This window comes from Ambystoma mexicanum, chromosome 6p, assembly GCF_040938575.1.
Source record: "Ambystoma mexicanum isolate Mex_15411 chromosome 6p, UKY_AmexF1_1, whole genome shotgun sequence".
NCBI classification, from domain to species: domain Eukaryota; kingdom Metazoa; phylum Chordata; class Amphibia; order Caudata; family Ambystomatidae; genus Ambystoma; species Ambystoma mexicanum.
In genome coordinates this window covers 586,424,432-586,568,610 of record NC_090935.1, presented here as the reverse complement: position 1 = coordinate 586,568,610, position 144,179 = coordinate 586,424,432, and positions in this window count along the sequence as shown.

Genomic DNA, 144,179 nt, shown 5'->3' with positions numbered 1-144,179 from the left:
TCTCCGTCAAATAAATTAAAAAGTACTGAACAGAATAACCCAAACCACAAAAGGATCGGGAGTCAACGCTTCGTGCCCAAGTAGTTTCAAACCTGGTCCAAATCTGTGCAGCCGTTTGGACTGTGTGTTCAGCAAAAATTCACGTTTTTTGGCAACTATGCAAACGTAATTTTTTGGTTTTCTTAATAACTTTTTTACTCTTTAAAGAATCTTTCCCAAGTGGGGGTGGGAGGGGGGTGGAGGGCAGAAGTACAAAATTGGCTGCACATTTTTGGCGAAATCCGTCACACGAGTCAAAAGTTATTCGCAATTCATTGTTTCGATTTCCTATGTAACTCCCAGTCACCTTAACAATAGGGCAGTGACCGCCGCCCTATAATATACACAGATGGTTCACATTATAACAGATATTGGTGGATCACCTCCATCTCGCTCCAATTGGGATGACATGTGAGCTTCTTGAGTAGACGAACACTGATAAGCTATCCACGAATAGACCCTATCCTACCTTGTGTGCATTTGTGGTGATGATGGTTTGAGTGGACACCCCTTAAAGGACGTTCATCTTGACCGGTCCTGCTACCGCATCAGGGAGGATCTGGTCAATGCTGCAGCAATTGGGTTTCTCGAAGCCCTGAGAATCCCATGCCTTATTAAGCAGCTGCAAACCCTAAGCTAAAATAGTGGTGTTGCATAGGGTGCATCCCTACATTGGCCAGTTGTTGTGGGAAGATAGCGACTTTACTCGTGCAGCTTCCCCACCAAGACTTCCAGGACCTCGGTAACCATCCTTTAATCTTATCATGGCCCAAAGGGGAAATGGTAAGCTTGAATTGCAGGTCCGCTATGGCATAGCTCAGGAATCTGATTACTATCTGGACATGAAGCAAGGTGTAAAGATGGACATGGGATATAACCCAGTCTCTGAGATGAGGGATGTTCCTTTGTGAGAGCTTCATTTTGAGCCTGATGTTGGATGTAAAAGTACACTTTATTCTGGTTCATTACCAGCCTGTCCCAGGTCAGATGGTAGAGTAGCAGCCCTGACCCCATCAGATTGGAGGAACCAGAGAAATGGCATTTTTATTCAGGAGACCCGGAATCTCTCTGTGTAAAGATCCAGTATTTCCAAGCTACAGGGAGTGCCTTGTGCCGGTGTCTGCAGCGAAAATGCTGATTTCTTTTTGGTACCCTCTTATGCTGCAAACCCAATGATCGAAGATTGGGTCAGGAGTGTTGCTGGTAACAATGATGGTCTTCCTCCCATGTGATAGTTGGGTGTAGAGCAGGGTCAAGTTATGAGTGAAATACCTTTTGAGTTTTGAAAGCCTTGACTGCTGTGTTGAAAGCTTACAATTCAGGAGCAATGGCCTTCAGAGAAAAACGGTCTTGCTATAGTAGGAGTGGGTTGTTGCCTTGTTTGATCAGGGTATCTGCTTTAAACTTATGGTACCCATATGGTATAGTGTTTATATGTGTGCACTCACTTTCTCCTACAGCTGGTCTCTGAAGAGTGTAACTCCCTGTGCCTTGGATCACTGGAACACCCTCACCCCTGCAGGGATGACCTTCTTTTCCCCAACAAACTCCAGAATCTAATGAAACATTTCCCCAATGGGATCAAGGAAATGATCGCTCCTGGAACACGCTACAGTTGACTGTTTCAGGCCGGAAAGGGTGCAAGACCCGATGCTGTCCTTCTGACCATCCCAGTTTATCAGGAAAATCCTCCATTGGTATTGGACCCACCGCTGACTCAACCTTCAGCCCCTGCCCACATGACCCTAGTATCCAATCATCCCCAATTCATGTAAATTGAGATAGGCGGGGCTAGGAGGGAGGGTGGGAGGCACAGCGCTTAGTGCCAATGTTGCTAAAGTAGCAGATTAACTTTTGACCATGACAAAGTCTGGCACCCCTTGCATCTCCTGTATCCTAGGTGTCCGGGTGTGTCTTTACATGCATTTCATTTTAAATCTGGAACCCTAAGCAGTTTGGCCTCCCCAAGCAGTCCTCCGAGTTATTTAGGCGTGCATGCCCACGTCGTCCACAGAAGTGGTCAGTGTTTATGGCTGGCTTGTAGCGTGCAACTTGAAATGTTGTCCACTACTACAATGAAGACTCTAAATACTCTATATAATGTATCCCTTTGCTTTTAAATAAAGAAATCACTTGGGAGCTCGTGTGTACTATATATTTTTTCTCACTCACTCTTTTTTATCAATGTTTTGTGGTCCTGGAAGGCTGCCTTCCTCACATCAGTCACTTCAGTTGTTAGAGACTGAGTTACGGTTCTACATGCACACCCATTATTTCTATTTTTTAGTCCTGCCAGATTCTCATCCCAACCTGGAGATGTAATTATCTATCCCTCCCTGACTCCACCTCCCAATACAGATGGCAACGTGTTTCGCTTAACATGGCTCCTTAATGCACCAAACTGAAGAAAACATCAGAGCAACAAACTCTGCCACTGCAACACAAGAAAACCCTATGAGATGGCAACACCCAATGGAAATCCACCCCAGAACCCAATATAAATAAGTCTAAGCCGAAGGGCTAACCCATTGTAAAAACAACACAGACAACCCCAACTAGCCTTACCAAAAACTCTCTAACACTCAGCATACCCACCACCCAACACAGAAATAACATGACACAGACCTAAAACAGAAAACACCCACACTGCAGGCACTCTGCCAACTCTCCACAACACACAACATGCACATGAAACACCTGCATACAATCATCCACAAAAACATCACACAAACACCAATCGACCAACATCATACCAGTACACAATGAGCATTTCTTCCGAACTAAAGCTAACAACAGTACATCAAAGCTCTCTTGCGCCTTTACCCTCAATCCTAATTCCATACCATCCCAAACCTCTTCCTTTTCAGATTTGCCAGAGCGCCTGGAGACCATGAAATGTGGCAGCAGCGCACGTTACAAGTCTCAATAACATAGGATTACATGCTTAGCTGAGGGGTTGATCAATTGTGCAAATGTTCAGGTCTGAGTCTATGTGCACACCCTCTTTCGAGTATATTATTTAAAAAACTCATGCCCATTTATTTTTAATATTCATGCAGTGCATTCATTCACAACTTTGGTGATCTAGATCCCGGAGTTTGATAGTACAGCGAAAAGGTTACACCGGGAAAAGATGTTCTTGGTGGCTTGTGACCGTACCGGTTGGTCGAGGGGAGGCAGTTCCGTAGGTGAGTGAGGATGGAAAATGTGGGCCTGGAAGATTGAGAATTGTGTTGTGTGGCACTGCCAGCAAAATATTTGAGGAGAAAGAGTAGAGGGGTCTGCATTTGGTGTGGTGTTTAAATACTTAAATCAGGAACGCAGAGGCCTTCTTGGTGAAAGGCTTTGTGAGTCATGCAGGGGAATGCATATTGAACTCTTTTGGAAGCCAGTGTATGGAGTCCAGAGCAGGTAAAGTCTGACCATATTTATGAGTAGTACTTGGGCCAGAGCATTTTGGATTCTATTTTGGAGTCTCTTGAGTTGAGTATGATGAAGGAGAAGAGGCCAACATAGTGGCTCTGAGGTCTGAAGAGAGGAGATCATTTACAAGGACATTTGAGTAGGAAGCTAGGATATGGTAGGGCTCTTTAAGTGCACAACAGTGGTGTATTTATTTTTTTGACAATGAGTTAGGAGGACGGAAGGAGTGCAAGAAGGAAGGACTCCAAGGCTAATGCAATGGTTGATGAATACGACAATGGTCTTGTTGCTGTTCTGCTTGAGCCAGTTTGCATTTACACAGGCAATGAGCAAAGCTGAGAGATGTGGATGAATACTTGTCATCAGATCTAAGAGGAAATGTCGGTGCTGACCGAGTAGGAAGGAAGTGAAATTGACATCTAGTTTGAGAGGAATGGGAAAGTGAATAGATAGATATATGTTGTTAAGTATATTTGAGATGTATACAGCTCAAACCTAACTACCAAGCATTGGAGCATTGTACAAAAAAGGGGTAGACTTTAGTGGGAGAGAGAGAGAGAAAGCGGAACCTGGCCACGGGCGCTCTCGATCCGTCTAACGGACAGTCGTTTCTTCTATGCCGCAGTGAAAAAGAAAGTTGTTTTAGTTATGTCAAATATATGATTTGGTTTTGGAAAACACATGAGCTAGCCAGAACCTCAAACATTTTTGAAGGGCCAAACCGTCCCCAATAGAGCAGAAATCACTGGAATACTTAATTGGACTTGGCCCATGAGGTCAACTATGCTGCAAAACATTTAAAAGTTGGAATCAAACTATCAAATGTATACAAATCTCTCCATCCTACACGATCAAAACACTGAAATCTCGCAATGACCCCTGAGAGTTAAAGAGGAACTGTAGTTGTAAAGAGCACATATGAACTCCCATTAACCCCTTAAGTGCCAAGGACGAGTATGCTCGTCCTTTTTGCATAGACTTGCATAATAGCCTGGCAGTTTTTAAATAAGTTATAAAGGGAACCATGAAGCATTGTGTAAAAAGGTGTCCGAAAGGTAGGTATGTTTGTTGGCACAGTGAAGCGTAAAAGCACACGAGGCTTTGGAAATAGAAGAGTGGCAGCCAGGCCAGTACGGAAAGGCGGGGGGTATAGCATATATGGATATATAGCACGTGATCAGTAGGAGCGAGGACGCGCAGACGAATGCCGGATGCAACGGATTATAACACCTGATTTAGAGAGGCAGGGGGGTGTAAACCAAGAACAACAAGAGACAGCATTGGTTCTCGTTGTGCGAGATCATGAGAACACTATCTAATTGTGAACACCCTTTGAATGAAATCTGTTGGGGGCTCATTAGCTCTGATGGGATATTCTGTTGGGTTATTTCATTGCATTGCAATGAAAATAAACAGACTCTGTTACTTGTTTCCAACTAAACTTGCAGAGTGGAGTCTTTACCTATAACCAACAAGGTAAGAAAATAACGGGAAAAAGGAAAAGGATTTTAAATGTTAATTGTAGAGTAAATTAATAAAGAGTGTATGCATTTTTAAACCCAAAAGGAAAAACCTTTTTATAGTAGTGATGTTGACCTTTCATATGGTAGGGTGAGATAACCTCTCACCATCTCAATAGACCACTAAACGCCTGACACATTTGGGTAAAATGTGCGCACCACATGGTTCTGCATATACCTCACAACAAATAGGTGGAATTCCACCTGAAGTAAAACTCTCTAAGCGTATCCAAGATAGGCATGCATGGCTTTGCTGCCACTCTTTTGAGATTTACATAGTTTCCAGGGGACAAAGATTATCTGAAGACTCTTCTAATAGCTCTGTTTTACCCCTCTAATAACTCATCGCTCCAGTCAACTGTACTCCCCCCGCAAAAGTCCCCCTCTCTTATTCCGCCTACACACTCCAGCTCCCCAGCTACCCTGGCACCCCACTTGTAAACTCATGGGTGCCTCCCCTATGTAAAGCACTCTGTTGCTTCCCGGTTCTTATAAATCCCATAACACATATCTTGAAACATTGATAGCTTGGCTGCCCTCAGAGTCATTGAGGAAGAGTGTTCCATAGTATCGTGCCCTCCTTGGAGTGTCAATGTCCTTCCTCCGTGCATTATTCACACATCTCTTTGGTAATGAATCCAGACACTAAGGCCACATTGTACGTCCCTGTGGGCTCGGTTATGAGGAGCCAGGGGTTGAGGGCATTTGGGGACTTGGGTCTTTTTTCCCAGTATATATACTGACTAAACCTTTGATTTCACTGTTTGCTTTAGTGGGAGCCAATAGAGGGGGATCAGTGAGGCAGTTGCTTCACCCTGTCCACTTGAATTGTAGCAGGGTTTGACTATTCTGTTCTTTATGGTCTGTCATTTTTCATTAGCTCTTTCTTGGGCAGTCCAATCTTGATGGTGTTGCAGGCGTACAGACGAGGTGGGACCAAGGCTGTGATGAAGTTGCTGCAGTAATTTCACATAAGTAGCGGAAGGATCTTTTTAAGTGTGTTCATTTGAGGGTTGGTTTCCTTCATGGCTGGGTCGGCCTCAAGGGAAAAGGATGGGTGGGAATCAAAATCTATAACCGTACCTCATATTATGCAGGCGTAGTCTCAAAGAGATCAACAGATCCCCTTTGCAGTTAGCAGTGCGTGATTGGGTTGCACTAAGCAATCCAGTCCTAATATTCAGCAACATCAGTCATTTTCCCACAGTAGACCCACATTGTCAAAGACAGTTTACACATTGGGGGTCATTATGACACGGCTGCCGCCACAGTCTTGACTTTTCCGGAACTTGGGGACTTACCAGGGAATTACAGCCCTGCCGGTCCCGGTAATTCCCCATTGCCGGGTGCCAGAAAATATTACTCCCCATTCCCATTTGGGTCTCATTGGACCATTCATGAATGGAGCCGGTACATCCATCGAGGTCTGCGAGCGGGTGCCGTTCCGCCCGCCAGGTCAGACCTGGTGGGCTGAAAGGCACCCGCTCACAGAACTTGTACTTTGTAGTTTGCTGTTGTTTCCGGACCGGCAAACTTATAATGACGCCCATTATGTACGTTTTTACTTCATAGGAAGTAACCTGTGCCTTCATAACGTAATATCATTGTTGTATCTAATTGACATGTTTTGCAATAGAATTGGAAATTACAGGCCCTGTTAACAAGGAGGGTCCTTTAAGGGTGCAAGCAGTTCACAAAGAGATGCCCAGTAACAACGTACACATATGGTATGTTAAAGGATATTTATACCGCGCACTATCACCACCTACGTGGTCCCCTGGCACTCTGGCAGATCTAAAAAGGATTTGTGTGTTAAGAAATTAAAATTCACAACATAAATCGGAGCGCTATAACTGAGTGACTGGAGTTCTTCTTTTTTCAGTAAAAAGGAAAGAGGGTGGGATGGGTTAGTAAGGCTGAGCATGATAAAGAGCAAGAGAGCTGTAATGTGCTGTTGGCAGCCTCAGTTCAGTTAACACCGTTCAATGAGCTTATGTGTGCTTTTTGGTTTGTACCGGTCATGTGTTGTTGTACAAGTGTGGTATGTTTTGTTGTTGCAATGTAGTAAAGTATGTGTGGTTTGTATTGCTTTGGAGGTATGTTGTGTTTGTGTAGAGTGTGAGAGGTGTGTGCAGAGCGGTGAGATTGTTTTTTGAGGTTGGTTAGTGGCATTGCTATTTAGAAGTGACGCATGCTAATATTCACAATCCGGTCTAGGTGTGGTGCAATGCTAATCTTTACAATTCTATCTAGATGTGATGCAAGCTGACATTCACAATTCAGTCCCAATGCGAAGGAAGCTAATCTTTACAATCCTGTCTAGGTGTGGTGCAAGCTGATATTCACAATTCTGTCTAGGTATGACGCAAGCTAATCTTCACAATTCTGTCTAGATATGAAGCAAGCTAGTATTACAATTATGTCTAGATGTGAGTGACGTAATGCTAATCTTCACAATTCTGTCTAGATATGGCGAAAGCTAATCTTTACAATTCTATCTGGATTTGACGCAAGCTATTACAATTCTGTCTAAATGTGACGCAAGTTAATGTTCAAAATTCTGTCTAGATATGATGCAAGCTAGATTTACAACTCTGTCTAGATATGACACAAGCTAATCTTTGCAATTCTATCTAGATGTGACGCAATGCTTATCTTCACAATTCTGTCTAGATGGGACGCAAGCTAATCTTCAGAATTCTGTCTAGATATGATGCAAGCTAGTATTACAATTCTGTCTAGATGTGACGCAATGCTAATCTTCACAATTCTGTGTAGATGTGACACAATGCTAATCTTCACAATACTGTCTAGATGTGATGCAAGCTAGTATTACAAGCTAGTATTACAATTCTGTCTAGAAATGACGCAATGCTAATCTTCACAATTCCATCTGGATGTGACGCAAGCTAGTATTATAATTCTGTCTAGATGTGATGCGAGCTAATCTTCACAATTCTGTCTATATGTGACGCGAGCTAGCATTGCAATTCTGTCTAGGTGCGGTGTGTTGAGTCACTATATAAAATATACAGGGGGGTGAAAATCCCTCTTTACCACTTTGGAACTGTAGCTCACCCAAGTACATGAAAGAGAAATTAACAGGGGTGCCCATAGGCGCAACATAGCCTAAGCCCAAAAGGTGTAGGAAACTATAACTTCAACTATACACTATGCAGAGACATAAAAAGGTCACCATACAAACAGTAAAAGTCTAGGTGAGAGGGGAAAAAGATTCCCCTTCACCTAGGGACAAGGTAAAATAGTTACCTAGTTAAAGCAAAAAGGTTCTGGGATTGACACAGGTCAGGATGATTTATCATTGCTACGAAAATCGTACCTAACATTTACATACACTGTTCCGTTGGACAATTGTTGCTAAATGAGGGTTTCTTTTATGTGTTTTCTCTACATGTTATTTTTCTGTCGTTATTCGTTTTTATGTCTTGTGGCCAAATTAACATAATATAATGATGCTCTGACTATGGCCATATTGAATTTTACCCTGGATTCTTGGGATGGCCATGTTTTTGATATTCTTTGATCACTTTTATTTGTGATTTATTTACTTGAACTTTTGGTTAATTTGATATACTTGTGGCTTTCTATGGTTATAGTTTATTTTTGCTTGTATAGCGCACCGAACCCGTAGGTATCTGGGCGCTTGTCTGATTAACTTGCTTTCCTGGTGAATGGGATTGGGGATATCGCTGTGACAATTCAATGACACTCATGTGATATTATGAACTTTGATTTGACATATTAACTTCTGTTATGAATGATCAGATGACTGTATTACGCCCTGAAGAAGGACTTTGGATAGTCTGAAATGCATCAGCGATTGATACATCTGCACTCACTTTATAATTAATAAACGTAAGCCCATCTTCTGGCGATCGAGTCTTAAGAACATTATTTTCAAAAAACGTCATTAAGCCTTTATACGAGATACGGCACTCCAATTGTACTATATTTTCTACTAAACCACATTATGGATGTTAGGGAGTGCAGCCGACACCGAAGGCTAGATAGTATTGGTCCTTTTCTGTCCAGTCATATTGTGTGTCTGACACCAAGGCACTTATTATTGGGTTTGCACGCCACTTACTTATACTCAAGAACCAAAGAAGATGGTCTTGAAGACGCTTTGATTATAAATCAATCAAAGCAGAAGCTGTGCCCTCTCACCACAAGTATGCCAGGGGCCTCCACCCACTATGTGCTGCTAGGGAGTGCAGTGAGGATCCCCTGGCCTGCCCCACCTTCTGCCAGGCTTTTGACATGGGGACTTGCAAAGACACAATCCTCTATCCTGACTCACTCACAGGCATCTTGTTGCACATTGGCAAGTGCTGCGCATCAGCTCGTCTTCCTACAGCACACTTTGGTAGACTGGAACTTGCTTGGAATCCCACTGAGAGGATAGAAGAGAGCCAAATGTGTGTGGTCTTGAATCCCAAATGTGGCTGGTGGCCAGTCTGGTGCCAATAATTAATAAATATATGGAAGAATAAAATTTACTTTGAACGGGTAGCAGAAGGTAAGCAGTAGGTCCTGTTGACGTAAAGTGAGCCATGAGATGGAGTAGGGAAGCAAGTCCCAACATAACAAAATCCTACTGCTACAAAACCCTGATCAATAAGAGAAGATATAATTAGGTTTGGGGTAATCATGCTATTATTTTTCGAACTAAATAAATAGCTGCACAGTTGAAATAACCTCTGCAAAAAAAAGGAGTTGGCAAGTTTGGGTTTCAAGACAAAAGGCTTGTGTCCGACTAAGAAAAGGAGTGGGAGACAGGCATACAGGTCAGTAAGACAAACTAGGAACTGATGAGGGCCCTTGCTTAAATACAAAAAAAGTAACTGCAGTTTTAAAATAATGAATAGAAAATGCTTGTGGCAAGGAGGATCAGTATGTGGACAAGCTAGTCAGTTGAATGATGGGAACCTCCACTGCTTGACTAACACTGTTTAGCTTGGCTGTGACTTTCCCGCTCATACTACAAGGACTGGCAGGGTGGAATCTGGTAAGTAGCATTCTCTGAATGTTTTAGCAGAGACTGGGAGGGAACCAGGCAGGCTGTATAGGCTAGGCTTTCCTTGTCTGCTGCGAACAGAATCCAGATCCCATTATAAGGGCAAGTCCATCTGATTTCTGAAACCCTTCACTCCCTGCACTGGATCTCCGCTTTTGAGCATATCCAATTTGAAACTGCCACTGTACATTATAGAACTAGTCAATGCACTGCCACCGTTTCCTCCTCAGTATACCAAGTGAAATAGATCCATAATGCAATGTTATATGGCCCAGAAAAGAAACAAAGAACTTCATGGCCATCGCCTGAACCTATCCTACATTACTTTGACTAAAAGTCAACATCCGCCCCCAAATCCAGCAGATATGGGTTCTCCTCATGCAGAAATTAATAGAAATGGAGGAACTCACACTCCGCCTACGACATACAAGATCTACCACTTTAGTTAAGCGCACAATGCAGAGATCCAATGTTCCAGTCAGTGTCAGGAACCACCTTGTCAGATTGGTGAGTAGAACTTCAAAACGTAGTCACACCCGAAATCGAAATGTAAAGGCCATCGTAGAACCAAGCTCATTCCTGCAAATCACACCATTCTCTATGTCTCCCAAGTCTTTTCCCTTTGCACCTACCTCCACTGATTAGGACATCGGTAATCTCAAATACCAACCCTCAGGTGATTTAACAGATTACTTATTACATGCCCTCTTCAAGGCAACCAACCCCCATTTGCACCATACATTTCTTATCTCTAAGTTAAGCTTCTCCTAAAGCTCCTTCGTGGACAATCTGAAATTATGTCCTGGATAACATCAAGATGAAGGAACCCACCTTGGACCCTAAAGACCTAACTATCTACTGTGGGGGAAAACTGTGTACTTAAAATTGTTTAATGAGTTCCTAAAATACTACATAATAATAACTGAGTCTATGCTAACTGCCATGTTTAACAGTGCCTTATTGCCATTGCTTTTGTGAAAAACCAGAGGATGTTTCACAGCCTAGTCCCCAGGGATTCCGTACTCAGGTGGCCAGAGAAAGGCCATCACTTTTGAATCCCGACCCTGGGGGTGGACAGGGGAGGGAGGATCACCTGGTTAGGGGGTCCTCAGGGTGTGGGGGTGAAGCACCTGATGGTGACACATGGTATATCCCCCTTTTTCCTTAACCCATCTAACCCCTATCCCGGCTTATTTCATAGGGAGCTACAACTCCCATAATTCGTCCCCACTTCACATTGACAACACTACTGAGACGAGGAAGATTAGGAATGAGGCCAGGAGGATCATCTCTACTGACTTGCAATGGCTCTGTCCCTTTAATAAGATCAGGCAGACTCTGGCACATAATACGAATTACATACATCTGCCACTTGTTAACACTCCCTGTGAACATAAAAGGTGGCACGCACAGGTACACTCTGAGCGAGGCTGAATGCAAGAAGGAATAACAGCTCTTTCAGGGCTAAGGCGAAACAGGCTATGGAAGTTGGAAGGCCAAGAGGCTGATCGGCTGCTGCTGAGAATAAGAGAGAGCCAGGCAAGAATTCCATCCTTTTTCAGGAAGCCGTCAGCGTTCCACGACCGAAAACGCGTGAGTGGAGAAGCGAAACTTTCAAAGTGCTTCCAAGAGGCCCGCTACCCTCCCGGGTGAATGACGGAGTTGGTGAGGAGCAGAGGAGGCGTTGGTAATGGCCTTGATTGCTAGCTGCTTCTTTCTTAAGTAAGTTGGACACGCTTCTCGCCTCTTTTCCATCATGTGCTTGAATAAAACATTGCGCCGCTCCAACACGAAAGGATCCAAGATCGCACCTTTGTTGGTCTTATCTCTCTCCCTTCTCAACACACGCTCGCTATACAAACATGGTGTGGAAATTGCAGATTTAACGAATGATCTCAAACCAGACTTCTTCGGCATAACCGAAACCTGGCTCAATTATGACTTACCCACCCAAGCCACACTCTCCACGCCGGACGATTACACCCTTTTCAGAGCAGATTGCTCGCAGGGAAAAGGTGAAGGAGTTGCACTGATGTGGAAGTGAAGCCTTGAATGTTATGAAATTCCCCATATTTCTCCAGAAGGCTGCAAGACTTTATGGGTGAAAATAGAAACCTCCCCACATACTGCCTTAAATACACTCACAATCTATTGTCCACCCAGAGTCATGCCCCTTTTTGAAGAGCAGCTTAGTGATCTGCTGGCTCAGATTTGCACTACTAAATGCCCCGTTATTGTCATGGGTGATTTCAACTACTGGGCCAATGACCAACAGGACAAAGTGGGTACCAATCATATGGACAACATCACCTCCTTTGGCCTTACTCAATGGATGAAGTCTCCCACGCAAAATAAGGGTCACACCCTGGACTGGCTTTTGTCCCAAAATACCAACATCTCTGACATCTCGGCCACGCCATGCATTTGGTCTGACCACTTTCTTATCCAGGCCAAGATTTCACTACCCTCTTCTCCTCCTAAACTTAACACCCACCCGCGCATTCAAAAAATGTCCCGCAATCTTAAAAACCTCACAGCCCCTAAACTAGCTACGCTGCTGTCAACCAAGCTTCAATCCCTAGACAACTTTGCTGACTCCTCAGAACTCAGCACCCACCTTTCACTTAACATTAAAGAAGCAGTCAACGATCTTGCCCCATTGAAAATTAAGGCAATAAAGACTGAAACCATGAAGAACACTTTGTTCTCTAACGACATCCTTGAAGCCAGACAAGAAAAAAGAGCTCTCGAAAGAGCCTGGAGGAAGGATCCAAATGATAACACCTTAACAAACTATACAAAATCCATCCTTAGCTACAAAAAACTCATCATTGAGGCCAAAGCCACACACTATAATGAAAGAATTGTCAATGCACAATCCAACACTGGTGAGCTATTCAAAATCAGTATCCACCCACCAAAAACATCATCAAGGATGAAAAGTGGTGTCAGGGCATTCATGATGCCTTTTTATCCAAGATCGACTCTCACAAAGAAAAAATCAAGAAAGCCCTTTGCAGCTTAGCACCGACGCAAACCTCTACTGACACCACTCCTTCCAACACTATTGAAAACACTATCCCTCAATTTTCATTCACGCACTACACCGAAGACGAAGTCTCCAAAGTCATACAAGACCTCAAAGCTACTTCGTGCCCTGCTGATGACTGTCCCACAAGCATTCTTAAGGAATCCTCTGAAACCTTGGTTCCATGGATTACCAAACTGGTAAATCTTTCCTTCGACGAGGGTCTGGTGCCGGACCTGTTAAAATCGGCATGGATTACACCTTTATTGAAAAAGGAAAACCATGATCCTACCAACAATGACAACTACAGGCCCATAACAAACGTGCCTTTTATCCTTAAGATACTTGATAAACTTGCCTACCTGCAGCTACAGGCCCATGTTGAAAAACATAGCATCCTGGGAATCCGTCAGTCGGGTTATAGAGCTCGTCATGGGACTGAGACAGCTATGCTAGATCACAAATCCACTCTAGCTAGCATAGCTGACAAAAACCAAGCTGCATTGCTTATGCTATTGGACCTCTCCGCAGCCTTCGACCTAGTCGATCACAGCTTACTGGTGTCAAGGCTTGGAGAGGTCGCTAACTGCTCTGTAATAACATCCAGATGGATAGCCTCCTTTCTGGGTCCCAGAAGGGTCAGGGTTTGCGTTGGCAACAATCAATCTTCCCCCATCTCTCAGACATGCAGAGTTCCTCAGGGCTCCTGTCTGTCACCTTTGCTTTTTAATCTGTACATCCGTCCCCTTCTCGACCTCCTAAGCAAATTAGGAGTACAATACACAAACTACGCTGACGATACTCAGGTAGTCATACAGCTGAGTGGCTCTTATAGCAGTGAATTGGAAACCGTCAATAAAATATATAAAGCCATACAAGACTGGATGGCCTGTAGCTCCCTTGCTCTGAATGACAAAAAAAACAAACTCCTCATTGTGTCATCTAAAAATGTTCGAACTAAACTTTATTCCAACTATGCCAGTTTCCCTATTGCAGATAATATCATCACAGTCCAAAAGAAAGTCAAGACCCTAGGAGTTGTTCTGGACGAAGAACTCTCCCTGAAGCCCCACGTTTCCAGCGTTAAGTCTAGCTGCGGTCACATAAACAAGCGAATAGGATACATTTGCCCATTCATCTCGGAAGAGAACTGTGCTCTCCTGTCCACAGCACTGATTAATTCTAGATTAGACTACTGTAATAGTCTCCTAACTGGCACCACAGCCTCCAACATTCAATCACTACAAGTGGCTCAGAATAATGCTGTGCGTAATATCTTCAACCAATCTTGTCGAACACACATCTCCACTTTTAGGAAAAAACTTCATTGGCTTTCGGTCAAACATCGTATAACACACAAGGCGCTTACTACGACCCACAAATGCCTTAGTCTCAGGAGTCCTATATACCTGTCAGCCTGTATTAGCACCAAGCCTAATGAGAGGAATCTTCGTTCATCCACTGCGATTGTCCTTAAACACCCCAAATTCAGGATAGCCAAATTTGGAGGTACCACTCTCGATGCTCAGGGTACCCTTCTTTGGAATACACTACCAGCCCGGATACGGCAGATCCAGAGCTATACTGTGTTCCAACGCGCCATAAAAACTCACGTTTTTTAACCTGGAATAACTCATTGACTCTTTTCTCCTCTTCTGCCTGATGTGCCTGTTTGTCCTTGTCTTGTCTTTGTGTGCGCCCTGAGGCCCACGGGCATGTTGGCGCATTACAAAAATTAAAATAAATAAATAAATAAAATACGGGAAAAGCATTGAAGACAGAAGCCTAATTGACACGACTGGTGAGTTATCAAAGGCAAACAAAAGCCCAGTTTGTGTTAACAGCAAAAGGGGCATGTAACAAGTTGAAGTTTGCATGTGTGCCGATAAAATGAGTAATGAAGAGAACAATGATTGAATGCTGAGAACAGTATAAAAAGTAACAGAGTGGTCTTGTGAAGTGGAGTCGCACATTCGAAAGTCTATGTGAAATGTACTGAGTAATGGAAAGCGGGGAATGAAGGCAAGAAAGTAACCGCGATTCCGAAAGAGAGGTGTTTGATTGAAAAGCAATATATATGAGGGCGCTAGAGGGCCAACCAAGATGGCCGCTCTCACCTGAGCTCCCGCTCTGCCCGCAATAAATCCTGCTGAATCCTGCGGTTCCCGGCTACATATTGGAGGATAGAGGGCTTTTCCCTGTTTCTGTTCGCTCCGAACATTCCTCGGCGAAATCTGGGCGAAAATCGACCAGCCCAAGACCCCACATCACTACATCGGCGTGGAAGCCGAGACGGGCCCGAGCGCCGGGCGGACGCCGGGGGGCGGAGCACGGCTTAGCAGAGGCCGCGAAGCGACCATCCCTTCCTTCGGAAATCCGTCATCCACGAGCGCCGGCGGCCCTCGGAGGGTGCCGCCGCCCCCCCCAGTGCGGGGCCGGCTCCATCGCCTGCTGGCGCAGCGCCGGAGCCCCGGATACAAGGCCGAAGCTGGTGGGGCCGCCGGGGGTCCGGCGTGCGACCGGGTGCCGCCCATCCTTCCCGAGACCACCTCGCCAGCACCACTCAGCGATCCGGAGGGGCCCCCCCTCCTCCAGACTGCAACATACCAGTGTGGGTGACCTCCCCCGCGGCTACCGTGCCGGGCCACACCGATCCGAGAGGCGACGACACGAGCGGTAGAGGTCGAGACACCCGTCTGAAGCACCAAGACCTGAGGTACGTGCCGAAGATCTCCGTTTGCCACGAAAACACCTTGCTACACCCCCAAAACGTGGTCCCCGGCACGACTGACCGCTAGTGGCGACGACCCTGAAGGCTGGGCCCCCCCCGGGTCCACGGCGAAGTCCACGGGGCACCGAGGCCCGGTCCAAGCTCCTAGAGCCACCTTGCCCCAAACCTCCTGACACTATACTGGTGGTCCACCAGCCCAACGCCACCTAACCGCCACCGACCCTCTTTGCTTGGAAGGCTCACATACATCAACCAAGATGGGCAAGGTAGACAAACTACAAAAAAAGCTAACATTTGACAGCAACACGGCACCCAAAACCCCAAACCCACAACAAGAAGATGACCCACCACCATGCAGCTCTAGTCAACCAGTATCCGAAAGTTTTCCGATGGAAATAAAAGAACTACTTTTAGATCTAAAAGCAGGCATAGGGAGTCTAGACAATAAGCTGGACAGTCTATCCTCAAAAGTCGATCTGATGCAACATCGCCTAGACACACACACAGAACGACTAAATGACGTTGAACAGAGGATATCAGACCTCGATGACGGTGCCGCATCCCTCTCCAACAAAGTCACGCGACTTGAACACCAAATGACCGCTACAATGGCCAAATGCGAAGACCTGGAGGGTCGCTCTAGGCGAAACAACATCCGTATTGTAGGGATTAGGGAGAGCGTCACCCCAAGGAAAATGGAGGACTTCGTGGAGTCTATGTGCCTCTCCCTCTTTGACCGAGACTCCTTCTCGCAAATGTTCATGATAGAGAGAGCCCACAGGGCCCCGTCCTCCAGACCAGCCCCAGGCGCACCTCCCAGAGTCATCATAGCAAGGCTGCTCAACTTCAGAGATCGTGACACCATCCTGAGACTTGCAAGGGAGAAAGGCGATTTACACCACGACGGAGACAGAGTTCATATCTATCCCGACTTCTCGTCGTCAGTACAGACCCAGAGAAGAGCCTTCTCTAGCGCCAAACAAAGACTCCGAGAGGCGAAACTCGTATACTCTATGATGTTTCCTGCACGCCTCAGGGTACAACATAATGAGCAGACTCACTTCTTTAATTCTCCTGAGGAAGTACATCTATTTCTGGACCGTAATGGTTGCCCAGCTCACGACCCTCAACGACCCCGCGCACAGAGAGAGAGGGTCCCCAGGAATCCTCCGTAAAACCCGGGCTAAGCCCCGAAACACACACAAACTGCCGGAACACGCTCACGATCCATTAAACTATAGGGCAGAAGTCTTGGAGAGGCCCCAAGCGCCCCGAGCACAGCATCTGTTCCCTCACTCAGGCTGGGGAGGATCCCGTCGGACATGTTGGGGGTTGTCCGCGAAATGGGATTAGTTTTAAGGACTGTTCGATTGTTTACCGTTCTTTGTTCAGGGATGGACTAACAACCTCCCTCCTGGCGCTGCCAAAACTTGTTACGTGCGAATTTCTCACGTGGAAAAGCCTGCACCCCTCCAAGATGCCTCCCCTCAGTCTCACGCCCCACTCTCCACTCCCAGTCGCCAAGCGCCATGCCCCATGTGTTATATCACGGCACGCTCCAAGCCTACCTTGGCACAAACAAGGTACATCAACCACAGGACCAAGGCGTTCCCAACACAATTTCAAACTTTCCTTTACTCTCAACATTCAAGATTGTAACATGGAATATAAGGGGAGGTAACATCCCATCCAAAACCCGCAAAATCCTGCAATACCTAAGGAGGCATGAAATTGACGTGGCAATGTTACAGGAAACCCACCTGACACCCGAGAAAGAACGCACATGGGCCAAGTCGTGGGGATGCCATAGATACTATTCGTCATACTCCTCCTATTCTAGAGGAGTGGCCATTCTGGTACACAGAAGAACCAACTTCCGTCTAACACACGTGGCAAAAGACTCCATAGGAAGATCCGTCCTAGTCAAAGGCATAATAGCAGGCAAGGCGATAACCTTCATTAACTCCTACGCCCCCAATATAGATGGTCCAGACAACTTTGGCTGGGTAATGTCGCAGCTCTCCTCACTCGAGCACTCCACGGTGGTTTGGGGTGGAGACATGAACACTGTCATAGACCCGACCAAGGACAGATCACACTCCTCGTCGCAACAGATCTCTAAAGCCAGCCTGCAAATAACAGAAATCTGCCGAGCCTTTGACCTAAAAGACGCCTGGAGAACGGTTAACGGAGATCTGAGGGACTACACCTTCCACTCAGCAGTCCACAATACCAGCTCTCGCATCGATTACTTATTCTCATCCAGAACAGGCCCCCTGCAGCCCGGTCCCTGTCACATCCTGCCACGGACTCTATCAGACCATTCTCCATTAGTCCTTTGTCTCCTCCCTTCCCAATCTACTCCCAGGCTACAGAATTGGCGCTTCAAGACGGGCTCCATGCTGGACACGGTCTTCGCAGCTGAACTAAAGGAGGAGATTGAGATCTTTCTAGAAGCCAACACTGGGTCGGTATCTTCGGCCGGCGTGCTGTGGGAGTCCCTGAAATGCTTCGTAAGAGGCGTATGCCAGGCCAAGGAGAATGGCATCATCAAACTCATAAGACGTGAACTGACAACCTGCGAGAGCCACATCAAAGACCTCGAATGCCAAACCACAGACTCGAACGAACCAAAGAAGAAAACCACCCTGAAAGAGGAACTGCTGAGGTTTCACGCACTCGCCGAGCGCGAACTGAAATTTCTCCACCGCAGCGCAGTAATCAGACAATATGGCGAGGGGCAAAAACCTGGAGCTCTCCTGGCAAGGTTGGTGAGAGCTGACCACACACCGACGCCTATTACAGAAATCCGCAGTCAACAGGGAAGAACATTAACCACAGATGTCGACATGGCAGAAGAATTTGGACACTTCTATCAAAAGCTTTATAGCTCCCAACACCCCGAAAATTCCGACGCGCCACTGAGCTACCTGAGGGAGACCGAATTATACTGGGTAGAGGCACAGCTGAGAGAACCCCTCAATGAACTGATCTCCCCTGCAGAAATAACGGAGGCAATCAAATCGCTTCCAAACACCAAAGCCCCCGGCCCTGATGGCCTAACCGGTGAATTCTATAAAGCATTCGCGTCCACCCTTGCTCCCCATTTGGCCGATGTATATAATGAAGCCCTGGAGAGGGGTACCCTACCTCAGACCTTGCGTGAAGCCAATGTGATTCTCCTGCTCAAAATGGACAAGCCGCCAGATGAATGTGCATCCTACCGCCCCATTTCCCTCTTGAATTTAGATAACAAAATCCTAGCAAAAATCCTAACGAATAGACTGATGCCGCTAATGCCCGCTCTAGTTCTTGCCGACCAGGCGGGGTTCATACCAGGCCGCAATACCACATTCGGCATCAGGAGACTGTTTGGGGTGATGGGAGCACTGGACCCAGCCCAACAGGCCGTCGCCGTCCTGCTTGACGCTGAAAAAGCATTCGACTCGGTGGAATGGCCATTCCTATTCTCAGTACTCGCAAGGATGGGCCTGGGGGCTCGATTTATTAAACTAGTTTCACTACTATACTCTAAACCTACAGCCAACATAATAGTCGGCACAGCCAGATCGTCCACCATCAACCTGCAACGAGGCACCAGGCAAGGCTGCCCACTGTCAGCTCTACTATTCGCCCTGGTAATGGAACCCCTTGCCTCCAATTTACGTGAGCATAGTCAACACCGAGGTCTGGTCATAGGCCCACACAGACTCATCATCTCACTGTACGCGGATGACGTGGTTCTTTACATAAGAAACCCAGTAGATAACCTGAACACTATCATGCGCGAAGTGATCAAATTCGGGGCAGCATCTGGCCTCAAAATTAATCAAACAAAATCAATTATCTTCCCACTCACCCCTGCGACCCAGCCATTTAAAGATGACTTCCACCTCACCTGGAAAATATCCAAAGTACGTTACCTGGGCATTCAAATGTCGCTAAATCAGCAAGAAGTATTCCAGGACAATTACGAAGTGGTCTTCAAGTCCCTGACAGAAAAGGTGGCCCGCTGGAAAACCTTACCCCTAACGCTATGGGGTAGAGCCTCTCTTGTCAAGATGGTGATTCTACCAAAACTTCTGTATCTCTTCACTAACATTCCCATCCTACTTCCACAACTCTTCCTGAAAAAACTGAGGAGTCTGGTCCTGGAATTGCTGTGGGCCGGCAAACCCGCCAGAGTGGCTCACTCCACGCTAACCCTCCCAGTGACAAAAGGCGGCCTGGCGCTCCCCGACTTGGAGAAATACTACTGGGCGGCCCAGGCACAATTTCTCAGCCACTGGTACGCCACAAACCCTGTCCGACCACACGTGCAGGTTGAGAGAGCCCTTGCCTCGCCGAACCTACTGAGAGCCGTCGTCTTCGGGAACATGCCGGTCCCCAGCGATACGATGAATGTAATCCTAATAACGTACAAGATATGGAAGCTTCTGGCGCAAAAATACAATATCGACACAAGATATTCTCCACTCCTACCGGCAAGATTCATACCTGGGATTTCGTTGACGTCCGAAAAAGTTTATCTCCAATGGCTAGAGAAACTTCAAATCAGAAACCTTGGGGACCTCTTCACAGAGGACGGTTTCCTAACTCCCGCTCAAGTGAGGGAAAAAGGCGGCACGACCTCGCTAGACATCTTTCTTTATTTCAGGGTACGCCACACGATGCGAGCAATCCTACCTTCCTTTCCGCAGCAACCCCAAACATGGCAGCTCTTGCACTCAGCAATTCAGTCTCAAGGGGAGGGGAGACCTCTCTCACAGATCTACAGAACCATAACTACAGACTCGTCTTCCACAGTATCCCGTACCAAATCCAGATGGGAGAAGGCCCTAAATTTAACTCTCTCCGACACCGATTGGTCCTTCATCCTTAGACAGACCCAGAAGATTGCCCTCAATACCCGCCTCAAGTTAATCCACTTTAACTACCTGCATCAAACGTACTTTACACCTGCCAAAGCAAAAATGCAGCATCCAGACTCCTCCTTCGGATGTGAGAGGTGTGGTTTGACTTCAGCGGACTTCCTACATCTGGCTTGGGAATGCCCTAAGTTGGCCCCATTCTGGTCTCAGGTGTTGGAAATCACGAGTAAGATAATCGGTGAACCGATTCTCCCAGCCAACACCGCAGCTCTGCTGGGCATGACCAGACTGCTGAAGGCCCCTACGCGAAAGTTAGCGGGCATTCTACTGACTCTGGCCCGTAGAAGAGTCGCCATAGCATGGTGCCGCGGTCCGCTCCCAACTGTCACCGCATGGCGTAGAGACATACTATATTGTCAGGATGTCGAAACTGATTTCATTAAGTTGCTACCACAGCACGCACGCCCACCTGACATCTGGGGACCCTTGGTAACTTTTTTGATGAATGAGTCGGCGGGGGCTCCGGCCTCCCCGACCCTCACTCAGTAAAACAATATCTGTTTCGGACGCATATTCATGGTTTTGGTGCAGTACATAACATATAAGAGTCAGGAGGCGGGGGGGGGTGGGGGGGGGAGGGCGGGGAGATCTTGGCTAGGCTAATTCCACCCTAATGTGGGTGAGAAGTTGTTTGTTGTTTGGAAAATAATAAAAATAAATATGTTAAAAAAAAGAAAAGCAATATATATGAACTTTGAAATACAGCCAAGAGGGCAAAAGGAAAAAGACATTTGAAAGATGCCAAGAGGGTAAAATTAACACTACAAGTACCAAGAGACATTGGTGTTGCGTGTGAACTTTGAAAGATCCCAAGAGGGCACAAGGAAAGAGAATAAGAAAACGTCCAGTACCAAGGAGCGGTGGTGTTGTGAAGATTGTTGATTGTCAAATTGTTTAAAAGGAGGTCGAAGTGGTCATGCAGATGTCTATGTAAAAATCTTTGCAGTTATTGAAAGTCTTCAACAGTAAAAGAGAAAGACAGACTCAAGCCCAGCAGAGGGAAGCCTGTGCTGAACTATGATGAAGTGAAGAGTTGAATGTGAAAGAGAAAGACAACTGTGCCATCCACCTAACCCTTTTTGAAACTCTCGATACTCTGTGCTTCTGAACGTGGAGAAGGGAGTTGTTGCTAAGCCATTCTGACATTTCTTTTGCAACACTATTTTTCCTTTTTGTATTCCCTTTACACATTTGTTATTTGGCAATGAGGGCAAGGTTAGGTTTTCTTAGTATAAGCCTTTAATATGACTAGACTGACTTGGACTTGTTTGTTGTTTTATTTATGGTCGAGATTACTCTCATTTTAGTTAGGGCCAGTTAGGAATTCCACCAAGCCCAGTAAAATACAAAATAAAGATTTTCAAAACTTGCATCTATTGTGTCTGTCTCTACTGTTGATACCATGCCTTGCTCAAACTGCTCAAACTGTGCAGGCCCGAGTTCTAAAGTGCATGTCTTACCCACAAAGGCTTTACCGCTTACTGCCTGACCATGCATGCTTCCAATTTCTTTTGCTTCTGTTGCATTTCCTGTTTAGCATCTACTATCGTGTTTTAGCAGACGCCTTTCTGAACAAGGCTGCTTTAGCAGAAAGAAGTAGGCATTTAGTAAACAAGCCAGTATGCCCCAAACTGTGTGTGAATCGTTGCAGTAGCTTGAATAGCAATGTATTATAAGATGTCTTACGCTGACATCAAGATTGTGCCTTCCCAAGCGTAAGAACGTAGCCTCTCTAAGACTTGTATGCTGAGACTGAACATTCACCTGAAACATTGTTGCTTGACAATCTTATGCCATGCCTGAACCTCCCTTTCTATTGAAAGGGATATGTGCTCTCCTGTATCTGGACCATGAGGGAGGGGCGTTGCTGCATAGAGTCTCATTCTGTTGTTGGATTGCTGCTGTTCTGTATGCCGGCTTTGCTGACTGCTATTAAAGACGCTCGTCAATCCACCTGCAGACTATGTGGTTGATTTTCCAGCAACAGCGGATTCCCTCTGCACTGCTGCAAAACTCAAGGGTCCCTCGACTTGGCTGCCTGTGATCCCCATGGGCCCAGGTAAGACTATTTAGTCGGCGGGGGTAGTAGTCACAGCAGACGCGGAAGAGGAGCCGACTGAAATTTGTGGGTTGGTGAGCGCAATCAATTACATTGCTGTTTGATATTTCTTGTTCATTGTTGCCGGAAATGGGTCTGGTGTAATGTTTGTCTCTGGTAAAGACAAATCTGAAATCTAGAAATTGCTCGGTTGTCCTAGGACATCGGTGGGAAAGCACCATGTGTACAAATGTATTGATCTGATCAGCAAAAGTTGAAAGTGGTTGGTCACCACGATAATAGTAACTGTCAAACAGCTCAACCAGGCACCGTACTGAATTAAGACGGGATAAGACCGCTGTGACAGCCAGTGTAGGGCAGCATAGATCAGGATCTTGAAATTAGTGTGTATTGTGCAAATGCAAAGAAAATATTATTGGATGAGAGCCCAGTACTTGTCTTATCTACTCCTTCCCTGGTGCGCTAAACCCTGTATGTCACACTCAGTTGCAACTCCAGCTCTGTTTTCACACTCACCTATCCTAGTACGAGAGCTGAAATAGGCTTGGTTTTCTCAGTCTATGCACCTTGTCTGCAACACTACCCCTGCCAACCCGGTCTCTGAAAAGCTGCACCGCTCGGTATTTGGGTAGCATAATGGGGTATGTAGACCGTGAGGGAAGTCTCATCTGGAAATAGATTTGGCCAACACATGTATTCTGAAATTTCTCTAACGGAGGGGTTGGGGCTGAGGAACAGAGCTTGTCTGACTCCGCCCAAACCTCTGATTAGACACTACAGAGCAACCCCACCAGCCCCAGAGCAGAGTAATGCTTGATGCTGACAGAGTGAGGTACGAACCTGGTTCCGAAAAAAAGTCACACCATGTCGAACCTCTGCGAGAATGGGATCAGGTCAGTCAAGAGAAGTGCCACTTCCTCCTAAAGGAAGTCCAGCTCACTTTATCTATACACACTACCACAGCCTGAATGTTCCTGGATAAATGGCACAATTATACTCAGAGTGAGTGACCTAGACACTTTCCTCATGAAGGCACATTTGACCTACATATGATCACTACGTTACAGCAGGCACTATGGAAGAAAGGCCCACACGCACACAAATAGCAGTGAGAGCCATCTAGACTGGTTCACCAATGCAACAAAAAGGCAGTTGGAATCAAAGACTTGAGCCCTGCAAGATTCCCAGGAAAAGCTCTGGGAGTAAGTTAGGACACTAAAAACGGAGTGCTCCAATCTACAGACCCCCACACATAAAATCAGGTATAACTGACTGTATCCCGTCAACCACGGGGCGCCCTCCACTGAAAGAACCCTCCAAGGACGTCCCGGACACTTACAACCTATCTATACTAAATCCTGCATCTGCTTCTCAGCCAAGTAGCCCAACACAGATAGTTAGTTCAGACTTCACTAACCACCATCCTACCACCAGTTCACCCCGATCAGCTAATCGACCAGCCCGATCTCAGACGCTATATAAGCTCAGATCTACAATCACTTTCATTCTTTTCAAACGGCTCTGGCACTTTCAAAGGGTTTCCAGGTTCCCCCGCAAACAGCAGCATTTGTTTGTTCCTGCTAAAGCAACTCCCGGGAGGAGGAAATACCATCGTCATAGTGCATGCACCATGAAGTGCTACCGATCTGTAATAGATTGTCCAATAATTCCCTAAGATACTACAAGATTCAGTCAAATTCCAAGAGGAACTGCGGGTCAATATTGATTGCTACTGACCTACGTGTGCTGATCTAAACCAGTAACTGCAAGCAGCTTTCCCCACTAGTACCTTCCCATTGCTAAAGCACTGCTCTAGCTGGCCAGATGAACCCCCTACCGACGGGTGAAAGGCTTTCACAGACAGGCTCGTACAGACAATTATCGAAATCTGCCCCCGGAAGACTAATTGGGCTAAAATCAACGCCTGTAAGCAGGCTATGGGTGAAAATCCAGCACAATATGTCGAACATTTAAAACTTTGTTTCCGAGCAGTATTATGGAATCACTGATGCAGCAGCCGTAGCTCTCCCGGCTTTGGTATCACAATTTTTTATGGGGTTTTAACCAAACGTGGCAGAAGGTATCAGAACAGTCCGAATACGCTTGGCGGGAACTAATTTGACTGAGATTTTGCTAGCTGCACAACATTTCTATGAAAATATTGATACACTAAAGTCAGCTAGCTTGCAAATGCAACAAATGCAACCTCCCCAGTGTAGGGAAGGGTTCCGTTCCATGCCGGGAGGGTGAGATGGGAAAGAGGAAGAGGTACTTTTCAGCTAAATGAACAGGGAAAAGTAAAGATATCATCCAAATGCACGTTACTAGTGTAACTTTTGCAAGGAGTTTGGGCACCGGAAAGCTGAATGTCTGAATCAGCCACAATATGACTGTTGAGGCGGTCAGCCAACCGTACCAACTGGGTGGACTGTGCCCCCGACTAGACCACCATCTCATCAGAATGCTCATTAGGATTGTCATGGGGTTCCTGAACTTGTTGCACCACGTATACCACTTAATCCCGCCCCGCCCCATGTTGATTGTACTATTGCTGGTCAAAAGGTTTCATGTTTGGTTGACACTGGAGCATCGCGCTCTGCTCTGAAAGCTTCTGAATTTCCACATGTTGTGCATTCTGATGAAATCGTCAATGCTGTGGGTATTGGTGGCAGACACATGCCTCACCTTGTGTCTCCACCAGTTATGGTTATTCTGGGTCCCATTTCTGACAACCATGCTGTCTTGAGTTTGTGTTCCCCTGTTAAACAGTTTGGTCTTGAAACAAAAAAACAGTTCCTTTTACTATTCCCTGAAGGTATATTTCTCTCCATCCAATACAATAAGAAAATACTGTTTCAAAGTGCCCATAGGGCAAGGGAGGGAGCAGGAGTGTGAAATACATTAAAGTACATTAAAAACACAATATATAAGAGCAGTGGGCAGAAAAGGAAAACAGGACGAACCTACTATGCCTTGTGAGCATTCAGAACATGCAAGTGCAGCAAGGAAGAAGGGAGGGGATCAGTACTGTGGAGTTGGAGCTCATGAGTGAGCCACAGATGAAGTTCTAGGAATTTTGAGTACTATACAGCCTGCAGATGCGAGGGGTGTAAGTGCGAGCCACCAGGGCGGAGTGCAAGTGCAAGTGCAGATAGAAAGGAGCTGGGCCGATTGGCTGCGGGAGGTCAGCAGCCAGGTGTGGGAAACCAGAAGGTGTATTACCCGCTAGTCCCCGGGGACTTGTAATCCAGGTGGCCAGGACACGGCCACCGCTTTTGGATCCAGTTCCTGGGGGTGGACCAGTGCGGGAGAATCATCTGGGTGAGAGGTCCTCGGGGAGTGGGACAACGGATGGTGAGATGCGTTATCCCTCTTTTCCATATAACACTGTTATCCCATCCTATCCGATGGGATATTTAGAAACTCACCCTCCCGCCCTTTTCCTTCATGAACCCTTTGTCATGGACAGCCCGCTCTGGGAGAAAACAGACTCACACCGGAGTCATGTACATGACCTGTCCCAATACTGTGGTCAGGCGAGGTCAGGCAATCACTCACACCTGATTTCCATTACACTTCCCCACACGGATAAAAGGTGGAGCACGAGAGCACACTCTGACCGAAGCAAAACACACAAAGGTACAGCAGTTTCGAGTTGGTAGTTGAATGAGGGGAGAAAGACAGCCAGGCACGAGAGGTTTGTGAGAGGGGCAACACCCTTGACGTATAGCTAACTGGATTTCACGTATAAATAGGCAAGGAGTCAAGGGGGTATGTGAGCGCTCACAATTTGCTTATGCAATGTTGATTAATGGAATGCTCTTTGTATTTTGTATACTGAGCATGTATATGATGACATACATAAAACACAAGGTTCCAATTGATTGTCAGACATTCATTCAGGTCAGCTCATACTATTGAAATGTATGGAGTAACATAGAAAATGTAAACAGGTCAAAGATGTTCCTCCAGTGAACCACGACGTGTGCATCTCCCTCCAATCCTATCAGGGACGTAATTTAGGGTTCACAAGGGGTCTCCCTTGCGACCCTTGAGGTCTCCCTTGCTACCCCTGTGGTCTCCCTTGCTACGCCAGAGTGGCTGGCTTTCTTTTTCAGGCTCCTTAAAAAAAAAAAAGGAAAACACAGGGGGTTCCACAAGTGTAACACTTTGAGCAGTGACCCTAAATAAGAAAGAATAGGAATAACAAATAATTTGTCTTCCTGGAATTCTATACAATACTTGCTAGACTCATTAAAGGTTTATTTCAGGCACACTTTAGGGTGTGAGCCACTGAGCTAGTTTGTTCTTAAACACCTCAAATTCACAATGCAGATAAAATCCTTCAAAAAGCATTTAGAGTAGAAAAAGCATCAATTTCGGACTATGTATTTTGTTTTTCGCAAGTTGCAGTTATAGCATGTTTTTTTCAGCCGATACATATGGTGATCCATTCTTGTATGAAATGTATGTCACGTTACAGGGATATTGTAACCATATTTTTAAGGTGTATTTAGGAACAATGCTATGTGATGCCACTTCCTGTTTTGTTAAGGGGTAAAAGGTCATGTTCCATAGCTTCTCGTAATGTCACTTCAGGGTGGGGTCAAATGACATCACTTCCTGTGATGTCATCAGAGATCAAGGGTCATGTGATGTCACTTTCGCTAACCCTGGCATTTTGGTGAAATGACGTGCCTGAATCCTATGTGGTGCTACTCTCTTCGTAGAAGTCGGGTATGACACCACGAGCAACCCCGCCTCTGTTTACAGCTGCTCGTTTAGTCCTCTTTTCCCTCAGGACCATTAACTCGGGTTCCATGACATTAAACCCCAATGGTACCCCAACCAGGGGCATTAACAATGAAAACAGGTAACAGTGTAAAGGTCGATGCTGATCCTTTGCAGCGATGCAGACACACATACATTGCTTAATAACCTTATATTCCACATTACCAGGCTATGAATGAAAGAGGAAAAATGTGTTCTATATTCTATTGACATTTCTGCATAAAACGGAGTAGAGAAAATGCACTTCCCCACCTGAAGAAAATGTGCATTTTCTAAGCCTATCTAGGAACAAGTTCACAATCAAACAACACAGATGTCTTCCTCTATACTTTTAAAAGACAGCAATTTGGATTGTTCCATTGGACAGTTCTATGTGACTATGCACTAAAAAGGAATGAAGTATACCTAACGGATACATAAACATGATAATGCTAGAATAATGCTAGTCACCTGATTGTCATGTGACCTTGTAAAGACACTTGGCCCGTGGGTTTGAGCTTTTATCTCAAAGGTACCCATCATGAGGCCCTCCAGATGTTTTGGACCTTATCTCCCATCATACCTAGCCAGCATAGTTACTGATGAAGGATCAGGGAAGTGAGAGTCCAAAACATATGAAGGTCCACATGATGAATACCCATGTACACTATAGTGGTTAGAAATATTCTGATTACCCATTGCTGGTGGTCCTTTTTCCCCATACGTGTTTCTCTTGGAGAGCTCGGTATTTTATTTGTTTTGGTAATGCACGTTATCAATATATGAATTAATCCTTGTAATATTCACAATGTTTCATGCATCGTATTACATTTTACAACAATTATTTACTCTGATGTATTTTAGATGCCACTGCATGCATTGCATTTTGAAGTTCTTGATGATGATACGAGAACTGAGCGGCCGCATGGAGACTCCCTCAAACGGGTGACTATTACGGCCTGTTTATGTCTATAAGTTAATATACCCTGCACCGCAAAGGAACCCGTGGAATGGTGAGATGTGTTCAGATCTCCTAGCGACTTGCGAATTGTTGGTGCATTGACAGTTTGGTGCTTACGTAGCAATGACTGTGATGCTGACGCAGCAGCAGGTACAAAGTGGCGGGTAAGATGCTGATGCAGCAGCAGGTACACAGTGGCGGGTAAGATGCTGACGCAGCAGCAGGTACGCAGTGGCGGGTAAGATGCTTATGCAGCAGCAGGTACACAGTAGCGGGTAAAATGCTGACGCAGCAGCAGGTACGCAGTGGCGGTTAAGATGCTGATGCAGCAGCAGGTACACAGTGGCGGGTAAGATGCTGACGCAACAGCAGGTACACAGTGGCGGGTAAGATGCTGACGCAGCAGCAGGTACTTATTATCTCAATCGAAGGTGAAGAAGAGGCAGGAGGGGCAAAGAGGTTTACCGTGTGGGGCTATGCGTTGGGCTGGGGTGCGGTGTAGGTTCTGCTGATGTCATGAGTTACGGAGGTTAGGAGAGGTGGACTTTCATTTTGATTGCGTACATGTTCCTATTGCTTATTTGAACTTATTACATAATGCAAGGTAGGAAAGCAGAATATAATTTAAAGTAACTCAGCCATTCAATGATGGCACCAATGATTGATATGAAATGAAAATTCTTTCCGATACACTAATCCCACAATTAATATAGTTCATTGGTACAAAAAAGAAAAGCCAATATAAGTTACAATGAAACTTCATTCCAATAAGCTACCCACACAGTCAGTATGATATATTAGTACAAAAAACAATTGCAAAGTCAATTATTAATGAGCAATGCATCTCAATCGAATTGTATTTCAAATACAAAGTATCCCTCGTTACAAGTTTGCCGGTCAGGGAACTACGGTACCGGTAAGCTTGCCGGTACCGTAGTTCCCGGACCAGTTGTGCTCCCGGGTGCCTTTCTGCCCACCAGGTCTGACCTGGGGGGCAGAACGGCACCCGTGAGCACCGCATGTCAGATGCACCGGCACCGTTCAGAACGGTGCCGGTGCATCCAGCATCCCCATTCCCATTGAGCCCTATAGGGCTCAAATGGGAATGGGGAAGAATTTTTGACCAAATACCGGGTCCGGCAAGGCTGTAATGACCCGGTAATTGCCAATTTCTGGGCGCCGGAAAAAAAATATACTGGTGGCAGCCATGCTTGTATAACAGGCACGGCTACCGCCAGCCTCCTAATGATGTGGATTTAATTATTGATAAGGAGAAAAAAGAAAAGAGCCAATACATGATTCACATCCTTGTATATTCAATTCGAATACAAGGTGTAAGCTTCTTCAGAGGCTGAGTTTGAACATTTTCATCTGTTCAGTGAAAGAGAACAAGAGATAGAGAACAAAAAAGAAAATGTAAATCTCAAGGTAAGAATCTTATTTAGTTATTGTTTTTGTATTGCACTTGAAATATGAGGTAAGGGTGGTTGGGGTGGGGATTACAGCAAATGATTTACCCCATTACAAACCACGCCACTCTTAATACCCACATTTCATTGTACGCCCATGCCTGCCAGCTAGATAGTAGCTCCTGAGTGAAGCTATTCATCGTTTAACCGCTACATCACAAAGTTAGGCTTCTTTCTACTAGGTATTTCAAGTTTAACTGCTTACTACCTACTGCTGCTGTCTCAAATTTAGGCGTTTCCCCACTATTCAGGAGTCTGGAAATGTAGCTGTTTACTACCGCCTGCTGCTGTCTCAAACTTGGGCATTTTCCTCACTATTCAGGTATCTCAAATTTAGCTGCTTACTACCTGCTGCTGGTGTCTCTAACCTAGGCATTTCTCCCCTATACAGGTATCTCAGGTTTGGCTGCTTAATAGCTACTGCTGTTGTCTCAAACTTAGGCATTTTGCCCACTATTCCGGTATCTCAGGTTTAGCTGCCTAATTACCTACTGGTGGTGTCTCAAACTTAGGCATTTTCCCCACTATTCAGGAGTCTGGAAATGTAGCTGTTTACTACCTACTGCTGGTGTATCAAACTTGGGCATTTTCCCACTATTCCGGTATCTCAGGTTTAGCTGCCTAATTGCCTATTGCTGTTGTCTGAAATGTAGGTGTTTCTCCAACTATTCAGGTATCTCAAGTTTAGTGTTGTGTCTTGTGTTCCCTGCCATGGTTATGCACAAATGCTTGTTTGAGAGAATGTCTGGTGGAATGTATGCCTGCGGAATGTTGTGGCGTGAGTGCCCCTGAAAGGTCCATGAATATGAGTTGGAGTGAAGCAGCCTGTGAGAATGGAGGCCGGTGGATGTCTTCTGTTTACCTTCCTACTTACTTACCCTTGGACTTACCTGATGTATATACCTTGTCACTGGAACTTAGTAAAGAAGTTCACTTCCCTTACCTGCAGTATCAGATCCTTAATTTCACCCCGCAACATTGGCGACAAGCTAGCTTGATGGAAGGGCCAGGAACCTGTAGCTGTCCAGAGTGAGCAGCACCTATAAGCAAGGAAGGAAGCTGTTGAGACTACAGGAAGGAACATCCACCGGCCCTCTGCCCCCCAAAGGTGAGATGACCGCTGTCTCTTAGCACAACAGCAGTTGCATGGCAGGAAGGAAGCAGCAGGGAGCAGAAAGTGACTGTATTTGGCAGTTGGAGCATCAGTAGGGCCACCTTTAAGGATCTTGGCCACTGAAATAGTTGGAGTACCAGTGCCATCCTTGAGTATTATGACCACTGAAGGAGGCTGGGCGAACAACCTGGGAGTGACTTTAGTATTGAGGACACCTTTAGTATTGAAGAAGTTTTGGATAGTTCCCAGTGGAGCCACCATGAAGTTTTGGCCACTGGTCTGCATCTCCCAGTGGGCCATCCGTAATTATTATTGCCACTGGAGGCGACCAGTAGCGGTCTTAGTGAGGATCCCTCGACTTGGATTGTGAAAGAGAAAAGGTGCAGCTGTGAGAGGAAAAGACAACAGTATTATAAAGAGAACAGTTTGCTGGAGGCAGACGTGGCCTGAGCCTGGAGAACTAAGATTAGGCGGGCGCATAGAAATAACTGGTACATTACTGAAGTGTTATGGAACAAGGAGGGCAACCACCGGCGGTAGCGCTGTGGGAAAACTGTGAGGGCTTACCTCTCATAGCAGCGGGAGTTGCTTGCACCGCTCTGGAGACACTGTTGCAGTCAGACGCTCCAGGTGAAGTTGAATGGCAGCGCGCTCATATGGGGACCCTTTTGGGGTCTCAGGGTGCCTTTGCTGACGGACTGTGGGCGTGGCAATATTGCGGAGCGGGAGCTCCATTGCTTACGAAGGATCATCTCAAACGATGACGCTGGTTACTTCCTCAACGGACGATGCATCTCCATGTTCAGTAAAGGTCCTTTTCTCTAACCCGCAGCGTTTGGAAACATCAACGAGGAAGAGAGCGGCTGCAGAGTGCACTGATGAGAACAGGAAAAAACAGAGGATGGAGTTTCCTCGCTATGCGTCTGAAATTGGGACATCTGCCACGCCGGTGAAACTTTCTGTCATGGAGGTGTGCATGGACAACGGTGAGAGAGTGCACACTCGCAGTGATGGAGTAAAAAGGTACTGTTGTGAGCATTTTGTTCTGTGCCCTGCATGCAGTGCAGCGACAGAGGAGGCATCTGCTCATTGGAGGGAGACATGGGGATTTTGTAGATGTTGTGTTCCACCCTTAAAGACTCGGAGAGCGCATATCTTATGGTTTTGGAAGAACTCGATCCCGATTTTGTTACTTTTTTCACGGAACTCAATTTGTTTAGTAATGAACAATGAATTGTTTTTTTGGGGGGTATTGGAACCCGGCACAAGTTTTTGACGGTGTTCTGCCACCTGTGCCACAAATATGAGGGTTTGGAACCCAGCACAAGTTTATTAGGGATGTTTTGCCACCTGTGCCACTGTATTGGGGGTTTGGAACACCGGCACTAGTTTCATAGGGATGTTCTGCCAGCCGTGCCACTTATATTGGGGTTTGGAACATGGTACTAGTATTATAGGGGTGCTCTGCCACCCCTCCCACTTATATTGGTGTTTGGAACCTGGCACTAGTTTATAGGAGTGTTCTGCCACCTGTGCCACAAAATTGGGGCGTTGGACACCGCGCCTGAGGGGGTTTACTGCTCGTGCCTTGGGGAGTTGGACGCCGGTACCTTAGGGGGTGGTCCTCTCCACCTGCTTGTGCACGGCAGTGGGTGCCTATGCTTTGTGCTTTTTGAACATTGATCATGTTATGTATTAGAATACTAGAAGATGAAGGATGTGCTGTGTTTCAGTGCACCTCAGTCATTGGCAGCAGGATGGATAAGGGTGCTGTTTTGAGATTGTGTGGCATGGTGATGTGTTGAGAGTTAGGGCTGGTTCCTTTGTTGAGTGACTGTTGTTAGGCCCTCTGACAGACTTTGAGTGTTCTGTGTGGTTGCTTGGCTTCATTGTAGGTTGTGGAAGGGATGAGGTAGGTGGGAGCATGTCTCCTTGTTCTTCGGAATGGAGTCAGTGGGATTTGGATTGGAGTTTGGAGTGGAGGTGGTCAGAATTTTGTTGGTTCCATACTTTGGTCGCATTACCCTGTATAGTTTCCCTTGCACTTCGTTCTGTTCATTTATCTTGGTTTCTGTTGAGGAGGGAGATGTGTTGTGTCTTGTGTTGCCTGCCTTGGTCCTGCACAAACACTTGCTTGAGACAATGCCTGGTGGAATGTATGCCTGTGGAATGTTGTGGTGTGAGTGCCCCTGCAAGTTCCGCGAATGTCAGTTGGAGTGAAGCAGCCTGTGAGAGTGGAGGCCGGTGGATGTCTCCTGTGTACCTTTCTACTTACTTACCCTTGGACGGTTCCTAGTGATCGTTTCGAATGCCATAGTTTCGAATGGCAAAGTTTCGAAAGAAATGCATCGAAAAAATGCATTTTTCTTTTTAATGGGGGGTCCCTCCCAACCCCCGTTTTTTACCCCTTAAAAATGTAATTCATGATCACTGTTTAATCCAAACTCAGAAGAGTTGAAATTATGTTTCATTCCTTTTGCTTTAAAATGTGTTCTTTGTTACTTATTCTTTCTTCATGATGACTCTCTCGAGTCCAATGAAACGAATATTTGGAATGTTCTCTGTAACATGGTGTAATGCTTTTAAAATGTAACTGATTCTAACTGAACAGCATGGAGTCTGGTCGAAATGCATCATGGGTGCAGCAGTGGACATTTTCCTCAAGCCTCAGTGAAGGCTGCATTTTAATGTGAGCTCTGAATACTGAATGCATTCTTTGAATCACTAGAAAAAGATTTTTGTTTTTCCCTATGCTACTTTGCCGTGTTCAAGGACTGTTTTGAATTACTGCATGATAACGTTGCAGGTGCCAAAAGCAAGCTCTTTCATGCTCCTATGAGAAAAATAATGTGTTTACCCCTTGCAGTGTTCCATGTGACATTGAGGCCGAACGCCAGTGAATGGCAGTTACAGGTGAACTTTGTGGAAAATGCCAATAAGCATTTGTGTAATGTTTAACTTGGAGATCACCGGATTAGGCTGTCCGAAAAAAGTCTTCAGGGCTGGAGAAAAGGTGGACGCATCTTTTACGGTCGGTCCCTTTGTGAAGATTGTCTCTGCCAACCTGGTCTGGGAGCTGTTCAGTGAAGATCTTGGCGAGATGAAGTGGCTTACAGCTTTACCAACTAATCTAGATTTGATCTAATCTACTTTTTATTGAATTTTATTCACTTCTGTATGCTTTTGTTTTGAGTTAATAAACGGCCGTAAAGAGCCAGTTTTATAATCTGGCTTAAACTGTGAGCGAATTCCTGCATTTCAAGTGTACAATGCTTTTCTATTTAGTGTATTGGGGACAAAAATAAGTAATATATATAGACATCCGTGCACTTTTTAGTAGAGCAAAACACATGGTTCTCTCTCCAATGCACTGCAAATGGATATCTTGTGTCATTGATATTACTTGATCCTATATGGTCATACATTCTGACTTACTTTGTATTTATAGTGTATTACAAATATATTTTATGATATAAACCACATGAGTGCTATTACAGTTAATACATTGATTGATGGTTATTATTCTACCTTAGAGATCTGTTCGAGAAGTTGCTTTATCGAAGGCATAACTGCACATTCTGCAGTGAGGGCTTTCATTATAACATGGAAACGCTGGAGGGAATCTGCTTCTCTGATGTCTTGTGTATGTTGCTTCAGAGATGGAGGTCTGTCACAATGTTTGATCCCCTCCATGCTGTGTTTTGATCCAAGTGATGGCCTGGTAGTTGGCATCAAGTGATTGCCAGGTGTTTGGGTTTGGACAATTGTAGTAGGTAGGGTGGGATATAGCTATAGATCTTGTCAAACCGGTAGGAAGGGGTAGATCCATCCATCTATTTATTGACCAGGCAGAGTTTGTATTCTGTTTCTCTCACGTTTTAGTGAAATCCTTTCGCCGGGCTACACCTAATAGAATGTTTCACTATCCACCTTACCATTCGTTCTATGCATACACTGAAAAGGCACTTCCCACTGTATTCCTTTCCACTGCTCAATGTTCACCCCTTTTCCCCTGACAACCTTAATCGACTCTCCCTATTTTACCACAGAGCCTAGCATTTTGTTCTTTCCCATGACCCATGATGTTCACCTGGCTGCATTCTTGCAGAAAACATGTTTCCATATTATGGTTTTTCTCTCCTATCATGTTTTAGGATGGCTGCATTCCTGGGCTCCTTTAATGCTCACACAAGCAACAAGAGACGGGACCTATGCTCTTATCTGATCTTCACTCCCACCCCACACTCCTGGTAAGAGACATCTGTACCGTTCCGCCTGCAGTTTAGATTTTGCTTTCATTTCACTGCAGCCCAACATTGAGTGAAGACATTTTCTGCTCACTGTTTTTTTTTAATAGGTGTATGTACTGCATGCATGTATGCAAATGGCTGAACTGTGGAGATGGGCAGAGCCTCTAGGGTGGTCCACATAAAACCTCATCTGGATGAGGTACCAATTCTGCCCGTGATTTTTAAAGAAATGTTACATTCTGTAGATTTCTAAGAAATCTATGTTCTTGAAGTACCCTGGGCACCAGCATATCTACCAGTGATTTAGGGCAGTGGTATTCAAACATTTTCATACCGAGACCTCTGTTCCACCTTCAGTAAAATTATTGTTTCGGTGCCCCCTCGCCTAGGTGTTGACCCCCCTAAGGGACTCAAAGAATCTCCAGGGGTGAAGGGGGTGCTAGGCTCTTTAAAATATAAGCAGATTACCTACTGCTTATATGTTCTATTAAAAGCAGTCACCTTAATCCTTTTTTTAAGGATACTGCCCCCCCCAGGGGGGGGCAGCTCTCCAGTTTGAAGACCACCACCTTAAGGGTAGAAAGGAACGTATCTTTCATTATGGAAACATGTGTACCCCAGCACTGTATAGTGCAACCGCTAATGGTGCCAATGATTTGGTTAATATTTTTAAGGTAGAGCGCAGTCCAAAGGTCAAAACCTTGAATTGAAAGTGTAGGGACCCACCAGTGAAGCACAGAAAATGGGGATATGCTGAAATGATTGTCACATGAAAACAAGCATCCAGGAGATGCAGCTCTGTTAAGAATGTCCCTGGGTTTATAAGAGGACTTATGGTTTGTAACAACACTGGTTGAAACACTGTTCACTTCCAGGCCAGATGTCTCCCTTTTTCTAAAATGAGGAAGTGCATCCCCTGCCATTTTCCATTCGGATGTACCATACACATTGCTACTTTTTCCAACAAGATCTGAATTCCTTTCTACATTTCCTCACTCCTGACTTTCTTCTTGGAAAGTGTGTCCTGGAGATTGACTGACTGGACAGCAGATGGGGGAAGTCCACTGAATAATCTTCTTTCATCACTTGAGGTCCCCACGGGTCTGACACTGAATGTTCACACTGACTGTGGAAAAAGACACACCAACTTCTCACTGATAGATGCAGCAACCTCACCTGTGTGGAAAAATAGTCATGCTTCAAGGAGGTTGAGCAGGAGCAGGCCTGATCTTGGGTGCTACCATGAAAGAGAGATCTGAAGACCACCCTAACAGTAGCAAGGAAATGCTCCTCTTGTTGAAAAAGAATGGGGCCACCCCTAGATGGTGCTGGCTTTAGAGGCTGGCCCATCTTCCTATCTCCCGTAGTCTGTTTCATCAGCTCTTCTAGCTGAGGTCCAGAAAGCTTGCATCCCATTATTGGAAGATGGAGCGTGAGGCTTGTCTGGGTGGCCCCCAAGTGCCAGATCTGCATTCGCACCTGGCACCTTGCTGCCAAGACTAAAAGCTGGTGCTGAAGGACAAAGGCCAGGGAAAGGGCGGACAGTCTTCACTTCCCTGGCTAGTTTCAAGTAAATGCTTGAACATTTTAATAAGACATTGGGCCTCATTACAATTGTGGCGGTAAGGCAACCACAGTGCCGGTAGTGCTACCGGTGCCGTTGTTACCATGCCGCCACATTACGAGTTCTGCTCACGGGTGCCGATCTGCACGCCTGGTGAGACCAGGCGTGCAGAGGGGCACCCGCAAGCAGAACTGGATGATAGCAACGGTACCATCATGAATGGTACCGCTGCTACTATCCTCCCCATTCCCATTGAGCCCTATAGGGGCTCAAATGGGAATGGGGACGTACTGGCTCTGAGTCCCGCGCAAGTGGAATTACCGGGTCCGCCAAGGTCAGAATGGCCCGGTAATTCCCCTTTCGTGGGACCCGGAGCCGGATCCGATTTTGGGGGTTACTATTCCTTTATTAAGGGCATGGCTACCACCAACCGGGGGGGCGTGGCCTACGCGCATGCGGTGAAGACAGGCTCCTGCAGAGCTCCGTCCGTGATCCTTCCATATGACAAGAATATCGCGGTAACGGGTCGGTAATCCAGGACAGGACCGGACAGAACGGAAGGGGAACCACTTCCCGACACTCTCCCTGACTCCCGGCCCGAATCGGAGAAGCAAAGCCAGAAAACGGGAAGCCCAAACTCGAGCCCCTGGGGCCCGCAAGATGGCAGCGCCTGTTCCGCGCCAAGACTAGAGCTGTGACCAAGTGCGACATACTGCAGGGCGAGACGTACGCTGGTACCGAGGCCACCGGAGCTAACTGATCGCGCTCCGGCTCCGCCTCTACCCTGGTGACTGCGTGGAAGAGCGGAGAAGTCTGGGATTCCAGCCCCCGGGCCTACGGAGCGATCGAGGTGGAAGCGGAGAAATTCGCCCCGAGCCGGGAAGAGCGCAGCAGGTGAGGAGGAGGGAGCGGACCCTGCCTGATAGACCCGTGGTTCCTCCATTGAAGCTCCTAGAAAAGGAGCGGACAATAAGCCCCTGGCAACGGAGGACCGGGAAACACCAAACTCCGCAGGCAATCCAGCGATGACATAGATGGTGGACCCCTCCCACCCCTCCAAATCCCAAATAAGCTTCTGAGAGAACGCCAACTTGGATTCGAAACTCACGAGCCGAGAGTCTGCAGACCGGCACTAGGGAAGCTCCTTGCTAGACACAGTGGCAAAGGCGGGCTGAGACCCTGAAACCGGCGGGCAGCCGGGGCCTACGCCCGGCCGTATCGACGGCCCGAACAGCGACAGCACCCCACCCAACTGCCCTAGAACCGAGAGAGGGGTGTTCGCGAAACCGCAACTGGGTCGCCAGATACAGAGCTGCTAAAGGCTACTCAATATCTTTAACACATCAGCCCAAAAATGTCTCCCCCCAAGAGCAAGCTGAAACTGGTCACCATGGATTCCTTCACGACAGTTAGACCCCAGAGACAGTCGCAACAAGACCCAGAACCTGTCGAGGAACTGCCCCAACAAGGAGAGGATCTCAAACATGCACAAGTCCTCCAAGCAATAGCGGCCCTCCGCACATCACTCGAAGGAAGACTGGAAGAGGTGAATTCGGACATTCAGCTTATGCGTCAAGACCCCCGCAACCTAACGGAAAGGGTCACAGTGGCGGAGACCACCCTCCAGGAAAACGTAGAAGACACCCGAGTCCTGAAGAGGACGGTCCAGGATCTGGAACAGAAAGTGATCAGGCTGGAGGCCCGCTCCGAGGAGGCCGAAGGGCGGGCCCGCCGAAACAATATCCGCATACTAGGGGTCCCTGAGGACTCGGAGGGCCCAGACCCGACAGACTTCATCGAAACCCTGTTGCTACATGAAATTGGACCGGGTAACCTCTCCCAAGGGTTCTCCGTGGAAAGGGCCCACAGATCCCTCCAGAAACGTCCTCCACCCGGATCCCATCCACGCCCAATTATAGCTAAGATCTTAAATTTCCGAGATCGAGAGACCATATTGAGATACTCCAGAGAAGGAGGGGAGATAAAGAGGAAAGATGCAACAATAGTTATATACCCCGACTATAGCCCTGCAGTGCAACGAGCAAGGAACTCCTTTATCCCGATAAAAGCCCGCCTAAGAAATCTTAATTTAAAGTACATGCTGCTCTACCCATCACGCCTCAAGGTTCTCTATAATGGAAAAGCGATATTTCTAGAGACTCCGGCCGCGGCCAACATGTGGCTTGAACATAACAACCTGGCGGATGATGGAACAGGACCTTCAAAGTCGGACCGGGGCTGATTGGGAACCTGCCAGAAAGAGAAGGAAACGGGTACTCCCCACATAACGACCGACCCCAACCAAGCACCATCCAATGCAAGCCTTCAGTAAAGTAAGCTATACAAGTAATCTATATCGGACGTGAGCTCAAAGGACCAAACGAGTGAAGTTAGGCAACACACCCCTCTGAAAACTGTGTGAGCAGCCTGCCCACACACAACCTGATCCGGAAGGCCAGGAGTGGCCTGGAAGGCTCGGGACCCCCTGAGCGTTGCAAGTTGGGAGCAACTGCTAGGGACTGTTCATCTTGTTTTGTTTGTTTTTCCCCATTCAAGGCAATGGGAGTTACTCAAGTTACTGAATCTCCTACGAGTGAAATGAGCGATGCTGGAGAAGGTGGATGGGAGGGGAGACGGCATGGACCAGGGGACGCCGCGGAAGTCACTGGTAGGTGCCCGACTGATTCACTGACAACTCGATTGATTCAAAATGGCATCTAATACTAAAATAAAGATAATGACTTGGAATGTGAGGGGCCTGGGAACCTACTTACGCCGAAATAGAATCAAGTCTTACTTGAACAGGAAAAGAGTGCAGATAGCGCTGCTGCAGGAGACGCACTGCGCGGCGGACTCCCTAGCTAGACTGGGAGAACATTGGGGGGGACAGGGCGTGGGCACTACCTACTCCAAATACGCAAGAGGTGTGTACACTTGGATCCATCCCCAACTCCCTTTCCACCTAACGAGTTCTGAGACAGACCCTGAGGGCAGGTTTATAATTCTCTGGGGCCGCTTGGAACAGGATGAAATATGCATAGTGAACTCTTACCTCCTCAATACTAACATTCCAGCACACTTGAACTCCATGTATGCTAAAATCGCACCTTACAGACATGGTATTTTCTTATGGGGGGGGGACTTTAATTGTGTCCATGATGCGAGCATTGACAGGTCCCAGCCCCACCCGAAAGGGCCCTCAGCGGCAACCACAGCCTTGTCCTTATTGTCAGATAGGTTGAACCTGGCTGACGTCTGGAGAGAGCGCCATCCTGATTCTCGGGGGTACTCATACTTTTCCTCCCCTCATGATCTTCACACGAGGTTAGACTACATCTTCGTAGGCGAAGAACACCTGTCACGAATAGAAGAAGCGCAATATTTGGGAAGGACCATTTCAGACCATTCACCGCTCTTAATAGATTGGAATCAAACTGGCCCCAGACCCCCTATCCCTATGTGGAGAATGCCAATAGATGCCTTAAGTGATCCGGTGTTCAGAGAAGAACTCCATGAATTTATAGATAGTTTTGTTGAGAGGAATACGGGAAGCGTTGCCCGCCTGAGCACGATGTGGGACGCTCTCAAAGTAGTGGCGAGGGGGGAAATCATCGCGAAAGCAGGAGCATCAGGAAACAATTGAGGGGTGAATTAGATCAGTCGGAACGACAGATTGAGCAGCTCGAATCTACCCCGGTGAATACTCACCAAAGGGAAGATAACCTTAAGGAACTTAGAGTTAAATGTGCCCAGGCTTGGGAAAGACTAGCCAAGTTTGATTATGCCACCAAAACAAACAGAACGCACAGAGAAGCCGATAGACCTAGCAGAATGCTGGCCTGGTTGTGTAGGAAAGAACACCCCAAGCACACAATTACCATGATACAGACTGAAGAAGGTAAGGTAGTACAGACACAGCAAGATATAAACAAAACCTTTAAGGGCTATGGCTTCTACGAACACCTTTACTGTCACAAGGATCAGGTTCCCCGAGGCCAAATCATAAACACCCGGGAGGAAATAGGGCTCCCCAAATTGACCCCTGAACAGGCTGAAGCCCTTGACGCAGATATCACAGCCGAGGATATAGCAGAGGCAATCAAGTCACTGACCAATGCTAAGAACCCCGGGAGTGACGGACTGCCCACTGAGTTTTATAAGGCATATGAGACCTCCCTAACACCCTTGTTACATCAGGTCTTCCAGGAGGCACATGAGAGAGGGATACTTCCTGACAGCATGAGGGAAACCTTGTTAATTCTAATCATTAACCCAAATAAGCCCGCCGATAAATGTGACTCCTACCGCCCAATAGCCATGCTTAACTGCGATGTGAAAATATTGACCACGGTATTAGCACACAGACTGGCTAAAATTATAGGGGACGTGGTACACGAGGATCAGTGTGGCTTCATACCAAGCCGGAACACGACCATGAACCTACGTAGAGTGCAACAGGTTATTGCCCAGACAGAGGCCAATACGGAGACATATGCGTTGCTGTCCCTGGATGCCATTAAGGCGTTCGATTCTATAGTTTGGGAGTGGCTAGTGGAGGTTCTTCTGAGTTTTGGCTTTGGCCCAAGGTTCATTAGATGGATCAAGATACTTTATAACAGACCTACGGCCAGAGTAAAAACAGGGAAACACATATCAGAAGCCTGGGACATACGCAGGGGCACTAGGCAGGGATGCCCGCTCTCCCCCATGCTTTACGTACTGGGACTGGAACCCATTGCCATATACTTCCGAAGACAATTCTTTGATGCCGGGATACGGCTGGGGGTATTGACCATGTTATTTCTCTTTACGCAGACGACATACTATTGTACGTCAGAGACCCACAAAATAACGTGCCCACGATGTTAGACGTCCTAGACAACTTTGCAAGGTTCTCTGGTATACAATTTAGTAGGGCAAAGTCCTGCCTCTTCCCTCTGGCAGGCCTCAAGGGGAAAGACATAGCAGAACGTCCTGCGGTAGGAATACACTGGGAGCTGACCTTATTTAAGTATTTAGGTATACACATAATGCATACCCCTACATTAATGCATGAACACAACACGAAGACTGCGATCCCAGCCTTGAGAAAATCCATGCAAATTTGGGCAAAACTCCCCCTATCCATGATGGGAAGAGCTGCCATAATTAAAATGATTGTCCTTCCCAGATTCCTGTACGGGTTCCAGAACATACATTTTTACATTAATGCGCCTTTTTTCCGCCTGCTAGAAAGGATAACCTGGGACTTCTTGTGGGGGTCAGGGAGAGGCAAAATAGCATTTTCCACCCTGATGCTACCGTACACCCAAGGGGGAATCCAACTCCCGAACTTTGAAAAGTACTACCTTGCAGCACAGCTTAGTTTTGTCACTAAATGGCTAGCAGATGAAGCCACATCTGAGACCCCCCTCCTGCAGACCCTAGAATCCCCGTTGCATATGAAGGAACTCATCTGGGCCCCCTCCCACCTAATTCGAAATGCCCCTTCCATGGCTATCCTGGGGCAAAAAGTATGGCGCAGGACAGTAACCCTCGCCTGCTCTAAGCCCCACTACTCCCCGGACATACCATTACTCTCGGACCTATGTGGCTCCGTCGCAGATTTGCACCACCTCAGGCACTGGGAAAGGAACGGGATTTACTCATGGGGGGACCTGTTTGCGGATGGGGCCTTTAAAGACTTTGAAACACTTCAGGAAGTAGATGGAGTCCATACGGGCCAGTTCCTGTGGTATCGGAAGATGAGAACCACAGCAAGAACCAAATGGTCGTCATGGCCGGAAGAACCGGAACCAAACCCCCTGATCACACTACTTTATGCTCTAGGCGAGGGCTGGAAGCCGGTGTCCCAGATATATGCCCACCTGAGCGACGTCCCCAACCCACGGGGTCCCGCTTTGAGAGACAAATGGGAAGCAGACATGGGCCGGGAACTGTCAGATGGAGAATGGGAAAGGGCCTTGACATTCCCCAAGTCTGTCTCCAGGAACCACAGATTCAGACAAATACAACTCAACCTGCTACACCGAACATACCTAACTCCATCCAGGCTGGCAAAAATCAATAATACGTTGCCCTCTAACTGCACATGGTGTGGACAGAGCAATGCGGACTTGATCCACGTGTTCTGGGAGTGCATTAAGACACAATCCCTGTGGTCCGCCATACAGCAGACAAGCGACAATCTGGGGGTGACTAGATACAAATGGACCCCGGAGGAATGCCTGCTCGGCACATACACCAGACCGGCCAAACTCAAGCACCTCACCAGATTAATGGACATTATGTGTATACTGGCAAAGAGGACCATGGCAATGTCTTGGAAGAAAACGACTGGGCCCCAACAGAAAAGCTGGCACTCTGAACTGAAACGCTGGGTACGAGCAGAAACAACAGCTTGGGAAGACAGTGTGGCCAGATCCACAGATGACTCTAGTATGACCCTTGAGGCCTGGAAAGAACTCACAGACTCCCTGTTTTACCCCTCAGATGACAAGCCCCCATGAATTGGTATGAACCCACTGAAACAGAACCATGAACTGAATTGACAAGACCTGTGACCACCACGCTGTCACCCCACTGGGCTTTCACAGGCATGAGCCCCCTCCTTTTTCCCCCCCTCCAGACTATCAGGATCCCCCCCCCTCCCCCGCTCCACCAAGCAACTTCACCTTAACAGGAAACACTGGGAGATAGTTGAATGTTGTAATGTTAATTTGTTAAATGTTAAATGTTTTATTCTGAAATGCTCATTATCCTAGAAATGCGGACACGCCTGGTGTCCTGTAAATGCACTAAATAACAAATGCCAATAAACAAATTTGAAAATAAATGGCTACCTCCAACCTCGTAATGAGGCCCATTGAGTGGTATAGGATACAACTGGTTAACCCCTGATTCTGAAATGAAATTCTGAATAACATTTTTTCAGTTCCAATTCCACTTTCGAGTTCACTGGACCTGATGGTTCAGCGGCTTCTGGTGAAACAGAACCGTAAATGGATAGAGTGGGCATGAGAGTGTCTGCCTTTGCTACTTGAGGAATCTATTCCTACCAGCACACAATACTTAACCCGAAGTCTCGGAAAGTCTGATTTATCAATGTCTTTATATTTCAGCTAGTTTTTTGCTAGCCGCAGTGTGTACTGGCGAGGATTCTGTCACTGGGGTAGGTTATTGACTATAGAAATCCTCTGTCCGGGATTCTTCACACCCGTTAAACACAGCATTGTTGCAGTGGCGCAACACCTCGGCATAACGAGCATCTTGAACATACTTCCCTCTGGGTCCAGCTTCAGGTTCAAGCCTTTCATTGTCAGACTCGTCCTCCCCCGTGTCCCCCGCTGTTCTGCGTTAGGGGGAGTAAGATCGCGGTCATGAAGGGCCGAGCCATGACATGGTTTATCAGAAAATTTAAATGGATGGTAAGCCATACTACTTACCACTCGGACGGTGTGTACAGGGGGTGCGTCGGGACATCTCTCTGGCAGAGCCAACCAAACAGGTTACATTTGTGTGCTGAAACCTCCTTCATACTCAAGGAGGTTGTGGAGTGCACAAAAGGACATGTATTATAAATACAATTCCTTGATCAGCAGGATGCAGCCAGACAAACCTCCATAAGGGCGCAATAAGGTTGCCCGTCTCAAACCGCAATGAGTAAGCACTATAATGAGGTAATACAATGCTCCCTCACTTTTGATGTAGGTAAAATTATGGGGCATTTATATTGGCATCTGAACCCATAATATAATGGAGTGTTTACAGGAGGCAGTACTTGTTTGATAAACAGTACATGTGGTTCAGATCACGTGATACCAGCCAATAATGGGCCAGATGATAAAAAACTGTTCCTGTGGCAGCCAATCAGTTTACGCTGATCGCAGGCTGAAATCTCTGATCTCAGCCCGCGTTCCATGGAACCTGCAGGCTGCCTCCCCCACTGCGGGCCGCCATCTTCTACCCACCCTTTCCCTTTCTTTTTATTTATATATATTTTTTTTAATTTAGCCCACTTCCCTCCCCAGCCCCACTTACCTGATTGTGGCGGCAGAGCCTCCCGCCACAGCTTACCTCCTTCTCCGTTTGCGGCCGCCATGGAAATGGCATTCCATAACTGTGAACAAAATCGTTTTTCTAACACCCCGGGTTACTGCTATGGTATTGTAATGTATTTAGTTATTTATATAGCGCTCTTTCCCCACTTGTGTGGCCTCAATGCGCTTTTTTCTGGTTGGAACGCCCTCGGTGACCATAGTCGATGTGGTGGAAAATTCTAAGGAGTTTAGCTTAGGAGATGCATGTTTGCATGTTGCCGGTGTAGGACTTGGGTGCCTGGCAAGGCTCGATTAAGCAGCCCGGAGAGAGATCAGGCACGTGGGTGGGCACTGTGCCTGTGTCCACACTGGTGGTGTGAGATATACGTACCGTAAGCTTAGAAATTGTTCTGGCGGGGGCGATCTTTGACCAGTGCAGCAGAGGAAACATGTCTAGATATGGGAGTTCCAATCTATTGAGGCCTAGCTTTCGCAATGCAGTAGGTTCACCATATACTAAACAAAGATGAAGGCTACCCCTAGATTTGCTAATAGCGTTAACACCCCATTTAACCCCCCTTCGCTCGGGTCTATACCTCGGGCTCCCAGGCCGTTACTCCCTGTTCCAGCCCTTGGAACAGGGTATTACCACTATATTGTTAGTGATACCACAAAACCCAAAGTGATCTTGAGTGATTTTAACCATATCACGGAGGAACATTTTACAATGTAGAAGACTAACGCACAGAGTCCGCCATTCCTGAACCTAATGCATATATACCTACTCCGATAAGCGTATACTGTGGCTCCACCAAAACGCACAGAAAAGGCTGGAGCATGGCAAGCAAAAATCCCATACTGCCATCCCCACCCCCACACTCAGTCTGCGCTTGATCTTTGCCATCTGCGACACATGCAAAAAGGTTGGGAAATTATGTTTGAACAGAGTGGGCACGCATCCAGGTCGTGAAAGGAAAGAGGAGACATGGGAATATTTTTAAGGGTAGAGTTTGTATTCTTTGTTTTACAACCCATCACTGTAACTCTTTTTCGTTACTCAAATTCGATTTGCTGCATTACATCATTGGCAAACTGGGCAAAAAACAGTGCCGATAATGTTTTCCATAAATGCAGAATGACGTACGTAAACAAGCAGGCATATTGACTTAATTTTAGTATTGCCATAACGGAATAACAAGAACTTCCAGCTCTTCTATTCAAGCAAGATTCTAGAAATTGATTATAATGTTATACCTGGAAATTAAATGGGTCACGTGTTGAGCGCAATAAAGCTCAACAAATTCATTCAGAGCCTAAGACCTTGTCCAAAATGATGTGTTTCGATAAAAACAATGAACCAGGGGATGACTCACTCAGAAAAAAATGTAAATGAAAAAAAGAGTTAATTTTTCACTTTCAAAGAAAATACATTCTATGGAAAACAATTTCTCACGCGAAGAAGGGAACAGCACGATTTCTTAAATAAAGGCCATAAATCCAAAAACAAAAATTTTGTGGCTGAGGATTGTTAGTCAGCACAATATGTCCCCAACTGATACCATGCAAATGGGTGACCTTCAATTTGAGTGACAATAATGCTATCGACTAAAATATTTGGAGGGACTTTCCTGCCTGGTTTAAGGATAAATAAATAACTGACCTATTGCACGCCGGGCAAGTCTAGCTTTATATGTTATAATATACTGTGTTTCTCTTGCATCTCTGCCTGCCTTTAGACTAACCTGTTTACATGTTGTAACTAGTGATGCATTGTACTTCTAAAATCTCTGTTTGGGTGCCCGATGTATTATCTTAAAACAAATGAAATACATAAACACATGAATGCGTCATTTTAAAGGGAAGCATATATACCTTTGTGAAACCAAGCTTATATTGCACTTCATGAGTGAAACCTAAAGATGTATAGGGAGAGGGTAGGGGCAAGATGAAATTAATCATCGCAATGACAAAAATTGCAGAGAAATCAGATGCCATGCTGGTATAAAGAGGAATTCCAAGAAAAATCGCAGTATACTCTTCATTTAAAATGTACATTTTCAGTGGCTTGAAATTAACATTGAATAGTGCAAGTGAACTGATGATTAAAACAATGAAACATGCCCAATAGGAGTCAGGAACGTGTGGGCAGAATGATGGTGGCCATGCTCATTTTGATACTGCAATGATGTACGATATGCACATACATTGATGATATTACAGTAAGGGAGCAGAGTATGGGCATATCAATGGCTAGTGATTTTAAAAGCAATTGTTCAAATTAGTTTAAAATGATGAGTTCTGGTGGCCATGGCAGCCCATGACAAAGCCACAGGGGTGTCGCAGACAGTGTTCCGCCTAGTGACCCTCCATGCAAGAGAACACTGTTTTTTTGATCACATAAAATGTATTGTTGGAAATATTTTATGTTGCACCAAATCAAGTACATCTTTCCTCAGTTATGCAAGTAGCACCTTTTTGTGTAGGGTGTGTAAACAATTCATATGGCAGCACAAGATGAGGCAAAGAGCAAACTTCACTGGAAGAGACTTGCACAGTCGACCCTAGATTGATGATCTTTACTCCCCAGAGAGTAATCCTGCATAGATTTGCATCAACATTTTCTTACCAGCACAGCGCCCAACCCTAATAAGTATGGTGTGACTTTGGAGAAATATTTCTTTAGGGTATCACCAGGTTGGACCAGTGGGCTATGGTTTATGTTACACAAATTCACCAGGGGAGCATATCCTCTTGTTTAATTTCTCCATGTATTTGTGTACGTAGGCAAGAAAAGGCATTTTTAAAGATTTGGAAATAAAAGAATTTCCCAAATATATAGACGATTGCTTAAAGGAAATGGGAATTTTTAGAGTTTATGACAAAATGGCAGTTTTAAAGCAGTAGGACAGTGTGTGCATTTGAAAGGCCCCGGTAACTTGGGAATCTACAGGTAATGATTATTTATATATGTATGTATCTAAGCCAGGGGTCTGAAACATGTGGCTCTCCAGATCTCCTGGTTTACACTTCCCAGCAGCCCTACTCAGCATAGTAAATGGCGAGGGATCATGAGAGATGTAGTCTAGAACATCTGGAGAGCCACAGGTTGCAGACCCCTGGTCTAGGTGATCTATTTCATGCACCCTTTTGTCGTGCTCTTTAATGCTTTTTCCTGATATTCTTTTGGGGTTCCACCCCTCCTGATTCATGCAAACCCCTTATTTCTACTACCTCAGGAGGATATTGGAATTTGGTAGTCAATTAACAACTTTAGCCCAATGTTTGAACAAGTTGTTTTTTGGTTTTGAATTGTTTCCAATGGTTTATTTGCTTTTGTCCTTGTTTTCCCTTTATCATTATCATCATGTTTATTTCAGATATGCGTGAACAATCCATAAAAACAGTGTAAAATACAAAAATGTCTAACAATTAGAACTGAATGAGACATGCAGTCATAAAACACCACAGCAGAAAATAGCAGCTAAAAAGGATTACAAGTACAATTCATAGGATGGTGTGTGTGAGCTCATTTCAAGGCAATATAATCACCATACGTATCCTTTGGTGCAATGCTGTTTTCAGAAATGAGAGTAGGCACCAGCCCACATGTGGAGAGTCCACCCACAACAAATATATTAGCGCAGGCTGATACTGTGCAAAGCCCTGTTCCTGAAATAGTGGCTGTATGAGCCGTCGTCTGGCTGGCGCGTAAACAGGGAAAAAAAAGATCAGGTGAGCTAGGTCCTCATAAGAAGCATCACATACCGGACAAGATCGGTCCGCTCCACCCCCGGACCTTGCCGGCACCATGGCCCTTAGGTTGATGCAATTAAACCTTGCCCTAGATATGAGGACACGATCAGCAGGACATTCTGCCCAGAGAAAATAACGCTGAACACCCAGAGACATTATGGTCATCAGGCCACGATTCATAGGTTTCATGGTTTGTGAGCTTTCACTGTCCAGTCTCACAGATTCAAACAGACATACCATCCATCGACTTATCCCTCTCCGGGAGAGTATACTGCTTGCAGGGTACAAGTGCATAATATTGATCCCCCTCAGATGTTTCTTAATATGAAGCAGCCATGGAATCTTATCTGCCAGACCCTCATCTAACAGAAAGATAATTAATTCATGCGTTAATGAAGCTTTACCATTGCCCCATAACCTGAGCCAATGTAATACTGGTTGCAGGGAAATCGTATCCTCAATTGGTGTGCAGCCAGCTCCATGTGTACTCCGAAATTTGGAGCTAAGGCAGGCAACCCCAGCAAGTTCTTTGAATTGATTCTCTAGAGTCTGGACAGCACCAATATTTGAGTGACCCCACAATTCCATCCCAAATCTAGCCACCAATGCTGCCTTTCCCTTGGACAACTGCAGCAACGGGGCAATAGTTTGGCATTAAACACAGACATAGCCCTTGAGACCCCACCTAAAATGGATCCCTCTTCTTCCCTTCCAGCAGGCCATCACCAATGTTTTTGCTGCATTTGCTGCCAGATCCAGCCCCTCCATAAAATTGCTTACTCCGAATTGAGTGCCTGCAAAGCTCTTGGTGTGCGGGCCATTAGGACAGAGTCATCCGTATACACTAGAACTGATAGCGGCCGACCAACCATTTTTGGTACATCATCAGAAGACTTTTATAAACAAAACAGCAGGGGCGCCAACACACATCCCTGGCGAACCCCCAATTTGACTGAAAAAGAACCTGTACGCGGCCTGGCCAAGAGGTTTACCAGGGGCCCCGGACACTTCAGGGACCTGAGCATGTCCCACAACTTGATGCGGTTGACTTTGTCAAATGACGTGCTCAGGTCCATGAAGTCCAGATAAAAGGGCTCTTTCTTCAGATGGAGGGAATGTGCCGTTACCAGGTAAAGGTTGAGTACCTGCTCCGCAGTACCCAGCCCAGACCTGAAACCTAGCTGAACCGGAGAAAGGATTCTGCTACTCTCAAACCAATCCTCCCATCAGGCCAAAATGGCATTACCTAGTATTTTGAACAGGGAGTTCAAGAGAGGTATAGGTCTGTATGAAGCAGGGGAAGCCCGAGAACCCTTTTTGTAAATTGGCTGAATAACTGCCATCAGCCACGACATAGGAATGTGCCCGTCTGCACATATTGCATGAAACCCTTGGGTTAATACGGGTTCCCACAGGTCCTGAGTCATGTCGAATAAATCAGCTGGGATTTTATCTGGGCCTGGCGCTCGGTTACAACGCTGTCGGCCGATGGCCTTCTTGATTTTGTCCACTGAGAAAACGACAATTGCCTCGGTCCCCATCCCATCACTACATCACATAATGACCGTAGATGCTGATCCTTCTACAACAGCCATGTTCCATGCACTGTAATGGGTTGAGAAATGGTCCACCCAGGCCTTGTCTGAGACATTATTAACCGGGGTGGCCATGTTATATTTATAGTATGGGCCCTTCTGGGCAATCTCCCAGAATAGTTTTGAATTGTTGTTCCTTGCAGCTACCACCCAGGCTTTCCATGCTTCTTCTTCAATTGCCTGTTTTCTATTTGTCAGGGTTTTCTTCTAGTGGGATCTATCCCCTATAATGGCAGTTTGGGAAATTCCCATGCTCCCCAAGGAAAGCAAAAGGTTTTTCGTAGCTCTGAAGCAGTCAGAGTCAAACCACCCCCCACTTGCATTCCCACCTAGTTTGCCTGGTTCACGTGAGAACACCTGTGAGAGTTGGGTCAGCCACCTTCCAGACTCCTCCAATATGTTTACACTTTCTGTGTTCCCTGACAGCAGAGTCTCAAGTTTCTGTGGACTTGATAACACTGCCTTTCTCACTGATTCGCCCATCTTGTCCTCCTTCCATTTAAGCCTACGCCGCGAGGTGTCCAGAGACACCCTGAGGAGTATACTTGGTTCAACCAGTCCAACCTAGGCGCTGCCTTAATCTCTAGTTTAATGGGGAAGTGGTCACTACATATGTTGTCTAACACCCCAAACCCTTTTATAAGACCCCAGTGCTCCACTGATACACGTAATCGATCGTTGAGCTACCCACTGCAGAGGAAAAAGTAATTTTGCCGGGAATATCCCCACACAACCTCCCATTTGTTGAACGTAGTCCCATTCATATAAATAGTGCCAGAGACGCAGCCACTTCGCACAAAGCCTAGTGTCCATCATGACTGGGGGGAAAATTCCTGCCACTGCATCTTCGGTGCTATCATATGGGTTATCTTCCGAGCCAGTCCCCAGTTTTGCAATAAAATCTCCTCTCAGAACCAAGGACACATTACCCATATGGAACCTGGTGGAAAGCACCTGCTGGGCAGAGCCAACCCACCAAGACAGTTTTTCCCATACTGTTTGTTGGGGGTGTTGCAGAAATGTACTACTAGGAGGTCCGCCTGGTCCGGTCTGAGGATTTTAACAACCAGTATGAATTGCACCGGGGTCATCAGAGTCACCTGTGTGCTCTCCACGTGGGTTTTGACCAGAGTGCCCGCCATAACTTCTCTTTTTTCTCTCCGCCATACACTGGTATGAGACAAAGCCATCAACATTGATCTCATCCTGGGACCGTGTTTCCTGGAGCAATATAGCATCTGCCTCACTCAGTACAGTCTGTGTCTCTGAATGGGCCAACCTTGTTCTGATTCCAGCCACATTCAATGACAGTAGAGACAAGTTATCCCCTTACCCCAGATACCCACTTCGCGGGGAGGGGGCATGACAGCACCCAGTGCCACCTCCTGCAACTGTTTATCGTCCACCCCCAGAGGCTCACATCATTCGATGTCATCCATATCAGACAGGAAGATACACTGCCATTTGGGCCAGACACTCCCTCCCTCCTAGTTCTCCCACCATATGTCTGCAGGACCACTTGTGACGAGATCCAGCATGGCCCCAATGGCCTTTTTGCATGGACATGACCCAGGTCCCTGGCGGGTACCCCTCCTTTTGACCTGTTCTGGGGGTAAAAACACGTTTGCAGGACCAATCAGGCCCTACGGTTATGACTAGGCGCGCCCAGGTTTGACTACCAGAAACTTGGTCACCTGTGTGTTCTTGAAGGTTAGCACCACACAGCCCCCCCCCCAATTGATTTTGTCATGGAGCCCACCCACGGTACTCTGCCGGCCATTATGATCAAACAGGGATCTATGAGACTCCCCTAGATATGTGATTTGACCCATTGAGTGGATATATTACTCAAAGCCCTGCAGTCCTCAATGCACCCAGTTCCCAAGGTTGGTAAATTTAGTATTACACCTACCAGTGGTAAAGCTTCTAGGGGCAGCTGGAGGGGGGAACACCTTAAATCTGATTTCCCTTGTACCGGCAGTTGTACTCCCCCTTGGGTACCCATCGGTTTCAAAAGCTGGGGTAAAGGCTGCAATCGCTCTAACATCTGGAGGAGCACATGCTGGCTAGGAGGATGGTTATAAGGAGCATGTATTTACACTGTGACCACTAATTCTTGACTCATTGCGTTCTCCCCACTCACCTCTGTACCACTTCACTGAATTATGGGCTGTCCTACAGGGGAGTTTTGGGTTCCCTGTACAGTCCCCTTCCCTGGGGGGTCACGAGTCAGACAAAACCTGATCTCGGTACTTAATGCCTCAACCTCCGTTTTTAGCGACCTCACCTGGCCGTCCAGGATCGACAAGGTGTTCATAATACCTGTTTTGAACCTTTTCAGGAAATTCACCAGGGGAAACATTACTTCTCTGTTTGGTCCTTTAGCACTCCCCCCTCCCAACAAGCCATGTGGCTCCATTATCGGCGCGGGAGGAGCACTGTTGCCCTCCTGGGGGACATTATACCGGTTGGCATCCGTCACAAGAGGTGGGGAGGGGGCTACTGATACAAAATACGGGCCAGACATCGTGCGGGGGACAGCCACAGGACATAGGCCATCCCCCCACCCCAAGTACAGGAGCGGCTGTCTCTTGGGGATTTGCCCGAGCAGTTTGACAAAGGGTTGCCTGCCTCCCTGTGGAGGCAATCGCCTACTCAGCCACACTAATCTGCTCATCTAGTCGTATGACTTTTTGTAAGTAGGAATCCAGAGCCCCCCCCCCCTTTCAGACTGTGGTGCCTCAGGTGCCCCCTCTACTAACACCACCATGTTCTCTAGTTTCCTAGTCCTTTACTTTTCTGACTTTCTTGGGACCCTGAGTAGCCAGGAGGCTAGTGGTCACTCTCCGTTTTACCATAATGAATGCCCTACTGGACCCCAGCCACAAAATAGGTCTGCTTTGTCACTCCCGGGGTCACCTTGATTTAGCACAAGGTAAGGAAGGGGGAATGGAGTGAGACTAATAATCAGTTCGAATGTGATTAAGAGAAAATCCTATTAACATTAATTAATATGTTTGGTTGAGATGTTAATAAGTGAGTCCAAATGGATTAAAATAGATGATGAATGTAAAGATAATATTAACATAGAGTGATATGAGATAAAATCGATAAAAATGATTAAAAAACAAAAAGGCGTCAAGCAATTAGTTTACACAATTGTTCTGTCGGGTTGCCAGCCTAAATTGACAGTAAGTGGTCAGATTCTTCAGTTTTAGATTCCTCTATGTGGGTACAAGGAACAGCGCATCAAGAGACCAGTCTCAAGTCTCAGGTCCACCCCAATCACCAGGCCGCAATGCCCGACTGTCCACCAGCCAGCCATACTGAGGGAGAGAAGGCTTGCCGGCCTCAGGAGCCCTGAGTGGCAGATTAATCAAAGTGTTGATATGACGATTGGGGGCAGCGTAGTAACAAAACTGGGGGCACCAAATAGGGATGATTCACCCCCCCTTCACTTCCTCTGTTGTTAGGTTGAGCTTCTGCACTGTGCGTGGGCCAAGTTTCACAATCCATCCCAATCCGGGAGGCAGGGAACGCCTGACAGCTTTAGGAGCTGCCGTAGTCCGTCTCGCCCCCCTGCCCTCCACAGAGGTGAGGTAGATAGATGTTGTGCCCACTTTGAGCAATCCCAGGTCAGCAATACGTTTACACTGCTCGGGCGCTCAACAGTTCAAGGCTCAAAGTGCATGGGTCATTAACGGGCATACCAAAGCTCTATGCCTCTCCGATCTGAGGACACGAAAACAAAAATGCACTTATGTTCTCAATATCGTCTAGACAACACGCTCACCTCACGGTCCCTTTGTGTACCCTACTACATGCCAGCACAACCAGCACAGACAGCAGCCCTCAACTCCGTTGAGCTCACACCGCAAGGGCTCACAGGATGAGGTTTGAACCCCTCCTCTTCCTCTGCTTCCTCTCTCGATGTTAGGGGGCGAGTCCTCGACCCAGGGAGCACCGGCAACAGCACAGGGCAGGCAGTAGACAGCAGGACACAGCGTCACCTTCAACTCCCTCAAGCTCCTTTGATCTTTTAGGAGAGGTCGTGAAATATACAAAAACGGACCTGCATGGCTTTATTTCCATGTTACAATCATATAGAGCAGGGTTTTCCAACTCCAGGCCTTGGGGGCCAAAAACATGTCGGATTTTCAGGATACCCCTCATTAATATTCACAAGATACATTTGCATAGAATGATTCTAAATCCATGCACAATGTTTCTCATGAATAATAATGAGGGATATCCTGAAAACACATCAGGAATCCGGCCCTCCAGGCCTGTAATTGGACAACCCTGATATAGAGCATGCGATTGCGTTAACTGCACAATGCCTATATTTTTTCCCGGAGACTCGAGAATGGTTCAAATGAGCACAAAAGGGCCTAATAAAAGGAACTTTTAGCACAGTGCAAAGTCACTAAAAGTTCCATGAATTAGTGCCTATGTGGTTTCTGAGTTACAAGGCCTCGCCAACTTTGCAGAAAAAGCACGTGATTGCTAAATAGTCCATCAAGTGTTTTCTACCCCTGGGTTCTCCGAGGCAGTGAGACGTTACATTGGGATGCTATGAAGTGGGGTGGGGGGAGCGGAGGGGAGCGGGGGTGGCTCTCTGTTATAGAGATAGATGCATTCCCGAGAAGGTCATTCTTTAAATTAACTGTTGGCAGTTAGCAGCACGAGACTAATACATGCATTGTCACTGCGCCCCCACCTCAAATTATTATTGCATTTTAAGGGGTACTGTCTGGCTAAGTTTAGTTTAGTGTAGCCTTTTATTTGCCCAACAAAAGCACACAAATAAAGGTGCATGTCTATCTGCATTGTACCCATTAGGAATATGCTGACATCTGCATTGTGACTGTTTCCACTCTTAAAAGGAGTCGTAACCTATAATCAGAGTTTAATATCATACTCGGGCTGTATAACTAATTATGCATTGTACACCTTTTGGAACAGTGTGCAATGTATAGTGTAATGTACATATTGGGCTACAATAAGTTAGGAATGATTACATTTAGCACACACGATGAAGTGCCTTGTGAGCTCCAAAGCCACGTCACAGCTTTTAACCATGTTGCATGTCGAGAGACTTCATTAAATAGTCTGCACCTATATTAACTCTATGCACTGTGCCTGTTGGAAAATATAGTGTGGTATTTAATAAAGAATGTTGTGAGGTTAAGGCAAATAATGATGTAGCTCATCTTTACAACTTCTCGTTTTCATTTATTTGGGATCCGTAATTGGGCACCCAGGGCAGGCGCCACAGCCAATTAGCTTATTCAGATTGTGGGCTGAATCCCACCATCCAAGCGCGCATTACGAGCAAGCTGGGAACTGCGTGCGCTCATTCCGCCATCCTACCCGCACCTCCCTTTCCCGCTGGTCTCCCTCTGGTCTCTCTCCGCCCCACTTCCCTGATACCTGTAGCGACAGAGGCACTGCTGCCGCCGCTACTGCGTTCTGGGCCGCAATGGAAATGGAAGAGGTGCTCCGCATGGAGCCATGACTTCCATTTCCGATGTGGCCATTTTAGGTAAGTATTTGTTTGAATGGATGGTACGCTGGAAGAGCACGGACCGTCTATTCAAACAAATAATTTGATATCAACACCCCTGGTTTTTGAATTAGAAACCCGAGGTACTAATATCAATAACACCCTCGCCTCCCAGTCAGACCAGCACCGGTGCGCAACGTTATGGCTGAGGTGTTATTGCCATATTAACATAGCTTCCAAATGGCCTATATACCACGAAATACGTTTTTCCCGATGATATTTGTAAACATGCACTGTTGTGTGTGTTGTGGCAACAGCTAATCAGAAACAAAGTTTACTGTTTTGGAAAGAATTCAATTTGAGATCAGGCAAATGTACTCATATTGGAATACGCGTAGTCTCAACAAGCTCCCTGTTTTAGAGCAATGACATTTTTAATTAAGGAATACATGCTGACTGTACATGTTAACTATTCCCTGGTACTCAAATGCTTTGATGCTCCTGGAACTGTTTAGTACAGAACTCTCTTGCTTTCTAAAGCTTGGTTCATCCCCAGCAAGTGCCCAAAATAAAATTAAATAATACAATTCTTCAATCTCCGTCTGCTAGCTAAGCAGGATATATTGATCAATGTATTTATTAATGTTTTTTTTAGGGCAGACCAAGAGTAACAAAATACATCTGTACATTGAACCTGGGGGTGAGGGTGCAACATATGTATGTTAAAAGAGGGTGTCACTTGATTATCTACTATATGCCGCTCTTACAGTACTTATTTTCACCTTACAGTTTGAGGGAAGTTTTTTCAAGCTACATTTCTGACGTCGGACACTCAGTGGCTGCTTAAGGAACAGGGATTTCACAGCTAGGGAACATGCATATATTATAGTGTATGTGAGGCATTGTCTGACATCACAAGACCAACAAGTAGCATTTGAATAGCAGACCTATTTTGGGAAGTAGGGATTAGCCCGAGAATGAAAGGAGAACATTCTTTGGATTATGTGTCAGTTTCAATATTTGTGGCAGAATCCTCTGTACAGGATCTGGTGAAAGATCATTTTATAGGGTTTATGGGTTCTCCATAGATTGTACATTATGGTAATTATATGGGTCCATCATGTCATTCCTAGCGTCTGTCCCTAGTCCTCTGAAAGTACATGGAACCTGAATCCCGCCCCAGAGGCTCTGTGCTTCATATGAAGACATCAACATATTTTGTAGAGACGTGCAATCAGCTCTTTGGTGATTGCGTGATTTGGGTGATCCCCAACCTGACTACAGAGTGAAGGACAGTGCCACAGAGAGGAGCCACAATTGGGGGAGGGTCTTTAGTCTGTATTTTTGCAGTATAACACTCCTTCCTCATTTCTTGGATCATCGACAACACTTTCACATGCTTCAGAAAAAAAAAAAGTTAAACTCGTGTCTCGTCTTTTCTGTCTCCTCTGGGAGTTCCCTTGAAATGGTCGAAGTCACGGCACCTTCTAATCTGTCTCTTATAGCTACTGGTAAAATGTCTGATGCTTGCCTGCAACCCAATGCAGCATAGCCTTCACCACACATTTCCTGTTTTTAAACTGGACTGGTGAAACATGTTACCAGCTACTGAAACAGAGCAAATAGGAGGAAAAATATTTCAATGGCAACTCTGACGCTAGGAGAGTCCTTGGCCGTCTCAGCATTTGTGTCACCCAAGACGCTGATGTTCCGCATTACAGTTTGTATGCTGTGCATAGCGATAACCACAATCTATCTCTATGTACAATTGGCAGAGGGTCAACCAAACATCAACTATTGATTATATCTTTGCAACACAGCCAATAGGTGATACCTGTGTTGATTTTAAGATCCTGCAATCAAAACATAGTGATTATAAGGCCCGAACCTCTACACTCCCCAGTGATAGACAGAGAATACTTTGTGCAAAGAGCCTTGCCACAGATAAAACGGGTAGGTGTCTTATTTGGTGACCATGCATTATAAATATTTGTTGTTTATTGTTATTTGGGTAAAACAAATTAGCCTTTAACATTTTAATAATAGAAAATCATCCATTGCTTTAATACAGTAAAATTAGGCCATACAGACTTTTTTTTAAATCTCATAACAAATGCTAAATACAAATATCCTCATAAAAACATATCATAAACGAATACATTTCCCAATTCACATTTCACATTAATCTCTAAACATATATAGATGCAGCCTTTCATTTTCTTAAAGTCAGACAAATCAGTATCACAAACCTATCTAAAAGACCATATTCATGTCCTTTATCTGACAAAGTAATAGTCCTCAGAAAACCAAACACATCATTCATACTACAAGTTACCTCTCCTCCTAAACATCTATCTCAAAAATATTCTACATCAACCCATTCCAGACTGTGAAAGAAATGTAGAACATATTTTATACACATTAATTGGAGCTGAGGACACTCTACCACCAATGTTTGGTGGTTTCTAACTTGTTTTCTGTCTTACAGAATCTACTACTATTTTCCTCTGGGTCTATTTTATTATATCTGAGGAGGATCTCTTTCGTTGGAATTAGATTCCAGCGAAATTTTATGAAATCACTCCTCACACTTCTACTCGGGTAGATAGATATAACGGGGGCCACAATTCCTCTTTCCTCTTTCCTTACGTACTCCCACCAGATGGATTAGTGAAGAGTAAGAATGCATCTTATCTATTGTGGTATACCAATCCCAGATTCCTAAGCATTTTTTGGTACTATCTGGAGTTGTTAACAGCTCCTCATGGCTAGAGTCAATTCCCGCTAACACACCCTCACAAAATACAATCAGGGCTTTAAGTGGGCACAAACCCTTCTGTGTCGTGCCACAGTTCATCGCCCCATTTAGGTCCCAATAAAGAGTACTGCTATATATTAATTTGGGAATCATTTTTCCCTCTTAGAATCTTAAGGCTGGAATAATTGACAATGGCTGTATTTGCTGTTCGATAATCCAGAAGATTTTCTTAAAAAGTGTTCCCTCATTGCTAAAATTGCCAGTTTACAAAATATTGGGAATCCCAAATAAATGAAGCGATCAGCGTTTCCAGTCTTTGTGCACCACACCACACCACCAGGCGAGAGATTTAACTTTCTTCTTAGCTGTAAACTGAATCACCTTTATCTTACAAGGATTTCCATACGCTTAATTTCCAAATCCCTTGATTAGTTATTGTAGCCCTATGGGAGTTTGATCAAAAAGTAAAAAGTCGTTGGCGTAGGAGAGCCAAATACATTTTCCACTGTTCAACTTGGGTGAGACAAATGCTGAGTCGGCCAAGGACTCTCCTACATCCGAGGTGTAGAAATGAAATAGACAGGGAGCCAAAATGATTGCCTGTCTTACTGCCATACGGGTTGGACTTTTTTGTGATAGGTCCTCAGCTTAATTCAATCGGACCTCAATGTTTGAGTCCATGTGAAGAGCCATTATTAGCCTCAATAAGCCCCCCAGCACCATAATTAGTTTTGGTTATGCCGATGTCATCTAGTAGGTCGAATAGGAGTTTGGTGAAAATGTTGTACAATTAAGGGGAGACGCAGGAGCATTGCGGGACGCTGCATGGTATGGGGATAGGCTGGGCACTCGCTGTGTCAGAGAAGATTCTCATGGATCTACCATCTAGGAAGGATGCGATCCATGCCGTGGTCTCGTGGGAAAAGTAGGCAGAGGCGGTGACAAAGGGTTTCATGTTCTACCAGGTTGAAGGCGGCAGAGAGATCCAGTAGTAGGAGAATGTCTGGGGTGCCCTCATCTCTGTAGGCATCTAATTGGATTTTTAAATTCAGTAGAGCTGATTCCGTCCTGTGACCTGGGCCGAAGCCAGATTGTCAAACCCCTAGGATCTGATTTGCTTCTAAATACTGTTGGATCTGAATGTATGCAGCTCTGACCAGGATCTTCAGCAGGAAGGGAACATTGGTGATTGGGCGGTAGTTGTTAGGCCCCTCCAGGTCCAAATATGTTTTTTTCAATAGGGAGAGGACCCAGGATTCTTCAAGGCTTGCCGGGACCAAGTTGTCAGAGAATGAGGAGTTGATAAATTTGATGATGAATAGTACAAGGGCATCGGAGCAATCTTTGATAATGGCTTCTGGGCAGATGTCTCCTTTGCAGTAGGAGGGTTTGAGGTTTCTGAGGATATTGGTTGTTTCTGATTCTGAGATGTTTCTAAAGTGGAATTGGGGTTTGGTGTGTGTTCTAGGGGTAGGCAGTGAACTGGACGGGGTGATTAAGGTTAGTTTGTTAGCAATTTGTTGTTGTAGCGTGTGTATTTTGGTGCGCATGGCATTCTGGATGTTAGTGCACCAAGTTTCATATTTAATGAGGCCGTCAGGGGCAGGGACAGGGGATTCTAATTCCCTAAGTATTTGAACAGTTCTTTAGAGTTGGAACGGGCTTTAGCGATTCTGGAGTTATAAACCTCTGCTTTGGCTACCGAGATGGCTTGTTTATAATCTATGGCAATCTTGTTAAATCTCATTTTATGGTGGTTGGATGGGTTTTTCTTCCAAATTGCTTCTTCTTGTCTCTTCTGTGAGTGCAGAGCTTGGAGGTCAGCAGTGAACCAAGGGTTAAGGTGGCCTGTTGGTTTGGATTTTCTGGGAAAGAGTGGAGCCACCAGATTTACTGCATTGGTCATGGTGCTGGCATAAATGTCAGCTAGGCTGTGGGGGTCTGAAGCCTTAAGGGGGTCCATACTCAGTAGTGAAAGTGAGGGAGTAATCAACTCTTTGGTGATTTGGCGGGAGCTGCGGGCTAATGTGGGTGGTAGTATGGGTAGTGAAGGGGGTGGAGGTTTTTGTGCAGGCAGGGAGAAGCTCAGTGTGTGGTGGTCAGACCAAGGACAGGGGGTGTTGGTGGTAATAAGGATCTGGCTGTTCAGATCGGTGATCCGGTCCAAGGTTCTGCCTTTGCAATGGTGGGTGAGGCCACACAGTGTTTAAAGCCGAGGTCTGTGAAGACCCTGGCTATTGTGGAGCCTGCTGTATCTAGGGGATCGTGGAGACCTAGGTTGAGGTCACTCAGGAGGATAACTCTGGATGTGGGCTTGATGTTGTTGCCTATAGAGTAAAGAAGGTCTTCTTCCTTGAAGGTAACTGATGGGCGTGGTTGGCGATAGAGGATATGTATAGTGATAGTGTCTGTGGGTGATGTGGTGAGTTTAATGGAGGGACGATAGCAGTGCGCTTCTGTAGAAGTGCTAGCGCCTGGTTGCCTGAGGGCTTTGGCGCTCTATAAATACATAGAAATAGGGTCTGAATTGGAGGGAGTCTCTGTAGATGAGTGTTACTCCTCCGTTTCGTTTGAGCGGTCTGTCACACCTCAGGATGGAATAACCATCGGGAATGGCTAGAGAGAGTGTTGGGCCAGAGGCTTGGTGAAGCCAAGTTTCAGTGATAATTAAATGGATTATTGCTTTCTTTCCTCCAACAAGAGTCCTTCGGTAAAAAGTTGCTAATTTACATGGCCATTATCGACCCATCTGAAAGGGGCCCTAGGGGTCCCTTACGTCTATGGAAACAAGGCGAGTCACCACACACGATAGATACGCCAGACACGAGGTTGTATTACCAAAGCTAGGGTTAATGGCAAAAGCAAAAGTCTCAGTTGGCCAACTCGGTCTCACGCCCCGCGACGTGTATCTCTAGACCTCGAGGGACGCAAGAGAGTGAATTACGTACATCAGTTACATATATACAAAATGCATATCAAACAATCAGCTATGACATGTTTAACACCCCCCTTTATTGGGTTTCTTTGAACTTGGTGTGATGATGGACACTTTCGACAACTATGACACCTTCAAATATCTATTCTAGTAACAATTTGCAATTTGTGAGTGTGGAGGCATCTTTCAGTTGTTGAACAGAATACAGCGCTTCTGTTCTTGGAAGCGAGCTACATACGGGGGGAGAGTTGCATTCCAGACCTTGCTATCTGTGAGGTGCTATTCGTGTCCTGGGAGCCGACACGCTCTAACAGGGCTCAGCAAAGGGGGGCCGTAAGAAGAGCATAATTCAAGCCTTTAGCTGCTTTATTCTAACATATTCTACCATATATCGAGACTGGCTGGCAGCTGCGAAATGATTAAATGCCCTGCAGCTCTGCTTCAAGGCTACATTCGGGAGGGAGCCGGGCATTCTTCCTGGCGCTGCCTACGTTGTGTTTCAACGAACTCTTATTATCCTCGCGGCCCTGCAGCCTTGTCCTTTCACGTGCAGACAACAATGTTTTACAGTCGAGCAGTGTAAGCAGAAAATGTACTGCAAAGCAATAAGAACAGAAAGCAATGAGCAATGGTTAGAAAACAAAATGACGATTCTTGTTACATCAAAATGGCCGTTCATTGGCAAACTCAGAAACCTATATTCTGTCATATTGTGCATGAGACGGTTGGCCCACGGCCATCAAAATACGTTTGCGGTCACAAAGTAGAGGTATCCATTTTTCTAGACTGACAAACTCTCCTTTGGCCGTATGCCAAACGTCTCATCTATTTATTGAAACCTCCTCTAATGATGATAAGTCTGAAGTACTTATGTCTGAATTTTGCATGCTATCATAAACATCATCATTTTCATCAATATCTATAGCCATCAATTCTTTTACTGTTTTCATCTCATTTGTGTCTTGGTCAGCCCGACCATGGCCCTCATTACGACCCTGGCGGAATTCGGAAAACGATGGCGGAAATGCAATACCGCCATCGAATAGCGCTCGGTGCGACTATGACCCGTCACCGCAAAGTACGATGCCATTAGCGACACCGTAGTGAACGTCAACGCTAACTGCACCAAGCACGCGCGCGCGCGCCATGCCAAACCATAAACACCACCATGGCGCAACGGTACGCCAATTCCGACCCCAGCGGACATGTACCTAACGCCATCAAGCATGGCGGAATGCACCATTCCGCCATGGTGAGAAGTACGGCATCGCGAATCAACCGTAAACGGCCCCACTGACTGCCCGTACACCGCTCCCTGCCCACAAAGTACAACTCCCCGTAGGTGCAACGAAGCCACAATGCAACCAGTGAAATGCACAAGTCACCCATGCATGCCAACGAACAAATGAACCTCAAGAGGGGCCAATGGGAGCTGCAGGGCACAGATGGCACGAATACAGAAGCCATCCCAATGGACATGACCACAGTCCCCCACCAAGAAACGCACGCAAACACAGGCACCTGTGACCAGCAATATTCAGAAAATCACAACATTCCACCAGTCCACCTGGCTGACCGGCATCTGTCACACAAAACCCAATCCCCCGCCCCTGAGCATGACAACATTCAAACTGTCATATTGGCAGCCCCCATCCCTGACCTCACGGGCTTCGTAGGCAAACGCGCCCAGTACAGGACCACGCAACAAAACTCCGAAGCTGGAACCCAATGCAGATCCCCTCACAATACATCGCTCCCCAAATAGGAATATGCCACATCACTTGCAAAGAAGAACGCTACACGGCCCATATCAGAATAGAATTTTAATGCACATCAATATCACCAAGCCCATACAGCCATCAGGCCATGAACTCCAAAACACATTTCACCATTGTGGGCTGCATCCGCAAGAAATGACCAGCCACTACTCGTGTGACGCCCTGTTCCCTCATGGTACACAGAGCCACATACACGTACGAAAAGGCAACATGGAAGCGCACAGAACCGCAGGGCCGTCCCAATGGGGAGGCACTAGTCCAGCTGAAAGGCCGAAATGTTGCTCCGAGCCACCAGTACTGCGTAAGGGCATGTGGCCCATTGGCGATCGTCCCATAAGATCGTAATGCTGCTCCACTGATTAACACAAAGCAGCAGGTGTCGGGAGTAAAATCCATCTGCAGGAGTGGCATACAGATGGCAGTGGCAAAAGGGGAGGAGATACCTGTCAACCAAAAGAAAAGAAACAGAATAGAATGGCCATCAGAACTACATTCGAACAACTCACTTCAATGATCACACTAGATCCACAGCCATATGCATGCAAGCCCACTCCAAAGGATCATCACCACCCCAAAACCACTTGCGAATCATAACTATCTATATCGAGGTGAAAACACCATCACAAACGAGTGTACCTGTGCATGCGCCTGTGAAAACAGAATCCTTCAGATGGGATTGGTAACGTGCATGGACACAAGTGTCTGAAGGCGCGTCGAGACAGGGAGGGCTCAACAAGGCCAGATAGACGATGGTCCCACTATGGCAGCCCTGCATCACATAGCGCAGGGGGGGCGGACAGATCCCAAGAAGCCCTGTACATGGCAAACACTGTATCAAATCACCTGCCCATGCATCCATTCATCATTCCCTCATCCCGTAATGAAAACGCCTGAATATTTACTCACATAACATTAGAAATATCCATTGAGTCTGTGCGTTATGCAGCCTGCAAAATCCACAGTGCCCCAGCACGTAATTCCAGTCTAGTGAAGTAACATGTATTTGGGAACGTCCTGCCTTATCGTCCACTACGCAATTGCGCATCCCATACTATTCATATCAATCATAGCATTCTCGCCATGGCCCCTGTCCCAAGGACATTGAACAATAGAACGTTATATTTGCAGTCAGACCTGTGGGCATCTCCTCGCCGCTAGCTGAATACCGAAAGCGCCGCCCTTCGAATTCCTCATTTGCAACATCACGTCGAAGAGGCATCTGTGGCCGTTTGAAAACACTAATTAATCCATCGAGTGCGGCTGTGTGTGAAAATGGCAACTGCCTTCACCCACGAATGGGACGGCCAGCCCGTCGTTGCAACTCGGTACAGTGATGAATGAGGGCCCACCGTTACTCGAGTACTACGTTCCACTGACCCTTCACAACTCTGTTCGCGACTGCACAGATAGTATGTGAAACAATGGGACCATAGCCGAATGAACATATCAACCAATGTTACACGGCCATCGGGTACTAATACATGATTGTAATAGCAAGATGCCATTCCTCGAATTGCAGCGTTGTGTGCGGGACGTGCTCGCCCAAAGGGGAGAGCAGCTTGCACAGGTGGAATGAATCACCACAGGTGGAGGCCATACAGCCTGAAAACACATAAATTGCACAGCCAGTCTCCTCCCACAACCACACCGAAATGCTACCGGCAGGACTCGCGATGTTGGCCCTGGGGGACCTGATAGCACTGCAAGTACTCCAACTCCAAGAAGAAGACGAACACCAACTACAACCGGCCGCACGGAGGAGACGCAGGAGGAGGAGGAGGCCAAGGCAGGGCCAGCAAGGGCCGCCAGCACAGCCACTACCACCACGCAGGCAGCCCGCAATCCCACGCCTCCGAGCACATCCGTTCAACCTCACTGATGAGCAGATCCACACCCTCTACCGTCTGGACCGGGACACCATAACCGCCATTGTGGACATGACACAGGCTGACCTTGTCAGCATGATAGATAGCCCAACCGCCATCCCACCCCTACTGAAGGTGGTGTCTGTACTCCACTTCCTGGCCACAGGCACCTACCAGCACACAGTCGGACAGTTGCATGGCATATCACAGCCACTGTTCTCACGGACACTATTGCAAGTGCTCGATGCCCTCCTGCAGCACGCAGACGACTACATCTCTCTACCACGCTCGGAGCAGGAAATTACCAACACAAAAGTGGGATTCCATGCACTTGGCGGCATACCGGGTTGCATTGGTGCCATCGACTGCACCCATGTGGAATTGGTCGTCCCACATGCCATGGAGGCCCAGTACCGCAACCGAAAACAATTTCATTCCCTGAATGTACAAATGGTGTGTGACTCCAACAGGATCATTACACATTGTTGTGCCAGATTCCCTGGATCAACCCATGATTCTATGGTCTTGAGGAACTCAACAATACCACGCTACATGGAGCGACACGCAGGGAACAGATCCTGGCTACTCGGTGAGTCTCATTTCATGCATGATGATGTGGGGTATGTGATTCGGCAATGACCTGGCAGGAAGGGGGCGGGGGGGGTGTGCGTACGTAGCAATGGCATTCCACATCATACGTTTATCGTCCACATACAGGTGATGCTGGATATCCACTGAAGAGATGGCTCCTCACACCAGTCCGGAACCCACGGGACCAGCATGAGGAGGACTACAACCATGCCCACTCACGTACCCGCGTAGTCATTGAACAGGCATTCGGCCTACTGAAGGGTCGTTTCCGCTGCCTCAGCAGGTCTGGCGGGGCACTCCTGTACCGCCATGAGAAGGTTGCAAAGATGGTGATGGCATGTGTCATGCTCCACAACATGTGCGTACGTAGAAATGTGCCCATGCCCCCTAACGCAGAACTGCAAGCACCTGAAGATGGTCATGATGAGGGTGGGGATGTGGCAGCACCTCAAGGAGTCTGCGAGGCACCGGAGGCCCGTGACATTCGTCAGCATCTCATTGATGTATGCTTCTAGCACTCACACCTGGTGGCTGATACATGGACACGGGACTTGTGGCACTGTGTGTGTCTGGAACATGCACAATATGGACTGTATGCCTATGATGGCCTAGTACACAAAGATCAATGTCCACACATCTCATTGGTTGATCGTGCACTTTTTATGGCATATGTGATATCATGTTGTACACCCTATCGACCCGCCACCCAAGTGAGCCCAACACACCCCCTCCACCCTCCCACCTCCCCCCCGAACACCAGTGTCCAAAGATGCTCATCGTCCGTGGGCAGTCGCTATTGCAAGCCCCCTCTGCGGGTATCAGGGGCACCCCTGCCTGTGGAGCGCAGGTTCCTCCCAGATCTACGTTGGGGGCTGCCCTGGACGGAACTTGCAACGGATGATGTCTCTGCCTGCTCACGTCCATGCATGTCCCTAAGGGTTTGCGAGAGCTCAGTGAGCACACGGCGCACTGCGGCAAGTTCGGCACATACGTCTTTGGACGTCGCATGCAGTTCCCCCCTCAGGCTCTCGGTGCTTCTCTCCATTTGGACTCTCAGGCTCTCGGTGCTACTCTCCATTTGTGCCCTTAGTGTCTCTGTGCCTCTCTCCATTTGTGCCCTAAGTGTCTCAGTTGATGTTTCTATGTCTGCCTTAGTGCCCCCACATTCATCGGCATGGTCCTTGAGGAGCGTGGCCAGTTGCTGCTGTTGCACGATTAACTGGTCGAGGGACTGTTGCCTCTGCTGGGCCATGGCCATTTGCGGGGGTGTCACAGAGGGGCTGTTGTCCTCATTTTGCCCTGCCACAGGGCTTGTGGGGGATGGCCAGTCGTCGTCTTGTGGGTGCCCCTGCGTGGTATCCTCATGTAGTACGGGATGGAACAGACAGGGGGATTGGGACAGGTCATGGATGGATCTGACTTCGACATCCCCGTCTTCTGTGTCGGAGCATGCTGCCATCAATGGGGTGTCACCTATGGTGCTGCTGCCACCGGAGGCAGTGCCTTCTGTGGCATCCGTTGCGGGGACCTGTGGTGGTGGTGTTGTGGGCATGCTGGCTGCTGGGGTGCCTGTTGATGTTCCCTCCTGTGTGCTGCCACCTGATTTGTGCTGCTGCCGTGTCTTGATGCGTGCAGCTGAGGTGGAGGGTCTTTGGCCGTCGGTCTTGGCCCTCTTTGCAGGTGTGCTGGTAGGGGTGTCCTGCAGCTCGTCGTTTGGATCGGACCCTGTGGTGGAGTAAAGGAGGGCGAGGGTTATTGGTGGGTCTGTGGGAATTGGAATGGCATTGTATCACATGCATTGGGGTGGTACCTGAGGGTGATTTGGGTCGGGGCCTTGGAGGTGCTTCCATTTGTGTGTGGAGTGAGGGTGCAGTTGTTTGGCAGCCTGCAGTTAGGGTGTGCCTGCTGCACGTGTAGTGCGTGTTTTAGGGGTTTTTAATTATTTATGTATTTATTGTGGGTTTTAACGTGTGCTATCAGGCCAATGTGTGTGGACGTTCTCCTGGACATGTGTTTCTGTTGCACTATGGGGACACATGGTGCTTCACATGGATGGACTTTGTGGTTTTGGCATTGTTTCATTAGGCCCACCTACCTGAATCTTCGGATGTCTGCACTCCTTTCTCCATCCCTCCGACTCCCTCTATGCTCTCCATTCCGATGGTGGAGGCACAGATTTCTTCCCAGGGGGTCAGCTTGATTGGTGATTCCGACCCTCCCCCGGTGGCTGTGGCAATGTTGCGGTTGGCAGAGAGTATGCTGCGGACGCGTATCCGCAGGTCGTCCCATCGCTTACGGCATTGCTGTGGGGTGCGGGGTGCGGTCCCCACCGCACTTACCCGCTGTGCCACCAGAGCCCATATGGCCTTCTTGTTTGCGAGTGCCGTCCTGGTCATTTGCGTGGAGAAGACGACGGCAGCATTCTCCTGGAGGGTCTCTGTTAGCACGGTGAGTTCCTCACGGGAGAAGTGGACCTGCCGCTTGCGGTCGCACGCTTTCTTCGCTACTTTTCCCATTTTTCTTGGTTTCGCTAGGGTGGATGACGGGTTGGGTTGTGTCTCAGGGTGGTGATTTTAGTGGTTGTGTGGTTTTAGTGGTTTTATAGGTGTACGGCGGGTTGTTTCCCGTTCCGGGCCCGTGTTTTAACTTCCGTTTCCGTATATTTCCGGTCACCGTACTTTACGGTAGGCGCACACTGCGGTGTCCGCTGTGATGGGTGGCGGTATTGCACCTAGGGCGCCGTACGGCGGCGGTGTGGGCCGTTTTGGGGTCATTTCCGCCATCGCGGACTTTGCACTTCCGCCATGCCGTGGTGCTCGTGCCCGATGGGTCGGAATGGGCCGCACTTTGCTCCTTCTTGCAATGGCGGAAACGCTATTTACGCTGTGGCGGTCCGGTCAGTCACTTTCCGCCAGGGTCGTAATGAGGGCCCATGAGTTTGTTTTCTTTCTGTCATCATGTGCATACATCCCTTAGTACATCCCTCAGTTACCTCAGTGCAAACTATTGGTAGGCAGTGCATGCAACAACAGTGTATGCAACAACAGCACGTTATGAATATTCCAAACACCACTACTAATATTGAAATCAACTTCCATCCCCAAGAATGCAGTATTCCCCAAAACCAAGACCCTATTCCCCAGCCTCCTTCTCCAGTAGGGAGTTTGGAATTTAGGACATGCATTTTCTTTATTGCTTCAAAGATTGTAGGGGAATAGTCATCTACATATACACAACACGCTGATCCCACTATTTTGCAAATTCCCCCACGATCAACCAGGATCACATCGAGAGCCATTCTATTCTGCAGCGTCATTAACCTGATTCCTCTTTCTTCCAACATCATGTTAAATAGTATATCTGTCGTTGTGTTTATGGTATTTATTTAGTATTCTGGACAGCTGCCTTATATTATAGGAGTTCACTATCTGCGCCAAGAATGGAATGAATGATTTTGCTACGTCAGTTGCTATCAAAACACCTTCGCTACTCCTTTTGCCTCTAGATCTGGATAGTCTGGCCATGTCTGCTGTTTCTAAGAGGAACACTGCTGGGAACAGTAGACCTAGGTAACATGTACCTCCCCAGTTTCTGGGCAACCACGGATATGCTTTCTCTCCGCATATAAAATAAACTGGATCTCCCACATATACTGGTTCTATTTCCCATTTCAATACCACTGTATTCATGCACCCAGTAAATGTTCCAACTGAAAAGGAGCCTTTCTTTTTTAGACAAAAAGGGACAGTTCTTGGGTTATAATTCACTTTGTAGGAAGGGGGAACTGCACCTTTGTCCCCGTCTGTTCTTACGCGAAACGTCATCACAGATGTTTTAAATGGTGGGGACAATCTATCTTGTCTATTTTGTCGGGTTATCTTTTGCATACTTTTCCTCGTAGGGTCTGGGGCCAGTACTTGTGCTTTATGGAATATGGAACAACCCACAGGCTTCATTATTATTTCCTCAAACTCATTCATGTTGGTTCTGTCTAATTGACCCGTACTACTCTCATTCCATTTCCCATAGAACATTGCACTCAAAGATGCACTACATGCAGAACTTAATGGTAATGACTGTACATACCAACCTATTCCCTTCCCAGCATGCTGCGGTAAATGGGCACATACCCAGCAATTTGTTTTCTTCAGAATTGCATGTGTCATGTTCATAATTAATAACAACGTGTTGTTACCAAACCCTTCCCTGTGTCTTTCTTCCATTGGGAACAGGGTATAAGTAATCACCTGAACCGGGCTTTCAGTAGTGGATATATTAACTACTGGTAAAAACATTCCCAATGGGTGTATCGATTCCACATACCATAATACTAGGGCTGTCGTTATTGGTGCTACCACGCTCATAAAGCACATCATTATTGTCAGTGCCAGCATACAATTCTTTTTACCATGCGTTTTTCTTAAGCTTACAGTCTTTATAATTGACTCATTCTCAGCAGTGGTGCAGGAGGAGGCTGGAACCGGTCCCGACATGTTTCTCATCGTCCTTCTTCTTCCTTGTTACAGTTCGTCGTGGATATCTCTCTTCGTAGCACTTGCTCTGATGTCAATAAGTTCAACGGAATTGTCACAGTTCAGTTCTGCCAGTCCTTTATAGCCTGGATTTGCTTATTTATTTTTAGGCAAGATCACTTGTCCTTTCTCATACTGCTCAGAGGACCTTTGATCAGTTATCTTATTGCCTTAGTACCATGTGCGCCCAGCTTGTCCACTCTGGTTCAGGACACATGTACTTTTTATGATCGCACCGAGGAGCCGCGAGTCTTGAATTGTCCGACTTGCACAATTCTCACGCTTCTCTCCTCTACACCTCTGGTTCCTTCTCTGTCCATGAGCAGAACCAGAGGTTGATATAAACACCAAAGAACTGTGGATCACTTTGTCTTTCGAGGCCGTAAATTGTATCGCCTCACTCCTGGTATCGTGTGATCCGTGAACAGTGCCGGTGCACTTCCAGATTCAGGCTCAAAGTCAGCCTGTGGCGCTACTGCAGGTGCTGGTGTGTGCCGCGCCAATGATGCTGATTCAGTCTTTGGCGTGCTGGCAAGTGCTGGTGGGCGCCAAAGGGGTACACGTTTAGTTTCTGCTGGTATTTGCAAGGCAGATTTCGTGTTGGCCAACAGTGATGTCGATTCTGCTGGGCAACGATGGGGCACTCTTGGCCCTTTCCCCTTTTTGGCAATCGTCTCAGGCTTTGTTTCGAGTTTTACTTCTCGCTTGCGCAATTTTGGTGGCAGCTTACTGGCAACAGTTTCTTCCGTTTCTGGGACCGCTGTCTCTTTCCGGTCGTCTGGGTCAGGCAAGTCTTTCAGTGAAGTTGGAATCTTTTTGGCCTGGGTGGCATGGATCCACGACTTCCGTCCATCCACCCGTATCACCGTCTGCGTTGCCAAGAGTACTTGATAGGGCCCGTGCCACCTGGGTGCTAACGATGACTTTCTTTCAGAATTTTTAAGCAGCACCCAGTCTCCTGGCTCCAGCGCGTGCCCCGGACCGGTGTATCTCACTGGTAATGCCTCCTGCACCTGCTGATGAATCAAACGCAATTTCTGCATTAAAAGGCCACAATAAGTACTAAGCACAGGATGTTCTACCTCTCTAAGTCGTTTTGGCTGAGGTGCGCACCAAACATTTGCCGGCCTCCCCATTACGATTTTGTATGGGGAGAGCCCCGTTTTAGCCTGTACAGACGTAGGCATGCATAACAGCGCTATTGGTAATGCATCCACCCAACTCAACTAGCTTCCCGCACATATTTTACTGATCTTTGACTTGAGAATTCCATTATGCCTCTCCACAAGACCGGCCGAACTCGGATGCCTTGAACTATGGAATCTCTTATCGATCTGAAGACCCGCACATATCTGTAACACCACTGCACCCACAAAATGCGGGCCATTATCTGACCATAAGACACGGGGCAAGCCAAAATAGGAAAAATATTCTTTAAGCATTACTTTTGCCGTGCTCATTGCTGTGCAGTCCTTCAAGGGATATGCCTCCACCCACTTACTGAATGCACAAATCACCACTAGGACATATTTCAAATTATGGCATCTCTCCATCTCTATGAAATCAAAATGGATCACCTCAAAAGGCATAGAGGGCGGGCCAAAACTGCCTATTGGAGTCACTGTTCCCTTTCCTACATTGTGTTGTAAACACGTGATACAGTTCTGCACCAACCTCTCTGCATTCTTCTTCATGTTTACATTCTGCCATACTGTAGATAGGTGCTGTATTATCTTTTTCGCACAGATGTGGGTAGGGCTGTGGGCCATTGTGACCATTGCAGTCACATAGGAATTTGGCAACATCCAGTTTCTAGTTCCCTTGTCCACCCAACAACCTTCCAGATCTAACTCAGCAGAGCCCTCAGCCCACCCTTGTATTTCATCGGCCGTAGCTTCGGCCTGCATTTCTTTGACAGTGGCAACTCCATTTTCTATCATACAGGGTACTTCCTCAGTCTGAACCGTCATCATTTTGGTATTTAAATCAGTGGCAGTTTGTTTCGCAATTCTATCTGCAAACGCGTTTCCCTCTCCTACTTTGCATGTTACCTTTTTGTGTGCCTCACCTTTCACTATTGCTAGGCGTTTTGGAAGCGTGAGTGCAGACAACAATCATACAATCAAAGGGCCATGTTGAATTCTGGCACCATATGATGTCAAAAACCCTCTCTCAGCCCAGAGTCGACCAAAGTTATGAACCACCCCAGAAGCATACTGACTATCAGTATATATATTCACATTCAAATTTTCAGAAATCTCGCAGGCTCTGGTTAATCCTATTATCTCTGCGCTTTTGCCGAATTGTAGGGGATTCTTTTGCTTTCTACAACGCTCTCTAGGGTAGTGATAGCGTATGCAGCAGTTGTCGTGCCGTCAGGTAATTTAAAACATGAACCGTCACAAAATAACTCTCCATCTGGCTCTTTCTGTGGGGTATCACTTAAATCAACTCTCCCCTTGGTTTCTTCCTCAGTGACCATTAAGCAATCGTGGGGGGTGATTCATTCTCCCCAATTTCTTTTATGGGTAGTGGCATTAATTCTGCAGGATTCAAAGCACTACACCTCATAATTTGGATATGGGGCGCGAACAAGATAATCTCATATCTTGTCAATCTAGAAGAGGTGAGGTGTTGCGTCTGTGTCCTATTTAATAGAACGTCTATGGCATGTGGCACCATCAGAATTAAAGTATGCCACAATACCATCCCTTCCGTTTGTTTCACTGACGCAGCAGCTGCCGCGACAGATCGCAAACATTGTGGTAGTGCGCACGCTACAGGGTCCAGCGCAGAAGAAAAATAGCTGCATGGCCTATTTCTTTCACCTTGTTCCTGTGTCAAAACCGCCAATGCACATCCTTCACTTTCACACACAGTCTAAAAACCTTCTCATAATTCGGTATGCCAAAAACTGGAGCCGAACATAATGCAGTTTTCAATTGATCAAATGCTTTCTGACATTCCTCATCCCACTGTAAAGACATAACCGCATCCTTTCTAGTCAAATTCACCATCGGTTTCACAATTAACGCAAAATTACCAATCCATTGTCGGCAATATGAAGCCATGCCTATTATGGCTCTGACTCCTTGCTGTGTCTTTGGAATAGGCATACAAGAAATACTTTCTATGCGTTCTGGCGTTAGCCTTCTCCCTTCTTTCGAAAGTAGGTAGCCCAAATAGGCCACCTCCTTTCGATTATATTGAAATGTCTTCAAACTAGCTTTATGGCCATGTGCCGCTAGGTGTGACAGTAGTAATACAGTGCTTTCTTTACAAATCTCCTCTGTGTCAGCAGCTAACAATAGATCATCTATGTATTGCAAGAGTACACAACCCACTGGTAATTCTAGCATGTCTAGCTGCTCTTTCAATGCTCTACTGTAAATACTTGGACTTTCCGTGTAACCTTGCGGAATCCGCATGAATGTAAATGCTCGTCCTCCTAATGTGAACGCGAACAAATATCTGCTGTCCTTGTCCACTGGAATGCTGAAGAACGCATTTTTTAGATCAACTACACTAAAATATTCTGCTGAAACAGTTATCATTGTCAATATTGTAGTGACATCTGGCACTAAAGGAAATTGTGGATCTACTACTTTGTTTAGCGCGCGCAAATCAATTATAAAACGGTATGGTACTTCATTGCCTCCTTTTTCATAAACTGGAAGAATCGGGCTGTTGCATGTACTGCCTGTAATTTCTTCAATTACCCATAATTTCACCAAATCTGTAACAATACTCTTCAATCCTTTCTCACCTTCAGCCGAAATTCTGTATTGGGGAATTCGCGGTAGGGTAACACCTTCTTTTAAAATGATCTTTACTGGCTCTATTTTCAAGCATCCTACATCGTTGTCATGCATTGCCCATATACAGGTTGGCACTTTACTTAGTTCTCCTGGTAAAGTTTCAGACATGAATTCTGACACAGGGGCATCTTGTGGCCAAATCGTTAGGAACACCCCGTCTGCCGTGCAATGTATAACAGAACCTCATTTTTTCAACAAATTTAATCCCAACCGGTTCTCCCCACAATTTTCTGTTAAAAGGAAAGGACAGTGTTCAGTGAATGGTCCTATAGTAACTGGGACTGGTTGGGACACTGGGTTTATGACTGGTGTACCTGCGAACCCTACGGAAACATTCTTTTGCCCTGACAGTGGTATATCCAGAACCAAGTGGTGGTCTAATGAACACTTTTGCGCTCCTGTATCTACAAGAAAGCGGTGCTCCTCATTCCCGACTCTCATTTCTACGTAGGGTCCTCTCTGATTCACGGGAATAGACACTGGTTCCGACCCCTGTCCAGGGCTGTCCTATTGGGGAAATCACACATTGTCCGATATGTAATTATTACTGTTACTGTAATACGTGTTTGGCTGTGTATCGAAAACGTTCCCACTCTTTCCTCTATTTCCCCCACTCTGGTTTCCATACTGTTGGTTTTGCTGTTCCTGACTCTGGTTAGGGGCACTTTGGTTTTGGGCTTGGATTTGATTACCTCCATTATTGTGGTGCTGCTGCATACTATTCCTATTTGGTCCATTCGCTCCTTGGTGTCCTCTATGCTGTCTCCTCTGACCAGACCCATTTCTATTCTGCAGATGTGGACATTGCGCTCGCCAGTGTCCTTCCTCCTTACAGTACGCACACTGATTTGGTCCCACTGTTCCCCCATACATATTCAAATTACTCCTTCCTTGTGCGTTCCCTCTCCCTATATTATGTCCTACTACTTGCTGCAGTAGTACCCGTGTTTTCAGATTTACCCTATCCTTCTCCTCTTTTTCTTTATCCGCAGTGACTCTGTTCTCATAATATTGGGCCATGTGTAATACTTCGCCCAGCGTTTTTGCTTGCCATGCACTCTCTGATGTCATTATTAGGTTCTGGATTGGAAGTTTTAACCCCCTCACATATTTGTCAACAAATAACCTCTTTCCCGCTTCCGAGCTCACATCCTGCCCACTGAAGTCTGTAAATACTTCAAATCTGTTAAAATAATCTGTAGCTAACTCATCCTTGCCTTGTACACATGCAGTCAATTTGTCCCATTGAATTATTTTCTCTGGGACAATTTCTTTTCATTTCTGTACTATGCGTGCTGGTAATGCTACCAGGTTCGGTCCCGGTGTTCCCCCAACCGCTTTATTCCTGTCTTCTATTATCAAGTCCGCCCATGAGGCGCCAAAGGTCGTTGGGTCATCCACCTTTCTTATTTGCTTCCGCATGTCTGTTGGCAGGATCACTGGGAATATTAGGTCTATGTCACCCATGGTAAGCACTGATGATTGCAGGCAGGACTCTACTTCCTTGTAAAACCCTGCAGGATTCTTTCTTATATCAGGAATCGTCTGCTTTATGTTGTTCACCTCCTGTCTGGAAAAGGGGACATGCACATATTGGGCGGTATAATGGGCTGGTGTTACCTGCGCCGCTACATTGCCTGCTGCGGGAACCTCTACTTTGAACACAAAGGTAGGTGGGACCTCTCTCATAGGAAATGCCCCACTTACTGTCCCTCCCCCTTCTCTCATGTGTAACAATATTCCCAGATCAAGCAATAGGGCTGTTTCTCCTGTCCCTCGCTCTAGTGCTCTTTTATATACTGCCATTATTTCGGGTGGGCTGGCCTTATCGTTTTTTATATCTCTGTCTAATAAATGTTCAACCATCGACTGCAGTGCTTTTCTTTTCATGGGCATGGAATATTCATCAAATATCTCATGTATCTCCATTGTGTGGATACTGGGATCCGACATCCATCTAAACGCTTCTCATATACATACTTTTAACTTGTCGCCCCTCTGCACTGACGACATTGAATGTCGTTGTTGTATATACGGCTGTACAGTTTCCTTCCTATGTCTCCCGATATCCCTACTCCTGTACCCAGGTGTAGTAAACATTTCGGCATAATCATTATCTAATTCATCTTTAAGTTCAAAAAGTCCATATACATGTTCTCTCACTTCTTCATCCCTCTCCCTACAGCGTGCTAATGCATTCAAATCTAACAATCGCTGCGGTGGTAATTTCCCAATTAACTGTTTCCATTTCTCCACCAAATATTCACCCATGCATTCCAACACTACCTGTCTTTCGTTGCTTCTTCGGAAGTCATACATCGAAGCCAATGCTGCCGTCCCATCATTCCCGTCTATATACATCTCTGCCTGTTGCTGCAATTCCACCTTCCTTTCTTTGCTGATCGCACTGCGAGTTACCCTCGTGCATCCCTGTTGTTCAGTCCCGCCTCTCGCCCCGTGGTTTCAATTTCAATCCCGGGAGCTGCGGATGGGACAATGGGAACAGGGAGTGTCTGTTGTGGGCCTGGTTGGCTAATAGGAAGTGTTACGTGCGCGGTCTGTGGCTGTGGGAGGGCTTGAGCTACCGGAGGGAGAGTTTGGGATACGGGCGGGGTTTGGGCAATTGTTACTTACGTGGTTGGCCTCACTTCTGATCTTGGGCCTTGTTTTGTATGGGTCAGTATGTTTTCTATCAATTCATCTGTTATGTGTAATTCTCGTTGTGGGTATATTTTTTCTATATTCAACTGGTCACGCCTACCTGCCCTTCTTAGACTCTCAGTCCACTCCTCCTCTTCTTTCTCTTCCGCTACTTCACCTTTCGATTTATGCCTGCGCTCTACTTCTAAATCGGAGCATTGCTTCCCTTCTCCAGTCTTTAACGATATCAAATGCTGCAGGACGCGCTTTCTTTCTTATCAACACCCTTTCCAAGTTATCTATTCTTGCTATCTCAAAACTACCATTAATTGGCCACTGATGGTCTTGTTGCTTTCTGGTTTGCCTATGCCAAGTCTCGCAGAACATTATCGCACCAACTCCATACTTCACATACATCTCATACGCCAGGGTTCCCCCAGGTGGTACAATTTGGCCATCTTCCAAAGATTGTCTACCACAGCGGAAAAACCCTGCTAGGATGGACAATACCCCAGGCATGTTTCAACCTTCCCCCTGGTTAATCAACCTTACCTAGGGCGTTTGATTTTGCAAAGTCAACTCTCAACCAATATCAGGATTACTTTGAATCGGGGAATGACTCACCTGATAAATCAAGTCGTCTGTATACTGACGCACCAAACGACGTTGTGTCTGCGTTTCTTGGCTTCCGCCTCGTTTCGGGACCCTCCCCTCCTTGTTCTCTAGCCAGGCACGTCGATCAGGGATCAGATGTGTGCAGATCTGCAAAGGAGTCTCTCATCACTTCTACAGGGTGCCCGGAACACCTCTTGATCCCGGCTCGATCGTCCCGTCCTCGCCGTTCGCCGCCTTACTCAATTCCAACGTATGCTATGGAACAAGTGGGGGAGGGTCCCTATTTGGGTGCCATCTTGAAAGGGACCCCTAGGCGTCCCTTACGTCTATGGAAACAAGGCGAGTCACCACACACGATAGATATGCCAGACACGAGGTTGTATTCCCAAAGCTAGGGTTTATTGGAAAAGCAAAAGTCTCAGTTGGCCAACTCGGACTCACGCCCAGCGACGTGTATCTCTAGACCTCGAGGGATGCAAGAGAGTGAATTACGTACATCAGTTACATATATACAAAATGCATATCAAACAATCAGCTATGACATGTTTAACACCCCCCTTTATTGGGTTTCTTTGAACGTGGTGTGATGATGGACACTTTCGACAACTATGACACCTTCAAATATCCATTCTAGTAACAATTTGCAATTTGTGAGTGTGGAGGCATCTTTCAGTTGTTGAACAGAGCAGAGCGCTTCTGTTCTCGGAAGCGAGCTACATACGGGGGGAGAGTTGCATTCCAGACCTTGCTATCTATGAGGTGCTATTCGTGTCCTGGGAGCCGACACGCTCTAACAGGGCTCAGCAAAGGGGTGCCATAAAAAGAGCATAATTCAAGCCTTTAGCTGCTTTATTCTAACATATTCTACCATATAACGAGACTGGCTGGCAGCTGCGAAATGATTAAATGCCCTGCAGCTCTGCTTCAAGGCTACATTCGGGAGGGAGCCGGGCATTCTTCCTGGCGCTGCCTAAGTTGTGGTTCAACAAACTCTTGTTATCCTCGCGGCCCTGCAGCCTTGTCCTTTCACTTGCAGACAACAATGTTTTACAGTCGAGCAGTGTAAGCAGAAAATGTACTGCGAAGCAATAAGAACAGAAAGCAATGAGCAATGGTTAGAAAACAAAATGGCGATTCTTGTTACATCAAAATGGCCGTTCATTGGCAAACTCAGAAACCTATATTCTGTCATATCGTGCATGAGACGGTTGGCCCACGGCCATCAAAATAGGTTTGCGGTCACAAAGTAGAGGTATCCATTTTTCTAGACTGACACTTCGACTGCCTTTGACATGGTCAACAGGAAATCATTGTGGAATAAGTTGAAAACTTGGCGCCTACCTGACACTCTTTTAAGTATCATCATTCAATTACATTCGAAGACTCAGATTAGTATTCGATTGGATAGCTCAGGCAGGGTCTCAGGCCCAGTTGAAACCGATAGTGGTCTCCAAAAGTGGTGTGTCCTGGCCCCTGCTCCTTCGAATCTTTACAGATCAGATATGGGCTACAAACTAATGTAGTGAAAGCATTTCTGCTTAAAATAGGGCAGCTGCGTATCCACTGCTTGGCTTATGCAGACATCTGGTGATCCTGGACAGAACACTGATTGAGCTCCAACGTAGTCTGACTGTCCTCCAGGAAAATATACTAGCAAATGACCTCAAGATCACCTGCAACAAATCGAAAATCCTAATTTTTTATGTGAAAAAAGATGGGAGGCATTTAGAACAAACCAAATTGGAAATAGTGAACCAAATGAGTTATTTGGGGTTTATCCTTGAGAGAAAGCCTGTGGCCTCTCATATGCCTGACAGGCTTCACAATAAATGTATAACATTTGTAGCTCAAATGAAGACAATAAATGTAAGTATTCCCCAGTTTACTGTATGGAGCTGAGCTTGTATAAAATCACGGTGAGCAACTGTGGGTTTAATTGAAAGAGGACGTTACCCTTTCTTAAATGCTTACCCATGGCACCACTGAGGTATGAATTGGGGCTTATCTCTTTGGCTGTGCTTTTTATATGGTGATCTTTGATGTTGTACAGAAAAGTGATGGAACCCCACAACATTCCCTGTATCTGGACTTACAATTAATGTTGGTAGGAGATAAAGTAATGGTGTCTGAAAATTGGGTAAATAATTGTGAGAGGAATCAAAGGATTTTTAACCTAACTGCTAAGGTATCGTTATAGAGACCTGGTGTGGTTAAAAGAGAAATTTACAATATGTGTTTGTGTAATCTATCCTTTCTCCTACATGGTAGAAGCTGACGAAAAACCCTATAACAGTATGAACGCCTATATGTCTACATTCCAATGCTGCAAGTGGAGAGCAATGTTTATGCGCTTCAAACTAAATGTATTGCCTACTACAGAGGTACTTGGTGTGAAATCCAAACTGTTGTTAAGAAGTTTAGCCTGTCGTTTTTGAGGCAACATTGAAGCAATCGAAACTCTACAGCGCCTAATTATTGATTGCCCAAATCTTCTAGCCACTCAACATGCGTTCTTTAAACATTTACTTGAAGATGACAGCGCAATAGTAGGTGTTCAATTGTAGTCTCGTATATGTACTGGATCGGCGGTCTCCTTAATATTAGTGCGACTGAGATATTTATCTAAGATTTTAGACATCAAGATTAAGGAAAATGTGGCCTTATGGTGGGTCTGCACCTTATTGAGATTGATGACTAAAAGTAGTAATAAAGGAGAGTTACGTTTACTTCTCTTTTTAGGGTAGAAGCTGTTGTATTGATTGAAGTTTATTTATTGTGAATCAAATGTAAATCTATTGAATTGTGGATTATTTTGTAGATCATTTTTATTGTATGGATATTTTTTGTTATATGGAGTGTGTAACGTTCAATTAAAACCAAACACATTAAAAATGAATAAACACAATTTAGTATCCCCAGGTGCTCCTACAATGTGGGCTACATGTTCACCAGTTCTTTAATAAATCAGGCTGTATGCAGCATAACTATTGAGAGTATATTTGCCACAAAGGTCACCTCTACATTTGGTGACCATTACCCATTGCTTTAGATATATCAATGGTCTACTACTATCTCGGATGCAATAAATAATAAAACAAATATGGTCTCTTTTGCATATCTAATAGGATGACACTATTCAGGGTTCAACACTATATACCTTTTGCTAGCCTATTAGTTCTTATTCAGTGGCATATTTTAGGAATTTGGCATTAGAGTCCATCTGGAGGACATAAACTGGACTAATTACTTGGAACCCATTTTAATGATCCTGAGAAAAGGCATAGCAGTAAGGTTGTCTTTTGTCCGCCTGTGTTTTGCTTTTGAAAAAAAAAATATCAGTTGCTGATAGCTTAAGGGAATAATTGATCACTGCTTGGTAAATCCCAGTTGTTGTAGCTTTTTCTGCAATAATGTACCAGAGTTGCGTGAAAGGGTTCTTTTCGCAGCAATGCAGGCGACTCTGTGGGTCAAACGTCCACTTCACCATGGACACGTAGACCAGTAGAGTATTGAGTACATGGCTGTCATTTCACATTCAGTGGCCTTCTCTTACCAACAAGTGTCCTGGAGAAACCCACAAGGGTACGAAGTGCATGTAGTTGCGCACCAAATTACTGTGTGCTTGCAAGGATTTGATGTGATATTGAAGGTGGACCAGGTTGACGCTTAGAGACACTTAAACATGACACTGAACTTCTCCTTGAGTAATCTCGCGACCCATGTTTCAAGGTGATACACTCACTTTTATACAGACTCCCACTTTGTGAGTAATTCCTGTGAATTAGTGCAGTACTTCTAACCACATCCAGAGGCATCTCCTTTTTCATTATTGAGTTTCTGTAATTGTTTTATTTTTATTTATTGTGAATTCTCCTTACACAAATTATCATCAAACAAACACATATCATTACATGAATACATCTTTACATTAAAACATTTCTACATACAAACTTTCATAAAACCATAAATAGTTAGAAAAGTTCCATAAATTCATTCTCACACCTAATACACACTATTCTTAAAAGTTCTGGTGTCCTGTTCTTTGGAAGAGTCATACAGACACATTTATTGACCATTAATATTCTTCTAATCCACCAAATTTACCATACACAAAAATGTAATCAGTGCCTTACTTAATTGATAAGGCAGGGTTCACCAACACATACTCCATACCGAGGGCCCCTTATCGCACCCAAACCTGTTAATATATTTTTCAAAGTACACCTTTCATCAACCAGTGCCTCATATTCTAAGAATAGATGCTGCAACGTCTTGCTATGTTCTAAACAAAATCTACACTTGTCTGAAAGACAATCCATTTTCTTCCATCTACAACAAGTTGCTCTTGTGGGTAAGATGTCCAATCTAAACCTTAACAATGTTTGCCCAATTTTCCATGAGGGATTTCTGCAAAGGTATCGAGTGCACACCACTATCTTGTTGTGTTCCGTCATAAGTCTATTGTATTTGTCATACCCACCCACAGAGGCACAAGTGCGACACCAATCTGTGTTCCATAGGTGTTGCTTGTATGCTCCTGCAGACCCCATTCTTCCAATTTCTCCATTGTTTTAATAATAAGAATGTTGTTCAATTTAGCGTCCGTTTCCTTAAAGTCTAGAACTTAGAATTTAAAGGAGCGCCCATCTCACCTTTTTTAAAAATAGGTACTAAATGTGCTACTTTCCAAGTCACAAAGGTCTTCTTTAAAGAAATGATTGATTGAAAAAGACTGCCCAAATATCCCGCTCATATTTCGGGATCTCCCTTAATTACTTTATTACAAAGGCCATTTGGGCTTGGTTCCCTTGAATTACTACTTGATTTTATAATATTTTCAATTTGACTTACTGTAGGTTTCAAAAGCCAGGCTTCCTTCTTCAAACTTTCCCAGTCTAATAATGAATCTGCGGATTGTACATATAACTGTATAAAGTGCTGTGTCAAGTGGATTCTGAAATAGGATTTGATTGGGTTAAATATTGGAATGCAATTTTGGTCTTAACAAGTTTCCAATAATTAGTTTCCCCCTTAGCCATAATGCAAGAAAGCATCTTTTCCCCCTCCCATTGATATGTCAGTGCCTGAATGCCTTTTTTTTGTTTGTTTAATAATTGTATAAAGATTTAAGAATGTGAAAACAGTAATACATAAGTGTAGATCAATATACTTATGTCTCTTCATGAAATATTACACACGTATATAGAAATACAATTAATATGGAGACGATAAAGCTAGTTAAGCAAAAGAGCTTTAACTGCAACATGTTAATGTAATGTAGCTCCACTAAATAAGAATAATAGGAAAAAAGAAAAATGAATGATCTATTAAGATTGTGATAATATTAGGTGGATATACTAGGGAAGACATACACATAACGAACAGGATACATCAAGGGAAAACGGATTCTCCAAGCTTTCAGTTGAGATATTCATGTACAAATGATGTGAAGAAAGATACAGTCATCCTTAAAAACACCATTTTATACATTGGAAATTCATGAACTGTGAGTAGACATATTGTGAAAGGTAAGATCATTTGTAAAACATATCCACTTACCATCATGTTTGAATATTGCTTTGAGGCGCAATGCCATACAGTGTTTGAGTCTGTATATGTGACCTATGTCAATCCACCAGCGATTGACTGATACATTTTTGGAATTCTTCCAATTGGCTGTGATAGGTTTGATGGCAAAATCAATGAACAGATCATACAGAAGAAGGGAGGAATGAGTTATTTCCTTGTCGTGGGCAATGCTGCCCACAACACATTTGTGAATGATAGGGGCAGGTTGAGTTTAAAATTAGTCTTAAGAAGAGACCACACATCTTGCCAGAATGTATGGACAAAAGGGCATTCAAAAAACATATGAATGTAGGATCCACCCATAATCTCCACACGTCCAGCAATTCCCATCTGTGCCATATTTAGTTTTGAGTAAACGTATTGAGGTCACAAAGGCTCTATGCAGAAAATGAAATACTTTTTAGGCGACGTTGAGATAAATTTAACCCTGACCCAGAGCCACTCCCAGGTTACATCATCAAATGATTCTCCACAATCCGCTTCCCATTGAAATTGGATCTACCATCTGTCGGTGGGAGTGTCTTTAATGCCCAAAAGTTTGTACAATTGGGCGGCTTTGAAGTTAGGAGTTTTGGTCATAAATAAGATTCTTGCGGGTTTGAGAATAAATTAATTTTGAGTAAAATGATCATAGCTATCCTCTCCTCTCCTTTCTCCTTCTGCGGACGCTGGCCCTCCTGCAGCCACCCCCAGCCCCCACCCTCCTCATCTTCCTTTCCACTTTTCTCCCCTGACGAGATCTCTAGAAAAGTCTGATCTATGAAAGTATCGTCAAAACAGGTTCTTCCCTATTCCTCCAAAACCATCAAGGACCATATTGACACCATTGCTCCTGCCATGGCTGATTTCTGCAACCTCTCCTTCGCCTCAGGAGCCTTCCCCTCCCCTCTGAAGCACTCTCTTGTGCACCCTCTTTTCAAAAAACCCTCAGCGGACCCTTCTTGCCCGGCAAACTATTGCCCAATCTCTATCACTCCCTTCTTGGGAAAACACCTGGAAAGCTGGCCATCTCGCAGCTTAATCTTCACTCTGATTCTGTTGGCTGTCTCCACGACTAGCAGTCTGGCTTCAGAGCTGCCAGAAGCATGGAAACTGCTCTCCTGAACATCTGTGAAGATCTGCTCTCCAACCTTGACTCTAACATCCCCTCTGTCCTCATCCAACTCGATCTCTCTTCTGCCTTTGACAGGGTCAACCACACCATTCTGCTCAACTGCCTCTGCTCCGTGACAACCTGGGTATCACCAATCAGGCTCTGGCCTGGCTGACCTCTTTCCTCTCTGATCGACCCTCACAGGTCCAACTTGGGTCCTTCCTTTCCTCTATCTCCTCTCTACCTGTGGTGTCCCCAGGGGTCTAATCTTTCACCCTGGCTTTTCAACTAATACCTGGCAACTCTCGGCCATTGAATTGCCATTTTCTGCTCCAATTTTCAGTGCTATGCAGATGACACTCAACTCATTTTCAGGCTTCCCTCGGCCACATCTTCTCCTTCTCTCATCTCTGACTGCCTGTTTGCCATTCAGGAGTGGCGTGCTGCTAATGATCTCTGCCTGAATGCCAGCAAGACTGAGATACTAGTCATCGGCACACCCTCGCCCTCCTCTGTCCAGCCTCCCTTGGTCCTCCTCCTACCCCCACCTGCGAGGCTAAGAACCTCAGGGTCATCTTCGACTCCACGCTTTCCTTTTCTGCCCACATCTCTGATGTCTCAAAAAAGTCAAACTTCCAACTGCATCTCCTCAAAGGTATTCTGCCTTTCCTCTCCTTCTCCCAGAAGCTCTCACTACCTCTCGAGCCCTGGTTCTCTCTAGATTTGGATTACTGCAACAGCCTCTTTCTAAATCTTCCTGCTTCTACTCTTGAGGTAAGTATGCGCGTGTAGTTCGGTAAAGGCACGTGGCATAGCGTGCCTTCGTTATGAAGCTATGGCTTTTTTCTGTGAGGTGAGGCGTTGGAATGCTTGGAAAAAGCTTGTCGGAGGTTCAGGTATGTATGCGCGTATTGTTATTTTCATTCACACCAGTCTGTAATGTTCTTTAATAAACTATGATACCTTTATTTTTGTCACTTTTCGGAGGTCGGAGGATCTCAGAATCAAGCTGCGGCCGTGAACAAAGACTGATGACTGAACTGCGGAACTACGGAGGATGAAGTCACCTGTCGCAGGACTGCTGCTGCCGAAAACTCTGGTCAGGTACGTTGAAGACTAAGGTCTGTGGATTTTCTGTGAGCTATTCGAGTTCATAACATGACTTTTTTCTATTATTCTGCAGGTCTGTGAGCTGAACGCCGGTAGCATTACACTGCTGTCAGTGGAAACTAACGCAAAGCACGCATTACTGTGGAGGCGGGGCTTTTATAGTCCTCTATGCCCAACAGCTAGTTCTCAATGACTGCTTAGACAGTGACCCGCAGGACGGCCATCTTAAGGGGAATGGAACACATTGGATCTCTATGGGAGCCCATTGTCACCTTGGTACTGGGGAATGTGAGAATCCCATGTTTGCCATGCTAAAACCCATCTATCTGATCCTTCCTGGCCCAGACAAGAGAACCTAACGCAGAAACCCTGGAAGTGATCATGACACTTTGGTCTTTCTCTTTATAACCAAAGCTCCAGTCATACTGGGGGAAATCAACTTGACTTAATTTTCTCAAATATATCGGGTCTCCAGGTCTTTGACTCTCTGCCCACGCTTTGGTCTGACCATTTCCTGATTCCTTTTGCTTTACCCTATCTCTCTCCTAAGGCTAAATCCCCCCCGCTATGAAATTTCAACGGTGCTGGTCCAAGGTTCCCATTGAGGCTATTTCCAATGCTGTTACTGAATCTACTTAACAAAATAAAAACAATAGATTGAACAATTGTAATGCTTTGGTTGCAGCTCTTAAGGACACAGCAGATGCTCTAGCTCCTCTCCAGCTGTTTTCTATGCGCTGTGCGCCTTCAGCCCCTTGGTATTCTCTGGATTTTAAGTTTTTCAAACAGAAATGCCGTCAATTGGGGCGGAAGTGGTGCTTAATATTCGACCTCGATTCTAAGTTGGCATATACTCAAGCTCGGAATCACTATCAAAACTGTTGAAGCAGCTAAAACCCAGCATTATGCTGACCGTATCCTTAAGGCATCATTCTCTTCTAAGGAGCTCTTTGCGGTTGCTAAAGAGCTTACTACTCCTGTCCAAGCTCCTTCTATGGCTACCTGCTCACAATCCCATTGTGATCTTATCGCTTCTTTTTTTCATAATATAATGTGTGCAATAAGAGAGAAGATATGCACTGAGAGAGTTATTTATCCCGGCTCTTCTGCACTCCTGAACTGCCCGGTTGTCAAATGTCCTAGTATGTTTAACTTTGCTACCATCATAGAAGGCTTAGTAACTGATGCACTTCTAAAGTTAAAATCTGCTCCTCCCGCAGATCCCATTCCTCTGTGAATTCTGCAGGACCTGTCCTCGAATCTGGGTCTACTGATTATCGAGGCGCTTCAATATACGTGTAATACCTGATTCATTGCCCCCTCCGTCAAGCATGCTGTGTCTTCCCCGCTACTTAAGAAGCCTCACTTGGACCCTTCAGCGGCAGAAAACTACCGCCTGATTGAGCTCCTTCCCCACTTTGACTAAATTGTTGGAATCAGTTGTTACCCCCAGCTCTCGAGGCCAATGACATCCTTCACCCATTGCAGGCGGGTTTTCGACCTGGTATGGGTACAGAATCAGTTATGATTGCGCTCCACAAAGATATTGTGCTGGCAGAGGACTGCAGAGAGACGAGTGCTCTTATCTTACTCGACCTCTCCGTGGCCATTGATACCATTGATCACCACAGATTGTTACAGTGTTTAGGGGATGCTGGTGTTTCAGGAGTGCCCCTGAAATGGTTCTCTTCTTTTTTGTCTGGTCGCACCCAAGTGGTGTCTCGCCCTCCTTTTACTTCCCTCCTTACAGTGGTTGACTGCGGAGTCCCCCAGGCATGAGTGCTCTCCCCTCTGCTTTTTAATTTATACATGGCCGTCCTTGCCAGACTTATTGCCAGTTTTGGTGTGCATTTTTATTATGTACGCAGATGATACTCACATTTGTTTCCATCTTAATTCTCCTAAAGAAAGCCTCTCTGAACTTTTGAGAGCCTGCCTCTCAGCAGTGTCTCATTGGATGTCTGAAAACTGGCTCAAATTGAACTGGGAAAAAACGGAGATACTAGTGATTGGCCAGGTATCCAATAGTTGGACTCCTAACTACTGGCCTATTTGCCTGGGACCTTGCCCCAAACCCACTACGGTTGTAAAAAGTCTTGGATTCAAGATCATGACGACAGGCTCGAGAGAGGCACAAATCTCTGCGATTTGCCGGAGTGGCTTTGAGAAACGTAGGGTTCTGAAGAAGGTGCTTCCGTTTCTCCCTAGTGTGGCCAGGAGCAAAATTGTTACTGCAGCCATTATGGGTGCTATTGATTACTGTATCTCTGGGCCAACCAGATGTATTGATCCAACGTCTTCAGATCCTCCAGAATGTGGCGGCTAGGCTGGCTCTTAACGCCCTGACACTATCCCATTGTCAGTACCTACTTCGGCAACTTCATTGGCTGCCCATTAGGACAAGGTTAAGTTCAAGGTCCGATGTATGGTTCACCGCGCTATTCACTCCATGGGTGCTAAATTTCTTCAGCCGAAGCTGTCTCTCTAACAACCTAAGAGGGATCTTTGCTCGGCCAATCAGTTCTTGCTGACTGTCCCCCACTTTCGTCGCTCACAGGTGCGGGTGGCAGATCCTTTTCTGTATTAGCTCCGACTTTGTGGAATGCTCTCCCTCTGCATGTAAGGAGCATCCAGGCCCTCTACATATTCCACAGCTTAAAACATATCTGTTCTAATCTGTGCCTCCCCTCCTCTCTGGTGGTTCTTACCTCAACGCCTTTGGGTCTTTGTTGCACTTTATAAATATTCATACAATACAATACAATACAACCCTACAGTCCCACCCTTTTTCTGCACTTATCAGACACTCCCTGTTTTCATCTTAAACCTAGCACTTGCCACTTGCTGGCTGCACTACCACTTTGTTGTTATTACTTTCCCTTGCTTAGCACTTTCCACTTTTCCCCCTCCCTCCTGCACTTTCCCTCTCCCCTGCACTTGCACGTTCTATATGTCACTGGGCCTAGTAAGATTGTTGTTTTTGATCTCCCTTGTTCCCCTCCCCTGCCTCGCTGCGCTCTGAAACACCTGTGTATGAGCACGATATAAATAAAATATCAATATCAATAGCTATCAAGGCCAGCATTAACTAATTTGTTGTAAAATTTAAAATCTGATGAGGGAAGGGAGTAGGTCCTTCTAAGATCTTGGAAGGATTTCCAGCCTGTAGCATGACAAATCTGATGTATAAATCTGATACTCTTGCGAAGCCAGGTTTTCCTATATAGCGGCCTACCATGGAGTGTGATAGACCTGTTGTACCAAAGAAACAGTGAGACCGTAAGAGCCCTAGAGCCAATCGATGGGTAGAGGAAGGCTCGAAGCGCACACGTGAAGGCTTTGATAGGGCTAGTAAATTTAGAGGAAATAGACCCAAACACATAAACCAAATCATGAATGTTGATGGTAGCTGCCAATACTTTTTCAAGAATTAACTCGGTAGGGAGGTCATCAAGATCCGAGGAGGTGAGCCAAATTCATGTTTGTTTAAGTAAGAAGGCATTATGATAGCCTTTGAAGTCAGGAAATTTGACACCGCCATGTTCAAAGGGGGCTTTAAGTTTACTAATGGAAATTCTTTTATTTTGACCTATTCTCCACAAAAATGTAGCAAGATAGAGTTGATGGCAGTGAAGAAACCTGAAGGGGGGATAGGAAGCATTTGTAAGTAATAAAGAATAATGGGTGAGAGGATCATTTTGATGGTTTCTAGGTGTGCCCACCAAGATAGATATAAGGGAGACCAAAGAGGGGTAAGTTCTTTGAGTCGATGAAGAAGAGATTAGGAGTTAAGTTTTATAGTGTTACGAGTGGAAGGGGTATAAAGAAGGGCACAATATTTAAGTGAGCTGTCACACCACTTAAAGCCAAACACATCTATTCCGTGTTAGAGGCAGAATTAATTTAAGGGTAACATTTCTGATTTATCTTTGTTTAAATGATATACCCAGAAGCTAAGGAGAACTCATGTAATACTGATAATAAACAGGGAATATGATCTTTTGTTTTTTTTAGAAGACTGAGGATATCATTAGCATATGCCGCAATTTTGATTTCTTGTTTGCCACAAGTTACACCCAATATGCATATCGTTTCCAATGCATTTTTGTAAGGGTTTAAGCGATAAAATGTATGGAATGGGTGATAGAGGACAGTCTTGTCTTGTGCCCCTTTTAAGGGGAAAGTAGGTAGACGATTGACCATTAATAAAAATAGATTTGGCATTAGAATATAAAAGTTTGACTAAAGAAATAAATCCTTTACCACAACCATGCCATCGCAAAGATTGGAACAGGAAATCCCAACTAACCCTAGCAAAGGCTTTTTCTGCATTAAGTGCAATGGCTTCAAATGCTTGTTTATCTGTTTTATTTTTTGCAATGAAATGGATAGCATTGAATAGAAGCCTTGCATTTGAAGAGATGTTTCTGCCCTTGACATAACCAACCTGGTCTGATTTAATTAGTTTGGGAAGGAAAGATTCAAATCTGTTGGCAAGTATTCTAGCAAATATCTTACATTCAACATTTATTAAAGAGATAGGTCTATAGTTTTTTAGGGGGATCTGAGTCTTTGAGTGCCTTTGGAAACAGGATAGTACTGCATGCCTGCTCCGTTAGTTTTTTGCTGATTTGGATAGGTAATGACAAAACGCTCTGGAGTTTTAATTGGGAAGGGGACCGATAGTACATCTTCTCAGCTTTAGTAAGGTCAAGAAACAATTAATTTAGTTCCTTTTTATATTCTTTCTTCTTCCGACTAACATACTGGGTGAAGTGTCCTCTTATTGTTGCCTTGAATGAGTTCCAATTACTAACCGTAGAGGTATTCTCATCTCTATTGTCAAAAAAAAATTGTTGCTGGAAATTGGAGAATGATTCAACACATTTCTTGTCTTGTAACAATATGTTATTGAAACGGCATCTACTGGAATGCTTATGAATATTAAGGAAATCATGTGGTTCTAACAGGGGCATGATCTGAAATGATAATATTGGCAATAAGGGAGTCAACGTCTGTGTGTGTTAATGATTTAGTGACAGAAATATAGTCCAGACATGAGAGGGTGTTATGGGGTAGTGAGTGAAACGTGAAATAGAAATCTGAGGGGTGAAAAAGCCTCCACCAGACCCACTTCCGAAACACAGGGAATGAATGAGTCATGAGATTTGGAGCCTCTGAAGATGCACTTGGATTTCATATCCATGAATGCTTCTAAAACATTATTAAAGTCAGATTGTAATATGTTTTGTTTCACAGAGTCCCAAAAACTCGGGTCTGATGCAGTAGGACCATATAAATTCATAATAGATTTAATAGATATAACATTTTCCCCTATTTGTAATTGGACCCATACTCACCTGCCATTGCTATCAGTACCTTGACTAACAATCCTATAGGGTAAGTTCTTATTGATAAGTATAGCCACACCATTTTTCCTTTTGCTACATGCACACTGGCAATCACATCTTGAACCCAAAGTGATTTCAATTTCATTGATTCGATCATGGATAGGTGGGTCTCTTGAATACAGGCGACAGAGGGGCGAAATCTTTTAAGTTGAGCAAGAACCTTGCATCTTTTGATTGGATTATTAATCCCTTTCACATTCCAAGAAAGGAAATGTCATTATAACCTACTAAACACTTTTGATAAAAGTATATGAAGAATGCATATTAAATATAGTGAAGGAATAAGGATAACAACATGGAAGAGGCAAAAAGGAAAAGATATGCATGATAACATTAATAGATGACCAATGTACCATATTGAAAGTCAACATGACAAATAGGGAAAAAACATAGGGAAAGAAGGGGAGTGTACCATCTTGACATTTCCTATGACCGTTCATCAGAATTAAATAAGTTGAGCGGGATAAAAAGAATGCGAGGTAGTGATATATGAAAGTTAAGACAAATGTCAAAATAGTACAGGGGGAGAGTGATATGAAGTTGAGAGCTATGTGCTACCTAGAAGGACTTCTGAAGAGCCCTACAGAATGAAGGGACCCCAAACAGCAATACCCCACCCGCAAAATATACCAAAACAAAAATGATATCAAATCAGGATCCGCGAAGCAAAACAGAAACAATGCAATCATAGTGTGAGGGAGCATAGGTGAAGCTTCAAGTGCCGAAAGCAGAGGAGCAAGCGGCGTAGAAGTGTCCATACTGTCCGCTTTAAGGGATCTTATAAAGGCCTTGAGGTCAGCAGGGTCATTGAAGACAAACTTTTTCCCATTGGATGTGTCTTTGAAAGAACATGGATGAAAAAGGCCATATCTTACTTTGAGTTGTTTTAGGGCGGGACAATCAGAGACAAATTACCTTCGTAGAGCTGTTTTTCTTGCTACATCCTCAGAGAGAAATATTCTGCTGCCCTGTCAGATGAGTGTTTTTTTCCTTCGCCTTGGAGATGATAAATTGCAGTTGCATGCACTCCAATAGTACAAATATTAGAGTGCGTGGCATGGGATGAGATGATTGAGTGGATTTTCATGGCCCAATGTGGTGCACCAGTTGAATATTGAGATTAATGTCTGGTGGGATATGGAGAAGGCCCAAAAGGATTTTTTTAGGAACAAAATTACTTATTTCCCTTCACATCCTTCAGGCAGGCCCGAAATACAGAGATTGTTCCGTCTTCCTTGATTTCCCAATTCTTCATTGTGCTTCTGGAGCTCTTTAACAGTGTTTTTAAGCAGGAGAATTCTAGGAGAGATGTCTTCAACAAGACTTACTCCTCATCCATTCTATTTTCAAATGCGCCCCACCTGTCATCAGGTTGCTGCAATTTTTTATTGGTGGTCTCAATGAAAGGTTTTAGTGACCTAATCTCTTGTAGAAGCATCTCCTTAGAGGGGTCTAAGGATGTAGAGTAGATGGTGGAGTAGAGTCACTTTTGGGCCTTTTAAGTGTGGACAAAGATAAAGTGGCTTGGAGGTCTTTTTTGATCTGTGTATGCTTCTGTCCACCTCTCCCAGAAGCCATAGTGAACAATGGCGCAGTTTATTATGATAAGTCCACAAATATGTAGTTTGTCCCAATAGAAGATATGTGGTGGTGAGAGCAGTCGTCCAGTGAAATGGTAAACTGGAAGATATCAGGAGAGCACAGTTCATATACAGTCACAATGTATTTGATAGAAATGAGCAAAAGAAGCCTCACTGTGTTTTAGTTATTGTAGGCTTTATGTATGCTTTCCTTTCTGTTTTATTTTATCCATTATATTGTCCGTCCAGTAGGTGGCATAGGAGAGAGGCCTAGCTCTGGAAATGCACGGTGTAGATTGTCGAGGTCTGCAGAGTGTCTCCTCAGCAGTGTCGGCTTCTTGGTTTCTTGTGTAGGCAGCATCTGCAGCAGAATGCAGCACTTCTGTGGTAGCGTAGAGGCCAGCAATATGTCAGAAAAATTCTATCATTCAACACCCCGGGTAAGGCACTATCACCAGAGACTGTTTTGTATTGAAAAATGTGTTAATGAGGCATCGCGGACATGCGTAAAGAAATATCGCGGGCAGGAGGTGCAGATTCAGGGGGCCTTCACCCTCTGCGTCAAACCACGCCCCCAGGGCCTGAATGCCCTTCACTCTGTTTTTATAGCATTTTTCAGCCTCTTCTACTGACTCTCCAGCAAAGGAGTTACTACACTCACCCATTACATTTTCTGACTTAATTTCTATACCTTCTTTTATGACAATGAATTTCCACATTATAAGGGTCACTTCTTGGAGTTTCTGTAATGCTCCGTGTTTGTTGTGCTAAGCCATGATTTGGCTATTTTAGTCTGTTGCCCGGGGGTTTTGAACAGTTTAGTCTTCATTGGAGCAATTTGTGACACAGTTTAAGGCTCTGAAATATTCTGTAAATAAGTTTACTTTGCCAGTAAACTGTTTTCACTGTTCCTGCACAGAATTGTGGGCCGACTTGGCCCCAGTGGTTTTGAGCGGTGAGAGCCAGAGCAGGAGTCCTGTGGATTGTAAATCAACTGTTATTTTGTAGAAAAGCCCTGTTTTAAAAAAGGGACCTAACGCTAAATGTCACTGTAAATTTGTCAGTATCTGGTATCCCTGGATAATTTAGTGTGTTGGGCATTTTCCAAACCAAAGGGAGCCTCCAGGACTTTCCAGAGGAGAGGGAGAAAGAGAGTGGGAGAAAGAGCGGGACAGATGGAGGGAGAGAGAGGGAGAGAGAGAAGGGAAGATAGGGACTAAAAGAGAGATATTTAAAGAGACGTGGAAAAGCAGGGCAGCAGTCCCAGAAGCTGTGTGGTTGGGGAAATAGTGAAACTGTGTGCAAAATTAAATTCTGTGCCCATTTACAGCCGTACCTGTAAAAGTGTTCATAGGTGAAGAGAGAAATAAAAAGAATGTTGAAAATCTTCTGTGCTGTGCTGGCAGAGAAAACAATCCTGAGTGATCATTTTTGCTGATATAAAGCAGACATTTCAAAGCCAAGTGCTGTTTGTAACCCTGCTTTGCAGCCCTGCATGGTACATCAATACAAACCAACCCACCCTGTTACAGTGTTGTCCATGTGCAAGTTTAGGCAAATCTGTCACTAAAGTTGTGTTGATTCTTAATTAAGCGTCATGTATGTTCGTTCTGGGGCCCAGTATTCACCTTTCGGCTCCCATTGATTTGCATGGATTATGTATTCTGGCCCATGCTCCTGTCTGGCCCATGCTCCGGTCTGGCCCATGCTCCTGTCTGGCCCATGCTCCGGTCTGGCCCATGTCATGCTCCTGTCTGGCCCATGCTCCGGTCTGGCCCATGCACCTGCTATTCAGCATTTCTCCCATTCGCGGTCTGTCTATGCGAGGCTGGATTACCCTATTGTGTCAATAACTCAGGTGTGGGAACACAAGTAACCCATATCACATTGTCCTTCCCCCTAAATCTATGGCGGCACACTAACATCTTTATTATCCCTGAAACCTCCACCCCTTACACATGGTTGATGGGCATTTTAAACAAAATGAATCTTAAGGTGATGAGCCAAAGGAGGACCAGGAGATACTGGGCAATGAGATAAGATGGCTTTCAGCATTCGGTCACTGTTTGGGAAAGCTGGAAAGAAAAGAACTTGAGTATCAAGCAGACAGAGGGCTCAGGGTAAAAGCAAAGGAGAGCGTAAGAGGAAAGCACCGGGAGCAAACACAGCTCAGATGGGAGGGTGCCGAGAAAAGAAAAAGAAAATGGCAGGACGAGGAGTACAGAACAAGAACTGGCAAGTACAAAGTAGGAGAGAAGAGTAAGAACAGCAGGAAAGATTGAGAACAAAGGAGACATTTATTCAAAATAGGGCAACCCACAGAGACAGAAGGGCAGTCCATTTGATTTTACATGGTTTCTGGCACACACATTTAGAAACGACCCGCATTGGAACAGAATGTAATAGTGATGTTTTCCTCCTGGAGCAGAATCCATGATAAGGTTAGTACCATACAGTGCTGGAAATAGGCAAAATGTACTGAGGGAACTTCCGTCCCCCCATCATGCTCACGCAGGAAGTGTCCATATTGTCAGCGGTGTAGGCAGGAATGGGGCCAGATTGTCAGTGGTGTGGGCAGGACTCTGGGGCGGAGCTAAGTGTCGAATGATGTGCTGCCCTGTATATAGAATGCTGTCTGCCTTGCATAAAAACAAAGTGCATTTTGGGAACATAAGAATGACCATCAATTTATCAGACATGCCTGTGCTAGTAAGTAAAACGTTCGCTTGTTCTGACCATGCTCATTTCCTCTGTCAGAATAGCCACCCTGACAGTAAAATGTGTGCAAAGCTTGAGACATATATAACGTTTTGGACAGTTCGTTTAAGTTTGGGATGTTGAGAAAAGGATGACTTTCAGATGCAGTCTGTGAAAATGTACGCTGCTCATCTGCACGAGGGACAGCGTTTGGGCCTTGTTGAATGGCACTCGGGCAAGACAGTTTTTGCTGGAGCTGCGCTCCATCTTGTTCCGGCACCATTCCTCCCCTGATACCATAGCAACCCAAAGTAACATTGGATAGCCACTGTGTGTTGTGCTGTGCATCCACCCATCCTGTGCACACACTTTCTTATTGGACATCATGCTGTGCAGTAGCACCTGGAGTGTACCAAGTGCTGGACGGGATTACCAGAATAGCGGATTTCAGGCCCAATTAACAGGACAAACTCAAATAATAGGGCTAAACGCTACTTTATTATCAGCTGAATAAAGTAGGGAAATCTGGCAAGCATAACAAGTCGCTGCTTAAGGCTTTATACAAAACACAAAAGGCTTTATACAGCTATAATGTCATTCTACGTGGCAAACAGTAAAAACCAAATGAAAGGAGGGATTGGTTAGGGGAACATATATACCTATAGTATACATAATGGTTAGTAACATCATTGGCTGTCACTTATCAAATAGGCACGCCTTGAGCTACCTCTTCATATAATACAGATAATAGAATAATAACAACAGATTGGCTTTTGCAACAATGTATTGTCCATCATCACATCGGCCATCCCGATTGGTTGACACTCTCCTCCAACCTTGGACATTTGGCTCGTTAGCAGTACGTAAACAAAATAAAACCCAGGTGCGGAGAATAACATCAGACCACAGCCTACTTGGATAATTAGCCTACCATCTCTCATCAGTTGGCCCTAAGCCAAGGCTTCTTCTTTGTAGTTGACCTTGCTGACTGTTCTAATCGCCAGAACTTTTAAGGGATTGTAGGTACATTGCTATCTTTGTCTGAAGCCTTCATGAATAGGTCTTGTTTTCTGGTCTTGCACCACGTGTGAGGAGACCATGATTTTGTCCTACTATCCCTCTATTTAGTGCTATTTAATTCAATTAAATTGGATGTTATTACTCCTCTTGACCATTGGTTGCTCTGTCTTGCATATGCTTTCTGCATCTTTAATTGCCCAATACTTGGCAATTGCAAATGTTCACTCATTTACTTAATCTAAGAGAAATATGTCCTACTTACATGGTTTATCCTCTTCGACTACCTTTCTACCTTGCAGTTCTTTCTAGCTGCGGCATCCTTCATCCTGAGCTAAGCAAATACCCTTTGTTCTTGCCAAAGCTGTATTGCAGCGACTGTTAGCTCTGCATCCTTGGTTTTCACCTTCAAGCTTCTTAGCTTACTATTCCATGAAACTGACAACCATTTTCTCAACATGGCTGCTTTACCTGCGTTATGTTTCCTACTTTTAGCAAACTTCTATATTTCTCACCTACCTGGCATTTCTACGTTTTTACATCTATTGCATTTTTTCTCACTCATCTTGTCAGCATATATGATTTCTTCGTATTTTCATATCCGTTTACTTAGTTTACTTAGTTACTTCAGTTACATCTTCCTTCTTTAAGTATTCGCATATCGTTTCAGTGTGTCTCTTCTCTTCATAGCATCACTTTACACCTGCCATAGCTCCTCTATGTCCAGTGGTGTCTGCAGATTTCCTTCTACCACATCAGTTTGAGGGTACATTCGATACAATTGTCAGAGCGCATAACGTCTTTCATATCTTCGATGTAGTATTGGGAAAATACCAAGTGTCATGCACAGTGCTTTCTTGTTGTTCTTCCAGTATGACAGAGGTGAGGGGCTGGGGAGAGAACCAGGGCTCGGGAAACAGTGAGCTTCTGGGAGACAGTGAGAAAATGTAGAATACCTCTGAGGAGGTGAAGCTGGAAGTGACCCTTCTTGGCAAGGTCCGTGTTGTGAGGGGTGAAGGAGGGAGTGGGGTTGAAGATGACCAGAGGTTTTTGGCCTCACAAAATGGGTGGGGGGTTACAAAGAAACCAAGGAAGGGGGGTGGGGGGAATATGGGGAAAATATCAGAGATTGCAAACAATTACAACATTAAGGACTTGGTAATCATATACAATAATGGAACCTATGGTAGGTGTGGGGAAGTCCCACAGAGGGTAAACAGAGCACTCGAGCTGAGTCTTTCAAGTGTGGCTCATCAAGGTGGTTCTCAATTGACCACCATACCCCCCCTCCCTTCCTTGGTTTCCCTTGGTGTTACCTCTAGCTTTATGATTCATATTAGTTCTTTGTACAACAGAAATTGTAGTTTGTACTGTTTTTGAACCAACACATGAATTCTCTTTGTATTAACATAAAAACTACTCTATGTGATTTTATATGTCTTTGTATGTTTGATGTTGGATTTTTCGTTACTCTGGAATATATTTGTTGATTTACTTTGATTACTAAATTTAATTAACACTCCAACCCTTGAGGTGTTCTGATCTTTTTGTCAATAGGTTTGAATGCGATTGGTTCCAATTCAACAAATGAATATTTGTACTCCAGAATAGAAATCAATTTTCAGGACCAATAGAGGTCGACTTTGAGAGGTTACCCCAATTTATTTAACCCAGTCCCTCTTTTCTGGCACAGCAACAACCCCCCTTTTTCTGTCTATAACATATACGCCCGAGTTTGCTGTTGCCGTCCGCGGGGCAGACCGACCCCACCTCCGGGTGGCTCGATATCTATGATTCCCTTTGTTTGACAACTACTGTTGTCTGTTCGGTCTAGGACACTCCAGACAGGGGCTGCACCCACACAATAACCTTTCCCCGTCGGAGCATACATTACATGATTATTTCTTTGAGGAAAAATTGTGTCTTTTAACCCTCTATTTAAGTTGTACTTTCATCTATCCCCTTGATATACCCTTCACCCATGCACCTATCACCACCACCAGGAATACCGTCACTGGTTTAGTCAAAGAATATGGCATAAAGTGCCACTCTTAGCTTTTCAGAAGAAGAAATCTCTGAATTAATTTGTGGCCACTCAATTTTTGATCCACCGTATCCGAACCAACCGAGTGTCTCTACCAACACGAGTGAAGACTTATTGAAATTGAAAAAGAAAGCTTTTCGAACCGAATTACATGGACACTTTCTGAAAGAATATTTGAGATCGAGTATAATCCCTGAGGGGTTAATGGTTAGGAACAAACCCCGTTTGTTTCTTGAAGATAAGGAATACATGATCAATTTTAGCTGCATTGCAACTAAGTGCAGCCGAGATTTAATGGCACTCACCATTACTACTGCCCAACGTATAAGCACATAACTTTTCAAAACGCTGGATATAGAGGAAACCTAATTTAAAACTAGCACCCTCATCTCTAATGCCCAGGACCAACTGAATGAGGTCAACAAACAATTTGAACTGTTTAAGCTTAACACTTTATCTAGGAAAACAAATAAACTTAACAAAGACATTAAAGACTTCAAAACAGAGGTAGTCTATCCCTATACCTCCGATGACTACAATAATAAATTGAAACAACAGGGAAGTGGACACCAAGCAAGATGGAGAGGAGGGAGACACAGGGTCACCTTCTCAGGCTCTAGCAGCAATTCATCAGGCAGCAGCTCGAATCATAATTTCCAACCGTACACACCGCAATTTGCTCAGCCCCACTTTCAAATACCTCCACCCAAACAGCTTCCTTTTTTAGGCAGAGGAGGACAAGGGGGAGAATGGGGACCACCAATGTACCCCACACCATGGCACATGCAATACCTGGGACCACGCAGGCGCCCATGACAGTGGATACGCCAACGATAGCTTCCAGTAGTGACCTTCTACCTATCTTTAATCTGGCAGAAGTAACCTTGATACCATGCCAGAGCTCGGTCCTGTAGAAAGGCTTATCCTTTGTACCCACTACGATGACCGATTGGTACACCACAGAAATGGAAATGAGACGTTTTTTCAGGACTCTGAGACTACGAGCCTTCTTCAAAGACCAGGGGGAACAAGCAGGTGAAACCGATACAGGGTTACATTTACCCTCTGATTTTACTCCCAAGGATAGTCAAACCTCACGCGACCTCATTACATTTGAAAAGTGTGTCCAGAGGGAAATTAAACAGATGCAGAAAAACAAAAATCCTATCCGCCAAAATCTGACAATAGGCGAGAAAGTGGCCCTCAACCAATTGGCCAGTAACAGGAACCTAATAATCAAGCCAGCAGATAAAGGCGGCGGGATCGTCCTGGTGATCAGCTCGCAATACTCTGCGATGGTCATGAACCTTCTGGAAGACCATAGCAGCTACCGCCTGTTGAAGAAAGACCCCACCAAGGAAATTACCACAGAGATCTCTTTCGCTGTAGAAAGAGACTGGATCACAGAGAAGGAAGCAGTTTTTCTGACAACATCACAAGGGCGTACTCCATGTTTGTACGCCCTTCCCAAGATCCACAAAAATGCTCTAATCCCACCAGGGAGGCCCATAGTGTCAGGATGTGGGTCACCATTAGAACCCATTTGCAGATTTGTAGATTTCTTTCTCAAACCTTTAAGCATGAAGACGAGATCATATTTACGATATACCACACACACACAATCTTTGAGAATCTACCTTTCAACCCTAATCATCAATACCTGGTTACAATGGACATCAAAGCATTGTATACCTCCATCCCACAGGAAGCTGCAATAGATTGCATCTATGAACACCTCACGTTGAACAATACTCAGTCCCGTGTTCCGTCCGAGTTCATCATTGAACTCATCACTTTAGCCCTTTGTAAGAACTTTTTTACTTTTAACAACCAGTTCTACTTACAAATAAAGGGGACAGCCATGGGCGCTACTTTTGACCCGAGCCTGGCCATTCTGTTTATGGCATCCTTTGAAGACAAATACATCTTTCATGAGGACAATCCGTGGCAAACTAACATTCAATAATGGCAAAGATACATTGATGACATCATTTTTCTTTGGTCAGGGGATGAACTGTCCCTTAAGAACTTTCATGAATGGCTCAACAGCTGCAATAGAAATATTCAGTTTACGGTGGAATATGACAGAAACACGATACACTTCCTAGAGCTCCAAATTGCAGAGCGGGAAGGGAAACTTACATGTAATTTATATAGGAAACCCACTGATCGCAGCACGCTTTTGCATTTCAGCAGCGATCACCCAAGACACATAAAACAGAACCTTCCATACGGACAGTATTTACGTATTCGCAGGAACTGCTCATCAGTGGAGGATTTTCACGCCAATTCTGACCTACTGGCGAGTCGACTTAGACATAGAAGGTATCCCAAAAAACGTATCTCAACAGCTAAAACCAGAGCAAGGTTTACAGATCGAGATATACTGTTAGAACAGAACAGTATTCTGGTTCCGATGCAGCTAGACAAAACCACGTGAGTTACAACACATGGACCCTTCTCCGTGAAGATCAAAAAGGTGATCAACAAATACTGGCCAATAGTCAAACTTGAGATGCCAGATGAACCGGTTCCCAGATTCGCCTTTAAACGAGCAAGAAACATCAGGGTACACTTAGTGCATTCCTTGTATGTGCGAGACACCCCACAACCGGGACTTTGGAATTTACGCAAGATGACAGGCCACTATCCGTGTAGGTCCTGCTCGGTCTGCAGATTTACCAAGAAAATTCAAACTTTCCCCATTGGAATGAGGGAATGGGTCCTGAGACATCTCTCTAACTGCAAAAGCAGTCAGGTAGTGTACTACATCGAGTGCCCGTGTGGACACAGATATGTAGGTCAAACCATGCGAAGAATTGGAACCAGAATCTCTGAACACCGGTCCAAGATTCGATGTAAACACATTCCATCCCCCCTAGTGGCCCACTACTTGGAGGCTCGACATACTGCCGATGACCTCCAGTGGTGGGTCCTGGAGAAAATCAATCAAGGTCCTAATATCCAGACTAGGCTTCTGAATCTGGGGAGTAGATGGATTTACCGCCTAGACACCTATGAGAATGGCCTCAACGAAATGCATACCCTTTCTACATGAACACCATATTGCATGCATGCCTCTCCTTTTGCCAACAATAGCCTGGAAAGGTCTTTTTGTTTGGTTTCATCCCTCTCTTGCCTTTTTTGGGCACTCTGGGATCCATCTAGCGCATACATTTGGCGCACGTACTCTAGTGCGATAAGCTTCAGGTTGCCACCTGGACCTCGGGGCACATTGCACTCATTCGATTGTCTGGCTTCTTCTAGGGCATCGTTGCTAGCCATTACCACTTACAACGGAGCTTGGAACCATTATTTCCGGCTCCATCCTCTGGTCCTATATCCTATCTCGACCTTGTGGTACACTGAGGTACATCCATATGTATACACCTCAGTTGGAAATGTACCGCGGTATTCACAGTTTTTGGGTCACACCACCGTAGCATAGTGTGTGACCCCACTCTGATTTTTCATGCAATCTACGATCATATACACCACTAGTTGAGTGCCATCACAGACTTACCGATCCAACACACGGATGTCTTTCACATGTAAGCTGTGCCCGCTTACAATACGGGCCACCACACACTGTATAAATACATAATTGTATTTATTTTACCCGAAGGGAGTAATTGATCGGAGACGTCTACTGTCTTCCTGTCTGGGGCTCCATGTATTTTTCTGCTTGCCAGACGGGAACTACCTGCCCCCATTCTAGCGTTTTCGCTGCTGTGTGGGCAAGTACCAATAATAACAGGAGTTCGCGACAAGCCCCTTTTCCTAGGTTCTAGGCGACTGGTGATTGGGTGCTTCATTGTTCGTGTCCCACACACGGAGCAACCAATCAGAACACTGGCGGAGAGGAAATTTTTCCTCCTTCCGCATACATCACAACCAATCCGTGAACTGGTAGGCGAGACCGGCCCTCCAGAGACCGCCGAGCCACAAACATTCGTGCCCGGACGGACGCTATAGCGCTCCACCTCACCGCTCTCAGTTTGTACGCGCTGGAGATTTTCAGGACCAGGCTCAGATCGTAGCAGACAGCTCTGAGCATGTGGATTGTACGCTTGTTCACTGGCATCATCTCCACGGTCACCCGAGCGCGATCATCCAGTTAATCTGTACACAGGTATGACAGACCTTCCATACAGCATTTATATGCCTGCTCCCTTGTGCTTTCAATTTAAACACTAATCCTAAGTTATCATAAGTAACTCTCTCATTTCACCCCCTTTGTTCTTCTTCCTTTCTTCCTTCCTGGGTCCACATTACATCCAAGTCCGGTCAGCTACAGGCCCATGCAAATCCTTTTTTGGCACCACACGTTTATAAGTACCCACCATTTTGTGCTGCCCAGCGCGTATCCATCATTTTGGAAGCCTGACCTCCGCACCGAGGAACATGCATGGAATCCACTTTTAAGGTAATCACTTCACGCATTATATTTCTGCATACAGACATCAGTGAACTGACATCTACTGTCTGAATATAACTATTGTACTTGTTAATTTCTCTCCCTGTCTCACGCTGCACCTCTCATCTCCAGACAACCCTCCAGGATGCCCATCACCCATAGACGCCCACACGGTCGTGCCAGCTAGGCAGTGTGTTTCTGAGCAACCCACACACTGCAATAAGATACGCCTAGAACTTCCGACCCCTAGCAAGGTATTCAGGTTTTTCCGCCACATCTATTTGGTTTCACTAACCAGTGCATGGTCCAGACCCATTCACGGTGACGCCCATTTTCCTTTTCCTTTTTTTGCTTTTTGGTGCATGGGTGATTACAAGGAGATTACGTACTTTTTATATCTGATATTAATGTCACAGAGCTTAGTATGGAACCTCGCTCCCTGTAGAGAAGTAATTCCTTTTCCTCTCTACTGAATCTATATTCACCTATTGACAAGTCGATTCGAACACCCATCTGAGCAACAACATATGTTGTTTCCTTTTATACCACATTTATTTCTTGATCTTTTTATGAGACTTCCCGTTTGCTTTGCAGAACTCATCACTGCTGCCCTGAGGAAGGCGGAACCAACTACTTTTTGTATTCTGGTGTTCTCTCTCCGCCGAAACGCAAAGAATCGTGAGGGGCCCATAGCTCTGTGGAATTGTTCCAGGATATCAGACTCTCTACAATTACCTTTAATTCTTTTTCCCCCACTGCGTTGGCAAACAGTTTTGAGCCCGAGAGGTATGGTGGTCAATCGAGAACCACCTTGACGAGCCACACTTGAAAGACTCAGCTCGAGTGCTCAGTTTACCCTCTGTGGGACTTCCCCACACCTACCATAGGTTCCATTATTGTATATGATTACCAAGTCCTTAATGTTGTAATTGTTTGCAATCTCAGATATTTTCCCCATCTCCCCCCCACTTTCCCTTCCTCCGTTTGCCTCCCCCCCTCCACCCTCCTTTGCTTGGTTTCCCTTGGTTTGTACAGCAGAAATTGTAGTTTGTACTGTTTTTGAACCAACACATGAATTCTCTTTGTATTAACATAAAAACTACTCTATGTGATTTTATATGTCTTTGTATGTTTGATGTGGGATTTTTCGTTACTCTGGAATATATTTGTTGATTTACTTTGATTACTAAATTTAATTAACAGTCCAACCCTTGAGGTGTTCTGATCTTTTTGTCAATAGGTTTGAATGTGATTGGTTCCAATTCAACAAATGAATATTTGTACTCCAGAATAGAAATCAATTTTCTGGACCAACAGAGGTCGACTTTAAGAGGTTATCCTAATTTATCTAACCCAGTCCCTCTTTTCTGGCACAGCAACAACCCCCCTTTTTCTGTCTATAACATATACGCCCGAGTTTGATGTTGCCGTCCGCGGGGCAGACCGACCCCACCTCCGGGTGGCTCGATATCTATGATTCCCTTAAACATTAAACATTGGCATGACATCACTTTGCAGAATATTGTAATTAATGTACCACTATTATCAAGCCGATTTTGTGCATGATCGTTAGTTCAAACTAGATCATCTTGGTGCCACTGGCAAAAACCAGATTGAACTGCAGTTAACCATTGAAGTATTATATTGACATTTTAGAAAGTATGACAGTGTTCGTTTGAATATTCTAATGGTTCAATGAGTGAAATTTTATTTTTGTGTAAATACATGAGACAATGGGCCTCATTCCGAGTATGGCGGTAAGGGATAGCGGCCACCGCTAACGAGAGCGGTGGCGGTAATCCCTTACCGCCATACTCCGAGTTCCCTTAGCGCCATGGTGCTTTTAACACCTGCTTTTAGCAGGCGTTAAATACCATGGCGCTAAGGGACCTTGATGTTAATTACGCCACCGTAATTTACGGTGGCGTAATTGACGCCTTCCCCACTCCCATTATGCCCTATGGGGCAAGAATGGGAATGGGGAAGGGTAAATGGGGATTGGGGAATTACCGCCCCGCCAACCTTGGAATGGGGCGGTAATTCCGCCAACCACCAAGGCGCTGCCGGTCCGGGTACGGCGTCAACCAAGGCGTTAATAGCGCCATTGGTTAGCGCCGTACTCGGAATGAGGCCCAATAAGTTCCAGTGTACTCATTCATGTCTATTGAAAACAATGGGAATGTATGGAAATACAAATTGAACTTGTGTCGCTGTCGCCTTTTGACACAGTATACCGACCTGCATCAGTCTTCAAGAAATTGCAAACATGTTAGTTCATCAAGCTGGACTTAGTTGTAACCATTCAAAGATGGCTAACTTGATTTTAGTAATTTCAAGCATTACTAGATACGTGCTATTGATCTCTTTGCTTGATTTCAAGATACGCGTAACAACATGATCACGTGACAAAGGCTGCATGCTCCTGCGTTGTTAGGCAAGATTGTATTCAGTACCCTTTGGGTGCACTACAACAACCCTGACCTCCTGGCAATAGGAACCCAACCTTTGGTATAAGTCTGTACTACACAGGTTGGTAGTGTGGTCGAGTAGCCAGGCTTATCTCAAGAGGGGCCAATATGAGCTGTAGGGGAGTTTCACAGAGATTCACAGTGACAAGTATTCAAATAAACTCTTACATACAAGGTTTCTTGATTAAACAATTATTAATTTATTTAACAGTCAGTTAGAGTAAGCCTTCTTCAGAAGGGAGCAATGTAAAGCAACACACAAATACACTTCAATATACACACTCTTAGCTTTCTAAATCAGCAAATACCCATTTGGGATGGCACAGAGGCACTTCCTACACCCTCAGATGACTTCAATAGAGTGCTGTTAACATTAATATATCACTGTTGCATTTAGAATATTAAGGAGAGGAGTCTCGAAGAAGAACGGTTTTAGAATAAGACTAATGTCCACACAGTTATTCTTAATCAGGTAAGTACTTTCAACCACCCCCTCCCCCCCATGCAGTCAGTTAACCTTTTCCTGGAAGGAAGGCAAAACACATAAGCAGAGGAGAGAAGGGTCATTCAGAGATCCAGGCCAGCAAAGGTTTAGTTAGCAAAAGTCAAGGTGAACTGAAGCACTTCTTGCAGGTAAGTAGAAAGTCTTGCACAATGTTTTAGATATCTTGGTAGAAAAGTAGAATACAATGTAGGGTCACAAGCTGTTAGGCCTGTGAGTAGTAGAAGATGCAAGCAACTCTACAGGAGCAACTGAGACAAGTCTCACCTGAGAACAAGCAAGGTCACAAGACAAGAGGTAAGTTCTCTTAGACTGTACAGTAACTTTAGGTTGAAGAAAAGTGCATCAGATGGCTTCTGTTCCTGTGCAGCTCTACAGATCCTGGTGTTCCTGGGCCTCAGTCATGGGGACAAGAGGGAGGACTTCTGGGGACCCCTGCACTTCAATGGGATGGTCAGTGACCCCAACTGGCAATCTTCAAACAAGTGCGGCACTTCAGTGTTTCAGCTCCTCTCATTTATCACAAATAACACTACCGTGGATCCTGGTTGTCGAGATGGGCTTTCCTTGCATCTGGGGTCCCGCACTCTGTTGAGGGGGCTCAGGCTCCATCAGTCCTGCTTCCTGGGAGTCCGGAGGATCTTCCTGGAGCTCTTGGCCAGCTTAAAAGCAACACAAACGATCCGGTGTTCCTCTCCCTGGCTATTCGGTTCCAGCATCGACTGCAGTGGAAATTCAACCAGCTTCGAGAGGATATCCAGGTGGCTTACTTTGAAGTTGATTGGTCCCACCAACTCAAGGGGAGAAGTCATCCTTGCAGGGCTTCTCTAGTCGGAACGAATTTAGAGCTTCAGCACAGCAGCAGGGCTTCACTGGGAAAACCTACGGTCCAGGAGTTGCAGCAGGCGTCTCTTCCAAGTTCTTCTTGGGATTCCTTCGTCCAGTGGTCGGCTCTTCCTTCCAAGCCAAAAAGCCTCACATTTTATGCAGGTTTCTCCCATTCATTCTAGCCCAGCTGTCAGTCACCCAGCAGGCCAATCACCTTACAGTGCATTCCTGTCTCCTAGGAGACTGAGCACAGGGGGTTTTCGGGCATCTCCCTTGCTTCCTGCCCCCGCCAGACACCCTGAAGCCAGAGGCAGGCTTCCCTCGTGAATCCCACCAAAGACAAAACGAACAAAGGGACCAAACCTGGTTGGGTGCGCAGAGTAAATCTCAAGAAGGACCTTTCCACAAAGAAATGGCGAAAAAAGAAGACCGGGCCATTTTGACAAAATGGGTCCCCATGGGTGCTTTACCGTGGCCGCAAACGCAGCTCGCGGTAAAAACACACAATGGTAGTAACAAGTAAATCACTGCCACCAGCCATTAGTTGTAGAAAGGGTAACATAAAAATGTTACCTGAAAAAATAGACAACAGGGAATACTAAGTAACTCCTCCAGAACCCTATTGTAAAATGTGTGCTGGCTACAAATGTAAGTAACGTCAATTTCACTTCACTGCTCTTGGAAACAGTAGTTATCCAAGAGAAAGGTATTTAAGCCTTTGGAAAATCAGAAAGAGTTCCCTGTGTCACTGCACTGAAGGTGCTGTGTGTCACAATTTAAAAGATGATGACTATGGAGTTTGTCAGGATCCAAAAAAAAAAACGAAACATAGAAAACACATATAATTAAAAGTACAAAGTCCCAAAGTTCAGCAAAAGAGCTGGTGGTCTCTAAGGTGGGAGGAATTTAGCACTAAACTGAAAATTCTCCCTAACATGCGTGCGTGCACACAGGTCACAAGACTTCTCCTATTTTAAAACAGAACTCTTTGAATTGAGTAACCAGGTGTGAAATAGAGAGAGGGGTATGTTAGAATGGGTAGAACACGGTTACCAGTCAAATGGTCAAAAACATTTGGTCGACAGGACAATTGGTCGACACCATTTGGTCGAATGCCAAATGGTCGAATTTTTTTTTTTTTTTTTTTTACCCATTTTTTGGGTTTTTTTGGGGGGGTCCCCCCCAACCCCCTTTTTTTTCTTTTTTTTTTTTTCCCCACACGAAAACCCACAAAACACACATATATATATATATAAAAAAAAAAAAAAATTCGACCATTTGGCATTCGACCAAATGGTGTCGACCAAATTGCAGTCGACCAGTTTGTTGTCGACCAGTTGACTGGACACCGTAGAACACTTGTAAGGGAATATTTCTAGCAGCCAATGTCATAATAGTGAATTTTGTGATTCACTTTACAGTGACCTCTAGTGGGAAAAAAGTGAACAGTGACAGTGCAGTTGGATGCCTAGGAGTTAACATCTACCATTTCTACCCTTAGGAGATGTTGTACTTAGATACCATTACCACACATTAGCCATTTAACTGAACCCATACTTTAATCCTATAGAGACTACATAACATCTGGCCTGATTGGAAGACTGGTCTCAGCTGGGGCTCAGCTGTTTATAGTGACATTCAACAGACACCACAATGGTGTTAGCGACGTTATACAGGGACATCAGGTTAGTTTTTCCTCTCCATACCTAAACCGCAACCGAAATGGACAAACAATTAACTATGATATTACTCGCCCAGAGATTAGAGTTTAAACATGAACTCTTTTTTTATGTTTCAGAAAGAATTTGAGTTTACACCACCTGAAGAAGAGATTTTATCTCGAAACGCGTAGTGATAGGAAACCCTTACTAGGGCAGACTAACTTAATTTGTCCATATACAATATTGGGAGTTTTCACATTGGGCTCAGATTTTCCATTTATGTCTTCTCAATTTAATGAACGAATGAATTGCTATTTGTTATTTCAGTTCACATCATGTTAGGAACTGTGTTGGGATTTGTTAATTTTGAGTACTTTCACGTTATGGTTTGACAGTTCTGTGATTTCGAAATTTATAATTTAGGATTGAAAACAGAATACATGTGTTAATTAGAAATCAATTATATGGTTTTTTACACTCCCAAAGTCTTTTGAGTACCTTTATCAAGGGATTGTTCCCTATAAGAGTGTACTGCTATTCGTCTGATTAATTTCAGATGACTCCTCGTATGTTACTCCTGTTTGAATGTATCTCTTTAGCCAGGGATAACTTAAGTAGTTGCACCTGAAATACGATTGAGAATTTTTCAAAGGTTTTTTGAAGTCTTTACTTAGTGCGTCCCTCGCTATACGACCACATACACAGAGAGAACATGACGAGCTCACAGCTCTGGCCTCATGACCTGGCTGATGCACCCATGACCACCGAACCTGCAACCTTTGGTTTGTATCCTCTGAGTCCCAAGCTGACCCTGTTCTAAATGTGTGGCCCAAGTTGGACTTGTGCACATTTACCTTCATTGTGGCATTCTTAATTTCACATGTAGATTACAACCAATGCTGTTTACACCTACTCCAAACATTTGAAGCTCACTAGCTATGCAGCTGGGTTGATGTCTGGTAATCAGACCTCAGATCAAATACTGTTGTACCTGCCATTAATTATTTAAGCTAGTTTTCCAATTTGCCCGAAGACAGTAAGGTTAAAATTCAGTCCCATTTTCCTAATGCCTGCTTGGGTACGTGTGAAATACTTCAGCCAATTAGTGAGCTGTACCTTCCGTCGCCTATTCTGAGCTCTGATGACTCAGGACCAATAGTTCCACGCCTCTTTAACAGACCCATTTGGGATGTAGACAGTAAGGCATTAGAAAAGCCGTACGGCAATATTTTATAAGGGTGGATTTACAAGGTTTGACAGTCATGTTGTAGGGTACTTGGAGGGGGAGAAGTTGGAGGACTCTCGAGGCCGGGGGGAGGGGGGCAAACAGATCCATGATGAGACTCATGGAGGTAGAGACAAGGAGGACTCTCCAGAGTCCATCCAGCCCCCTTCTCCTGCATTGCTTCAAGCTTCACAGACTCACCATCATTAAGAGCCGTATCTTTTAATGGCACATGGCACATGATATATTGCAATATACCATTGTATTATGCACACCCATAGGTGAGGAGAAGTCTGCAAAGATGTTTAAACAAACATCTTGGCAGAACACACATTTGCTACTTATACTGAAACCTCAGTAAGGTTAAGGGCACATCAGAGTGATGTGCACAAGTCAAGTGGAACGTAGACCAGATCTTAGGGAGAAATGAAGGCCCATGAGTCCCTTGCAAGTGAGCGGATCATATGCACACACAGCGTGGGACAGTGGTTGAAGTGCAGAAGAAAAAGCAGTGGAGCTGGGGACTTTCCTGAAATAAAAGTGTTATATGAGGCGCTGTGGGGGGGTTAGGGGGTGGGGGGGTTTTGAGATCTGGCAAAAATATCTTTCTGGAAATAATTTTGTTGGCCTTAACTTAGATACAACTACCATCCTACAACCTAGCGATTACAGTACATGCACAGGGATCCTGTAACAGTGTCACGCTAACTCAATCAAGGAATAGTCCTACCACATTTCATAGTTTACTGCCTAATGCTGGCTTTTTTCATCACTTCCTTACCCCTTTTGTATATATATATCACACTCAAGACAGTAAAATACTATGGCTGCATTGCAATTGGCTTTTTGATTGACTACCACTTAAAGTGACAGAGTACTACCTACCATTTTGGGTAAGATCTAAGCAAGATGGGCTAATGGTTATTAGTGAAACGTTTGAATTCTGGAACTCTATTGTACTGGTGCAACTAGGAGTTAGCCACGTTTTAAATTTGTTTTGTCTTTTTCTCTTCTTCCCTCTTTTTTCCCTTCATGTTTTTCAAATCCTGCATTATTTACTTTGGATTTTAAAATTGAATTTAATGTGCCAATGCTGCATTGATCGAAATTTCATCTGTTAATTCAACATGGGTGAGACACAATACTTACTATAAAATTCAAGGGCGACAAATTCCCACTATTTTAATCATCCAATCTTCATGCTACTATATGTGTTTATTTAACCAGTCTTGAAAAGACCCGGGTGGTTTGAAACATGCGTTGGCGGTTTTATGTTTTGTTGACCTGTGTTGCCATTTATTTTTCGAATAACGATCAGTGATTTTTAAATTTGCCACTTCAACACATTTGCTAATTACAAATTTCTTGATTAGCAAATAAACATATTTGATTAGCAATTTTGCACTCATATTTTTAATATCACCAGAAGGTATTTGTATCCAAGACATATAATGAGCAACAATACAGCATTTTTGTGTGCTGCTGAAGTGAGACATTAATGAGATGAGTGTCTGTAAAATGTAAAATGCATGAATGGACACAAATAAATAAATAAATATGATAAAAAGGGTCTGAAAACAGGTTTTCAGTGCAAGGCTCTGTGCAGCTGGGTCCAGTTGGTGTTGCATAGGGCAAAAAGGTGACAATGTCAAAGGAAAGTCATAACCTGACACTATGGGCCTGATCATGACTTTGGCGGTAACGCTGGCGGTATTAGCCCTACCGCCGAACTCCCCGGCGCTAATAGCGTCGGATCACGAGTTCGGCGGTAATGTAATTCCCCATTCCCCATTGAGGCCATTCGGGAATGCCCCATTCCCCATTGGGCTCAATGGGGAAAATGTGCGCTCTTACCACCGGCGGATTTCCTGCCCGCGGTAATAGCGCGAATTTCCGGCGGATTTCCCGCCAGCCAAGAGCTGGGGCGAAATCCGCTGAAGTCCTGATTTGGTGGACCCTTAAATCCGGCAGTAATAGCGCGACCACCGGATTTAAGGGTTACTGCCAAAATCGTGATGAGGCCCTATGTATGTAGTATGGTGTAGCGGCAGGCAGGGCAATGCTCAACTTCTAATAACCTCAAGCCAGGTAGGCCAAAGCACATCATTCCAGCCCTGTACACCATGGAAAGGGATATGTATCACCAGTACTCAGAGCCACATGTGTGGTACTGATACTTTTGTTATGACTTTGGCACTTTTTTATATTTCCTGTTATTGAATTTTAACACAAAACAAAGTGCCAACAATAAAAACATAGGTGAGACGAAATAGCTAGAATAGTCATTATTAACACACATTCTGAACAAAATTGTGTCCAATTCGTAAAGAATAAACAAAGGCACAAGACCCAATCTAGAAACTCCCACGATTCAACCTTTACCAGCCCACTTGTGCCATACGGTCGCACATTTCTGGAGACAACCCCAGGAACTATGTTCCTGCTCCTCCATTAGCATGCAGTATCCATATGCCTTTCCCATTTGGCCAGTGTGGGGTGTACGTGCTCCCTATAACTTTGCGATATTGCGCTTTGCCAGGGCTAGTGCAGTAAATAGGACTAGTTTGTTATAACAAGAGTGATCAGGATCTCCCTAAATACCCAACAGAGACCATTTCAGATCAAGGGCCAGTTCCTGCCCGAACATCATCGACAAATGATTAAGAACAGCACTCCAGAGGTTTTGGATTAACAAGCACTGCCAAATTATATGGTAAAAGGTGCCCTTGGAGGCTCGAGAGCCTAAACGGTCCAGCATCACGGCTCGAGCACATTTAAAGAGAAAATCACATGCAAAGTAAACCCTGTGAAGAGTTTTCAATTGGACTAGCTTAAGTCGAGCTGGGATGGTTATCTCACGCAGGGACATCAAGGCTTGCTGACAATCTTCCAGTTCCAATCTACCCACATCTTCTTCCCATTTCTGCTTAGGTTTTAAGAAGGCATGAGGCTGGAAGCTGAAGATAACCTGATAGTGATGAGATAGCTCTTTTAGGGATCAGCTCTCATTGTTGATGTTGGCCTCTATCAGGGGCTGTGTTGGGAGATCATACTCACTCCGGAATTGCACGACCACAGCATGTTTGAACTGTATATACAAGAAACAATTATATGCTGATAGTGAAAACCGTTGTTGGAGCTGTTCAAAGGACTTTAAGCGTTTCTCAAAAATCACATTTTTCAGCAAACAAATGTGTTTTAGTGTCCATCTCCTAGCGAAGCTCAGCTTATGAATTTCGGGCAGATCTTTATTGCAGCATAGGGGGGCACTCAAAGTTACTACTCCTCGCCATCCCAGAACCCTGGGGGCTGCTTGGGACTTTTAAGAATGGAGGAGATTATTACTGTTACACTCTCTCTCAATTAGCCCCTTTGAACATGCAGTGAACAGGCAAAAGAGGGTGTAGAGACCCCTGAGGGCAGTAGAGAAATGCAGGGTGAGCTGTGCTTTAATTGAACAGGGTAATTTAAAAAGCAAGCTGTGCTACACAAGTGTCAGTTTAATTAGCAAATCTACAAAATCGCATAGCAAATTGCTACGCGACACTGCTTATTTTATGCCTTGAGGTTTCTTGGTTCACTTGTGCATTTAGATTTATTCTTCACCATTTTAACTGTACAATCTATTTTATGCATGCACCTTTTGGGCGGCCACAGTCCTCCGAAAAGTGGAGTAAATGAGGGAAAGTAGTGCTAGCTTCTGAACATCATTTTACTGCCCTCTTTGTGCTCAACTTAATATTGTAAAATAATGCATCATTTTTAACCTTTACTTTTCTAGAGGGAAACCCCTAATTTTTTGCAGTGGTATTAAAAAAAAGCATGGCATGTGTATAAAACGAATGGGGAGTGGCACCAATTAAACCTATGAGGTTCTGGTTGTTTTGCATGTTAGGGAGCATTCGGGGAACATAAAGACCAAAGATGTTTATATATCTGTCATATATGTCTGTGAGATTTGTAAGACTAAATCACTAAATACCAAATGCACGCTGGGTTTGATACACGTTTCCTTTTTTTCTTTTAAACAAAAGTCACCCTAACAATAAAGCTTTTGTAAATATCAAGCATATATACAAGGCTGGCAATAACTGCTAACTGCTCCAAATCATCTCTCAAACACTGTTATGGATTAGCCAGACGCTGAGAAACAAAACCAACTTTAATTAAAAAAACTAACAAGTAAAGAAATTAACTGCTATAAAAAGGTTTCTGCAGTGGCAATCTGCTGCCCTAGGCCTGGGCCTAGTTGGCCTTATCGTAAATATGTCACTAAACAAAATGCGGATTGATTGTCACTTAAGTCTTGTAAGCCCTTTCCCTTCTATCCTGCACCTGCCATCGCAGATTACTTTCGTTGGTGCCCTTCCTGCCTTTGCTGTGTATCTTTTCTTGTTTAATGTGAAAGAACATCAGCAGTCTACTCTTTTCCACCCAAAAAAGTATCAACTATGGGATCATTTCTGTCCGTTTCACACGGCATAAAATCCACTGCAAATTTAAATCACTTCCTTTTAAGCAAGAGGTGTAAGACAAAATGGCAGCTGTTTCAGCGCTGATTGATCACTTCTCCCCAACAGAACACAACATTGATATTTCTCAGTGCATAAGACACAAACTCAGCTGATGTTTCGCCATGTGCTTCTTTGTGTCCTGGCAAGCATTGTTACACTGTGTGACATGGATGGTGACACATGAGTAGATGTCATTCATGGATGATGTTCAACAGGTTAAGAAGACAGATTTTGAGAACTCTTGGCACCTTGAACATGGCTAGATCAAACGGGCCGAGTCATGCCTGGTTTGTAAAAATGAAAGCGGTATTGGAGAATATGGGCCTAGAAACAGTGCACGTACACTAAGTGAAGAAAGTCCCCTCTCCCCCCACTGCAGCTGTTGAGGCCTAATATTGATACTGGATGACTAGCGGGGTCAAATATGATTTAAAGGAATGGGTGTGGTTACTTTGTAGGGGGCCTCCCAGGCCAATGCCTGCGCATACCTTAATTATAGGAAGATTAATTATTTTGTTACAAAGTGTAGTTCAGGGGATCGTTTCTTCATCTCAACAGTTAAAGGTGTGTGAAGACAACTGAGACAGACTAAGCAAAGCATTCCTGACACTGGTCCACCTTTTGCCTCCTGCCTCCTATGAAGATAGGAGTCACTCCTATCTGCTGCTGTTTCCTTTCATGCAAAGCCCTATGCGACTACCATTTGCAAGAAGTGCAGGACCCCTGCCTTCTGAATACTGAGTCTTTGAGCGGTTTTACAGTAGGCAGTTTAGCGCTGTGCTGCCTTCTCCTGCCCAATTAAACCAGGACACAAAGAAAGTTCACGGTTATCAATTTGGTTCTGGGGTGTGTGTGTGTACACATATTTTGAAATGTAAGTTCACAGATCTCTTGCTTCAAGAAGCCTCTGCATATTTACATATATTTTGACTTTCCAGAAATAGAACCTCGCCAAACGGATGATATGTGACTTTTACAGGGTACTGTTTTAAAATAGATGTGATCTCTTCATTGTTTTTATCGTTTCAGATGTTTCCACAAACCTAGGAATGTGATTAAAAGACAAATCTAAACAATGTTGTTGTTCTTTTTAATTTTGAATAATGAGAGGACATCTGTCATCCTTGTTCTAGATGTTCGTCTGTTCTGTGTCTATTAAACCATTTTATATTCTGATAACTAAATTATGAAAGTACAACGGTCAGCACAGAGGCAACGTGTTTGAATTTTACTTGTTAGCTCTGTAGCCACCCATCAGAGTCCTGAATCGAACCTCAGGAGGCAGATCTCTCAAGGCCGATCCCATCAGCCTGCAGAACTCCCATGATCTGACCGAGTCGAGAAGGAGATGTTTGCTCTCTCCTCTTCTCTGCTGTAACTGTACTTTACTAAAGATTTTATAATCTTGTACTCAACCAGCGCTTGCCCCTCCACTCAAGCAACGACTACTTTATTACTGTCTCCAGCATATCATTTTGGTTCCACACCTAGTCAGTATGCTGCAAAGATTCTGCCTCTGGGAGGTGGCCCTCAGAAGACCAGGTGGCCAATGAATGGCCCCGGGGACTGCCTTGCTTGCCATGGGGCCCAAGCCACCTCACCTACAAAACCACAAGTATGGATTTGATTTGTCCAGAAAACCACTCTCCTAGACATTAAGGCCTTGCCGCGAGCCACCCTTAGTTTGGTTTAATGTATTAGCGATATGATAAACTGATAGAGGCTTTCGTAGCAATCGCTGTGTTTCTCAAGACAATCAAAATGACCTCCTGCACATTATTAAACTGCAATGTTTTCTTTGCAAACGTAAAAATGCCTGATTTTCGGTTAACTGTCCTGTTTAGAGCAAGTAGTATTCCGAGGCCATAGTGCATCTCCATTCGTCTTTTTCTGCTGCTGCTGATTGCTCTACTGCTCGATATTCGACTCTCCAACTTGGTGACAGATTGTGAGGCAGGGCCTAGGAGCCACTACCTGTCCACGCCTGCTCAGTTGTAATGGCTCGTGCATCGGCACTGCGCTGTTGCTGGGGGTACTTCAGACCTCTCTCAGGTAAACCACACATGCTGCAGGACTAAATTAATTCCATATTTTTATTTTGCAAAGATCCATTCTGGAATGATTTTTTTTAAATAAAAGGAACAGTGGAACTCAAAAAGAAAAAGAGGAGCGTCGCTCCCAACCACTCCTACTCATGTACTCACTTCGATCACTGTCATGGGAAGACCATACATGCCAACCCTCCCGATTTAGGTAGGAGACTCCCGATTTTCCTGTAAAAAATGTTGATATTTTTTACTCTCTCTGGCCTAAAATATATCTACCCCCAATGCAGTTCAATAGGGAGATTTCATTCTCCCAATCCTCGTGATAAAATCTCTGTCCAAGGAAGGGGGCGCCGAGTACGAAGGTGTTCCAGTTCCCAGACCCCCTTTCCACACCCCAGGGAAGGCAATCTGTGCAGAAGTCCCTATACTTAAAATGGGACCTCCTGGAATTTTGACCACCGCCCCGGGAAAACCAAACGTCTACTCTCCTGATCCCAGGTGTGATGTTGGGGCCCTGGCCTCGGTGAGCCAGGGAGGCCGGGCGCGCAGCAGGCAGGCGCGCAATGCAGACACAGACACCATGTTCTCTAGTGGTAGAGCGTAGACTGCCCTTCACAGGCTTTCTTTATTTCCTCGCCCACGTGGTGTGGACCACATGGACATCACATCCCTCTCCAACTTGAGACGAACACACAACAAACAAATGGAACAGACATGTGAACTCGTCTGTTCTTGCAGAAGTGTCTTTTGGTGGTCTATCGTTCATCAGTCCTGTGCGTCTGACCTCACGCACATTTATAGATGCCGTTCAGAATCTGCCCCTTGAGTCGAGTGGAGGGTACTAGCCGCCTCCGGAGGGAATAACGTTCTCCTCACTCCCGGTGTGGGGTGACGGGCTTGAGCAGCCCTTTATCGCCATTGTCTGTGGCCGGTTGTTCTGGGGTTGGCCTGTCTTTTTGCTCTTCTCTTGGTGGCGTCTCCATGGTCGCTGGGGACCGGGTCTCTGTCGATGTAACGCTCACCTGATTCCCACGGAGGCGCTGACCCGTTCTGGACTGCTACAACTTCTTCCACGGTAAAGCGTAGTGCTTGGAAGATGGACTGGACTGGACCCCCAAACCTCGTCTGTCTGGCCCTTAGAATAATCCTTCTGTAAATGGGAAAAGGGAGTTAACTGTCTGCTAGATTGTGTGTGAGATTCCCCCCTTTTTCCCCTTCTCACCCTCCTCGAACCCTAGCTGTGCCTTCCGCAGACTCTCACTTTAATTTCTGTATGGACGAGCTCTCCATCCTGCTTATGACGCAGGGGCGCGTAGATTTCCAGTTACTTCACTGGATCTCGGATTTGGCGAGGGTTCGATATCTGCTTGCCTTTACCAAAATGCTGCCGTAAGTATATAGTTCAAAAGATCAAGTCTTATTTGTCCCTTGGCCTTTGTTTAATTTTCAGGGACTAGGTGAGGAATCCGTGTGGAGGAATGGATTCGCCGAGGTAAGCTCAGGTGAGTACTTTTAACGAAGGTGTGCCGTAGTGGTTTGCTCCGACACCTTAATGAGTGTGTCTTATTTCCCCATAGGGGCCGGGGTACGGAAAAGCCAGAAAAGCCGCTCTGACCCGAAAAGGGAACTGAGGTCCCAACAAAATTCAGGTAAGACTTAAGGTGAGTAATCTGTCCTTTTGCAATTAGTTCGTTGCTCACCTTGTTTTGTCCTTTTTCTCCGTAGGTCTTGAATGCGACCGATGTCGCCTATGACCGCTGAAGAGGTAGACAGCGCCATGTGAAGGTAAGTGGAAGCGGCGCTGCAGTGAGCGATGAGATGCGTTTCTAACCCTTGACTTTCTTTTGCAGGATCGACGGAGTGAAGAATCCGGATGCTGGATGAAGGTAGGTAATGTCCTAATGCTTACCTTTCTCTACTTGCTGGTGTTCCAGGTGCTGGCGGGCGTGGCAGGAGCCAGGATGCAGGAGCCGACTCGGTGAGCGTCCTGCTGCAGATGCAGAATAACGCGAAGCACGTGTGGCCATCCGGGCGTGGTTTAAATAGCCTTGGAAGAGCTTCAGGTGAGTGTTCTTCCACTGGCCCCACCCGAGTAAGAAAAGAGTTCCTGAAAGAAAATAGTTCCTCCCCAGCCTTAGTTGGCTTGGAGCTTCAGACAGCATGGTCTGCCTCGGGTGAGTATGTAGCATGGTCTGCCTCAGGTGAGTTCACCCAAGCATTACCACATGTTCTGCCATGATGAGCCTGGCGCCTATGGCGCCAGGACAGATGCCTTTTATGAGCCTGGCGCCAAAGGCGCCAGGACAAGGTCCAAAGAGCCCCTATAGGGGTTTGCTGGGTCCTGCTTGGTGAGTATGAAGTCTGCTTCCGGGGACGCTGGGCCTGACCTGGCACCTCGGTCAGGCATCATGACAGTCGAGTCCTGGTTCTCTTGGGATTCTTTCCACATGGTTAATGGTGTCCGTTTGGAGTGGGACATGTTGCGGGTCACAGTTTCGGATCCTCTCGCGGCTGTGGCCAGCCCGTGTTCCCGGTGGGTGATTGTCCAGTGGGAGAGACTCGTTTGGGAGGGCCATCATTTCCCGCAGGTGCTCTATTCTTCACCAGCACCTTGTCCCCTACCTGGAGATCGCTTGGTGTGGCTCTTCGCACTCTGTCTTCCTTTGCGTTGTGTGCTTGCCTTCGGCATTCCACTTGTTCTAGGTCTACTTGTGGAGGTTGCCACGAGTGGTGGAGGGGCAGTCCTGCTTGAATGGGCATCCGAAACATTAGGGCTGCAGGTCTGGCTTGAGTAGCCGAGTGAGGGGTTTTCCGGTAGGACCGGAGAAACCTGTATAGTTCGGGTAGCCATGGATGTCCTTTGTCTTTAGCAATCCTTCCGGATTTGTTGATCGACGCCATGAACCTTTCCACCTCACAAATGACCTTGTGCCAGTATGGTGTGATGTTGTGATGGTGGATGCCCATATCATCAATGAAGCGCTTGACTTCCTTGCTTGTGAATGGTGGGCCAGTTGTCACTTTTTATCGGTGATGGGATGCCATGGATCGCGAACATCTTCTCCAATGCAGTGGTGATTAAGGTTGCATCCACTGAGTTGACTGGTTCCAATTGTGGATATCTGGTGTACTCGTCAATGGCTACCAGGGGGTATGCTTTGTTGGTGATCATGCAGAAATCGATGCTTACGGCATCCCAGTGGCATTCACTTTTTGGGGGACAGGCCATTGGCTCTGAAGGTCCTGGCCAGCGGGTAGCTAGACATGCTGTGAAGGTTTCCACAAGTGCGATGACCCTCTGATGAATCTGTGGCATCCACATGTGCGATTTGAGGAAGGCCTGTGTCTTCATGATTCCCTGGTGGCCTTTGTGTGCTAGTCGGAGGGCTATTTCGTGTAGGTTGGTGGGCATTACTATGCAATGGCCCTTGAGGCCTACGAGTGATTCTGACAGTTTGTGGTGTATCCCGAATAGGGCTTGTATAATTTCCTAAATTTGGGTGTCTTTTGGCAACGGCGGTGAGGAAGGTTTTCCACTCACCGGTCAAAATTGCATTCTTGGTCATCTGGAGGTAGGGGTCTTTGCTTGTCTCTTCTATGATTTTGTCGAGTTTCATAGTTTTGGGCTTGGCACAGGCTATCACCTGGCACATGTGTTCTTCCATTTTGTTGCCCGCTTCACGTTATGTGGCAGTCTGCCGGGTTGTTGGCTCCGGCCAGGTATTGTACCTCTAGGTCACATTGTTGCAGTTGAAGCATCCAGCGTTCGGTACTGGCTGGGGGATGCAGTGCTGATCCTTTGAATATTGGGTCAGGGGTTTATGGTCCATCAGTACTCTCACAGGGTGTTCTAGGATGTACACGTGAAAGTGTTTGCATCCCCAGATGATGGCAAGTGCTTCTTTTACGATGTGTGCGCAGTTGCGTTCTGTTGGGGTGAGCGCTCTGCTGGCAAATGCAATGGGGACGATCGTTCCATCACGGTCTGTCTGTGTGAGGACGGCCCCGAGTCCCACTGGGCTGGCGTCCACCAGTAGCTCTGTCTTGTGTGTTGTGTCAAAAAACGCCTTGGTGCTCTTGGAGGGTACTGTCCCCGGACGAACGGGACTTTACCTTCTACTCACATGTGCATCGTACCTTTTCCAGAATTGACCTGATCTTGACCTCCCCACAGATCCTGTCTTTCACTGATGATGTGATAATTGGCCCCCGGATCCTTTCGGACCATGCCCCAGTTACTCTGACCCTGCGGTCTCATGACCCGGACCCCCCTCCACGCAGCCGGTGGTGCCTCTATGACCCTATCCTGGGAGACATAGCAGTGAGAGACTCAATCGCCAACTCCATTAAGAACTTTTTCGTTGAAAACCGGGACGAGGACACTTCCCCGGCCAACACCTGGGATGCCATGAAGGCGGTCCTCAGAGGCGAGCTGATTGCCCAGGATGCTGCATTCCACAAAAGAAAGCGGGCGTCGCGCGCCACCTTGGAAGCTGCAGTCCGCGAGGATGAGGCTACAAATAAAAGGAAGGGCTGGGCCCCCAAATCTTACAGGATCCTGCAAATGGCCAGGAAACGGCTAGAAGCCCACTATGCTGAGGCTACGGCAAACCTGCTAACCAAATCTAAGCAATGGTACTATGCCCACAACAATAAGGCCAACAAGCTCCTGGTTAACAAACTGGCAAAGGCGAAGAGCAGGAATACTATTCTAGGCCTCTGTGATCCGCAGGGGGTGATCCACTACGCTGACCATGAGAAAGTACGCTTGGCAACCGGCCATCACCTGGAAATAATGACGGCGGCCCCAAGGGATCTGATCAAGCAGCACTCATACATTCGAGAGGCGGCCCTCCCACACCTGACCCCGGTGGCCAGGGAAGACCTGGAAGCCCCGATTACAACCGAGGAGGTGGAGGCGGCCATTAAGAGCTTAAAATCTAGAGCCACGGGCCCGGATGGATGTTCCACTCGCTTCTACAAAATCTTCCGGCCCCAATTAGTGCCCCCCCTGGCCCGCCTCTTCAACTCATTCGTGGCCACTGGAACGGTCACCCCAACGATGCAAGAATCTATTACAGTCCTTATCCCCAAGCCTGGGAAAGACCCTCATGATATTAGCTCGTATAGATCCGTTGCGTTGCTGAATCTGGACGCCAACATATATTCTAAAGTCTTGGCCAATCGTCTGGCACCTATCCTCCCTAATATTATAGACCCGGATCAAACAGGCTTCATAAACCACAGGTCGACGAAAGACAACATCCGCAGGGCCCTGTACCTCATTGAGATCGCCACTCGGGATTCCCAACAGCTAGCTTTATTGGCGCTGGACGCAACCAAAGCGTTCGACAAGGTGGACTGGTCTTATCTGCGCCTCACTCTGGGGGCCTTTGGCTTCGGTCCGACCTTTCAGAAGATGATCCTTGCGAACTACCAGTACCCCTGGACGAGGCTAAGAGTCAACGGCCGCTTGTCGGACCCAATCTCCCTAACGTGCGGAACGAGGCAGGGATGTCCTCTATCCCCTCTGCTCTTCGCTTTGGCCATGGAGCCGCTGGCTCAACGAGTCCGGGAAAACCCCCAAATCAGTGGCCTGAGCACCGGCTCTGCGCAACATAAAGTGGCCCTCTACGCGGATGACGTTCTGCTCACCATTACAAACATTGAGAAATCCATGAGCGAGGCCTTAACCGAAATCCACAACTTTGGGATGGTCTCAGGATTCGCGATTAACTTTCAAAAGTCGGCGGCGCTGGGATTGGGCATGACGCCAGCTGAGGCCCTAGAGGACAGAGGTCCGTTTCAGTGGAGCATCAAATCGATCCCCTATTTGGGGGTTCAGATCCCCGCACGCCCAACGGAAGTTTAGTGGGATAACTTCCCGTCACCCTTCGAGGAACTAGAAAAGGATCTGACCCGCTGGCAACCCCAAGAGATCTCCCTACTAGGCCGGATCACGGCATGCAAAATGAACTTACTTCCTCACTTCCTCTATGCCTGTGCCGCCCTCCCGATCACCATTCCGCTCCCCCCTTTGCAGCGGCTCCAAAGGAAGATGGTGGACTTTATCTGGAAGGGGAAGAAAGCGCGCATCCTGCAGAGAACAATGATGGCCAGCACGAGATTGGGAGGCCTGGGGGTTCCCGACCTCTGTAAATACCATATGGCGGCACAGCTAGCCCACCTCCAAGCATGGGGGCTTGCCACAGGTCGACCGAAATGGGTGGAGATCGAACAATCCTACCTTTCTCTCCCCCTTCACTTCCTCCCGTTCTTACCCACAGCCTTACGCCGCAGCTGGCCGGGCACTCTTACAGCTACAAAACAAACAATTAGGGCCTGGGAATGGGCTCGCAGACACCGGGGCATCCCAGGAGACTTGAGTGCGCTCTCCCCAATCTTCCTCAACCCAGCTTTCTCCCCCGGGGCCCATCCCCAAAACTTTAGAAACTGGGTCGCAGGGGGCCTCGCCACTTTAGGGCAACTCTTTGAAAGGGACTCCCCACTAACCTTTGAACGCTGCAAGATGACTTTCCAGTTAGCGGAAATGGATAGGTACTCCTACGCTCAGCTCAGGCATTGGTGCTCCCGGCCACAAGACCCCTTACCTCACTGGAACTGACGGTGAGGGACCTACCGGCCCGGGGGAAGATTTCAGCCCTGTATAGACTGCTGCAGGAGAACCCCTTTCAGTCCAGGCCTTCCTATATGTCCCAATGGGAAACAGACCTCGGACACACCATTGAGGACCATATGTGGGTGGACATTTGGACAAGAACGCGGACGACTTCCCGCTGTATTACCAACCGGGAGTGTGCCCATAAACTACTCCTGCGCTGGTATTACCCCCGTCTACGCCTTCATCACTTCCAACCAGCACTAGACCCCCACTGTTGGTGACTTTGCGGCCTCCCAGGATCCTACTTTCACATGTGGTGGACCTGCCCCCGGGTGCAGGAGTTTTGGTCTCTCTGCTTAGCTACCATAAAGGACATCACCCAGGTGACCATTCCGCTCACGCCCAAACAGGTCCTTCTAGGGATTCCACTGTCAGGCTCATACCCGCGGTCGGGGAGAAGAGCTGCCCTGGTGTCCCAGTTCTTGTTAGCGACTACGATCACGGTGGCCCGCACCTTGAAGTCTGCGGACGGGCCCTTGATGGCCCTTTGTCGGGTCAAACTCAGGGATATTTTGATAGCCGAGAAAGTCACAGCAGCCAAGGCGTTACTGCTTCATCGATTTCGGGATATCTGGGTGCCAGTGCTAGACTATGACCGGAACTATCCGGCCCTGACCCACAAACCGCGCCTGATCGCAAGGGCCCTTCACGCTATGGAGGACCCGCCATTGCCGCCAAGTCAGTCTGACTAAGGCCTGAGAACTATGCTTGCCGGGGAACGCAAGGGGTGGGAGATGGGGACTCTGGGTTACATGACCTGAGATGCTATATGAAATGCTCTTGTATAATTTCTCCTGTGTGTGGATTTATAAATGAACAAATAAAAAAAAAAAAAAACGCCTTGGTGGCGTCACTGGACAGTGAGTCCTTGATCTTCTGGAACGTGTTTTCCTGCACTGCTCCCCACTCCCAGGTCGTCCTTGTCTTTGTGAGCTCCCGCAGGGTGGTGGCAATGGTGGCCAGGTCCGGGATGAATCGTCTGCGGTATGTCGCCATGCCAAGAAAACCCCAGACTTCTGTTGCTGTGGTTGGGGCTTGCGCGTAGCCAAAGAAGCTCAGAGTGGATTTCCCATATTCACACTTTTCTTCCTGCAGTGTTAGTCCTGAATCTTTGAGGAGCTATTGGGTGGCTGCTAACTTGCTGGTGTGTTCCTTTTCCGTCTTGCCGTAGACCAGGATGTCATCACTGACATTTGTGACCCCCGGGAGGTCTTGGAGCACTTTGCGTATTTCGTGTTGGAACACTTTGGCTGCCGATGAAATTCCAAAATTGAGTCGGCAATATCTCCTCAGCCTGAGGTGTGATGAAAACATTGTGATATATCTTTACTCTTTTGCCAGGCGAATTTGATGGTAGCCTGACCGTAGGTCCAGCTTGCTGAAGACGGTGGCGCCTGTCAGGTCTACGATCAGCTTGTCTACTGTTGGTGTTATGTGTCTTTCTTTTCCTATTGCCACATTTGGGGGGTGCATGTCGATGCATATGCGCACCGCCTGCGGCTGCTTCGGTTATGCTGTCAATACCATGGGGGGTATCCAGGGGTCGGCCCAGTGTTTTTTTTGATAATCCAGAGCTCTTCGAGCTTGTTCAGCTCGGCTTCTACTGCGGCCCTTATGTGGAAGGGGACCCTCCTGAGTCGTACTGCTCTCGGTTCTATTGTGGGGTCGATGTGGAGCTTTACTGTCCTTCTTTTGAGGCATCCAATGCCTTTGAAGAGCTTACTGTGCTTCGCAAGTAAGTGATCAATGTCCTTTGACTGGATTGCAAAGTTGAATTGTACAAGTTGTAGTCGTTCTGCCGTTGGGCTACTGAGCAGAGTTTCAATACCTGCGTCGACAACGTAGATGCAAGCCTTGCAGCTCTTTTCCTGATGTGTAAGAATGGTTTTGAAGTACCCCATCACTGGGAGGGGCTGTTTGCAACCATATGCGAATAGATGCACCGGTCTCCGCCACAGGGTTAGTCTGGGGTCGAGTTTGTCAAACCTTGTGGTTGGCATGACGTTCACTGTGGCTCCAGTATCAATCATCATTATTACAGGGATGTCTCCAATGGTGATTGTGCAGCAGCGGCGTGACCTGTTGATGTTGGTCTGCCTGCGTGTGTTGGCTTGACCGCTGATATCATGTGCACCTTTCCTCGCCTGGAGTTGCGGTCCCAGTTGGTGCGACATGGGGACTGTTCCCTGATCGACTGTTCATCTTCGCTGCTGCTGCTGTTGGTGTCTTCACCCTTGATTGCTCAGGCTCGTCCTTTCCTGGTTTCACGGGTCCTGTCAGGTTGTCTCTGCTGTCAGCGATCAGATTGTCTTGAGCAGAGTGTTTGTGTGTTTCGGGGTCTGGTGTTGCTCCTCCAGTCTCAGGGTCTCGTGTCGCTCCTCCAGTCTGGGTTTTCCCTCTGGGGTAAGTGGTCATTGGCCCTCTGGGAACTTAGGCACACCGAGGCATAATGGTTTGCCTTCCCACATTTATGGCACATCGTGCCGTATGCAGGGCAGGGTTCACCCCTGTGTTGTTGTCCTCTGCACAATAGGCACTCTTTTTGTTTGCATGCTATCTGTTTTGTTTGGGCTTGTGCTGCTGCAGGGAGTTGATTGTGGATATGCTGTTGCGGTGAGTCTCAGTGTCTAGCGACAGGTGGCTGCTCATTTGCTCCATCTGTGCCACGTGTTTGTCTGTTCTTTCTCGCTGTAGTCCCATGTTCAGGATGGTGTCTAGCTGGAGATCTGACTCTGGCAGGATGGACATTCTGAGTTTGTCTGCGGATAGGCCATAAATGACCTGTTGCCTCACTGCGAATTCCTCATCTGGAAAGTCGCACCCAATTACCATTTCACGCAGTCGGCTGTGAAAATCATTGAGGCTCTCTTGTGTGCATTGTCTGACTCGGCTCATTTTGAACCTTTCGAAGTCTGAGCTGATCTTGGGTTTCAATTTCCTGGTGAGGATGTCCTTTGCTGTCTCGTAGTTGTCTTCCGTGCCACGGTTCAGGAGTGCGTTTAATAGCCGTAGTGCCCTGGTGCCGAGATTAAGCATGAGGAACTTCCTCTTCTTTTCTTCGCTGACGATGTCACGTGATTTGATGTTCAGTTCAAACTGCTAGATCCATATCTCCCAGCGGAGTCCTGTCCGGGGTCCAAAAGGCTGGAATGGTTGCATGAAGGTTCCTTGCGAGGTTTCAAGCCATGTGCTGGTGTCGGGATTCTGGCCTTGCTGCCTCAGCTGCGTCACTGTGGGGTCTTCTGACGTGTTGTGTGGTACACGGAGTGTTCCTTGTCTGTGGCACTGGTGGCCCTGCTGTGATGGCGGTCCCCTCTTCCTTAGGCTCTGGTTGTGGCTGGGTGCGATCTTGGTTGGCTAGCTGGGAGGGCCTCTGCAGGTGGACTGCCAGCCGTGGGTTGTGGTGGCTGATGGTGGCCTGGGGCTGTTGTCCTGGGCCCTGGGGCTCTTCCAGAAGCCTACTGTGGCTTGGGGCCAGTGCTTTGGCAGTGGGTGACTGTGGGGGACTGGGGCCATTGTCCTGAGGCCTGGGGCTCTTCCAGAGGCTTTGGGCCTGTGTGTGCTTGAGGCCTTCGCTTGAGGCCTGTGGCCGTGGAGCTCTTCCAGAGGCTTGGGGCCTATGTGTGCTTGAGGCCTGGGCTTGGGGCCTGCATTGTGAATTTCAGAACAAAGAGATTTTTCTTTTTTTTTCTCTGGGTCCAGGACACGGGTCCGTGTGGAGTGGGGTGCCTCTTGCCATTGGGGCTGTGCACGGCTTTCTCGTGTGGGCTTTGCGCTGGGATGTAGTGTACAGTGCCAGTTCCCACTGTCCAGCATATGCGTGGATGTGCGCTGCCTCAGTAGGGAGTGGCGTGGGTGGCACACTTACTTGAATCGTCTTGTTCTCCGGCACCCAGGCACCAGAGATGGTGGGTGCGACACAAGTCAGAGGGCCCCTGGGGTGCCAGAGGTGCGGCGTTGCAATGCACAGCTTCCATCATGAGCAGGTTCGTGGTGGATGTTCAGGCACCTGGTAGTAGCGGGCGCAACACAAGTCAGGTGGGGTGCCTGGACGCAGTCCGGGACCACGTAGTCTGTTGTGCTATGATATGATATGATATGGCATTTATAACAAGTGTTTCAATGTGGGACAAGGAAAGGGAGGGGGAACAGAGGGAAGACAGACAGTGATCCTACTAGTCCAGGTGTCATTCAGATCGCGCAAGTGCGAGGGAAGGGGGAAGCGAAAGTGCAGTACATGGGATAATAGAATAAATAAGTAAGTAAAGTACAGCCAACTGGTGGCAGGTGCAAGGGTAAGTGCAGACATCTGGGTGGGGGGTTATGGCAGGTGGGCATCCTTCCCCCCACCTTTGTTGCCAGTATGATGTTGGTGTCCGGGCGTTGGTGTTTGGAGGCCGGCGAGGCAGGGCACGCAGCAGGCAGGTGCGCAATGAGGACTCCAAGATGGTGGCTGTTACTTTTGAGCCGTTGGCCTGCAGGAATAGTACCAATAAAGCCAATTTATCCCAAAACCAATCTGCATACATGCCAACATTCTGAAGTACCTAGGAGGGACATTTCATCAGAGAAATCGGGAGAAACTGATTTTCCAATAGGAATGCATTGGGGTTAGAATTATTTTAGGCAGAAGAAAGTGAAAAAAAACAATATTTTTCATTGAAGAATCGGGAGTCCCCGCCTAAACCGAAAGAACTAAGAGACATTGTTAGAGTTCTATTGTGCTGGTGCTTGGCAGCTATTGGACGGTTCAATAAAGTCCTGTAGTGGGCCTGAGTGACCTGAGGCTAATATGCAAATAATAACTTCTGCCTCAGGAGTAGCCAAGTGCGGAGCCAGTAGGCTAGGGGGAGAAGAGAAAATCTATCCCAACTTGATTAACTGTAGGGTTGCGCGGTGAAAGTATTCTATCTTGAACCAGTAGTGGAGCGATGTCAGCACGAAGGTGGCTTGGTACAAAATGCTGGCCACCTTTCAGAAACCATCACTTTATCCTCCTAACTCACCATCCTCAGCAATAGGCCCTAAGAGCGCCCTGGCGCTGCACGCGCTTCACGCGCTGCACGTGGGCTCCATGAACCAGTAACTGTATACCCCCAATGCCTGCAGAGGGAATAATGTGCGCACAAAATACAGTATGGTATCTTAATCAGAAGCAGATATGTCCATGACTCAGTGAGTACTTATTCAGAGAAGAAAAGAATATCTTACATTTCACCCATTTCCCATGAAGGCTGGGTCAAGGACACGAAATGTTTTCATTTTTCAAAATCCTGCTTCATAATCGGCGCAACACCCTTCTCAAATGGTGCAAAAATATGCAGGATATTTTATGTGGGAAGTGTTCGAGATATCATCCAGGAAATTGCAAAGACGTTCCTGTAACTAGAAAAATAGAAAAAAAAGCAGATGCAAAACATTCCCGGAGACACGGGTCACGCAAAAATAAGAAGAACAAGCGAACAAGGAGAGCCTCGGAACTGTGCCCAAGGCCATCCTTTCAAAACCAGCAGACCTCTGATGTGTACTCATTACGGCTCCAGCGGACTCAGAATAAAGAAAGATAGAGTTTTGTGGTATAAGCTACGCCTGATGGCTGGTGGGATCCCGTCCAGTGGAAACGACGCACATCTGCGTTGAAATTCCATAGCAACGTGCAACGTCTATCAGTGTCTCACTCTCATGGCATAGGTGAAGCATTATATTTTACCACAAGGCACTGTGCCAAAGCCCCCAACATGTACGACGCGTTTGCGTAGGCAGTGCTGCCGCCGTTGCTAGAGTGATAGGAGAGATGCTTAAGTTAGCCACACAAGCATTTACAGACGGGTCTCATTATTAGTGTGGCGAGGATGGTAACAGCAAGCAGTATTTCTGAATACTGCCTGCTTTACCGCATCGACTAGATTATTGGTTATGCTACCCATGCGCCAGAAAAGCAGCCTGCTTGCGAGGGTCGATATACTCACCATGGTGGTAATTTTTATTCAGATACATGGTTTGTTTAAGCAACATTTGGTGTGATGCGTGACGAATTGACTTCGGCCCTCACACTTCTGCAAACCAAGAGCCAACACAATCATAAAGGCAAGACAGGCACAGTTACGAGAGACACAGCCTTCGCTTTTTGGAGCGCGTGCCGAGGGACGGCTATGGTCTCAAGAGGGGTGTGACTGTGGTTCAGGAGCAACCCAAACAGCGAAGTAGAAGAGTCCAAAAGGAAGAAATGTCCAATGAACGGTATATACAAGTATATACACTTTAATCAAACACACCATGTACAATAACAACTAACTAGAAAACACTACACAAAAGCCACCCCTGAGGAAAGAAGACTGAATACGCAAAGATAGTAAGCGGCAGCACACTGAGTAATGAATCAAGGTAAGTAATAACCACAATGTTCTTTAAAAGGATATGCTATTGGATGCAAAAAGGGATACAAATTACCTAACCAGTCCCGAGGGACCAAAATGGGCTAATGGGAGCATTTAGCAGTCAATAATACCTTTTTGCAGATCTTTGGGGCAAGCAGCCTCAAACCACTCTCCTTGGCACTGTGTGAGTAATTCAAAGATGGGGAGCGTGCAAAAGGCAGCACTGCAGGGTCATGGTGGTTCATTTGTGTTGAGCAATTCTTGAAACATGGGTTCAAGCAGTTCGCAGTGAAAAACACTAGGATCACAGCAGTATTGGCTCTCAGGGTGCTGGGAGACCCACTCCAGGGACTGAAGGACAAGATGGGCCCTTTCCCCATGCTCACAAACATGGGAGAGGCTGACACACAGCTTCAGGGGTCCTTCAACACAGTGAGGTCCTGGCTAACTCTCTGGCTAGCCGGGAGGCAGGTCTTGTCCCAGCAACAGGTTCACCCCAATGGTCCCTGGGGATGGTTAGGGGACAGGGCTCACCTCTGATTTGAAACACCTGACTTCACCTCACAACTGGAGGACTCTGGAAAGGACTGCTTTCCCAGCAGGGTCCAAATGAAATCTTCCACAAGGGTTGGTGCCCACAAGATGATTCAAAGATGATACAAAGAATTGGGTGAGACCCCTTATTTTAAAGGTAAAAGTTCATAGGTGATTGGACTAATGTTATCCTGCCTTAATGGTCCAATTCAAGTTCTTTAAAGAAGTGGACTTTGCACACCCAAAATGTTTTGCTCTAGAGGAAGGGGAGGTCAGAAGAAAGAGAAAGAGAGGCGGAGAGAAACACAATGATGAAAGTCTTCCCCAACTGTACAGAGCTCTCCCGTATAACCAAATGCCCCCTGCCCTTCTCACTGCGATCAAAGGCCTTCAGATATGCAAGATCCTAGCGTGAGGGAAAGCCTTTTGTAAAGGAGTGTGCCCTTTGATTCCTGTTTCCAGGCCAGCTTCCTGTGGAGTGCTTGTCCTTGGGGAAGGGTATTACCTAACCTTACAAAGGAAGAAAGACGCAATCCCCCCAGGCTACATTCCTGCCAGCAGGGCAAGCTCCAGCCTGACTGGGGTAAATACATATAACCCTTCCACAGCTGAACTAGACCTACAGGGCTGACACATATATGACATCAATTGGGATGTGGTTACAATGATTATACATAGGGCCATGTACCATGCCATAACACAGGGATGGATTATTTAGAGCTTATCCTGCCACCAGCATGGGCTACTTATGGTCATCATAGTTTTGCTACAGGGGTGCATATCTTAAACGCAGCCCCTGTGCTGCAGCAACTTGGCTGTCACTGCAGCTGTCAAATGGGCACATGTGATCTCTGAACCTTCTCAGTGCCACTGGTAGAGCAGGTGCTGCAGATCAGGATGCTGATGCAGCAAGGCACAAGTATACACAATACTTCTGGAATGGAAAAGGGGAAAGGGGACTCTGATCAGCAGATTACCCTTTCAGAGATGGAATTGCTTACATTACTTTATGAATTCATAAAAAAATAAAATAAGACAGGCTTCCACACCCTTGCCAAATGGCAGTTCATCACAACATGTCTTTTTGAATTTAAGGAATGGTTTGTGGTGCAGTCTGACACTGCCAGGCACAACACAGCAAAGTAATATTGACCACTGAAAAGCCCTGTAATATAGCTGCACCATCACAGTGTCCTGAGAAAACCTGCAATAAATATAATTAACAAACCAGAGTTTTCCAAGGCCGACCATGGAGAACTCACAGGTAGCAGTGGTTTAGCAATGACCACAAAAACAGGGAGAAGCAGTAACTGTGATGTGCTGGGAAGGTTGACATTTTAGGAAAATATCCCTTCCATCTGCACCACCTAAAATACATCCTATGCACACTGGACATTCCCCGCAGGACAGAGGTGGCCAGACCACTGCTATCACCATGAATAGACTATTACAAGAGCCCGTACCTGGGGTTACCTTAAAGTAACATCCACCAACTCCAACTTCTCATCATCAGGGCAGCCATAACGCACTGGGCCTTAAACTGAGACGTTTGCTTCCCAAACCCTACAAGCGCTCCAGAGGGTACCAGCTGAACACCAATGTGAATATTCTCAGAGCCCATTGGCAGAAAGGGATCCTCCCAATCGACCAACAGGATCAAGGATTATCAACCAACAAGGAATTTAAGATTGCCCTCAGACTGCCCTCAGACATTAAACTTTTTTAAAACCTGTGCAGAACGAGACAACATGGCGGAAGAGCATGGCGCGTCATGCGGCCGAAACAGTGAAACAATCTCCCTTATCCTTACAAAGAGATGAGAGCTACCACAAAGTCAAGAGAGACCCGAAATCGGTTGTCTTAACATGTTTCTTCAACATGTTTCTTCGACACCTGAAGTTCTTATTACCAAATGATGTGAAGCATCGTGCCACCTAAGGTGTGCGCTTATTGTTTATGCCCCAGCACTTCCAATTTAGTAATGCGCCTAAGAACATGGAACCAGCATTGTGACTTCCACAAATATTCTTTCTTTAAAAACGTTATTCAAGTTCGGCAAGCACTTAACAATCCAATTCAAACGGTCTCTGTGTGGCCGTGCAATCAATGCATTGCTAGTCACAATGTTTACATATGCCAATTCCTGGCCTGGAAGGGTCTGCAACATTAGCACATTGCACCATTAGTCCTTGACCAGGAATGCTCTAAATTCACACCATCTATCTCTGGAGCGTGAGGTTATTAGTTGCATTTGCACCTTTGCACCCTAACACTCATTAACCCACGTCAGCTCTCGCAGCCATTCTTGGGTGTCTGGTGGCTGCTGATCTTTCCATTTCACTAGGATGCATCGTTTTGCGAGCATACATCCCACATTCAAAAAGGACCTCAAACGCCTTTCCGGAAATCAACCCACATCCCACAAATATTCTAATGCGGAAGCACTGAAATCACAGGTCATTGCAAGTTGCAAATCCACCACATTCTACAAGAAACAGCAACAAAAACGGTATTACCCAAATTGTTCGTTTACAATTGTTCGAATGAACAATTGACCAAATTTAAAGGGTCACAATTGACCTTTTCACAATTGACCGAATATATATATATATATCGGTTTGTGGATATATATGTATATATATATAGGGGTTTTGGGGGGTTTGGGGTTTGGCGTTGGGTGGGGGGTTGTGGGGGGTTTCCCCCCACATATATGGTACAATTGACCTTCCCAATTCGGTCAATTGTGAAAAGGTCAATTGTCATTCGAACAGTTGTAAAACGAACAATTTGTATACAACCACAAAAACAGCACAACTGGATAAGCTACTGGTCAGAGGGTGGCAACTGTCCCGTATTTTGTAGGAATGTCCCGTGCTGGCGGACTATGTCCCGTGCTGGACAGGTTGTGCCTCCTTTCATTCAGTAGTCTCGATCTAGACCTCCTTTTTGTGCCTGCATATTGAGCCAGTGATGCTGTTAATGCTCTAACACGCGACTTATTTACAATGCTAATGCTTGGTTCATGGGGGTTGTGATGGGCATGTTTACAGGCAAAAAACGTGACCATTACCTCCCAAGGACAAACCATTAACAACATTTTGCCAATTGTTTACATAACAACTGGGGGCAGGCCAAAGGTGAATAAAGTAGTGACACCATCACCGCCTTGTGGCCATGTGTCCCGCTAATTTATTTTAGAAACTTAGCCACCCTAACTGGTCATGGCCAAAACTGCCATAGCAACTAAAATACACGACAATGCCAATGAGAAGCGCACAGTGATGCACCTGATGACCCTGTCACTATGTCAAGTAAGAGACAACCCAGATGGTGTAATACCTCCATCAAGGGCAACACTGACCTTCTATCACTGAAGCTCTCATCTTCACCCACATGCACTATCATCCTACACCTCATCTACCGAGCAACCGGCCCCTTCTCAACTTTGAGTCCAAAATACGTTGCATTCTCCAGGACAACATAAAACCCTCCTCCAAAATCATTCTGTTAGGAGACCTTAACCTGGGCCTTCATGATCCCAATGACCCTCAAGAAACATCATCTCATGACACTCTTGACACCATAGGCTTCTGTCAGCACATTACCAACACCACCCACAGAGAAGGAGGTAGCCTAGACTGGATTGCTGACCACAATTGCGAGGTCTCCGCTAGTGCCATCACACCCTGTCCCTGGTCAGACCACCATAGCATCCATTTCTCCATCCCACAGACCTCTAAACCTAAAACTATTCCCAACCCGTTACCACCAGCAACAACTCGTAGCTCCCGGAAGCTCACTAGAGACAACTTGTTGCCCCTGCTCAACACCCCTGCCCTCCAGCCCCCTTTCGATTCCAACCCCATCTCACTTGCAGATACATACACCTCAATCCTCCCTAATGCTGTGAACACCATAGCCCCCCCCCCTGTTTCCTCACAAAGCCAAAACAGTAAAACACTCCAACTCTTGGTTTACACCTGACCTCCTTGATATGCGCAACCAGAAACAACAAGCCCAGTTAACGTGGCTGATAGATCCCACCCACACTCGGAAAAATGAATTTACCAATATATCCAGACTCCATTAGTCTGCCATAATCACAGCTAAATCTAACTCATTCAATGTTACAATCAGCAATGCTAACTCTGATGCTGAAGCACTTTTCACCATTTTCAGAGAACTTGATTCTCCTGCCCCACCCCTACAACCATCACCAAAGACGAAACGTGGTGTTTAGATATCCAAGCAACACTTTTAGGCAAAAAGGACACCCTGAACATGAAAACCTTGCGCAGCAGGCACATTTCAACAATGACCCCTTAGCCATAGACAACAGCTGCGGTCCCCCCCCACCACTCCCTCCTCCACTCGGTTCTTCTTCAGAGACATCTCAGAAAGTGAAGGCTTACAACTTCTCAAAAGCTTGAAACCTTCGAAATGCAAAGGTGATATATGCCCTGCATCCTTCATCAAAGATTTTGCTGACTTGCTAGCCCCACTCATCACAGCCTTCATTAACATATCCTTTGCTAACAGCACTGTTCCACCTAGCCTCAAAGAAGCATCGGTCCTTCCACTCCTGAAAGAAATCTCTAGTCCCACCCACTTCTTCCAACTATAGGCCAATCACCACCGTCCCCTGTCTACTAAAAGTCCTGGACCGTGCAGCCTACCTGCAAGTTCAGCAATTTCTAGAAGACAACAAAATCCTAGGGATGCGACAATCGGGATTCCGCCACGGGCATGGCACTGAATCTGACCTTCTTGTCTTAAATCATCCACTTGACATGATCAGGGATACAGGAAATTCTGCCCTGCTCCTCCTCTTGGACCTGTCTGCTGCATTTGACTTGGTCAACAACCAAATCCTCTGCCACCACCCATGCCAACTTCTCCCACCAACTACCGCCTGGATCACCTCCTTCCTGCAAGGAAGGGACATGAGGGTCTTCTCGGGGACTGCTAATGCTTCTCCCTCTCCAATCACTTGTGGAGTACCTCAAAGATCCTGCATCGCCCCAAACCTATACAATATGTTTAGCAGCCCTCTCTTCAACATCCTAGACTGCCTCGGCATAGCCAACACCAACTATGCTGGCAATACCAACATTCTGATTCCGCACTCTGGCAACTACACAGATGACTCCAACACCCTCCACAAGATCTATGCTACAATTCATGTGTTACAATGTGTTATCAGGCCTGGAAGGCAGAAAATCACCTTTGTCTCAAGAGCGAGAAAACAGAAATCCTGATTGTTAGCACTCCGAATGCCATTAAGGCCCTCAATAATCAATATACCGCCTTCCAGGTCGACAACTGCACAATCCCCATCTCTACCTCAATAAAGACTCTAGGACTATATCTTGATGCCTCACTCACTATGGCTAGACAATTAAGCGCCATTGCCTACTCAGCAGCCTACACCACTAATGTCCTCAATGCTTCCAGGCCCTTTCTCTCCAAAAATAACTGCAACCATTGCCCATGCAATTATTGGCTCTAAAATGGACTATTGCAAAGTCTTATTCACAGGCACCTCTGCTGGAAATATCCACAAACTCATAGAGCAGCCCTCAATATCCCGAATAGAGAATACATCTCCAAAGCCAGAAGAGAAGCTCACTGGCTCCCCATTCAGGAGCACATCACTTTCAAAACACTCTCCATGGCCCACAGGTGCCTCTCGGCGACAGCACCACCATACCTTGCCCAAAGAATCACCAAGGTTCACTCCAGTAGGCCCACCAGGGCCCCATACACAGATCGTCTAATTGTGCCTAAAGTAAAAAGATCCAAAGCTGGAGGCTCTAGCTTCCCCTACACTGCAGCCAAACTTTGGAATGACCCCGCCCCCACCTTGAGAGCTGAGAAATCCTACTGGGTCTTTCGCAAAGCACTCAAAACACAGGTATTCTCTTAACCCCTGACCACTCCTTAACCACCCCACCCACTCATCAGACCTATTCCCCTAGTATTCCACTGTACTGTATGATTAATGTGCATGACCGTCCCACTATGTTAATGAAACTATATCTACCTTTGCAAATGTACCTATGCTAGCCCTGCTGTGTTGCATAACAACAACAGGACTGTACGTCAGAGTGACCAATTGACTTGTACCTGCAACAGCGCCTCATTGCCTCTGGGTTGTGTATGCATGATACAAATGAAATAAATAAATAAATACAGCCATCAAGACCAGGTGGGCAGACTTGCCTCTGATGTGGATATGAGTTCAGTCATAATGGCACAAGCCTGGCAATGGGTCAATCCTGCCGTGCCTGTGAACTCAAAAAACATTTCTAAGCAGCATGTAGAGTCTCCAAATCAAATTGAACAGAGGCAAATGGGCAATGTTTCATGACATAGACGTGACGGTCAGCCAGGAGATCACGTCAACGTTTGCATGAAAGGCATTGACACTCCGCAGAGCATACTCAACAGTTGCCTCACCACAGAAGTTCAAGAGAGAATGAAATGCAAATATCACTGTCTAGACATCAAACTCATACTTTACAGGAAATCCGAATTGTCATTCAATGATGGAAGATCTAAGGGTTCTGCATTTGCTCTGGGAAATCCAACAGCGATTGAGCACAGTCCAATCCTTCCACTACGTATCATACACCAGCAGGAGCCTCAGTTATGCTGAGCAAGCATACTCGCAAGCAGAGAAAGAAAACCTTGTGCGCACTACCAGCTGTTTTTGTATGGAAAACATTTCACAATAATTACTGATCACCTTGCCCTTGTGACAATTTACGGCAACCCAAAAGCCGAAATGCCACCAAGTATAGCTTGATGCAGTTTGCAGCTTCGAGAACTTAAGTTTAGCAAAATACACAAGCTGTGGAAAGATGAGAACTCTGGCAATTACCTGTCCAGAACTCCACAACCACATTCACATCCCAAAATGGCATTGTCGAGAGAGCAACACATCAGCACAATGTATGACCTAAGTGTAGGTATCGATGGGTGGGGGGATCTTACAAAGCATACATAGTATGTAATGGAATTGTATAGAGGACTGCTGAGGCAGCCTGGCTGTTGTTGATGACAAAGGTCTGATTATTTAATCCTGTAACGCTTTCTGTCTTCAGTGTAGTTGATAATTTCTGTGTTCACTACAGAACAACTTTTATATTGTTTTTACTTTACTTTCTGGATTATACTGATCGTGCAAAATAACCAAATTTGAAAGGCATAAAGATAAGGGAGTGCCATAACTGTTCTGAAGATTACTCAGTGTGTTAAATACTTGTTGCAGAGAGTTCATATGGCACATCACAAAACCATATCCCATCAAAGGAGACTCAGCGTTTCCTTTCTACGAGATTGATAAACTTGAGTTTATAAGCTTTTGTGACAGGATCACCTACCATGCTACAAAACAAAGTACCTCTACCAGACACTGCCAGTTATAAAAACTAAAGTAGCATCAGAATAGAGTTCGGTTCTTCCAAACAAGATTTGTAAAAACTGGCAAGCCACCCTCAGTGAAGATCACGTTAGGCGGTAGAAGGCGATTAGATACAGAAATTCAAGACAGTGAAGTTAAAGTGTCGAAGTGTCGAGGCCCATATCCTGGACGATAATGTGAGGCTGGAAAGATATTCTCGTCTCAATGGACAGTACTGAGCTATCTTCGGTCCGGTGTTTAGCCTGCAAACTTTGCAATTCCACCAGTGCAAAGTTTCAGTAATCTGGCCCCTGGTGGGCTTCTTTAGCCTATTGCAAGCGCCTTCTTTTCATGAATGCTATTTAGGAGCTGGGGTCCTAGACAGAATAGAGATGACCAAAAGTCAGAGACCTCTGGCAACCTTGTTTTCAGGTGCACATATTTTACACAAAATTGTTTTCGTTTTTTTCTAGAATTTCAAATGTTCTTCAGGGGACTTGATTGCACAGATTCCTTTGCTGGGTATACCTTAATCTGTAAATTACAGTAGTTACACCTAGATGAGATTTTGTTCAACTCAATTCAAACCTTTCTAAACTGCAATACCTCTAAAATAAAGCCCTCCGCGCAGCTCTGGGACTGCGCCGCTCTGACCATATCACAGCTTCCAGGCGTGCTCGCATTGAATTTAAAACTCTGGCTCTGGCACATCGATGTATTTATAATGTTGCCCCCTCCTACCTGAGCAAGATCATTTAATTGAAACACCACACAGATACTCTGTGCCCCTCGCATAGCACCCTGCTTGCTACTCCAAGATTAAATCCAGATCCGGTGGTACTAGCTTTGCCGCCACTGCGCCTACACTCTTGAACTCTAATCCACCACAAATCAGGGATGAAACCTCTTATGCCACCTTCAAGAAACTCACCAAAACTTTGCTTTTTAATTTGTCTCCTCTCCCTCTTACCCCGCTCTCATCATATTATTGCCTAATGTATTTGATCCTTTTGTTGCACTGCTTCCTTGTACAAACACTGTGATACACTTGGGACTGGGCATTAGAAAAAACTTATAAATAAATAAACTCGGATTCTTGTACTTTTAGACTTCCATTTATGATGGAGAAAATAAAGCTATATTCTAGCTCCTTTTGCCGTTTCTATGAGGTAGCTTTTGTAATATCATGACGTTGATTTATCATGTGCTTTGTGCACTGTTGAAGCAAAGTTCTACACATCAGGATATTATTTGAGTTTTTGAAAGTAAAAAAAACTGGAAAGAACGTTGTTCAATGCTGAAATTACACACTGCGCTTAAATCCCAGCATTACAATTTAACCATATTGTGTGATATTGGACAAATCATTTAATCTCGTAGTGCCTACCTTTCCAATATTCCAGTCCCTAAATATTTTAAAATTGTTAATAACTGAGTGTGATTTATTTCTCAGCGTATGCTCTTCAAAAAATCCTCAATTATGGTTTACGTGGCTTTAGTGTAGCTTCATATTTAATTGTACATAACTTTATTTGGTGTGACACCCATAAGAGCATCTTAACAAAACATAAAAAACTTTCAACCGGGGCGTGGCCTGGAGTGCCATCCATGTGGTCGCTCCGCTGAAGCTGCCCGTGGATTGCCTGCTACCGCAGCAAAATTCATGCGGTTCCCCTAACCATAACGGATCATCGACACCAGCTATGAGGATCGGAAGCGGTGGGGCTTAAACGTGGCAAAAATGAAGAGCTAGTGCAGAAACACTGCACCCGAAATTGCTGTCCAAAACCCAGCACCCTGCGCCACCCGAGAAAAACAAGATGGCGGGCGCATGTCTGAGTCCATACGCAGCTGGGAGACGGAGGCGAACCGCACAATGACATGCGAGCTGGTGTGGATGAGGGCCCAGATACGAGGTCCAAACTGAATCCAGACGGAGGAGGCGGCCAGGAAAGCCAGCCCAGCGCCCGAGCATGACACACAGCAGTGGAGGCCGCGGCGGGACTGCGCCCGTAAGCCGGGCCCACCCGGTGCTGGGTAACAACCCTCAGAAGAGGGGAAATAGCGAAGCCGGCCAGATCGTGGCCCTGGGGGGGACCCCATCGCAGCATGAGCTCCAGCTGAGACGAGCTCCCGCTTATGGAGAGGCCCAATCGGGGGCTCCAGCTGCTGAAAACTACTCACCTATGCTCATAAGGACCCCTTTCTGCACAACTCATCTGCTTAAATTACCGAACGACCCCCCTGTGAGATCTGCCTCCCGTATACTTCCTGGGGCGCCCCGGCCCACACCCTCGCTCGACGGCATCGGTTTTCACAGGGAAGCTGGTCCCCCACCTCCTGGCACGGACGGGCTTCGCGTCGAATCCGCGGACCACATTTCTCTAGAAAATCACGGAGACCGCTGCCCACAAGATCTTCACCACATTCTCAGAACCCCTCAAGGGAACCTCGACGCCTCCGGGTACGTCGGCCCCATTCGACCGCCATTTCTAAACAAGTGAAGACCAGCAAAAACCCAGATATAGCCACCATGTTCTCGTCAGCAGACAAGGGTAAGAAACAGGACCCTCCCAGTCTTACCACACAGAAATCCCATCAAGGAAAAGAAGCTCTCGCCACCAAAGGATACCTAGTGGCTTTTATGGCAGACATCAAGAGTGAATTCCTCTCATGCTTGTCAGAACTCACCACCAAAGTTGAACAGACTGACCAACGGGTGACTGTGGTGGAGCAGAGACTGGGAGAGATTGAGGACCACTCGCAAGAACACACAACCACACTGGAGGAAGTCCAGCAATCGATCAGAGCCCTACAAGACAAGTGAGAGATCCTAGAGTTCAAGCAAGAGGACCTTGAAAATAGGGCCCGCCATAACAACCTCCGGATCCGAAGGATCCCGTCCTCCATACCCGATAAAAACCTGGCGGAAAACGTTGGGGACTTCTTTCAGTTTTTGCTCCACAGCTGGATAAATCCCGGCTTTTGTTGGACCACACCCATAGACTACGCCCACGCCAGGGAATAGATTCGGATCTCCTCCCAGATGTCATTACGAGGGTCCACTTCTTCACTACTAAAGAGGTCATCTCAGCTGTTAGCTGCACTGGGGACGAACTCTCTTTTCAAGGCTCATCACTCCAGATTTACCAAGACCTCTCAATGCTTACTCTCCAGAAGAGAAGGGCGCTCCGGCCCCTGGCACTCTTCCTCTGAGACCAAAAGGTACAGATGACTATTTCCAACGACCTTGCAGTTCTCATACAAAGGTGCAGTGCGACGAATCAGCCACCTAGAAGACGCTAGCAAAATCATGCACCCAACCTCACCCAAAGAATCCACCTCACCAGACTCGGAGATAACCGAGCCCCCGGAGACAGCCCCTTCCCCGAAGCCTAGGCGACCGCAATGGTCAAAGGTGCAGCGGAGCAACAGGAAGAGATAATCGAGGACTGACACGCACCCGTTAGGCTCCCATCAAACATACTCACCGACCATCTGTCCCTGCCCCGTGGGGAACCATCACCTCTAGTGTAAGGAACTTGCACTGCTACCTATGGCGGCGGGCTATATCCACGGCTCATGCCCCTCCAAGGAACATCCCAACCCTGAGTCCTTGGAAACTCACAATACTGAGTTATTTGTTGGTCCTGTTGGCCAAGGGTGCCTCTGCATACACAATGTCAGCCCACCAGATAGTTAAAGTTACGGCCTCCCGTTGGGGGCTTGTGTTAAAATCCCAAGTGCAGGTTGACCCTCTCTTAGCTCTCACCAGGGATGGCGGTTGACCCACTCACCATAGACCCCCCCCCAAAACTGGATGGCGGAGGAAGACCTTGCCCCGGACCACCAAAACCTAAAACTCCTCACCCTCAACGTCAATGGGCTGAACTCTCCCGCCAAACGGAAAACCATCCTGCAGAAACTCCAGGATGAGGAGGCCACGGTGGCTATGCTCCAAGAGACTCACATGTTCGGGCGGATGTCGGGCGGCTCCGCTCCTGGCTATATCCACTCCAATTATTTGCCTCAGGGGAAACAAAAAAGGGAGTCAACGCAATCCTCTTTAGGAAAGACCTACGTCCCCAAATTCTAGACACAAAATCATGCCCAGAAGGCCGTTTCATGGCAGTCAAATGCCTCCTACTTGGAGACCTATACACCTTCATCTCTGTGTATGCCCCCAACTTTGGCCAATCGAACTTCTGTGACTCATTAAGCTCCTCTCTCACGCTTCACAGAAGGCCAAACAATAATAGGAGGGGACTTCAACGGAGTACCAGAACCGATAAGAGATAAATCACATCCCCCGACCCGAACGACTTCGCTCAGGCGCTGAGCCTCCTACACTTATTCAGATCCCTGGAGGCAGTGGACTCCTGGTGGGTCCTTCACCCCACTGAAATAGACTACTCCTTTTACTCTTATGTCCACCGCACCATCTCAAGGATTGACCTCCTCCTGGCGTCCCCATAAACTCTCGCTTTCATGGAGATCCGGGCTCAACACCCCAAATCTAATTCTCCACGCAAATGGTCGTTATATGACCCAATCCTCAATGACACGTCGACAAGAGACAGAATCGCAACCGCGATCAAGAACTTCCTTGAAGAAAATCCAGCCTCCGACACCTCCCCAGCGAATAACTGGGATGCCATGAAGGCAGTACTCAGAGGCGTCCTGATCGCACAGGGGGTAGCCTATCACCGGAACAGGTAGCAGACCCGGACGGCCTTGGAAGAAGAACTTAAAGCGGCAGAGGAAACATATAAGAAAAAAGGTTGGTCCCCCAAAACGCAGTGTGCCTTACGCATGGCCAGGAAATAACTAGAAGCCCACTATGCGGAACAGACCGCGCACCTAATGGCCAAGGCCAAACAATCTTATTACGCAAAGAACAACAAGGCAAACAAAATCCTGGTAGCCAAACTGGCCAAAGTAAAATGAACTAACACTATCTCCGGCCTGCGCGACTCACAGGGACTCATCCAATACTCAGAATCTAAAAAACAGCAACTGGCGGTAGCCAACTTGACCCAGGTCATGACAGCTACTCCGCGAGACCAGCTTAAACAAGAGGAATACCTGCAAAGCGCGGCGTTGCCCCAACTCAGCAAGGGAATCCCTGGAGGCACCAATCACAGAGGAAGAGGTCGAAGAAGCCATCAAGTCTCTCAAAACTCGAGCCCCAGGCCCGGACCGATTCTCAACGAGGTACTACAAACTATTCAGACCCCAGCTGATTCCCCCCTTGGTAACATTTTTCAACTCCTTCAGTGAAACAGGGTCGGTGACCCCCTCGATGCAGGAATCAACCACCATTCTCCTGCCCAAGCCAGGGAAAGACCCAAGAGACCTGGCCTCCTACAGACCGATAGCACTACTGAACATAGATGCGAACCTGTATTCCAAAATACTTGCAAATCGCCTGAGCCACATCCTGCCGGAGATAATCCAGCCGGATCAGGCAGGCATCATCCTAAACCGGTCAGCAGAGGACAATATCCGGAGGACCTTAAACCTGGTGGACCTTGCTGCCTGAAACTCCCAAAAACTAGTACTGATTGCCTTGGATGCTACCAAGGCATTTGACAGAGTGGACTGGCCGTTCATGAAACGCACTTTGGGGGCCTTTAGCTTCAGTACAGCATTCCAAACGATGGTTCTGACCAATTACAAAGAACCAAAAACTTTCCTGAGGACCAACGGATCCATCTCGGCCCCAATCCCACTGTCCTGTGGAACTAGACAGGGCTGCCCATTATCACCCCTGCTTTTTGCACTCACCATGGAGCCCTTCGCCCAGAAAATAAGACAAAACACCCAGATTAAAGGCCCGCAGGTCGGCCCATCGCAACACAAAATCGCTTTATACGCTGATGACGTCCTGCTTATGATCTTGGAAGCCCGCTCCTCTTTGCAGCACGCCTTAGCAGAAATAATCAGCTACGGTGAGGTGTCTGGCTTTTCAGTCAACTTCGCTAAGTCAACGGCTTTGGGCGTTGGCCTCGCCCCGGAGGAACAGGAAATTCTGGTCAAGATGAGCCCAATCAAGTGGGAAAAAAGGGCCATCCCCTATCTAGGGGTCTACATCCCGGCGGACCCAAAAGAGACATACCAGACTAACTTTCCTCGGCTGTTCAAAGAACTAGAAGGAGACCTGAAACGCTGGACGACCCAGGAGATCTCATGAATGGGACGTATAACAGCTTACAAAATGAACTTGCTTCCGAGGTTTCTTTACGCTTGCTCCTCCCTCCCAGTGGCAATTCCCGCACCAACCCTCCGAGATCTACAGAGGAAAATGTTGAAGTTCATCTGGAGTGGTAAGAAGGCTAGAATCCCTTTCAAGGCACTGTTGGGTGGCTCCAAAACGGGAGGGCTAGGAGTCCCGGACTTACAGGCCTACAGAGTGGCAGCCCAACTGGCACATGTCCACGCATGGCAAACAATCACAAACCGCCCCAGATGGGTACAACTGGAACAATCACCCTCATGGTATTAGTGCGCAGCTGGACAAACAGCATCCAGGCGTATGCTGGGGTTACACAGTCCAAGTATGCTGCAATTCCTGCAACCGATTTTAGCATAACATAGGGTGCTCCTGTTTCCAATTTAGTACATGCCATTTGCATTTTACCCAGGATTACCTCTTGCCAAATAGTTTTAGCATTGGCTTTAGCACTCAGTGTTATGCCTTCCGGGTTTACCCAGTGGTCCATCAAACCCAGTTCTTCACAGCACTTTTTATCAAATTTAGGCCAGGCTAATAACTTAGCCACAGGCACCAGTAACAGACTACTCAGAGCCTCCCTATATTTTACCACATCAGGAACACTCCCAAGGCTAATCCAATAGAGCAATGGCTTGGAAGCAATTACTTCATTTAACGGTTGGAGGACAGTTTCCCATCTCAAGCTTGACATGAGGGCTCACTTCGGCTGCAGGGGTAGGTTTGGTAGGAAGTTATTATCGACTACACACAGCTCAGCGAGGGGGCAATGACCCCTCAGTCCCGCCCTGTACAGTGCAGGCGCCCTACCTTGTTCCTGTTACAATTTGATGGCCGGAGAGATACCACCCCTTTCTAGTCTATTAAAAAAACATCGACTTCCCCCACTTTATTTCTGTAGCGTTTTTGTAGCCTTAACAAAATGGGATGACCATGAGCGATCCTCCGAAAATCTTATAGCCAAATAGTCGTAGTAGGGCACCTGTTCTTACTCATGGCTATCTACCAGAACTTTCATTTTGATCTTTTTCTGCCTCTTTCTACTAAACACCCTGACCTTTGTGTTTTCAATATTTAATGTCAGTGACAGATCCTGACATTTCTCTTTAAATATTTTCAGGCTGTGTCTTAGACCCATCGGTGTAGTAGATAACAATACAGCGTCATCAGCATAGAGGAGTGCTGGAAATGTATCAGGCCCAAGCTTTGGAGTATCCATACTAATCGCCATTAGCTCCTCAATTATTGCATTTATAGGATCTACGTGATCTGACCGCAGCTCATTTTCCCACAGCCGGAAAGTTTGTATGAGAAATGTGTGAACCAGAAAAGGTTCGCACATTTCCCATGTGAACACACGTACACAACCCCTACATACCACCACCCACACCCAAAACACACCCATGACACCCCCCCATCCACA